The sequence below is a fragment of the Alligator mississippiensis genome, chromosome 5 (assembly GCF_030867095.1).
Source record: "Alligator mississippiensis isolate rAllMis1 chromosome 5, rAllMis1, whole genome shotgun sequence".
Classification (NCBI taxonomy): Eukaryota; Metazoa; Chordata; order Crocodylia; family Alligatoridae; genus Alligator; species Alligator mississippiensis.
Window position 1 is genome coordinate 171,724,694 of NC_081828.1, and position 144,179 is coordinate 171,868,872.

General features: G+C 43.8%; 1 protein-coding gene and 1 long non-coding RNA gene across 3 annotated transcripts; one reads left to right on the plus strand and one right to left on the minus strand.

Moving 5' to 3' along the window:
* Positions 1–38,972: 38,972 nt before the first annotated feature.
* Positions 38,973–112,702, minus strand: SDHAF3 (succinate dehydrogenase complex assembly factor 3). 2 transcript variants are annotated; one of them, XM_059728977.1, is made up of 3 exons: positions 112,528–112,699; positions 82,160–82,304; positions 40,547–40,634 (listed from the first exon to the last, which is right to left on the minus strand). In XM_059728977.1, the coding sequence occupies exons 1-3, from the start codon at positions 112,687–112,689 to the stop codon at positions 40,600–40,602; spliced, it is 342 nt and encodes a 113-aa protein (XP_059584960.1). In that variant the 5' UTR covers positions 112,690–112,699; the 3' UTR covers positions 40,547–40,599. The 2 variants fall into 2 exon arrangements, with proteins under 2 accessions (XP_014458563.2, XP_059584960.1); XM_014603077.3 differs by lacking the exon at positions 82,160–82,304 and having other exon boundaries at positions 38,973–40,634; positions 112,528–112,702.
* Positions 112,703–112,891: 189 nt separating this feature from the next.
* On the plus strand, positions 112,892–117,690 carry LOC132250929 (uncharacterized). Its single transcript, XR_009462646.1, has 2 exons — positions 112,892–113,155; positions 113,781–117,690. It is a non-coding gene; the product is annotated as an uncharacterized LOC132250929 (long non-coding RNA).
* Positions 117,691–144,179: the final 26,489 nt, after the last annotated feature.

Sequence of the window (144,179 nt, forward strand, 5' to 3'; positions counted from 1 at the left end):
GAATGCAGAGCAGCGGTAGCTGCTGCATGTGAGCTTCCCCTACCCGTCATGTTCAGCCGAGCAGGCAGTGCCTGTGTGGCAGCACAGAATGGTGCGTGGTGGTGCTCCATCCCCATCCACCCACACATACCCTCTAGGGCCTTCTCAAGTACCCCTGGGGGTATGCGTACCTCCGGTTGATAGCCCCTGGCCTATTGAAACATCCAAGGGAATTTAGAATACTCAAATAATCAAATCTGGCTAAACATTGGGGGTTAATATCCATAACCTTGCTGGCATAAGGAGAATGCCACAGTGGTTGTTTATCTGTATGATTTATCAAAAATTTAAGGTTGTTAAATCTGTCTGGTGTTTTTCAATGTTTTTAAATGTATATCTTACATTTAAATATGTGACTATATTTACTTAACTTGAAAATATGCACAACTATTGTTCTTCAACTGTGCATTTAAGCCTTCTTTTAACTAGGACTAGATATAATTTTCATATAAAATAACTTTCTTAAGTGTTTTCAGCCACCTTATATAGAACTTAATAAAATAATCTTCTTTGAACAGAATTCTGTCAGATGTTTAAAGAAACCTAAAAAAACCCAGATTAATCAGAAAGCAAGAGATTTCAGTAGACTAACTTCTGCAGAAAATTACTAGAAATATCTCTGGAATTTTCTTTGGTTCAGCCCTACTTAAAACTATAGGACTTTTCCATAAAATTATGATCCTCTCCCTCAGTGCTGCCAACCCCAGAAAAAAATGTTTTGCTGACAATCTACATACTTTTTACTGACAACCAAACTTTTTTCCTGACATTTTTAAATTGACTTACATTTTATATAAGGTAAATATAACCCTTCTACCAGGCCCTGAATGGCAGTGACAAAGGCAGGTTCAAATTTAGGCAGTTAACACCAACCATAGTAAAAAAGTTTGGTTGTCAGTAACAAGTTTGCAGATTGTCAGTAAAAAATTGTTCTTGGGTTGCAGCCCTACTTGACTGCAGCAATGGTTTTACATCCTGTTGCCTCACCCCATGGATCCTTTACACACACCTACACTCTAGCACCCCCAACCATAGCCTGCATGGTGCTGCCTCCATGCCAGGGCACCCCCAGACTTAAGCCTGTTGGCCCTGTTCCCCCTATCCTGACATAGGCCCCAACCCACTACTTCTCCCTCTCCCTCTCCCAGGCTACAGCTCCATGCTAGCTACTGAACATTTGTTAGGGGCAGGGGATGGCCAAGGTGTCACTGTGGTAGGACATGGCTGGGCAGGCTTCTGTGAGCTACAAAGCCTTGACAATAGCTCCCTGCAGGGTGCTGCGCTCCCACTCAGGCATCAGGTGACACTGCTGTGTTCTATCTGTCCATCAAGCTTAGTTTTTTACAGATGGCTCCAGTTATTTTACAGACAAGCATTTTCTGTCCTGTAATTTACAGACTATCACTACATTTATGGACAACTGGCAACACTGCTTTCCCTTTATTTATCTGGCAATATTAACTATTTGTTAATAACCAATAATATGCTTGGCACTGGACTGAACACAGATCACCACTTGGGGCCAAATTCTATTTCACTTGTTTGTACCTAAATAGCACTTAAGTCACCATTTTTTAAACTTACAGATTTTAGATTCTGTTTCTACTTAGGCAGCTGCACTTGTCCAGTACTTCCCATATGAGCATGCTCAAAAGACCTGTGTCTCTGTAGTAGAATAGGATCAACCAGGCAAATGTAAGGTATATGCAAATCCCTGAAAGTTTGGTCAGAGAAAAGACAAGCAACAACTTTTGACAAAGGAGGATGATGGCTAGTACACTGACCCAGGGAGTGGGAGAACAAGGTTATAGCACATCCCATCACCCAGATTGGGTTTGAACTTTCATCTACTACTTTCCAACAAGGCGTTCTAACCACCATCCCTTTCCTGAGGCACTCTCTAGACCTTCTTTTGAAAGCTGGCCTACCAGGCAGCCAAGGGAAGAGGATATGTGACAGCCAGGAGAAGACTAAACCAAAAGGAAAATGGCTCAGTGGGAGGAACACTATGCTAAAAGGGAGAAAGCCCTGGGTTCCTGGTCCCTACTCCAAAAGCCTTTTCTATACCTTACATTTAATATCTGTTGAATAAAATGGTTAAACAGCAGCAAAATAGTTTTTGTCCCCATGGGGAAAGAGGCCAGGTCCAGACTTGGTTCTACTGCTCTAATGCATGCGTGGCTGTATCTTAAACATAAATAAGGAATACATGAGAAGGCCCAAAAAGCTTAATGGACTTAAATGAAGGTCTACTGCAATGACTAATGAAATATATTTTACATTTGGGAATATGTAAAAAGGTACCTTGTTCAGATGTCTCTGAGTATAGTTATAAATTACATTTAATTAAGTAATTCTAATATAATAAAAGTCTGTCTGTCTGTCTGTAATGCTTCTGGCCAAGTGAGTATGCGCTGCTGAGAGGGAGGGTGGAGATTGGCTGTATGGCCCAGGTTGTATGGACCCAAGTTTGAGCCACTGCTAGGGAAGTTTGGTGGTGGGAAACATGCCCCATCCAGCCAAGCATTGGGGCTTTCCCCCTGCCGCCCTGCCTGAGGGCAAAGGATGGGATCATGGTGGCAGCACCTCTCAGAACAGCCGGCAGGGAGGGGGAGGTGGCAGGCAGGGAGGGAGAGGAGCAGGGAGGCAGGCGGACTCAGGCCAGGGAGATCCAAAATGGTGGGGGTAGGTGGAGTGGAGCAGGGTCAAACCCAAAGTGACGGGGGGTCGGAGTGCAATGGGGTCAAACCCGAAGCCACGAGGTGGTAGGGGTGGAGTGAGGATGGACCTGAAGCAGCAGGGGGTCAGGGTGGAGTGGGGTCAGACCTGAAGTGGGGGGGGGCGGGGTTAGACTCTAAGCAGTGGGGGGAGGTGGGAGTGCAGTGGGGTCAGACCTGAAGCTGTGGGGGTGGAGTGGGGAGGAGCAGGGTCAAACCCAAAGTGGTGGGGGGAGGAGGGGGAATGGGGCCAGATGAGGTGTGGTGGGGGTGAGTGGGGGTCACAGGGCTGGTTGTGGGGCTCTGTCCCCACCAGCCCCCCTTCCCCCATCATTCTTGACAAGCAATTTGCTAGTATTAAATAAAACTCCATGCCAAAATGATAAAAAGAATACCTAAAACTTACTCCCCTCTGCAGATGGGCTTGCCAGAGAAGCTCAGTGTACTCTGAAGTATTAACGAAAACATTGAAAATATTCGTCTTTAAACATTCAAATCTGGATTCTTATTTACAATAGCTGAATCCATCTAACGGTATGTGACAAAGGAAGTTGTCTCAGATAACTCAAATCCAACCTACAGGGGGCTTGAACTGTCAGTATACACAATGTTATTAAAACAATGCTCTGTCCTCAGCATGAGTGTTCTTCTCTTGTGTCTTTTTTCACTCCTTTCTCTCTCCTATTCCCTGCCTCTTCTGCATTTTCTGTGCCTACCATTTCTCTCATCCAAATCTCTGTAGACTATGCATTTCTCATGTGCAGTTTTACTTTTCCAAAAGCAGAAGTTGGTTCTTGCTATATAACTACTGTTCCTTGTGATATATACAGACAGGGTGATTTAAATTTTTTTTTAAAAAAAAGCTCTGAAATTACCACCAAGTTTCATATAAAACTACATTTTTGCTTTAAGAGATTACATTTTTAAATTTGTCCCTATAATAAATGATAAAGCCATGCAATGGGACTGTGAAATATCAAGCCGGAAACATTTTGACCCTTATAATATGTAAATGTCTCTGGAGAGGCAGTAAAATGTATTGTGTCCTACAACAATGGGAATATGGAATAGACATCTGCAGGTAATTAAAATCTGAACAGAATGTCTGGACACAATGTTTTTATAAGTAATTTCTAAAAAGCTCACCGTCACACTCAAAAGATGCAGAGGTTAGAAGTGATAAAAAGCTTTCCCTCCAATGCTTTTAGCAGTTTATTTAAAGAAACTAAGTAGAGACAAACAAGCACACTCAAAGCTTTCAGCTGCATTCTTCAGTGTGCCAAAGGGTGGAGGTGGGTGAAAAGGAAAAAAGAGGCCATGTTCATACAGCACCTAGCATAATGCGCTTCTGATCTGTGTTGAGCTTCAAGGCATTACTATAACATGAATAAATATTAATAATAAAAATAACTGCGTGGATTAAAAGTAGCACTGCAAGTGTTTCAGAGCCGACGGAAAGATGCTAGGTCTCCATTAGGCTGTGGATGCAAGGGGATCCCTGTAGGTACTAGGTCAGAACTTGAGCTCTCCCACAGGCATTATTCCCCTTTCTTTGACGGATGAGTAAGGAGGAAACAGTCCATTTCCTGGCTCTGCCTTAGAAATTGCCATGCAGGAGTACAGACTGACTACAGTTATGCTATAAACAATGTCCTGGAAAAGCACTCTTAAAAGTCTGTTGTCATATCTGGTCAAGTTCTCTTTTTTTGGATTCTCACCAGACTGCTAGGGTGGGTCCCAAACCACCAGGCCCACCTGACTTAAGCATCTGGAATCTGAACAGAATCCAAGCACTGCCCTGAGCTCAGGATCTCTAGGCAGACTGTTAGGGGCAGATACCCCCTAAGACCTGATCCTGAGAGATGGAACACGTTGACCAGTTCCCTGTGCTCTTGTGCCTGGTAGTGAGCCCTCAAACTTCGATCTAACTTAAACAGACCTACTCCTAGAACCTCAGGTCTTTGGCCAGTATAGCTTACAAGGCTATTCCTTAGGGGCAAGTGGCAGTAAAAAAAACCCTGATGTACAGACAGACTTTGCAAGGCAAGTCTGAAAACCCCATTGGCCAGGATGAGAAATACTCAAAACTAGGCAAAAACAATAATTAACCTTCCATGCATTTCCCTGAAATCCAGGATCTCCTCTCAAGATATGTGTACAGACTGCATCTAGTTGGAGTCAACCCTGAGGGTAACCTTCAACCACCCCAGGTTACATGAACTAACCCTCCTGTGCCTTCAAGCTAAAGCTCACTGCACCTCACTTTCTCTTTCTTGGGTGGAGCCCTTCTAGGAATCACACTGCAGACCATTCGTCTCTCCCGTGCTTTACTCCAGTTGTGAGTAGTAGAGATAGGGGTTGTGCTGCAAAAAGGCTGGAAAAGAAGAACAGGGAGTTCTGTTATGGCTGCTGCCAGATTCCCTGTGTTTGTGGCCAGCAATGTGAAAATAAGGCCAAACATACTGCAGGGACTAGTGAGCTAGGAGCATACTCGGTCTAAGATCCTAAAGGTCAAGAGAACTTCTGGAGTTGGGCTGGACTGTGACTGGTGCTAATGTTACAAGTTTTCATCGTAGATGGCTGGTATATACTCAAAGGCAACTTTGACAGCTGTGTAGAAAAACCGTGAGATTACCTATTTACAGCCAATCAACTTTTTTATAGGCAGCCAACATAAAAACAGGGGAAACAAGTTTACTTTAAAATACTGTCAACATGAAGAACACTAATAAGCAAACCTTGCGGTGAATGCCAATTCCAGACAATGAAAACTATTATGAGTTTTTTCATGGTCACTTTCTAACTGTGGTTACTAGTGTCTTTGGAAAATACTTCAAGGTGTTCAAGTAAACAACTCTTCATGGGAAGGAAATCATTCTATAAAATTAATGATGAATTAAATCAGGTCTGTAATGGAAATCTTAAGAATGACAAATTTAAAGCTGCAGCTTTCCATGTCCAGAAATCTTAGGGCCTTCTAGGCCTGAGAGCTGAACTATGGGTGTTAACCCAGAGGTCTATACAACATATTCAAAAGAAGGCAGGGCAGGGTAGTACCTTAGTCTCTAAGATGCCACCCTGCCCTACCTTCTGCCTGACTTCAAACTAACACAACTAACTTCTAACCACCTCTCCCAATATATTCACAAGAAATCATGAACCCTGTGAACAGGTGCAATTACCTTGCTTATCAGCATGGAGCAAGATACAGCCAAGTAAAAAGGAAATAGGAACAAAATCCAAGTGCCATTATGCTAGGGGCTCCAATCACACAACATATTGGTCATCGTTACATCAAAAAAACTTGCAGTCTACTTCAAACTTTTAAATGATTAAAAGTATTAACAGGAGGGAAAGGCAAGGGTAGAGAACAGTAACAGTGATAATATTACAGAGTCCAACAACATGCAAAATTTGATCACTCCAGATCACAAAAAAAAAAATTGCTATATTTCTTCTTTCTAAAATCTTTCCACATTTCCATAAATCTAATAAAGAAATGAATTCATGTTTAGTTATCTCTTTTTTACACCTGTATCTTTTTTCATACTTTTCAGAATTACTGACTTTCCCCTTCCAAACATCTGTGGCTAATGTTTTCTCTTGGCCAACCCACATCATATCTGAGGCCCATATATATGTGCAGCAAGTTGAGATGGCCAGAAAAGGAGCTACCTTCTGTGCAGAAAGCTTGACTTTTTAACAAAACTTTGGTTGAAAGCAACATTTTATATTTGCAATGCTGCAATAGTATCTCATAGAACACAGCAATTTGGATGCTTCTGGCTTCCATTTTCCTCCAAAGCCCAGGCTCCGTCACCAAACTATATCCTCCATGATGCACCACAATGCCACTTGCATCATGGGAGGCCCCAGCTGTGGCGTTTCAGCTGTGGGAACTGTAGTCTGGCTTGGGAGCTCAGCCCCTGAAAGAGGATGGGATCTTGAAACCGACCTATAACCCCCATGGGGTAGCATGCCAAGGTATACAAAATAAAACAGTTGGGGTTTTGGATGAAATATTTTGATATTGAAGCATTTAATTTCCATGACATATCTGTTTTTCATTTAAATGAAAAACCACATATTCAGTTTTCTGTCAAAACCAACTTGGTAAAAAATTATCAACCAGCCCTAGCAGCAAGTTTTCAAGGCAGTCACCCAAAAAGTCAACATAGCGAATGTCCTGGAAAAAAGTAAGGAACTGAGAACTAAGGAAGTTCCCTTTCATTCAAGTATCAGTGATCTGTGCTTTTGGTGTTTAACTGTTAAAAGTATGTGTTTATGTCTGTGAAATTTTGGTTGCCATGGACATAATGATACTCCAGATAGATTTAGACTGCAGGGACTTAGAACAAGTTTATTCAGTCTACTATTTGTAACCACAAACCTACTAATTTCTCACTGCTGAAAGACCTCTATTTTAGCTCAGATGGTAGAAGGTTATACTTCTGCTGAAGGTCTAAAATTCAGTCTCTTCCAAACACCATCATGTCTGTAGGCAGTAAGTGCCATACTTTTGTTACATAAGCATTAAGGGCTGTTACCATGAACACATTCAGACTGCACAATGTGATAAATGTTATTTCTCTCTGAGCTGGGGCTTGTTTCTGTGCTAATGCATGTTATGTAATATACTAAATTACACATAGAACCTGTGCGGTCAAAAGTGGGGATACTGCACTGAAATTATATTAGAAATCCATGAGTAGGTACAGTCAATACACACCATTCCCACCTCACTGAGAGCCTCCATATCATGAGTTCCTTTTCCAGATTGCTTTTAGATTTGAACTATGTTGAGAAATTACTAACTGAAAATACTACGTAAGCAAGTAAAATATTGAAAGCTCTAAGGTCCTCAAAGGAAAAAAATCACAAGAAAACTAACAGTGAATGTAAGATGAGGCATCTTTAAAATCTCAACTAAGTTGAAAACAGCAATCTAAAGCAGATGACTGAAACATGAAAGGGTCACAAGAAAGTCATCTTGTATAAGACAGCAAAAAGTGGAAATGAGAATCTAGAGTGTGATTTAATCAGATAGTCCAGCAAAAGTACAAGTTGATTTCCAAAGTGAACTCTTTCCCTCCTTGAAGTATTAAAGGAAAATGATTGAGGTGAACAGATGTGAGGCAGGTCTTTATTGGTTTCATTGTATGATGTCATACTCACTGAAATATCTACAGCTAGGGAAATTCTTGAATTCTAGACTGAGTTAAAATTATAACTTATCCACTCACATAAGTCAGACTGAAGATAAGGGACTCACCCATTTTAAATTCAAATTTAGTATTTCCTTGACCAATGTTTCATGTTTGTAATGAATAGGTGCTTGTACATGTGACAGGGGTTTAGTCCTTAGGGTTGCATCTATGCCTCCTAAATTGAAATGGTTGTTTTTAATCGAAACCCACCATTTCAATTTAGAGGATCCATCACTGTTATGGTGAGGGGCCCAATCCCTTTTTTTTTTTTCTTTTTTTTGGTGGAGCCTGCCTACGGCTGTGGGGTGAGCTGCTGGAGGGCCAAGCAGCTTCTGAGATGCATATAGCCATAGTCCTTTCCTCTGTGGTGGTGGTGCCCCACAAGGCTGCCTGGATGGGCTCCTAGCAGGCCGGGTGCTGCTTAGCAGTTACAGGACAGGCGGGCAGGCTCTGCTGAAAAAAAAGAAAATGATCAGGCCCCTTGCTGCTTCTGCCCTCAGCAGCTGCCTGCTGAAGGCAGAAGTGGCGAGGGGCCTGATTCCTTTTTTTCAACAGAGCCTGTCTGCCTCTCCCATGGCCGGGGACCAAGCTGACTAAATAGCATCAGGATGTAGTTCAGTTTGCAATGATGGAAACTCATTTAAAACCCCAAAATTGCATGTGTACAGCATGACGCCATTAAGCCACACACAGAGACATTGTCTTAGAGATTTTCAGCAGCTTGCAAAATAAAACTCAATGGGCATTTATAAACATACGTTTCCGCGCTGCAACATGCCAGAGATCTGGTGCATCGGAGCAGGCTCGATTAACCGAGTCTGCTCCATACGTGAGGTGACGCGCACTGCGCTGCATCGCTTGAAGTTATATTAGTGGTGAAATGTGTGTCAGTGCAGAGAAAATGGCGGTGGTGCACTTTTGAACTAAAACACCTTCAATGTGTTTTAGTTCAAAAAAAAAGTGGGCCACTGCCATTTTCTGCACGCTGCCCTGCATTTCGCTGCTTATACAACTGCATGTGTTGCAGCACTGGGCACTTTTCAAAGTGCCCAGCACTGTGGTGCATGCATGTGTTTACCAGGGACTATCATGCAAACGACTTTCCCCCCTTCGACTTTAACAACTAATATACCTTTTCTGAGGAAGCGCAATCTTCTGTACCATAATGTAACGTGGTACAGCACACAAACTTTACAGCAATCTTACAAATAGCTGTACCTTAATTAATTACAAAGTAATCAATTTTCTTTGTCAGAAGTTTTTATAGATATCATATTATAGCAACAATTAGAATCATCATTGTTTATAAATCTCAGAGGGCACATCTACGCATGCTATTAATTCACAGTAAATTACTGCACAGTAAGCATTCCCTGGGAGAATGTCTACATGTGTACTCCCTCCTGCCCCATGTACCCGTGCCTGCCCCCTAGTACAGCCAGCTCTGTGTCATGCCGAGCTGCTCTGGTCGGGTGGGCTGGGGCTGGGTTTCTAGCCCCCACCTGCTCCCTAAAGCAGCCAGCTCCATGCTGTACAGAGTTGCTCTAGGTCAGGGGTTCCCAACCCCCTGGCCACGGCCCAGTATCGAGCCGCAAAGGGTTGGTTTCTGGTCCACAGGAGGGTTGGCTGCTGGACCGGAAGTGACCATGGACTGGCAAACCCCGGATGGCAAACTGTGGACTGTGACTGCAGATGCTCCGGCATACTGTGGAGCATACTGTGGACCAGCAGCCAATCCTTTTTTATACTAAGTATAAAAAAGGCCAACCCTTTTTTATACTAAGTATAAAAAGGGGTTGCCTACCCACAGTATGCTGGTCACTGCTGGTCCGCAGTTTGCCAGTCTGTGGTCACTTCCAGTCTGTGGTTTGCTGGTTCTCAGCATGAAAGGATTAGGAACTCCTGCTCTAGGTGGTGAGTGAGGGTTGTATTTCCAGCCCCTGCTTGCCCTCCAGAGCTGCGAGCGCCACACTGGGAGCCAGCAGCTGGTTCATGCCTGGCCTCGTGGTGCTCCCCACTCCACCACATGAGGTGGCTGGAGGACACAAGACTGGTCCACTTTTCCACCATCCATTGCCACCACCTCTACACACTCATGTGCCGCATGATCCATTATGCTGCCCTTGCATCCCGTCCAGACACCAAGTGTTGGGACCAGCTCAGCAAGGGCGTGGCTGGGACATCCCAGTGGCTGAGTCTGTACTCCATCCTCATCCCACAAGCCACTGGGGACCTCAGCTGGTGGCTCCTCCTTGGAGCCATCGCCACGGGTGTGCATGTGGTGAACTTCACAGACACCCCGGTCTCCTGGCCCTTCTGTGGGCAGAGAGATACCCTGACGCACATGTCCCTCAAGTGCACCAGGTTGCAGCCCCTCCAGCTTCACCTCCAGAACCTCCTCCTGAGGTTCTGGTTGAATTTCACCCTCCACCTTTTTGTTTTTGGTCACTCCATCCATGGCTCCACCAAGTCCTGGGGCCTCCTGGTCAACCTCCTTCTGGCCGTGGCCAAGTGGGCCCTGTACTTGACCAGGAAGGAGGCTTTGGCTGGGAAGGTGCCTGGAGACTGCGAGGCTGCTTTCCTGTCACTTGTCTGAGCATGTTTCCATGCAGAGCACCAGTGGGCAGTGTCCACCAGCTCCTTGGATGCCTTTGAGGACCAGTAGGTACAGCCTGGGGGGCTCTGCTCTGTGTCCCCCTCCAGAGAACTTAGTTTTACATTTTGACCATTTGACACCCAGGTCACTCAGATTCTGTTTTTGTTTTGGCTGTCCCAAGAAATTAGTTGCATCTTTCACCTTTTGGCCCCACAAAGGGGCTATTAGTTGGCTGGGTGGGCCTTAAGGCCCATGTTAATATGGAAGATACAAATAGGCAGGAGCTGGGACAGGGGGCAGAGAGCACCCTGTCCCAGTGTTGATAGGCTCCTGGGGGGAGCTGGGAGCTGAGCAGGGCCAGGACTGAAGACAAAGAGCTCCCTGTCCTCTGTGGCTCTCTCCTGCCTAGGCTGACTGGGAGCAAATTTGCTCCCAGTCAGTGTCTACATAAGTGTTATGCAGTAACTAATGTACAGTCAATCTAGCATTTACAGGATTTAGCTAACTGCACAGTAGCCTAATTTAATATACAATAAATGCCCTGCACATATAGACAGTGATGTTTTACTGTAGATGTAGTGCACCCAGATGGACTTACTTGATGAGTCTAGAGTGCTACAAGTATACAGTGTTTCAAGTATAACTTTTAGCAACAAGCAGTACCTTATTAATTTTCTAAGTATTTTGTTTAAGTATATGTCAGGCTTTTTCAGATTTCTACTCAGATAAGTGGAATCGTTTTGTGACCATTCATTTTAAGAAGCTATTGTTATCATTCCTAATTATTCCTTGATTTGAAAAAAATAGCTGCTTTATTTAAAAACATCAAATGGTTCCTATGGTAATAAAGAGCTGAATCCAGAAGGGCAAAATATCAAGAGAGAAACTGAGGGGTTGAAAGTCCTGCGCAAGGAGAAAACAAGCTGGGATGAGAGGGTAAAACTGCTTATATTAGGAGTTTCTGCCACAAGAAGTTAGTAACATTGTCATTAGCATTGAAAGCACATGTTATATTGCCAGTGACCCAACTGTCCTGTTGACCTAAGTGAATGACAGCTCAGACTATCACATCCTAGACTGCAAATGATTGACATAATCAGGCAGTGGCAAAACCTATGGAACTTTCAGATTATAACTATAGTATGTGATTTGGAAGGACAAGACAAACCTAAATAGGACTGAACACCACCCTTCAGCAACTCACTGAATTGGAAGGAAAGAACACAGAACAACTCACTTTGTGCCCTCCTGTATGAATTTCTTCACCCACACCTGGCATCTGAAAAAATTGGCACCTGTACACGTGCCTGACACCTGCTCCAATGCATTAAAACATGTAAGAGCAGACAATAAATCTGCCTCAGCATCATGCATCTCATGTATTCAGTGTCCCACGCTTCAAATGGTGGCAGGGGCACTTTAACTAAAGCTTATTAAATAAGCTTTAGTTAAAGTGCCCCTGCTGCCATTTTGAAGCACGGAAAACTGGATACACAGGATGCTGCAGGCATTTAAATTAATTAACACCACACCCCCGATTCTAGAGCATGTGTAAAGATGCCCAGAGATCATGTGCCTCAAACCACGTCCTTTAGTTTCCTTGCCAGATCTTTAAAAGTTGCCTTTGAATTTATATTGAGCTTCCTTTCATTTGTTATCAATTGCCATATAGACCCTGAGGGCCAGTGTATATGAGATGTTTTTGCACCCAATCTACTGAGGAATAATTATGCTGTTGCATTCTGGCTGGCTCTTTGATCATTTCCTCTGAACCACTGTGTACACACAGCCAGAACTTTTCTTCCTAAATAACAGCTATGCATTCTGGGATTTTTATTGTGACACACTGGATGCCTACCAAAAGTCAATGAAATTGTTAGGATCAAATCAACAAATTCCCAAATACCTGTGATTCATTTGCTGGTATACTTTTTTCCATTTTGCCAAACGGTATGGAAGGAGTGTGGCTATATGCTAATACATGGAGGCTTTTACCTGCATTTACAGTCATACAAAAAGGTGACTTTGACAGAGGCAGCATGGGTAGAGAAGAGGGAAAAAGGCACACTGTGCGAACTTTTCCCAGAGCTACTTCACTTGGTGGAGCACTGTTTCTGGATGAGGGAAACTAGCACTAACTGGTGGGGAAAGACAATGGTGCTGGACTGCAATGATCATAAGCTCAATAATATACAGATGGATTTGTACTGTTCCTTAATTTTAGTATGGCCATTGACAGGAGCCTTCATGCTTATTCTTGGTCTCCTTTGTACTAAGTTCTGGAGTCCATAAACAGACAGGTTTATTCTTCCATGGTGTTCCAAAGCCAGAATGTGGAGGTCTGAAATGGATCCACAACACTAGTGTAAGTTAAAATTAATGCTGGTTTTATTTAATGCGGAAGGGAACTTTGCTTCTAGAACCACTATGGAAATTGACTGGGTAGTCACAGCACCATCATTTTCAGAGCTTATCTTTGCTCCCCTAGCTTATGAAGCCTTTTGATGGACACTTCCTGAAGACCTGTTCAGCTACACCCTATGCATCTCCAAGATGACAGTGAAGTGTGTGGAAGACTAAGAGAGAGCATTGTCTGATGATGAGACTAATGAGTGACTGCCCAACAACTTGTCTCATGTAACAACACTTGTATTTAGCACAGCCTCTGAGAGCAAAGGAGTAAGAAGCAGACTTTCAGAACATTTAAGCAGTGAGCACTTCAGCACACCCTGAGAATTCCCCATGTTCTTACAGAAAGGCTCTTACTGATCCAGCCCATGGAGCTATGTCATTTGGCCCGCTAGGCTCCCCTTGGGTCTGAAAAGTTGGTGTGGCAATGTTAATTGCTGCCAAATTTCTGGACCCTTAGGGAGCCAGAAATAGTGTGGCTCTGTGTGCTAGATAAGGTACATATGGCTGGGACAGCACAGGGCCTAATCTGGGCACATCGGGCCAGTCTGAGGCAGCACAGGGACCGAGCCAAGCATGGGGGCTGGGCTAAGGTGGTGCAGGGCCTCGTCTAGGCATGTGGGACCAAACCTTACATAGTACCCCTACCAAGGATCCAGCCCACAGACTAGTCCCACACCACTCATCTGACCCACAGGGTCAAAAGTTTGAGTTGTATAAAGCATCTTTAAACAAACATCAAATAGCATAATGATATCTTCATTACTGAGATTTGATGAGACTAACTTATAGGCTGTGTACATGCTATACATCATAATGTCTGTGTTGATAGTACATACAGTCAATGAGTACAGAATGAACATACATAGGTCTGGGATTCCTGCATATTTCCTCTGCATTTGGATATAAACTGATAAGAGAAGCCATTATCTGTAGTTGCTGTGTGAAGACAGAGTTCCAGAATTGATTGTCCTAAAGAGTGGAGAAATGTGAAAATAAATGCCTATAGACTTGAATTTTGGGGAAAACAGTATTCCTCCCACTGTGAATTGTTTTACATGTTATGCAAGGCCTTACTGGACTGTGGCATTAGTAAGTACATTGGCTCTTTTGTCCTCTACCAAGACCATCTGCCCCTCAATCAATTCCCAGAGCTGTATCTGCATATCCCTGTCTTCTGATTGTTGTTAGTCTTCTATCCTGCCTTTCTGCAAAAAGAGATCCTGTGTTTTCAAACACAAGTTCCTTCTCTTGCCCTCTTCTTTGTCCTTGTGATAGCACTACAGAACAAGTCCCTAAACATGTCTTCTTTGCTTGTCTTTTCTTGCTCCTGATTTCTATCAGGCATTCTGGGGCTGTTAACATTCTTGTCTCAAGGGTGTTTCTTTTCCTGGGTTTTGCGATACCAATCCCATAGTCTTTACCCAGTGTTGGGTGACCTTCTGTCCTGTTTGTATAGCCTATGAGAATGACAAAGTTTCTATGAAGCTCACAGACGATAGGGGGTTTACATGAGTTGTGGATTGGAGCTTGCAGGGAACAAGTTTGTAATTTTACACGTGCATCTCTGTAGGCAGTGCTTGCAACAGAGGGCATTACTCATGGAGAAGCAAAAAAGTAGCTTGTTCATAAAGGCAAAATATATGGTGATATTATTCACAGAATAGTCTTTGTGTGTATTGTAACTGAAAAAGCAGACACAAGGGGGCTTATCCACCTTGCAGTGGTCGTACCAAACTAGAGCTTTTTGTTTTAAGATTCTGTTTAGTATCATTAGGGCTTGGTTTAAATCGTGATCTTGCATTTTTTGTGAAAATCAGGAACTTTAGTGATTTTCAAGAAAAATGCAATTTGCACATGTGCCTGCCAAAGCCTCAGGGGGGCTGAGCCCGAGCTTCCTTTCAAGCAGCCTCTTCCCTACCCAGTGCCAACAAGATGGCACCAGGTAGGGGAAGGGCAGTTTGAGAAGAAGCTTAGGGGCTTAGCCCCTCAAGGCTCAGGCAGACGCATGCTGTTAGATGCCCAGGTGGCACCCAGTGCAGGCAGGTCGCCCCACCTCACAGCCTGCTCCCTGGGAGCCACTGAGGCACCTGCATCACTCTGTAGCGCCCAGACCCCACCCTCTCTCTACACTGACATACAGCTTACCCTCCATCTGCTGCAGGCTGCCACAGTTCCACCTGCCACCACCTTTCAGGGGGTCCTGTTCTGCCACCAGCATCATTGCTGCTGCCATCACTGCAGGAACAATGTGAGTGGAGAGACAGTCCCTGATGCCAGGTGAGTCCACCCCCCAACAGCAACCAGGTGGGATGTGTCACAACCCAAAGTTGTGATTTTTTTTGTTTGTATGTGCTTCGGCACTGCTAAATTATTTTCCCGCTAAATTGCAGCTTCTTTGCATGGTGGAGTTTTCTGCTGCAGAAGAGAACCCCGGTGCAACGGAGTATTCCCGCCAAATTTGTAGCTTTCTTTGCATGGTGCATTTCTTTTGCATCCAAGAAATGCACGGTGCAAGGAGTTCCCGCCATTTGTATGAAGATTCGTGCCACATTATTGGCCGATTCTAATACATGCACACGTGGCGGCTAGCGATTGGCTTGCTAGCCATATAAAGAGCTTGGGTGGTTTCCGCCCAAGTCGGAGAGAAATGAGTTGGAGAGAGAGCAATTGGAGTTTGAGAGGGAGAGCGTGAAGATCTCTAAGCACTGCGGATCCTTACAGACCCAACGCATTTCTTAAGAAGGCAACAGAGGCCTGAACAGCCTCTGGCCTCTCCCCGTCGCCGATAAATTCCTAGACATATCCCTTCCTGCATATTGAAGACATGAACCCATGGAACTTTAACAACTCCGGGGCCAGAGAACCGAACCGAACCCACGGAGCTTCGATAACTCCGTGGGAGAGAAATTACCGAACCCGCGGAGCTTTAACAACTCCGGGGCTAGAACGAATTTGTCATAGTCCTCCAACGAGGATTTAAGCGGAGCTGCACCTGGAAACTGTCCAGCCTACACCGCGACCATCTTGGGTGTAAGTAAATAATCTTTAAATCAACCATTATGCCTCCGTGACTAATTCTAGCTCGCCCCCGGTCTCCTCCAGCCCCGCGTGCCCGGGCTGCTGGCCACAGCCCGCGTGCGCAAAGATGGGCCGGCTCGCCCCCGGCCCGCACAGGTTGGAGGCTTTATTCCCTTCACCCCCACTGGAAACTTCTGATTCCTGCCCCCAGCCTGGCACTAGGGGCTGGGCTCAGCCAGCCAGATGGGCCTAAACCTGCCTCCTCAGTCAATCAGGGGTTGTGGGGGCACAGTCTGGGCATGAAAATGGTGGCCCCTGCTATGATCAGGCCATGATATTCATGAGCTCGGCTTGCGGTTTGAACCAAGCCCTATGCATCACTTATAGACAAGCAGAAGGCATAGAATTTTGCAATAACTGCACTGCAGTGATTTGGACATGTAAGAAGACCCGGCACCCTTACCAACACCATCCTGCAGGGTGCGGTAGCAGACAAAGAAGAAAAGGAAGACCTGGGACAAGCTGGACTGCCAACATCAAATACTGGATGGGATTAAAGCTGAATGATTTTACAAGGATTGCAAAAGGCCAGGAAAAATGGAGGAAAGCTATTGCTACATCAAAGGTGCCCCAACGGTTGGTGCAGCCTCGGGACTGACTGACTGCACTGAATTAAAGGACGAGACAATGCTAAGAGTCACTATAAATGAAAATGCCTTTTACCTACTCATTTGAGATGTCTTGCTTAGGAAATACACATCATGAAATGCTAAAATAGCTGAAAATTTAGGGCACTGAGGAGATAATAAATAAACCCTTTATATTGCCTTATCTGTCCTGGGCTGAAATGGAACCCCCCCCCCCCCCAAAAAAAAAAACCAAACAAAACAAACACTGTGCCAGCATGTTTACTGAAACCACCCTGCTGCCACTGTCTGGGCTAGCGGGATAACAAATGCCCACAATAGTCAGTATAGTGTGAAGAAAACAGTTTTGGCTGTTGGAGGACCTGAAGTCAACAATCACTATACAGATGCAAGTGGAAACACAAAGCATAGCTACCATGATAGTGAGTTGGGTGTGAGATCCAGGGAACATGTAATCACAAATAGGTGCATCCCCTTTGATTCCTGCTCCACCCAAATTGTAAAACCAACTACCTAGGAGGGGCAGCAGCATTTCTATTAGGCAGGGCTGAGAGAGTCAGTTGAGTTCATGGATCACTGTAATCTTGTTGGTTCCTGCTAATCTCTCTCCATAGGTGTAAATGATCCTCTCTCCTTTTTAATGGTCTTGATGTTCCCCTATTCAAACTATCCTCTCTTCTGCAATTGTGCAGTCTGTTAGCCATTCCTGGAAATGTCCCTCTCCTATTTTACAGCTCTGCAGGCTGTTTTTAGTACCTTAAATCAAGTGTGGTGATATTAACTTGGGTATAGAAGTGTCTGACAGTGAAGTATTACAGGTACTATCAAGAAGGATAGATTTTATTTTATGAATAAGAGATGTACATTTAACTATAATGACTGTACAACTAATGGCACAATATGTTTGAACTATTTTGACTATTTTTTGCCTAGTTGGTTGTGTTTTTTTACACTTAATATATAATCTACCAAATTACTGCAAATTCTAATAGTTATATTTATTTTTGTTCAGTCTCAAACTGAATAATATAGTGCTAGCCCCCTAGCATATGCAAAGCAGTGGGAGGAGGACTGCCTAGCTGATTTGAAATACAGATTTATCTACACAAACAGTATTGTACACCAACTCAATACAAAATTAACTTAATCTACTTAGAAACAGGATTATACAGTTTGCAAGGACTTGTCCGTTCATTTGGAAGATTTTCTCTGATGCTGGGTATTTTAATGTGAGATAAATAAAAAACTTAGTTGGGGGGAGGGGTACCTACACTCTGTAAACAAGTGTTACTAGACTGAACTACTTCAACATATTGTTTTCCATTCTTTACACACTTTTGGGAAAGATCCAGTAGTCCTTACCCAAGTAGCTCCACTGATCTTATTATATTGATGGGACTTCTCATGAGATTAAAGGCCATGGCATCTGACCTAAAATGATAGGGAATTAATGTCATATTTGGGTCCAGGCCATTCTTCAACCATCTCACATCTCTGTACTACATTGCAGTATTATGAAATTTAATGCAGAAAATTAAATTAAATCCCCAAACCAGCTCTAACTAGGATTTTGAAGAGTAGGTGACTGGGTTTATTGGGACAGCAGGTGGAGGGGGAATTCTTAAAGATTCATTTGATCACATTGGCTCCCAGTATGATATGGGTGACTGAAGGAGGTGACCTACTCCTGTGTACTAGAGAGATTCATCACAAGAGAATGTATATCCCCATAGGAAATGTGGGGTGAGGAAAGCTTCATAGGATCCTCACAAAGGCTATTGAAGGGACTTACTGAGTCAGTGCATTGTTCATTTCAACTACATTCCTCTCTTAAGCCTATTTTTTGTGGTCGTACTAAAAAGATCATGGCTATTTTGTTATTGATACCTCTTGGTAGACATTTCATTTTGTGACACTTATGACTCAATTTCATATGTGCAAGGTGAGATTTTACTTGGGTTTATGTGTAATAGTTAAGTACAAGACAATTTTACCCATCCATTTTATATATTAAACTTTCAGGAAAAGAATGTAGCCAAAAAAAAAATCAAAATAAGGGTCCTAGACCTATATACTGGCTTTCACCATGTTTACAACATTCAGATTTCATATTAATATTATAGAAAATGAAATGAAATAGTTATCTTTGCTGGAAGTGGTGCTTCAAATAGATTTTCCCACAAATCAGTCATTACATGGTTTTACAGGAACACCTGCTTGTTCCTGTATTTCATATTTTATAACAAGCTGACAAGTATTCACCAACTAAAGAGTGCTTTATTCTATGGCCCTAAATGCCAATTTTTGGAAATTTAAGAGTGATTGATCAACTACAATGAAAGTCCAAGGCCCAAATAACAGTAATGTGGATTGTAGACCACATATCACATAAATGGACTTAAGAAATTTTTGATATTCACCAGCAATTTGAATTATTATAGGTGGCAAACTGATCGGTTCCTCACCATTTAGCAGTTGAATCATAGACTTTAAGTACAGTGTGCATATATACATTGTTTATAACTGGCCTTTTTAAAAATATGAGTTACGTTGGTTGTAAAATACAGTTTTTAAATAAAATTAAGTTCTGTGGAAGATGAACTCACCTCACGCTAAGTGCCTTTAGCAATATAAAATAGATATATTTAGTACCTGTGAAAATTCTTAGGAATTGGTCTTTTCCAAAGAGTTTTCTAAAGCCTAGAGGCAGCCTGGAAAAATTCCCATCAGCCAGGTATGGCACACTTCTTGTTATGTTGATAGCAAAATAGGTATTTCCCAAATCCCATATCTCTCATAATACATAGTCATATAATCATAGGAAAGTGGGGCTAGAAGGGACCTAACAAGGTCACCTAATTCAGACCTCTGCTCCAGGCAGGATCATCTGACTAAACCATCCCAGCCAAGTGTCCAACCTACTCTTGAAAATTTCCAAGGATAGAATTCCATAACTTCTCTGGATACTGTTCTAATACTTGAACAGCCTCATAGTCAGAAAGTTCCTCCTAGGCTCCAACCTAAATTTTCTCTGCTGCAGGTTGAAGCCATTTCTTCTAGCCCTGTCCCCTGCAGCCACAGAGAAAAACCCATCTCCATCTCCTCTATAACTGTCTTTCAGGTATTTAAAGACTTTTATCAAATCCCCTCTCACTCTTCTCTTCTTCATTCTAAATGACCTTATAGTTGATTTCATTTCCAGTTCACTTTATGTTTTTAGGGGAGGGAGACATGTGACCAAAGAGGCTAAGTGGACTGAGTTCTGGCATGTGGTTTGTGTCAGAAGATCTTTGGAGGGCTGAGTATGAACACCTTTTTCTGTAGAGCAGGGATGTTCAATCTCCAGCCCATGGGCTAGATCCAGCTTATACAGCTGTGTTGTCCAGCTTTGCAGGGTTCCCCCTGGGTCCAAAACTTTGACACTGGGGGAATGATGGTAACAGTAATTGCCGCTCTCCTGCTGCCAAATTCTGAGCCTGCAGGGAGTCCTGTGGGCTGATTAATGTGGCCCTACATACTAGACTGGGTGTGCAGGACTACAGTAGCATGAGACCCAATCCAGACACATGGGGCCCAGTGGAGGTGGTACAGGGGGCAAAATGGAGGTGGTACAGGGTCTGATGTAGGCACATGGATGATCACCCCTGCTATAGATAGTAGGGCACTCAATGTTCTTTTCCAGCGGGGAGGATAACAGGGTGCAGGTTCCAAAGCCTACTTTCTGGTTTCTGATTTCATAGACATTAGGGGCTGGAAGGGACCTCAAGAGATCATCAGGTCAGGCCCCCCCCCCCCCACCATAGGCAGGAAGTCAGCTGGGATCAAGTGACCCCAGCAAGAAATATATCCACCTGTTTTTTGATAACATAATGTTTCATTTTATTGGATGTTAGTCCCCTTGTTAACACTATAGTTTTGTTACATTTTGTAGCTGACATGGCACACTAGGTGCAGACAGAAGTAACAATTTTTGCCTGATCTAGCCCCTGAAAGCAATCTACAACTGTGACTAAACACAAGTACATGGCTGCAGAGCACTTTAAAAGGGCCCAATCCCATGACAATCTGAACCCTTATTGCATGAGGGTTCAGATGAAGATGCTCCAAAATGGAGCACCTTCAGTAACTTGTTACTGTGTATGCCAGGAGCAAGGCTGGGCAGACACAGCTCAGCCCTGCTCCCAGTACTGTCTTTAGAATGGGAGGGGGGAAGGGAGCGGAGGGAGTTTGGTCTGAGGTTTTTTCAGCATTGCTAGCAGAGAGCAGCTGCTGGGTCACAGCTGCTCTAAGCAGCAGCTCAATTCCCCAGCCCGTGGGACCCAACAGTGAACGTCTGTTGGGTCTGGGGGATCATTGTAACTCATGGCGCTTCTTGAAAAGTGCCATGAGTTACAATGGGAAGATGTTCTTCTGTCTGTGCCCACTGTGCCTGAAAAGAAAAGGAAGCTCTGAGGGAGCTGGAGAGGGAGAATGCAGGAGTCCTGGGGGGACAGGGGAAACTGTGGTGGCACAATAAAAACTCTTTGTTTGGAGTAGAGCTGTCTGCTGGGCTGTCTGCGATGTAACATTCTGACTCTACACCTCTTTAAAGAGTTAATCCTGCTTCCCAGAAGCTGAGCAAAGGAGGTTACTCTTCCTATTGCATTTCTCTGGTCTTTCATCTTACGTTGATAGTCTCTTTGTTCTTTTTACAGCCCTGCTCCATTCCTTTTAGCAGACTGTTTATTTACAAATCAAGCTTTTTACAGGCTACATGCTGTTCTTCTACTTGTTACTTAGTTCAGGGTGTGGTCTGCTCCTTTTTCAGATCTGAGGAACAGCAGTTTGCGCTTGAAGGCTTGTGTAAACTCTCTCCCAAGAATTGGTCCAATAAAAGATGCTACCATCCATATGCTTAGAGAAGAATCAGCATATTTGTCAGTCATAAACACCTCCCCTAAATATAGTAAGATGTTTAGCATCATCTGTCACTTGTGAATCAGTTACAACTACAAGCAGGCCAAATTTTAAATGCCTTGAGATATATGCTTCATTAGCAAGGGAAGAACATTAACCAGCTTTAGTTGACACTATTCCAGTACTGCAGCTGCTATGTTCTTTTGCAATATTTGATAGCTCCCTGCTATCCCAAAAGAACCAGATCACTTTAGAAAAAGAAGTCGTCAAGAATAGCATTTTAGCTTATCTAAACTCAGTTGGCAAACCACCACAGATACTTTGATAAAAGTCAATCCTTCAAGTGCATTACCTCATAAAGGTTCACAGAACATCCCACTGACCACAACAAATGTTACAAATAGCTTCTCTGTAACATACACATTTAGGATTTACTAACCCAAGTAACTTTTATTTTGAGCACATTGAGTGGGAGTGTTTGACAGATCCCTCAAATCTGTTATACTTCCTATGACAGCCTCAATATCTGTGCAGCTAGGTATTATTTCTCTGCTACAAAGTTATTTTCTGTAAGACAATTGAATCACTCAGATTTACCTTTAATTCTATTATCTACCATTTAAAAATAGTAGAAAGAATTTCAAGGAGCAGTTAGTATGCTACAAAAGACAAGCCCATGAGAAAATAAATACTTGCTTTCTATAAAAATAATTAAGTACATACAGGTAAAAATCATTGGTTTTTATGTAAATTCCCCACTTTATTTTAGCCAAGTTGTAAAGAACTAACATTCTAATATTTCAGCTACTATTAGATTCATATCACAAGTTGCAATTATACCATAAGAGCAACTGAAATGCCACTAAATCTATTATACCTATTATGCTTTTATCTGTTAACTTTTTCAATATAAGAGACATATTGCTATAGTTAAGTTCTGCTAGAACAGTAAATGCCAGTATATTTTAAGATTTTAAGCAACCAAACTAGGCAAAAAAATTGCTGGTGAACTTAAATACTATGAATACGAATTTCAGACAGTGGATCTGTGCTACCATTCATAAACAGACAGAATGACAGGCCTTAACAAAGTCAACACAAATTCTAGCTTCTTTTACAGTCTAAAATTCTGACTTAATTCCAACCTTGTCCCTTCCAATACACCATTTTCAAGTCTCTCACTTAAGAATGCATTCTGTGTGCCCCAAAGTCAAAGCTTAATCATTGATCTCTTCAACAGTTTTACTCATTGTAACAGGTGACACCTAGCCAGGTGGGCTCCCAGCTCTCATAGTTTCATAGTAGCTAGGGTCAGGAGGGACCTGAACAGATCATCTAGCCTGACCCCCTGCCACAGGCAGGAATGAATGCTGGGTTCAGAAGACCCCAGATAGGTGATCATCCAACCTCCTCTTGAATTTGCCCAAGGTAGGGGTGAGGCCACCTTCCTGTGAAGTTGGTTCCAGATTTTGGCCACCCTAACTGCAAAATATTGCCTTCTGATCTCCAACCTAAACCTATTCTCCATCAGCTTATTACCATTGTTCTTTGTCACCCCAAAGTGATGGTGCTGGGGAGAAAAGGGCTCTGCCTATTTGCTGTTGATCCCCCCTGATGAGCTTGTAGGCAGCTTCCAGGTCCCCCCTCAGCCTCTTCTTGGGGAGGCTAAACAGGTTCAAGTCTTTTAGTCAGGACAAGCAGCCTCCCGGATTCCTAGGCAGCCTCCCATCCAGGTACAAACCAGGTCCAGACCTGCTTAGCTTTCCAGATGACATGCAATCAGTCCCATCTGGCCATAGGCTCTTTTTTGCTTTAGTTTCCCTTCTCTCATATACTTTGCTTCTCTCAGTACTTACCTGGCTAGGTTTAAGGAAGTGATTTGGCCCTCCAGCAAAGTACAAGGCCAGGAGTCTTTCACCCTAGTTTCAGCCTAGGCAGTCTTTTCTTCTAAAGAACCATATTTTGAACCCCCACACATTTTCATCCTGCTCAAACCTCCTTGGAATCCTGTCACGCTCTTATTTCCTTAATATGAGATTATTTACTTCCCATGGCCTTAACTTATAGCTTAACCTAACACAACCCCTCAACCTGATAAACTTCTCCTCTTGCAATCCCAGGCTTTTTTACTATCTTACCAGTTTTCCTTACTACCCCCCTATGGTATCATAACAAAGGTAGCATAACTAGGTCCCAACCCGGGGTGACAAACTGGGGAAGGGGACAGGGGGGAGAAAAAAATAGATGCTGTGCTTCCAAACTGACTGCCATCATGCCACCAGCAGTGCATTCAATGATGTTGCATTGCCCATCACTGCTCCCAGGGTGCTCAGGCATCATGTTACGCTTCTGTCCTCCTACTCTTTATAGAACTCTGTTGGCACTGGGTTTATGACCCAGATACCTTGCTCCAGGTAGACCCAAACCCTTAGACCAACCATTACCTGTCCATTAAATAATAGGTTAATTTTACTGATACACAGTGATAGCAGATAAGAATAATGCAAACAATTCTATATCTACCAGTCCTAGAGCTGTCATCAGAGTCAAGGAACATCTGGCCAGTATGCAAGCTTCACCCTGAGGGTCTCTCTTGGGTCTTAGATGTCAGCAGCCTGGAGGTTGGAGGCCAACGCTCACTCCTCTCCCGCTTTCCATCCCACCCCCCCATCCTGCAATGGGGTGGATGATATGGGCTGGTGGTGTGCCCTCTGTCAATGGTGGCCTCAGGTTCTCCCCTTGGGGGACCTTTTGCTGCTCTGAAATCCCTCCTTTTGTATTCTTTTTCCCTCTGTGATGACTCTTCATTTCTGGCCATCACTGATTGGTTTCTCTGTGGTCATCATAGTATCCACATTCTGTCCTGTCAGCATATTCTTTTCTTTCACAAACCCATCACATGCACACATCCTAATTTGGGCTTTCCCAGACTCCTCATAATTTGGTCTGTTCCCCTAAAACTGGCAATCTCAAGGGCTTTGCACTTGAGGACTGTAACCTGCTGCCACCTTATCTCATGTTATGGAACAGTGTGGTACATGTCTTTAATTTCCCAGCCTGTGTGTCTGCTCACTGCTTGCTTGTCAGACACAACAGGTCTTGAGGAAACTTTCAGAAACAGGCTTTTAGAAATCAATTAACCCTTGCTGTTGCCCTGGACCATTATTCTAATGTGCATCTACTTTACCTATAAGCCAATTCCCAAAAACAAACCTCTAAATACCATTTTCTAGCCATCAAATTCCAACGTCTAAAACTAGCTCACTTCCTACCCATCCCTCAGTACTCAGGTCCTTTTCTGTCCCAGCAGACCCAGCTCTAAATCATCTGACCTCTCATCAAATCACTTCCCTTTTTTCCACCAGGAGAGAAGAGCAAGGTCTGTCCCAGGTGCAGATAAGGCCCAACCATTTTGAAAAGCTCACTCACATAAATTTACCTTTTCACCAGACCTTACCACCCATGTCTAGCCTCAGCCTTAACTCAGCATTTTTCAAATCTCAGCCTGTGTTCATTTCACATCTTGGCAATGTTTCATTGTTAGATTAAGCATGGCAAAAACCGAGGCTGTGGTCCTATTTTGCAGCATTTCAATTCTTGTTATGTGGGTGCAGGCTATGCATCGATCATGGAGAATCCTACAGTGCTCCTGCCACCCCCATGGGAAAGCGTAGTGGATAGTGTTTTTAGATATGCCAGCCAAGGGAACACCACAGGGTCCATGTGCACACCCCCTGGCTAAAACAATTACTTTCTGAAATATTTCCAAGTGTTACATTTGGAAACATTTCAAAGTTACTTCTGTCCACAACCTGAATCACTCAGTTTCCTATCAAGCCCTGTCTCACTATTGGTAGCACCAAAATCAGCCTCTTAGTTACTCTGGCCTGCATGCTGGAGATTACTTTCTGACTAAACTTCATTACAATCTCACACAATTGGTCCACAATGATTTTTCGCCATTTCTCTCCATTTGCAGGATTGCAGCTGTTCTCTCTGTCCACAGTATTCAATTCTTACCAAATCCTTTTCTCATATCGTTCTTCATAACTTTATGTTTTCACCTTCCTGATACCTACCCTACTATCTTCTTCCCCAGTAGGTCCACTCTAAATACTACAGTAAAGATATCTTCATAGCTCAAGGTTATGATTGTATTAACTGCTTAATACATTGCCTCTGTACCCTCTCCATTCCACTAACAATGCCAAGCTCAATCACAGATTTAGCCACTTATCTTACAAGCACTTTCAAGATTCTTTCTACACCTTCTATTATGCATGGAAAGTCTTCACGTCTCAGCCACAACCCTATCCTTCCGTGCATCCTTCTTTAACACCTACTCCAATAGATACCTACCAACTGCCAGTGACTAAGCAGATAACCATTAGGTTTATAGATATCATTAATATCTACAGTTTATTTATACGTTTTTAAAACACCCACACAGCCACTGCTACGATCACCTTCCAAACATGACTCACTCCCTCTGCATTTTACAATCACTTTTTACATCTTAGTTTGATGTAGATTACAAGGTTTTAAAAGTAGGGGTTGTCCCTTACAGTGTTTGGACAGCAACTATCACAAAGGATTCCTGATGTGATCTGTGCCTGTGGCCACTACTGTAATACAAATACATTTATTTAACATGTATGTCACTCTCTCATATAAAAATTGTACATGAACCAAAGCCATTGACGGAAGAATCCATAGGAATTGCTTCCAATGTCAGAGTAGACTTAAATACATCCAGCATGTATTGCATCATAGATTCATACATTCATAGATTCTAGGGTCAGAAGGGACCTCAGTGGCCCATCTAGTCCTACCCCCTCCCCCTGGCAGGCAAGAAAAGGGTCACCAAACCTGGGGTCATGTGAACCCAGCCAGGTGCCTGTCCGGTCTCCTCTTTAAGACCCCCAAGGATGGGCTGAGCACCACATCCCTTCGAAGCCCATTCCAGATCCTGGCAACCCTGACCATGAAGATCTTTTTTCTAATGTCTAAACCTTCTCTCCAGTAGCTTATGGCCATTGTTCTTTGTTCTTCCAGGGGGCGCCCTGGTAAACAGATCATCTCCTACTTCACGTTGCACTCCCCTTATGAATTGGTATGCCACCATGAGGTCCCCTCTCAGCGTTCTCTTGGAGAGGCTGAAGGGGTTAAGGTCCCTTAGCCTTTCCTCGTAGGGCCTTCCCTGCAGGCCTCTAATCAGACAAGTGGCTCTTCTTTGGACCCTCTCCAGGTTGTCCACATCCTGCTTGAATTGCAGCATCCAGAACTGGACACAGTACTGCAGCTGCGGCCTGACCAACGCCGCATAGCACATGTAGCCCCTTTACTTACTTACTGACCGGGGGCAGAAGCAGCAGCAGCAGAGGAATTGGCAGCGGGGGCAGCAACAGCGGATCCCCCGAAGGTAAGTGGGGCGGAGGGACACAGCACAGCTGGGCCGAATCCGGAGGGGAAGCCCCCCAGGTCCCTTATAGCTGAGCTGGTAGGGAGCCGCACTCTCGAGCTGCGCAGCGCGAACAGAGCACGCCAGCGTTTGTGCAGGCGTTCACGCTGGCGGGCAAGCAGGAAGGGCCAGGAGGGAGACTCCTGTACAGGTAGAGCATAGACACCACACAGATCTAACGAACAGCAGCTTTATACAATGGTGTCGACGAGGAGTGCTGCTAGGGCCTCTGCCCAGGGGGCCATGCCTACCCGGGGCTGGTCTGAGGCCTCCACCCAGACTGAGCCCATGCGGGGGATCCCCAGCAGGGCCGGGGGGGGCAGAGATTGGGGGCTCCCACACCTGTTTGGCAGGTGCCCATCTTAGGGCTCTGGAGGCGCAGGTGAGGGAGCTCTGGGAGGAAGTTAGTAGGCTGAGGGGTATCAGGGAGGCGGAGGATGAAATTGACAGTTATTTCCTTTCCCTGCAGGACCAGACACCTAAGGAAGAAGCACCCTGGGGAGTGCCCTCTAAAGCAGTGTGGCAGACCATCACATCCAGGACCAGAGCTGCTCGCAGTAAACCAGTACCAGTTCCTCCAGTCTGACTGGTGAACAGGTACGAGGCCCTGGTGACCCTGCAGGAGATGGAAGGAGAGGAGGAAACCCTGGGGGAGGAACCAACGCCACATTCTCCATACTCCCAACAGGTCAAGAGATCCAAGCAGACCCAGAGGAGGAGGCATCGAGTGATCGTCATAGGCGACTCCATCCTGAGAGGTACGGAAGGACACATATGTCGCCAGGACCCCTCAACACGAGAGGTCTACTGCCTGCCCGGAGCAAAGATTCAGGATGTGACAGGAACAATCCAGGCCAGGATTAAGCCCACCGATTACTACCCCATGGTCCTAGTCCATGTGGGTACTAATGATGCGGCCAGGAGAAGCCCCGAACACCTGATGACGGACTACCATGCTCTGGGCGGCGTGCTGAGGGAGATCGGTGCACAGGTGGTATTCTCTTCGGTCCTACCAGTGACCAGACGCGGAAGATGGCACGAGAACTGCACTAGAGAGACCAATTGGCAGCTTCGGCAATGGTGTCTCGAGGCAGGCTTCGGCTTCCTGGACAACGACCCGCACATCGCGATGAGGGACATGCTCAGTTGGGATGGGCTTCACCTGTCCCCCAAAGGTAAGCGTGTGTTCTCTTCTAGGTTGGCGGATCTCCTCCAGCGGGCTTTAAACTAGGCTCGATGGGGGGAGGGGAAGATGAGGGCGGGGGAGGCCGTGGACCACCAAACCATGTAGCACCCACAAGGACAGCCCAGCCTGAAGAAGGAGAAAATTGGGAACCTGCAATCCATGGAGAGGCCAGCAATACAGCACAGGTAAGCAATAAGCAGGTAAGCAATACGGGGCCCTTTGGGAATCGGAGCTGGGGGGCAAAAAAGGCACCAGTCACAGGGCTCAAGTGCCTATACACTAATGCTAGGAGCATGGGGAACAAGCAAGATGAACTAGCACTCCTGCTTGCAGAAAACACCTACGACTTAGTAGGGCTATCTGAAACCTGGTGGGATTCTTCCCACAACTGGGTGGTACATATTGAGGGTTATAAGCTGTACAGAAAGAACAGGGTGGGGAAGAAAGGGGGAGGGGTTGTGCTCTATGTCAATGAGCAATATACATCGACCCTTATCAAGACGGAATCGAAGAATGAGGAAGTAGAAGGATTGTGGGTTAAGTTACATGGGAGGCAAAGAGAAAGGGATTTGGTGGTAGGGGTCTGCTACAGACCCCCACACCAAGGGGAAGAACTAGACTCGGGGCTTCTGAGTTAGCTCTCAGAGAGCATTAAAACTAAGGAGGCGGGAGTCATGGGGGACCTAAACTACCCAGACATCTGCTGGGAAACACAGACAGCAAAGTCCCACCGTTCATGCATGTCCTATGTACAGGACCTCCACCTGACGCAGGAGGGACATGGTCCCACTAGAGGGAATGCCTTACTGGATCTGGTATTGGCAACAGGGGATGATATGGTAGGGGACCTACAGATTGGTAGTCACCTAGGGGACAGTGATCACCTAATAATAGAATTCTTCATAAGAAGTTGAGTGGGTAAGGTAACTAGTAGGGTGAAAGTGCTAGACTTTAGGAAAGCTGATTTCAATGAACTCAGGCAATTAGTCAAGGACGCACTGCAGAGTAGGAGTTTTGAAGAGATGGGAGCCCAGGGAGGGTGGCTGTGCCTTAAGGAAATGATCCTTCGGGCACAGAGGGAGACGATCCCGATGCGAGGAAAAAGAGGGAAAAGGGCCAGGAGGCTTCCATGGAAGACCAGAGAAATCCAGGGCAGCCTGCAGACTAAAAGGGGAGCATATAAAAAGTGGAAACGGGGAGAGATTACCAAAGAGAAGTATACCTCCTCTGCTCGCACTTGTAGAGAGGCAGTTAGACAGGCCAAAGCTACCATGGAGCTGAGGATGGCATCCCAAGTAAAGGATAACAAAAAATTGGTTTTTTAGATATATAGGGAGTAAAAGGAAGGCCCAGGGTGGAATAGGACCCCTACTAAATGGGCAGAAGCAATTGGTGACGGACAGGGGGGACAAGGCTGAACTCCTCAACGAGTTCTTTGCCTCGGTGTTCCTAAGTGAGGGGCAGGACAAGGCTCTCACTGGGATTGTAGAGAGGCAGCAGCAAGGCACCAGACTACCATGCATAGACCCTGAGATGGTGCAGAGTCACTTGGAGGAACTGGATGCCTTTAAGTCAGCAGGCCCGGATGAGCTCCATCCGAGGGTACTGAAGGCACTGGCTGACGTCATTGCACAGCCACTGGTGGGAATATTTGAATGCTCGTGGTGCACGGGCCAGGTCCCGGAGGACTGGAAAAGGGCCAATGTGGTCCCCATTTTCAAGGAGGGGAGGAAGGAGGACCCAGGCAACTATAGGCCAGTCAGTCTCACCTCCATCCTAGGCAAAGTCTTCGAAAAAATTATCAAGGCTCACATTTGCGAGAGCCCGGCAGGACAAATTATGCTGAGGGGAAACCAGCACGGGTTTGTAGCAGGTAGATCATACCTGACTAATCTAGTCTCTTTTTATGACCAAGTTACAAAACGCCTGGACGCAGGAGTAGGGGTTGATGTCATATACTTAGACTTCAGGAAGGCCTTCGATACGGTATCCCACACCATACTGGTGAACAAGTTAAGAGGCTGTGACTTGGATGACTACACAGTCTGGTCGGTGGTGAATTGGCTAGAGGGTCGCACCCAGAGAGTCATAGTGGATGGGTCGGTCTCGACCTGGAAGGGTGTGGGCAGTGGGGTCCCACAGGGCTCGGTCCTTGGACCGATACTCTTCAATATCTTCATCAGCGACTTGAACGAGGAGTGAAGTGTACTCTGTCCAAGTTTGCGGATGACACAAAACTGTGGGGAGAAGTGGATGCGCCGGAGGGCAGGGAACAACTACAAGCAGACCTGGACAGGTTGGACATATGGGCGGAAAACAACAGAATGCAGTTCAACAAGGAGAAATGCAAAGTGTTGCACCTAGGGAGGAAAAATGTCCAGCATACCTACTGCCTAGGAAATGACCTGCTTGGTGGAACGGAAGCGGAAAGGGATCTTGGAGTCCTATCTTGGAGTCCTGGAGTCCTAGTGGACTCCAAGATGAACATGAGTCAGCAGTGTGACGAAGCCATCAGAAAAGCTAATGGCACTTTATCGTGCATCAGCAGATGCATGATGAACAGATCCACGGAGGTGATACTTCCCCTCTATCGGGCGCTGGTCAGACCACAGTTGGAATACTGCGTGCAGTTTTGGGCGTCGCACTTCAAGAGGGATGTGGATAACCTGGAGAGGATCCAGAGAAGGGCCACTCGTATGGTTAAGGGCTTGCAGGCCAAGCCCTATGAGGAGAGACTGGGGCACCTGGACCTCTTCAGCCTTCGCAAGAGAAGGTTGAGAGGCGACCTTGTGGCTGCCTATAAGTTCATCACGGGGGCACAGAAGGGAATTGGTGAGGTTTTATTCACCAAGGCACCCCTGGGGGTTACAAGAAATAATGGCCACAAGCTAGCAGAGAGCAGATTTAGACTGGACATTAGAAAGAACTTCTTCACAGTTGGAGTGGCCAAGGTCTGGAACAGGCTCCCAAGGGAGGTGGTGCTCTCCCCTACCCTGTGGGTCTTCAAGAGGAGGTTAGATAAGCATCTAGCTGGGGTCATCTGAACCCAGCACTCTTTCCTCCCTATGCAGGGGGTCGGACTCAATGATCTATTGAGGTCCCTTCCAACCCTAGCATCTATGAATCTATGAATAGAGGAAGAATCACCTCCCTGGACCTATTTGTGAGGCACCTACGGATGCACAAGGTGCAATTGGCTATGCTGACTACTTCATCACATTGACGATTCATGTTCATCCTGGAATCACCGGTGACTCCAAGATCTCTTTCTGCCTCAGTAGTGCTGAGGTTGCCCCTCCAGCCTATAGGTATAATGGCGGTTCTTCCTCCCTAGATTCAGCACCTTGTACTTGTCCTTATTCAATTTCATCCTGTTGCTCTCTGTCCACTTCCCCAACCTGTCTAGGTCAGCCTGGATCTGGTTCCTCCTCTCCAGGGTGTTAGCTTCGCCCCATATTTTTGTGTCATCCATGAATTTGGACAGGGTGCTTCCCACCCCCTCATGCAGATCACTGATGAAGACGTTGAACAGCATTGGCCCCAGAACTGAGCCCTGAGGGACTCCACTGCACACATCTTTCAGGTTGATGTCCCAGGGACACCAGGGTTAGAAGGAAACCCCGGGGCAAAACCAGGGGGAAGTAAACACTTACTTACCCCACGCACAAGCCGGAGGGAGCAGGGACACGCGCGCGGGAAAACCGCCGGCACAATTTGTAAGCTGCGCTTATATCCAGCTGGGGCCGGGTGACATCAGCAGGGGACGCCACCCAGCAGGAATAAAAGGCGGCCCCAGGAGCGGAGCAGGGCTGGAAGTGGGGAAAGCCCGCAGGGAACCCCGAGAACGGGACCCACGCCCGCGGGGCCCGTGTACCCAGCCCGACAGGGGAAGTTGTGGCAACGGCAGCAGCAGCGGCGTCAGCAGCGGCGGTGAGAATGGCAGCCGCAGCTGCAGCAGCGAGAGCCGCGCCATTAAAGGAGCCGGCGAAGAAAGCTGCAGCTACAGCAGTGAGAGCTGCATTCCTAAAGGAGCTGACGGAGAAGGTGGAGACGACGTCGGCGGCAAGACTAAAGAAGGCACCGGCTATGGTTCCGGTAAGGGAGCAGGCGGCGTAGCCAGTGAGGAAACCGGCAGCTAAGGTGCCCTGCTAAGGTGGCTGAGCACGGCCAAGACGTATAACGCCCGAATTACCCGGTGGGCCTTGGCACTCCAACCTTATAAGTTTTACATAGTACACCGATCTGGGAAAGATAACACAGTTGCAGACTTCCTATCCAGGTGTGATGGGGAAGACCAGACTGGGAACCGAGGTGACCAGACAGACGGACGGGCCGGCCTGACAGGTACAACCCAAAATGGGACTGAAGAAGCGCCCCAAGGCATCTTGAGGGGGGCGTTATGTCCCAGGGACGCCGGGGTTAGAAGGAAACCCCGGGGCAAAACCAGGGGGGAAGTAAACACTTACTTAACCCACGCAGAAGCCGGAGGGAGCAGGGAGACGCGCTTGGGAAAACCGCCAGCGCGATTTGTAAGCCATGCTTATATCCAGCTGGGGCCGGGTGACGTCAGCAGGGGACGCCACCCAGCAGGAATAAAAGGCAGTCCTGGGAGCGGAGCAGGGCCGGAAGTGGGGAAAGCCTGCAGGGAACCCCAAGAACGGGACCCATGCCCGCGGAGCCCGTGTATCCGGCCCGACGGGGGAAGTCACGGCAACTGCGTCGGCAGTGGCAGTGAGAACGGCAGCTGCAGCAGCGAGAGCCGCGCCGTGAAAGGAGCTGGCGAAGAAAGCTGCAGCTACAGCAGCGAGAGCTGCGTTCTTAAAGAAGCCAACGGAGAAGGTGGAGACGACGTCGGCGGCAAGACTAAAGAAGGCACTGGCTACAGTTCCGGTAAGGGAGCGGGCGGCGTAACCAGTGAGGAAACCGGCAGCGGACCTGGCGAGAGAGCCGACAGACGGGCCGGCGGAGGAACCGGCAGTGGAACCGGCGAGGGAGTGAACGACGGATACGAGACTCCCAGAGAGCGGGAGCCACGGTCCCGGAGAGTAGACACCCGGGGGAGTCGGTGGCCTTAAGCCACCCGACAGACTTTGAGCCAGGGCAGCCCGCCCAGCGGGGCTTAGGCACCCGGGTCAGATCCCAGGCTAGGCGTGATAGAAGGGCTTGACTTTCTGTTTTGTTGTTCGTTTTCCTTTAGGCTCTCTCGTTTTGTGTTGCCTCGGGTCAGTATAGGCTAGGGGCATCAGGGAGTCGGGGGGGTGAGACCCTCAAGGCAGATTTCAGCTTGGGAAGCTTGGGTCCCCGGAATAGGGACCACCGGGAGACACAGGAACGAAAATGCGGCGGGGTCGCCAAAGGAAGGCCACAGGAAGACCTGCAGCAACAGGTGGCAATTGGCAGGGGTGTAGGGGAGGTTGGAGCCCTGTGAATGCCTGCCGAAGGCGTAATGACCCCGGGAGGCGGCATTAACGGAGACCCCCACCACTGAGGTTCCATCAGAAGTCGTGACAGGCAAGGTTAGGGGGCCTCCCGACACCACCCGAGGTACCTCCCGGGACCCTCTCGTAGGCTCGGGGCAAGCTAGAACAGTCGCCCGAGCGAAGGCAGCTCGAGAGCGCCTGGTCGAGCAGAGGCGGGCACAGTTGACACCGACCCATCCACCACCACTGAGTGCAACTCTTGTGCCAGTTTGCTACCCAGTCTACCGTATAATCATTCAAGCCAAATCTCCTCAGTTTATTTATAAGGATGGTATGGGATACCGTGTCAAAGGCCTTCTTGAAGTCCAGATAGAGAACATCCACCTCAACTTCTGCATCTAAACATTTGGTGGCCTTGTTGTAAAAAGAAACTAGGTTAGTCAGGCAGGACCTCACTGCTATAAACTCATGTTGGTTACCCCTCCACATCACATTAGCCAGTGGGATCCCACAGATGTGTTCCTTGATAATTTTTTCTAGGATTTTCCCAGGGATAGAGGTAAGGCTGACTGGCCTATAGTTCCCCAGATCCTCCTTCCTCCCCTTCTTAAAGATTGGAGCAACATTGGCCTTCTTCCAATCCTCTGGGACCTGACCTGAGCACCATGAGTGCTCATATATCCTTGCCGGTGGTTCAGCTATGACACTCGCTAATTCCTGCAATACCCATGGGTGGAGTCCCTCCAGTCCCAGTGATCTGAACATGTCCAGTCCCTCCAAGTGTCCTTTTACCGTGTCAGCACTGACCATTGGTCAGCTGATGTTCCCCTTGTTGGTGTCCGTGACGCATATTGAGGGTTCATCTAGGTTCCTATTTAAGAAGACCGAGGCAAAAAACTCATTGAAGAGCTCTGCCTTGTCCCTGCTATCCATCACTAAGCCCCCCTGCCCGACCTGTAGGGGTTCTATGCTACCCTGCACCCTCTTTTTGCTCCCAACGTACTTAAAGGACTTTTTATTGTCCTTAATCCCTGCCACTAGCCTAAGTTCTAGAGCTGCATTGGCCTTCCTGACTGACTCCCTGTAGGTGCGGACCAAAGAAGTGTACTCCTCCTTGCTAGCTACTCCCTGCCTCCACTTCCTGTATGCTTCTTTTTTGCCGTTAAGGTATCCTGGATGACCCTGTTTAGCCAAAGGGGTTTCCTGGCCCCTTTGCCCCCTTTCCTCTGCCATGGGATTGTCTCACTCTGAGCCCAAAGGATGGTTTCCTTGAGGAATGATCACCTATCCTGGACCCCCAGAGCATCTAGGCTCTTGGTTCCTAGTACCCTGCTAACCAGTCCCCTGAGCCTATTAAAGTCAGCCTTTTTAAAGTTTAGCACCTGTGTCCTGCTGGGTATAATGCCCACCCTTCTCTGGATAGTGAATTTTATCATTTGGTGATCGCTGTTCCCTAAATTGCCTTGAATCTGCAGGTCACCCACCAGGTCATCCCCTGTGGCCAACACCAAGTCGAGCAAGGCATTACCCCCGGTTGGACTCCTTACCTCCTGTGTTAGGTGGAGGTCCTAGATACAGGTTAAGAACCTGCGTGAGTGGTTAGATCCAGCTGACTGTTCCTCCCAGCATATGTCTGGGTAGTTAAGGTCTCCCATGACTGCCATATCTCTAGACCACACAGGCTCTGAGAGCTGCCTGGAAAATTCCCAGTCTAGTTCGTCCTCCTGGTGTGGAGGCCTATAGTAGACCCCACCACCAGGTCCCTTTCCCCCTGACCCCCTTGGATCCTAACCCATAGAGCCTCTGCATGTCCATCCTCCGATCCCAATTTGATTACAGAAGGTGTACTGTTCTTTGACATAGGGAAAAAAAGGAGGGGGTGTTTCTCTCTATCTCTCCTATACAACCCGTAGCCCTCTATTCCCTACCACCCAGTCATGAGCAGAGTCCCACTAGGTTTCAGTTAGTCCCACTAGGTCAAACTTATTGCTCACAAGCAAGAGTTCTAGTTCCTCCTGCTTGTTTCCCATGCTCCTGGCATTTGTATATATACACTTAATTCCTCTGGTGGTTGCCCCTGGAACTCCCTTATACTGCTGTCTAATAGGTTCTTTGATACTTACCTGGGCCGATCATGGCTGGCTGGAAAACAAAAATTCTGTTACAGATTTTGGTACACAGAATTGTAGAAAAATTATGGCTAAGTCCCTGCTCTGCTTGATTCAAGCCTACTGGCTATTCATGGAGAGACTCTCGCAATCTGTACAAACTGAAAAGAACTAATTGGGTATACAAGACACTTGGAAACCAGCGAACTTAAGATACTTGACTTCAGTGTGTTACAAAATAGGGTCAAAGAGCACATAGTACCCAGGTATTAGAATTCACTGTAGATTTAGGGGGATTTAGGGGAATTAAGAATCTAGTAAGAGCAGTGTTTCATAATGAACTGCTCAATAAAGATGAGTAAATTTTGTGTTTGTTATCACCATAAATGGGAAAGCGGGCATCCATATGCTCCAATAAGACTTGTACTAGAAAACTAAGAGCTCCAAAATCATGTGTAGGTGCTACCTATACAGACTATATGAATTAACAGATCTTTCATAAATATATATATGTATCGAAGAATAAAAAATAGAACAAAGAAGAGCCATTAATAACTGAAGAGGCTTTGGTGGAGACTTGATTCCTTCTTGAAATCTGCCTTCAAAGATGATAAAAAATGCACTAGTTTTTTTAAGAAGGGAAGAACCTATTAAACTAGCTACAGATGCAGAGACGGGAAAAATGTAAGCCTAGGTCCTAGTGGATTACAATATATTACAAACATTGAGCTGCTGACAGTTTGAGGTCTTTGTAATGTTATGTAAGCTTGAGCATATGCCAAAAATGTGGTAAGAGGCAAATATGACACCAATCTCTAAAAGACGTTTGGAGGTAGGCCTTTTGGTTGTGTGTCTTTTTCAGCTATCTAAAATTCTGTTCATTTTGAACTGCCTTTAACATCCATCCTACTAGTTGCCAAGCAACAATAAAAAGTGTTACCACACATAAGACTCTGCTGGGTTAACCTATGAATCTTGTCACTCACTCTCAGTTTTAAAAAAAGCCTAATTAATTTAAGACTGCTGGGGGACAAACTGAGAAATGTTCTTGTCTGACAGCATAGTTATATGAAGGGGATTCTTCAAGCTTTCTAACGGAAAAGTAATTCAAATAAATCTATATATCGCTGCAAATTAATTTATAAATACAGAGATTTCAACTTCATATCCAGTTAAGCAATGAAATAGATATCATCATCACCACTATCGATGTAGAAGGTGCTCCAAAACAGTTTGTTCCATAGTTGAGTCTCCACATTTTAAATCATAACCTACTTCCTTTTGCAAGTGCAAAACTGTTTTGGCGCATATTTGTCCGTGCTTGTTATCCATCACTAGGCTGTGAAAACATTCCCTTTCAACATTCCCTTTCAAGACAGTTTATAAGAAATGCATAATTCTAACTCTGTTGGCTATAGCAGATACGCTGTCCTTCTTCGTTATTTTTTATTAATTAGTTTAAAGTAAAGTATTTTACCAGCACGTTCAATGTTGATCTATAGCTGCTTAGTTTTCCAAGGACTATTCATGTATGGGAAGTTATGCAACTGCATACAGTGTTTTTAAGATCATGTGTATGATGAGTTGTCCCACAAAGTTTGTAATTTGTTAAGAGTGACTTTCTGTGTAGACTTCTGAGTGATTTAAGTTAGAATGTTGTTTTCTAAAATGTTTAAATAAAACAACTCTGAACAGATTCTTCCCTGACCTTCAGAGTCAAAATTTCTTAGTCTTTGCATACATTAAAAATAAGTTGAGGGCTTATTCTATACATAAAAATAAGAAAATTAAACATATATAAACAAATATGCATGTGTTTTATCTTATTCACAATTTAATGAATAAGTTTTAGGTCTACAGTACATTTAAACATTCTAATGTAGATATTTTCATTCTCAACTGCTGTCTTTAACAATGAATCATTATGTCTACTAAAAATCTGTGCAACCTAAGCCTAATAAAATATTAGGATATAGAGTTACAAAGAAACAACTAGCTTTTTAAAAGGTCTGACTAGTTTCATTAAATTTCCCGATAAAGAAAAGGCCCCTGACTACAATAAGTATCTTTCATATCATTTCATTCAAAGATAACGTTCTAGAATGAGAAAAAATAATACATATTGGGTGATGAGCTGGTTTAAAACTAGAAATAAAAGCAAGAGTTAACAAGGTAGGCTGTTTAAAGCAGCTTGCTTATAAAAGCACACTGAAATTGTTTTTTCCGCACTAAAATCGAGTAGACATGCTACAAAAAGCTATCATTTAAAATACAATCAATTTAAATTGGATAAATCCCAATTTTACATTCTAAGGTCTGAACTGGAGCTTTATTAAATGATTAAAGCCTTTGAAACTCCAGCAACATGACTATGTTGTTGTCAGGGCTAGGTACTTTACAATGAGGCCCTGATCCTAACTGCGCTGTCAAATATCATTATGATAGAAATACAGCAGCAGGAGCTGCCGCAGAGACGTACACAATTAAAGTATCCCTTGTACAGTAACTAAGGACAAACCTTAGAAAACCTTTAACTCCTCATGAAGGTTTCAAGAAAGGAGAGATCATAATACTCCCCAAATATATCTAAACTAGTAAACTGACCGTCAAGAATGGGGGGGGGGCCAGTGGGGGGACAGACCACTGCCATCCATCACCCCGGGCCACTGTCGCCTCCCAGAAAGCTTGCATGCAGCTGCTGCCACTGGCAGTCACCACCCTGCACTGCCACTGCTCCGCATCCAGCCCTACTTTGCCCTTGGAGCAGCAGCAGTGAGGGACGGTGGATGGTGGCTGCTGCATGCAAGCTTCCCTGGGCATGGGGGACGGGGCAGGGGGGGAAGCTTGCATGCAGTGGCTGCCATCGCCACCCACGACCCTGTGCTGCCACCCCCTTGGGAACGAAGCAGGGTGGGATGTGGGGGGGGGGCAGGACCTTGCACACACAGCAGCTGCCACCAACCACCCCACACTGCTGCTGTCTGCCAAGAGCAGGGGGGGAAGCTTGCCCCACCGTATCCCTCCGCCAGCACCCCGTGCCACCACCGCCTCCAAGGAGTGGGCTGTGGGGGGAGAGGAGCAAAGTCAGAAGCGCTGGCCTTGCCCCCACACTCTGTCCCCGCCATCAAGGTAGCCCTCTGCCATCCCACTCTGTCCCCACGGAGCACTCTGATTGGTTGTTTCAGTAAGCATTGTGATTGGCTGCTGAGACAACCAATCAGAGTACTCCAAGAGTGTTACGGACAGACATACAGACACACAGATGGACAGACTAAGCCCTTTATATATACAGAATTAGCCCCTAGAACAATCGCATGTACATACAGTGTAAGGTATCTGGAAATACAATAACTGTCAGTGTTGTAATCAACATAAATAACAAATGTAAGATCCAGAAACAAAACAACAACAATAATAAAAGACTGATTATGAATGCTGAAAAGAAAAGTGTGTGTGTGTGCACATGTGTTTAAAGGGATAGGAGGACTTTTTTTTTTTTTTTTAAAAAGAAAGCTTATCACACTGAGGTGAGTGTTAGAATGGGTACTCTGGCTGCATCTACACGTTCATTAATGCACTGCAATTATGGCATGTTCAGCACCGTAATCAGTGCTACTGTGCATCAGCACAAATTCACAGATTCATAGATGTTAGGGGCTGGAAGAGACCTCACGAGATCATCAGGTCCAGCTCCCTGCACTTGAGCAGGAAAGACTGCTGGGTTCAGAAGAATACTTTTTTTGTGGCACCTACTGTGTATTAGCATGGTTTTTGCCTGCCATGAGAATAAGCAGTAAAATTAGTCTTCAGAGCATTATGCGTCTCATGTAGACATGCCCAGATTGTCTTAGAAAAGTAATATTTGTTTCCATTGAAGTTTGTCGAACAATGATCTCTTGCTGTTACTTATTATTTATAAAATATTATAAAAAGGGAATTTGTTATTACAGCAATTACAAAAATCTAAACGTAGAATAAATAATATGGGATGATACTAAGCCTTTAAGCTTCTTTGCATTTTAATTGTATAAAATTTAGCATATACGCTTCAGTTAAAGAATTATTAGGTACAAAATATCTGTAAAACAGCATGATTTCAAGAAATTAAGCTTTGAATTGATAGTTTCATTGAGCCTAGATTTGAAAAATCCTGAATTAATTTGACTCATAAGCCAATGGCTTCAATCGGGGTGAATTTTATAATGCAGGATAGATATTCTTTGTTTTGAGGTAAATTTCCCAGTACAACTCAAGGGATAAAACCAAACATTCACATGAAAGAATGCCACATTCTTCTAAACATGGTTTATTTATTTCCAGTGCAGTTAAATCTAATCAGTAGCATACTAATAAGTACCAAATCCATATCAGAAGAGTAGACAGCATACAAACCATTAAAGATAGTATGTTTCAGCAAAGACTAAAACCCAAAAACCAAGCATGAGGCCATGAAACAGTTTATTCTAAAGGGTGCCAATTTTAATGTTAGAAAACCTTTAAGCATCAGCAAGTTTTCTAAGGCCCACTAAGTGCAAATACATGCCATAATTAACATAATGGGAATTTCAACATTTCCCCCTGCATGCCCGCAAGTCAGATGTAAAATAAAGAACTATGTATCATTATCATCATCTTTCATTTTTAATAGTCAGATTCTATTCCAATTGAAAAAGAAGGCTCCATGAACTGCTTTTATGTGCATTTTAGGAAAAAAAAACCAAAATTAATTCTTCTGTTCTGAGTCATTACAAATATTAAATTGCTTATTAGGCTTAGTAGCTTCCTGCATCAGTTCTTGTAGCTGTCCAATCTGTTCACCACGAAAGTGATTAAGCTTCTCTTCTGAAAGGTGAGTTCCAAACCGAGCCTTTTCACTTGAGTGTTGTCCTTCTTCACTGACTTGCTGCCACAGTGTTGCTGAATAGTCCTAATAGAGAATAAATAGGTCAGAAAAAGATGACAAATGCAGTTTACCACCTTTTTATTATGCATCTTTCTATTATTCAGCTACAAATTGACAAAATTTGCATCTTGAATCAGAAAGAAATCCTATTAAGATGTAAATTACAATTCCAATAGATTCCATAGACATTAGGACTGGAAGGGACCTTGCAAGATCATCAGGTCCAGCCCCCTGCCCAAAGGGCAGGAAGTCAGCTGAGGTCAGATGACCCCAGCAAAATAATCATCCAAATGCTTCTTGAATGAGTACAGAGTAGCTGCTTGCACCACTTATGGGGGGGATCTATTCCAGACTCTGAAGACTCCATTTAATTTATTTTACATTTTTAGTTTTAAAAGAAATTGCCTTAACTCTATGCTAATTGCAGATATATTTATTTGCAAGCTTGTCACATTATGCATTTTAATGCACTAAAATGGTAATTTTATTCTAAAGTCAATATTTTTGGATTGAATTAATATTTGTATTGTGCTAAAATATCAACAGAATTCATGTTGCACGTTGCTATGATTGGACTAGTATTAATTGTCAATATAAGAATAAGTAACACACTCTCATTGAGCTTTACTGGAAAACCCAATTCATAATTCTACAGCTAACATACAATATTACTGCCCAACTGCAAATTGTTGTTTCACAGACTGCACTGACCACTCTCCATTTCCATGCTTTCTGTGCAATCAGGTTTGGATCTACTAAGGCTACATTATTTGGAGTCCCTCCTCACTCGCTTTCTAGCTCTGACTCAAGAAAGCACTAAAGTGCATGCTTTAGTCCTACAGACTATATTGACATTCCTAAAGTTATCTATTTATCTGTTTATGTGATGTACATGTAAAAATCCAGATTTTGAGATCAGAAGATGCCATTAAATCATCTTAACACAGGCCATAAAATTCCTACCACTGTACTAAGCCTAATATCATATTTGGCTAAGATGTATTATCTGGAAAGACATCCCAGTTTTGATCTGAAGACATCATGAGATGGGAGATTCCATCATCTTTCTCAACAGGCTCTTCCAATGCTTGGCATCCTTCATGTTTCAAATTGTACATTATATTTAATTTGAATGTATCTGGCTTTAACTCTCAGCCACTACTACTTTTTAGGTGTTTCTCCAGGAAATTGCAAGTTCCTTCTGTACATGGCATTGCGAAGTATTACATATTACAGTAAAGTCACTGCTCAATCTTCATTTGGACAGAGAGAAAAGATCACTCCACAACATCTTCCCCATTCATTGAATACCTTTTGTGGCTCCCTTCTACGCCTTCAACTTTCTAAAAATGGGGATCACTTACCAGTGTAATATATAGAATTAAAATCACTTCCCTACAACTACTCCTTACTTTCCTGGTGTTATATCTTGAACCTTAAACCCTTCTGCCACATCACTGCACTTGAGAACTACAATCCCTAAATCATTTTTTTTGGAAGCAGTTTTGTAGGATGTGTCACAACCCAGTGATTTTGGTGCCTTGGCACGGTGGAATTTTCCTGCCACATGAGAGCCTCTTGCAAAGTAAAAGGCTTTCTGTTGCGGCAGAAAACCCCCGGTGCAAGAGAGTTCCCGCCATTCGAATGTAAATTTGTGTCCCGCTATTGGCCAGTTCTAAATTATGCACACGTGGCGGCTAGTAATTGGCTTGCTGGCCATTTAAAAATTAGCGCGACTTCCGCCCAAGTCGGAGAACTTTGAGCACGCTGCAGAGTGCCTCTGAAGAGATCTGACTCGTGGCTGAGCTGATCGATAGACTGATCACCTATAGATTCTTCTCCCCGTTGCCGAGCGCAATCCCAGACGTATCCTTTTCCCTGCCGGCCTGATTTGTAGACGGACGTGCTGGCCTGAGCCCTGCCAGCTGGAACAACTAACGTAGTTGTTCAGACGACCGGACCGTTTTCGTCGCAACTGCAAGCGACGTAAGTAAAGTTTTACAACCATAAAGCTTTCTCTGCCTCTCTATTCACCAGCCTGCCCTGACGAACAAGTAATTATTGAATCACCTCGAGTCGGCTTTGGCCGTCCGAGACATGGCGACGAGGATGGGATTAAAGGGCACGGTGATGGAGAAGAACCTAATCAGGTGCTGCCCCTGGCACACCGGGACCCGCCACGTAGAGAATGCCAACGATCTATGGGCGCATATCACTTACCACCAGGCGGTAGAAGGGGATGAAAGAAACATTGATGGTTACTTCTCCGTAAAGAGAGAAGAAGCAGTAGTGAAGGAATGGAGAACTAAGCTATCCCTTGGGGAGTTCGGATGTATAATGTGGAGCGACCAGGTCTATTATCGACCCCTGGAGGAAACCTCGACCACATCCTTAGCTGGGGTAAAAGCACGGAAGGCAGGGAAGCTGACCCCTGCTCAAGAGTTCGCTCAATGCATTCGATACTTAAGGGAAGGAGGGGAATCCACCCCCACAGACTGGTTTAACTGTCCGGATTTGGAGCCGGACTCACGGGGCCATGAGCTCCTCGTTCAGCTCTGGGAGGATTTGGAAACTAAGGGCCGTCATGTGCCGAGATGGGGTCTAACTAAATGGAAGAAGGGAAAAATGATAAACGTGCTGTTCCGTACAGTAGCGGGTCTACTAAGGGAATACGCAAATTTAGAGGCACAGATGCATACAGCGGGTAAGGAGCCGCTGGAGCGGGCAGCAAAAGGCTCCGGAGCGGCGCTTGTCAGAAGCACCAGCTGCATGATACCGCTAGCAGAAAATGGTGCCGAAAGAAGCGCGAGCCATCTGGGAAAACCGGAAAGGAGGGGCGGAGCTTCAGAAGACCTGGCGGGGATCCGCCTAGCGCCTCCGCCCCCTGAGGTGACGTCGTCCCCAGCGGCCCCACCTCCTTGCAAGGGGAGGGGGCAATGGGAGGAGGGATGTACCCAACGCTCCCAGACGAAGAATTTAACTCTTTCTCTACCGCAGCTCACCCGATAGCTGTGACAAAGCATGTTGCAGATGAAGATGGTGCCATGCGTACCACTTTCATCTCACGCACACGCACCAGACCAGAAATTCAAGAGCTTTGCAAGGAATCTAAGATAAGATCAGGAGAAACCTTGGCAATGTGGTTAGGGAGGTTAATAGTGGAATTCGGATCTGACACCTTGGACAAAGAAGAAGTGAGTGCCTTGACCCGACAGGCGGCATGGAGTGGTGGGCATGCTACTGATTTGAATGTGGTTGTGGACAGTGCCCACTGGCCCATCCCGCTCCCAGCGCTCATAGTGGGACAGGTAAACCACAAATTTCACACCTGGCACGAAGGTCGCCCACAAAAGGCTACTGCGGAGCAACTCCTCCTAGCTATAGTTGGGGTGTCATATCTCTCATGGAGCCCGAGGACAAATCCCAAGGGACTAACTGCCGTGCAACGAAAAGAGAGATGGGCTCATCGCCACCTATCGGACCCAGGGGCAATCCCAACGCCCTTGGAAGCTATAGAGGCCTGCGTGGAGGTATACGGAGGAGCAAATGCCCTTACACTCCGACTCTTCTTGAACCCAATGGCAGGTCAACCGGTGGGAAATCTCTTAGGCCATCTCCCACATCTACAAGCACTTATGCAACAAGGTGAAGAAGCTTCTGATACTATAAGGGACCGATCTTCGGTATACCCAGCAGGAACATTGAGACCCAGACGGCAAGAATTTATCCCCCGACAAGAGCAAGGGTGGTCACCTCCAGGAACCCCGAAGGAGAGAACCCTGAAGGAAAGAACCATGTTTGGTTTTCTTCTCTCCAGCACCGGACTTACAAAGGCGCAGCTACGAATTTTGGGAGAAAGGGGCCAGTCTTGTCTGGCTGAAGTATTGGGATTCAAATTCGAGGACTCATCAAAAAACGAGTGATGGCTGTCGGCTCCGCCGGCAGCCTTCTCCAGTTCCAACCTGACCCTACGGATTCTCGACCATATGCCCAACTCACTGTTTGTAACCCTACCGATCCGGATGACCAGCAACAAGTATTCTTCCTTCTCGATACTGGAGTTCAGACCAATGTGATTACCTCAATGATACCTCATCAAAAGACCACCAAAACGATCAAGGTACAAGGGCTTAACGCTATCGCTGTCACAACGAAGGTCAAATTTTGGGTCCAAGGCTACCGATACCCCCTAGAGGCTGTCCTAGGGGGCATTAACATTTTAGGGATCCCGGGGATAAAAGCGCTTGACCTTAAAGAACAAGTGCTACAGGCATTACCCGTCATTATCCCAGAACAGGATTGGCATCCACCAACGCTTTGTAACAACTCCACCTGGCGATAACGACCAATCCCGACTAAGGGTTCGCTAAAGCAGTCCCTTACTGACCTCCTGCGGTGACTCGAGCGATGAGGCTGTATTAAGACTGTAACAGCCAGCACCTACCTGTCATCAGGATGGGGGGTAGCAAAACCCGGAAAGCCTAATGAAGCCCGGTTGGTTGTAGACTAATCGAGAAGTCAACAAAAGGTGTCAAGTACTTCAACAACCTAATCCATCTACTCTGCCACAATGTATGTTTGAGATGGCACAGTTCCAACAAAGTAAGTGGGTTGGAGTCACATTGGATCTTAAAAATATGTTCTTTTCCATTCCGATAAACAACCCGGAAGGAATACTAAACATGTATTGATGGCATCATGTATAGGTGGACGGTCTGTCCACAAGGATATCGTAACGCTCCATCACTAGCCACAGGTGCCATGAATAACACCCTAAAGAATTTTCGAGCTTCATATTCTCTTCCCCAAGAGAAGGAACTAAAGATTTGGAGTTACGTGGATGATATCGCCATCATGGGTCGTGATAGTTCCGTAGTTACTAGTATAGTCAGTCAACTAGTCACTCACCTTCAGAGTGAGGGATGGACGATCAACGAGGAAAAGTCGTGTTTACAACCTGTAGATGACATTACATTCCTTGGTACTCGATACATTGGTTCCATCCACCACGGAATTTCGCATGAGGGTCCTAACATCGATCAATTGAAAACAATCTTCCCTACAACTAAGAGGCATTTTCAACAGCTGTTGGGTCATTTGAATTGGTATCGACATTATGTTGAACCTGGTGATTTGGCACTCCTCACCAAATTGCAGTGACAGATCCGTAATAAATCCCGAAGGTCCACGCCCTGAACAAAAGGAGATCAGCGGGGCCTGCTTCGCCTGCTAGCTACAGTTAGGGATACACGGCTCCATGCCACCGATCTGGGCGAGTTGCTGGCCGTAACCCTCGGGTTCACCATCAACCATGTGTGGGCTGTCGCACATAATTCTCATGATGAGCTAGTGTATACAGCCCATAGAACACTTCAGGCGGCACAGCGTCGGTGTGGAGCTATGGGAGGGATCCTCCTAGCCGAACAATTGGTGGGGCCTTTGGCAAGGGGGCATGGGACGTTGCGCGCTCCCGGTGCCACATTGTTACCCTTGCTGGATGGAGACAGAGTTGAGACGTTTTCGGGGAGAGTCTACGACCTGGAATGCGCTAGTGCTTGCTCACCATTACAACTGGCATTGTTGGAGGTTGGAAGACGTGGTGCCTGGTCCAGGCCCAGAAGATGGGGAAAAGGTCCCTACATTGTATGGAACTTCTGCCCCGGCATGGATGGCCTTGGATGGGGCCTCCCGACATGGCGGAGGCTATGGGTGTTATTGCGAAGCTTGTGGCAATAGGGAGGTGTTTCAGGCCGACCTGGATGATAATTCGGCCCAGAGATGTGAATTATTGGGATTTCTTGAGGTACTGGAACATTGTCTGACACATCATAACGATACACTCCCAGTTCCGATCATCGCAATTGATTCGCAATACATTTATAAAATTCTTACAGGCACAGCTTTTCCCTCCGAGAATTTGAATGATTGGCAAGATACTTGGGAAACGTTAACTAAATTTGTGCGCCTTCCGTTGATTAGGCACACTAAGTCCCATCGTCCAGATACCGATCCAGTGCATGAGGTAATTGATAAGCTCTTGGAAGATCCACTCTGAACCGACATAGCCTTGCCTGTCACATCTACCACCGATCCTGAAGTAAATCCATTCCTCGCGTGGCTTCATGAGAATTGGGGTCACCCGGGACCACGAGCTTGCCATCAACGTTGGTGCCAAACCCTTACGGAGCCGGCCTCATACGGAGTTCGGCGTGATTGGGAAAAGGTAGCTCGGGCCTGTGAGATATGTGCTAAAGAAAAGTGCCATGGAACTAGGCACCAACTGGGAGCTTTCGATTCTTCAGTTTCAGGCAGGAAGGGTTTGGCAGGTAGATTTACTGGGACCCCTCCCAGGGTCTAAGCCACCAAATAAAGGACTAGTTGTTGTCGATTTGGGAACGGGACAGTTGCAGGTTGTCCCCCTGCGGAAAAGTAGTGCTACTGCTGTCATTTCTGCTTTGACTGCTGTATTTGCTGCCTGGCAACCTCCTCATGGGATTCAGTCGGATGGAGGACCCCCGTTTAATTCAAACGCTCTGCATAAATTCACTCGTCTTCATAATGTAGCCTGGCATCTTCATTTGCCGTGCCACCCACAGTCCAACGGTGTTGTGGAAGGGGACATAGGTCTGTACAAGGAGCAACTTCGCCTTAGAGGAGGGGGGACGTTTAAAAACTGGACTAAATTTAATCACGAAGTCCTTATTTCACTAAACACCGCTAAACCGTTATGGGACGAAGCTAATGTCCAGAAACCTCCACCTTGGGAGCCCAAGTTCCAACCAGACGAGTTAGTGTGGATTTCAATACCGCACCCCCATCAGTCTCATTCACAAGTTCACAAAGGGACAGTTCAGCGGTTGGGACAATATCCCAATACCTATTCTGTTCAATTGGAAAAGAAGCCCAATCGTCCTCCTATTATCGTTCATCACAACTGGATGATATGCCGTTCCAACGTTCACCCAGTATCCTTACAGTAAATCCAATTATGAGTCTTTTTGTTTTGTGTTGTTGTTTTTCTCTTCACAGGTCTAACCCCAGAAAAGCAATAATCCACAACCGCCCGATTGTGAGATTCATCAAGTACCAGACTACAGTTCGTTCGAGTTAGTAGAGTGATAGTTATGAAGGAGACACTGAGACGGGGAACGTACATTTGCTCAGGACTCACTATAACACTATTTTCTCATTTTATTAAGTATTTTATTGACATTGTCTGTTAATAGGAGAGGACGGACTGACTACCAGACGAAGGAAGTCCCAAGCAGATGTTCTCCAATTAGACGATGATCAACAGTTGTTGTTATATGTTCAAAGTACTGTATTTTGTAACTTGTTGAAAAGACCGGTCTATCAAGTTGTTTGTTTATGTATATATATATATTATTGGTTGTTAAAACTTTGCCAGGTCAGTGAGTCCTGAAACAAAGATGCTGGATGATAAGCTCATGTGTCTAAAATTCCAGTTGTGCCATTGGCAAGGGGGCATGTCACAACCCAGTGGTTTTGGTGCCTCGGCACGGTGGAATTTTCCCGCCACATGAGAGCCTCTTGCAAAGTAAAAGGTTTTCTGTTGCTGCAGGAAACCTCCGGTGCAAGAGAGTTCCCGCCATTCGAATGTAGATTTGTGTCCCACTATTGGCCAGTTCTAAATTATGCACACATGGCGGCTAGTAATTGGCTTGCTGGCCATTTAAAAATTAGCACGACTTCCGCCCAAGTCGGAGAACTTTGAGCACGCTGCAGAGTGCTTCTGAAGAGATCTGACTCGTGGCTGAGCTGATCGATAGACTGATCACCTATCGATTCTTCTCCCCGTCGCCGAGCGCAATCCCAGACGTATCCTTTTCCCTGCAGGCCCAATTTGTAGACAGACGTGCTGGCCTGAGCCCTGCCAGCTGGAACAACTAACGTAGTTGTTCAGACAACCGGACCGTTTTCGTCACAACCGCAAGCAACGTAAGTAAAGTTTTACAACCATAAAGCTTTCTCTGCCTCTCTATTCACCAGCCCGCCCCGACGAACGAGTAATTATTGAATCACCTCGAGTCGGCTTTGGCCGTCCGAGACAGGATGCAGTCCCCTATTCTGTTGGCTTGCTATGATATAGTATGATATACAAATTGAATATATCTGCAAATAATCCAGAACTCTCAATAATCAAAAATAATCCAGACCCCTCCCCCCCCAGTCCTCAGTATTATTTACAACTCCTTCCATCTTTTCATTCATTTGCAGTTTTTATCAGTGCCCATTTTATATTTACTTACAGATCACTGATAAAAAAAACATTAAACAGCACTGGTTGCAATACCAATACCTAAAGAACATGAAACACTTCTGAATCTGATGATGGCTCCTTACTGACACCCACCTCTTGAAATCTGGTTGTTTTTAATCTATCTAACATATTATATTATAGTGCTAGTTTTTCAATCAGAATACTTTACGATCTTATGTCAAAAGAATCACAAGAATGTAAATTTACCACATTTAATCAGTTCCTGTTTCATGGAAATCACATAAAAATGAAAAGCAAGTTTATTTAAGGAGTGCTAAAATGACACCAACTGGCACTAATTATATTCCAATTTTATAAATATTAATGAAATCTTGTAAAAATGGTCTTCATTATTTCCTTGGGACTGATGTCAAACCGGCAAACTGCTACCTGTTTGCCCTTTTATATTTATATGCTTTGAATCTCCTGAAAAAATCCTGAGAATTAATGAAAACTAATACCAGTGACCCTAATATATCCTTTGTTAACTCTTTTATGAATATCTTGGAGGGCAAGGTATCCAAGCCTATTAATTTAAAAATATTCCCCTTTTGTAAATACTTCCTAGCATCCTTCTTAGTTATTAATGGTTTAAAATTACTTCACATGGTATAAGCCTAGTATCCTGTTTCTTTCTACATGCACAATAGAAACATTTTTTGAACTTTTTTGCCTTTTCTGCCTCAGTATGAACAATTTTGTTATTTTTATCTGGTAATGGATATCTCTTATTGTTAGTATTCTTTTTGTGCTGATATACTTAAATTCCGCCCACTGTCTTTAGATGAGCCAATAATGGACTTTCAGTGATGACTTTAGCCCCTTATTAATTCTCTATACTTTATCATTTCTAATTTGTATTGCTTCTCTTTCTTTCCATTTGTTATATATACTATACGTTTCTAATTCGAGGCTTCACTTTCAATCCTAACCATACTCTTACTGGGCTTTTACCAAAAGTTATCCTCCTGGGGCATATGGGCCAGGTACAGACATTATGCTTATACTGGTATAAGTGATCAGAAACCAGTCTATACCTATAACAGAACAGAAGTTCATAACACTTAGCCTGGTTTAAAAATGGTGGAACCTGGTCCAAGATATGCCTCATCCTGTCCTCTCTCCCACCACCAAAGGGCAAATGTGTGTCTGTTCACTGCTGATCTAAACTATACTGCTTACAGAAACTGCGGAACTCAGATCGATTCTGCCTTGGGCTTTCTGAATGTCTGTACCTAGTCATGAAGACAAATGACTTGCCTTGTAGTAAAAGAGGGCAGAGATTTTCTGCACATCACCTGCTTCACATTAAGTGCCTCTCTGCAATTTCTACTCTGCAAAAGATTAAAACTAAACTGTGTAGCTTTACCCCTAATGAAACAAAGAATGGTAGTCAAACTGCAGTGACTTAAACCCTGGGAGAGATGGTAGGCATGGGGAAAGATGGGCTAGAGGGGCCCAATCCCTGATCTGATACATGACTGGCATCAAAACAGATGTAGCACATCATTTACAAACAACGCTTAAATAACAATTAATTCAAATTAGCTGCAATTGCTCTGAGGTAAACTGTTAATTCAGATGATTCAAAGGTACTTAATGCGGGAATGGGCTTGTCCATCTGTACGGTTTACTGTGAGATAAAATGCTCAAATGAAAATCAAGTCAGTAATCTGTTTCTAGCCACAGACACTTTGTAGGTACTTGAAGTGGGACATTGTGATACTATGTCTGTAGTATCACAGGATAAAATGTTTTCTCCCAGGAGAAATCCAACATCTGTTTTTACCCCGGGATAGCACTTTTTCCTAGGAAATCATGACTAATTCAAGTTAATTGCCATTCAAGCTACAGGTGTAAAAGACTGTCCTGTGCCTGTTCTGATGCAAGTCAAAGACAATCAGACTCCAGATAAGTCTGACATCAGTTTTTGCTCTAAGAGAGAACAGCTGGGACTGTTTACTTGACTGGGACTCTATCTGGGAGTTAGCTTAAGCACTGCAGCTTAGGATCCTGCCTGCCTGCTGTACTACTGTTGATTAGACAAAGCTGCCTGCTTTCACTGCATGCAACTTTGGAGCATTCTGTCCACAGGAAGGCAAAGTTCTTCTCCAGGAGCAAAGCTAGGAGGTAGCTCCCCACGGAAGGGGATGCAGACACTGAAAGTGTCTCAGAGTCCAAATCACCAGGAGCTAGAATCTACGCCTGGACCAACTTCGAGTACTCACAGAGACGAAGTTAGGGCTGGGGGTCCCAAGGAAGAGTTCTTCTGGAGAATTCAAGACAGGGTAAGAGCATGCACATGAACAATGATCACAAAGTAGTTGTTGTGCTGTAAATCTTAGCCATGTTGACCATATATTAATTTATTCACGCCCTTAACTATTTTTAACATATTTTCTCTCACCTTAGAATACCTGAATATGCAGATATAAATTTCATATTTCAAACCACTTCAAATTTCAAAAAAATAATTTCTCATGTTTATATTCATATTACGGAATAAAACATCAACAGAATGAAAGTAAAATACTTCTGTCTTGTTAGGCAAGGAAGCTGTATTAGATTCAAATTTTAATTTGCACTCAGAGGACAAAAAGAATAATTACACAGTAAAAACTACAATAACACTCAGTATACATCATCAGCATTAACAAGCTATGGGAAAAGGCCCATTATCTCTGAATCCATTTCTATTTAATGCCAAATTACTAAACCCATACGCTTACACTATATCTAAGTCACAAGAGCCTTACACTATTAGGTGAAATAATGAATATTAAAGTATTAAGAATTTTATTTAGGCAAAGAAAATATTATGATACCTCATACCCTAATAATTCATAACATGTTTAAATTTAATAGCAAGCAACTGACTTAAAGTAGCATTCCAACACTACCTGGGCCACAATAAGTGTTCTTCTTCAACATCTCTTTCATACAGTGCTGCTCTGCTGGTCCTTTTTCAACTCAAGCTGATAAAGATATGTTCCAGTACTAGTGTATCACAAGATTTACTAGTCTTTTATTAATATTATCATTGAAGTACGTGTATTATAAAGAAAGCAGTACAGCTTACTATATAATCACATAACATCCATAATTCCTATAAAAAGCCTTCAAATCCATGGCTTGCTTTTTAAACGTTACAACTGCTTTGGACACCAGTCATTGAAACCCTAAAAAGCACTGTATGAAGGCATGTCCAGAAAAGGGGCCATATTCCCATGCCTCACTGGCTTCAGCAGGATTTGACACACAAAGTACCTAACTCAATCTGAACAATGGTACTGGAAACGGTCTCCAAATAATGCTTTCCCTAAATTAAGCTTCTAAGTTTATATTAGTCAGATCCTACCACACTTGCTCTTGGTGCTCATTATTTTGCAGGAACAGTCCTATTGACTAGGACTATTCAAAGTGCAAGGCGCTACTAATGAAGCACAAGTAACAAAAATCTGACTCAAGGGAATCCATTCATCTAGTGCAGAAATCTGGCAATGGTCTTTTCATTAGCATAGTTATAGGAAGAAGGAGATGCAAAACTGCAAGGAAAAGATTAACTATATCTCTATACTGTTCTAAACATGTTTATTTAAAATTAGCTTGATCAGCACCTTTTCTTTTTTCCTATTATAAGCCTCTTCCTCTCTCCCCTCTTAACAGTATTTAGATTAATGACTATGGACAGTCCTAACATTAATAGATATTAAAATCAAATGCTACTTAAAACACCCCATAATTTAAGCTTCCTGAGCCAGCAACATCACCTCTGCTTAATGCCCAGATGGCCTTGAAGTGCTGGGATCCAGAAGGGAACTAGTATTAACCAACATCAGAGCAGAACATGCTGTGAAATATCATTGTGCAACATCCAGTGATGTGGGGACATCCCTATCCAGCCTCATCAGGATCACCCACTCTCAGGATGGGGTAAAGAGACCTGCACAGGGACCAGCCCTGGAACCTCTGCCCTAAAACCAGTGACGGATGGGGTACTGTCCTTTGCTGGGCCATGGCTGGCTTTGCTGGGACCTCTGTAGGATGAGGATGCCTTGAGGATGTCAGCTATGACTCCTTGAGTCAGGGCTGTCCCGGGGGGGGGGGGGCAAATCGGGCCCTGCTCAGGTCATCTCTGCCTCCAGTCCTGGGGTTCCAACAGGTGATACAAAGGGACAAAGCATCAGAACCACCACTCCTAGTTTTCATCACACTTACATTACAGTAAGGAGATGGCTCCCAGCAGTTGGCCTTCAGCTTGGGAATTCCCTCACCTTGAGCCCTGCCAAAGCCCAAGCCTGGGCATCTTCTGGAAGCTCTGAAAGACGATCTTATTTGGGTAGGCATTTAGCAAGTGGCGCAAAGTTGAGAGATTGAAGGAGGGCGTTCTCTCATTTTAATACTTTACTTGCTCTTGTAGGCTGTTTTACCTTTTTTTGTAATCTACCCTAAACCTTTGTTGGGAAGCACAGCATATAAGCAAATACACAAATAAACAGTGAGAAATAGAAGTGGCTGATAGCTGATAGGTCCCAGAAGGAAGGGGTCTTTGAAAAATATTATTTCCCCCTCTTTAAAGTAGTCTTTGGCCACGGTAACTTCCTAGCAAGGGTTCTGGTATTGCCAGCCCATTCTAAGACTATAAACTTAATCTTGATAACTATGTAGTACAGTGGTGCCTAAACTTCCAGCCTTATGTGCTGGATAAAAGGTGCAGGGTCAATTCACAGGCCAGATCCCATGCAGGGTCAGTGTATGCAGTCAGTCTGTGGGTCCAGTGCATAGACCAGTCTGACCCTGGACGCCCATATCTGGCCATGCACTGGCCCAACCCCACGTTTGGATCTGGCCATGTGTTGGGGTGATATTGTGTGCACAGTCTGCAGGACTCCCCATAGGTCTGGAATTTGGCAGCAGGAGAGCACCAATTAACACTGCCACCACTCCCCAGCCACCAAAGTTCTGGATCCATGGGGAGCCCAAGGAGCATGATAACTTGACTCCATAGACCAGATCTGACCTGCAGATCAGGGGTTGAGCACCCCTGATCTAGTGAACTGCAACTGAAACACTGCTGATTGAACTGAAACACCACTGTTCTCAAAGCAATGCAACTAATCAGTGAGCCCTTCTGTCTACTGATTTGCATAGCTGAAACTTCAAACCAATGGACACCCAGCTCTCACCCACTCTATGCAACACTCAGGATGGAAACAGACATTGCCTTTCCTCATTTTTGTGCTGCCATAAAAATTTTTATGGAGGCACAAAGCAAACAGACGTCCATACCTTTTGTCATACCATAAATTCTGAAATTTGTAGCTGTGACATGCAGTAATAATATATGCCACTTTACTGCAGTAGATGTCTATTTGTTCCATGGCTGGAGAGCCTGGGCAGCCCGAAGTTGCCCATGTTCTTCAGCCACCCCAGGCAGGGGCTAAGGAGCTTCAGAGACCTGCTATGGTGGCCCCCTGGAATTCCCAGGCAGGATTGGGCCTCTGAAACCCTAGGAGAGCCTGCCCAGATTTCCTTGCTTACTGAGATGCATCTGGGTAAATACAGAAAGTCGGGGTTTCCCTGCTTACTGAGATGCATCCGTGAGATTTCTAGTGCATATCTGAATAAGTAGGAAAGCCCGTCAGTTCAAGACTTGCCAGAGTCTGACCTGAGCGTGACACCAGTTATAAATGGACATCTGGTCATTCCTGCAGACTGGGAACCTACTGTAATAATTCCATGGACTTCAACAGATACATACCAGGGGGGAACAAATCCAGGATTTGTTAGAGGGATTGTACGCAGATTTTCTTGTGAATTAATGGAAAAATATCAAACTTTAACAGCAGCACATAAGAACACAAGAACATAACACTTCTTCACAGATTATAAAGACTGAAATTTCATAGCCTTCACAATTTCTTGTAAAGTTGAATAGCTATAAGTTTGAATCCTGAGCTCTTTGTAGCCTAATAAATCATTGACATGTTACACAAGTGAATTATTATCTCATTCTAGTTGCAAATGTCTACACAAAGAGGAATCCAACTTGTACTGATTTTGAATAGCAGAGCAAGAAGAAAAACAACTCCTTGTCAGACTATTCTTAGTATCCCAAAATTTTTCCTCAGTAACAGTACTGAAAACAAGTATTGTTTTAATTAATTCCCTGTGCAAATATTTAACATTTGCACAGGGAATTAATTAAAATGTACTGTGTATCCTTCTGCCCAAAAAAATCCCATGCCATTCCTAATGGTGACAGATTCCAGAGCAGTAGAAATTCCCTCCCCTCCCCATGGTGATGACTCTGAGCAGCTATGACTACAATTGCAAGGGTAGAGAACTCAGTAGTAACTGAGAGGAAAATCTAGATTGGCTCCTTAGGCATTAACAATTTAAAGTCAGGCCTGGCACTAGGGTGAACGACTGAAAGAAATTGAATTAGGAACCTAGACCCACCCCATTTCTCACATCCCTATTTAACAGCGGGTAAAGCCAGGAATCTGTATACAAATCTTCCAGCCACATCCTTTTCTTGCCCCTGACTTCTTGTAACAAGAGCAACAGTGCTCCGCTTCATGATACTTTGGCCAGGCATCCCCAAAATTGTCATCTAGACATACAATGACACTGATTCTCCTTTGCTTATGTGCATCAGAATTTCATTCTAGCTGAGTAAATGCTTTGGATGCATCATAAAACTTTCTTCATAGTCATTGTATACATCAAAAATGGATGCAAAATAAAAGATACGAAATAGCTTAAAAACTGCTACTATTTTTTGTCCTGATAGAAAATAGAACATTCTTCACTTTATTGTACCTCAAAGACAATGATGCATCAACACAAAAGTACATTTACAAAAGTAGTGAATAAAAGAACAACAACAAAAAATACTGTACCCAATTTTCTGTGCCTGTAATGCCATTTCAGGCACTGCCAAAACTTGATCTAAATGCATGCATTGGGTTTAATATGTTACTGCTGTCTGGGAAATTCAGTTATTCCTCTTTTGTAAAATCAATCATTTGTAAACTGCAGTATATAATTTGCTGGAAAGTAGTGCTGTATTTTAAGATTCAGCTTATAAAAATATAAATGTGCCATTCTGTTCACTGCATACATCCTTAGTATTTAGTTTTAAACGAAATGCAACAATATGCTTAAAAGATGATGGAAAATCAAGTTAACATTTAGCCTTCAAAAACTGGTGTCAACAAAATGAGTACAAACCTGTACAAGCAGGTAAGCAAAGTTGTGAAGAACTAAGATGTGTAGAATGGCTTAGTTTTTATTAAGTGCTCTAAAGATAAATCACATCTCTCTAATGCTTACTAATGTGTCATCTTTGAAATGAAAACTGCAACCAATTTATTTGAATGAACTCTGGCTTACTTTTGCTAAGCAAGGTACCTGTAATTTATTTTGGTTCTCCCAAAAAACACTTTTGTAACCTACAGCAAAAAATCTTCAGTGATCACAGCACAGTATAGAGCAGTGACAATTCACAAGACAAATCCTCCAGCATTATTAGTTTGTACTAAAATACAGTAGTAATTCTGCAAAAAAATACAGACAAAACTAAGCGGTGAGGTGTGTAGTTGTATTTGTATTGAAGTCAAGCTCAAGGTACTCAGAAAGATAAGGCAGACACACAAGTGTCTCTCTGTCCCCCTAATCCATAGTGATGTGGAAGTAAAGCCCATTGTACATATCAGAATAGCATCAGGACTGTAATTAGCACTGACTGAAGTAGCCTGTCCCTTAGTCACCCTTCCTTTATACTACCTGGGTATTCCCCTGTGCAAGGGAAATCATAAAATGGTTGTTTAAGCAGCTGTCACTTGTGCATCCCTGAGCAATCTATTGAGGGCAATGGTCAGGTCCAGTTTCTGCCCTGAAGAGTTTACATTCTCAGAAAAAATAAACATAAGTGGAAGAAGCCCAGTCACCAAGACTGGACACTAATTTGCTAGCTCAGGACTCATATCTCTTTCTGCAGTAGGAGGAGTAGTTAGTGTTTCAGCACTAGCTACCCATAGCATTATATGAGCAGCTATTACTGAAGCTTATGGGAAGCACACATCAGACTAGTCTAGGGACTGTTTATGCATTTTATGTTAAAGAGTCACTAGATAAAAAACATAAATAATTCTAGGAACAAGGACCAGAATGCAGGAGTGCGCTCTCCCAGGGAAGCACACTCATTATGGGGCTACAGAGAAATAATCCTTATTCTCTCTCCAGCCCAATAAATCTTGCATTATCTTCTGCACAGCAGTACAACTTCAACAAGAGACGGAGGAGAGTGTCCCCAACCTAGCCTTGCCACTAGCCTGCTACTCCCCTGTGGGTTAGAGAAAGCTTGAACCTCCAGGACCTAATCACTGGACTAGTATACTCTAATCACTAGACTATTATATAAAATGCCTCCTCTAACTGCCATGTTTAAAAGAAGAGTGATCCAGCTCTATATCTCTAAATATATGACTCATGCATTTAAGCGCAGCAGGAGTTTTCAGACTGTCGATCCTAATTTCACCAAGGCAGCAGTAGAGACATCCAAGGAAGAAGCAGAATTTTGGCCATACCCCTCTCTTTAGCATTTGTTACCTAGTTTATACACCTTTTTGCTCAACTGAGTAACTCTTGAGAATCCCATTCTAATGTGCCAAACTGTCTTCTTGCATTGTCCAGCGTAGGAGTGTCAAACATATGGTCAACAGGCAGGACCCAGTCCATAAACCCATTCCATTTGGCCTGCTGGGCTACCAGAAATTGGAGGCATGGCTCCACCACCACCAGACCCCGGCACTGGCTTTTGCAACTGCTGCCAGGCCCCTGCTGCTGCTGCCAGACCAGTTCCTATTGTAGCCACTGGCCCCTGGGATCCAGTCCAGGAGGAGCTCCATGGCTTGGATCCGGCCTGGGGCCCAGGGTAAGTCTGACACTCCTGGTCTAAGGTACTAAGATACCTAACTTAAGAGGTACTTCAAGAGCCAGGGCCCTAAAAATTCAGTGTTGCAACACTGAAAATCCCAACTATTATGTTAGTTAAAAAGCAGCAACCCACAGATTGCAGTACACAGTATGAAAAAAAAGTGCATACATAATTTTCACCCTCTCTCTGAACCACTAGCATCCACAGAACTCAAAGGATAATTGAATGCATGATATTCATGATATTTGAAGTTCTAAAATACACTGGCTGGCATAAAGAAAAGGAGGATCAGCCTTTTATTTCCAAAGTTTAGGAGGAAAACACACTCCTCAGAATAACAGTCTACAGATTGTCACCTGATCCAGTGAATGCTGAAGGTCCTTAGTTATGCTGATACAAGAAATAAATGTTAAAGGAAACCAAAGAGCCCCATGTTGTTAGGGAGAATGAGATTCACTGTTTCTTCTACCTGAAGACTATTTCTTTATAACCTTCTTGAGAAAGGCTTACACAAGACAGACTGATAATGTTCCTTTGATTTACAAATAACTGCAAATCAAGCACAATTTTAGAAGTCAAAGGCAAGAGCCCAGAAAAGTGACAATTTCTGGTGACACACACATATTATTTGCTAGCAATTTATTGCATGATTTGTTTAAAAGCAAACTTCCTAAGATTACTGTTTTCTTCTTTTGAATCAGCTTTTGAATAAATACCCATTTATTTCAAAAGATTATTTAGACTATAAATGATGAAAATAATAACACTGATGAAACAATATCTTCACCATTGTAAGCCAGGTTGGGAGTTTCTAGTTCTACACAAATCAAATAAGTAGGGCACAAAAACATGACTAATTTAAAACAGTTTACACCTACAAATATGCAATATTATTTATTTGTTAAATTAAGTGTCTGTAAACAATAAATACATGCAACAGTGACTTTAAAGAAAGAAACAAAATGCATGGCCTGTTAAGTTCGAAAAGTATTTTAAATTTGAATTCCACTTCAGGAAAAGCTTTGCATGTAGTTTTAAATATAACAGCATAATAAGGAAAATGTTACAAAGAGCACAGCCCAGTTTCATGCACTATCCTGTTCAATTCTGCCTTGAATACAAAGTGTAGCAACCTACAATTTATCCTTAAAAAACACCTTAAAAATGTATTAAAAAATCAAATGAAATAAAGGTACTAGATCAAATTAAATAATCTATTAAAAATCTAATCTGAATTGACAACAATTTTACATTTCAATTTGAAGTCATGTATCTAGTTACCAGAAGCAATTTATTATTAGATTTTGAGCTACCTTTGTTTGTGGAAGATGTATACCAAGATTGTTTAACAAAAAAATATTAAATAGAACATAATAGCATTATGTGAATTTCTCTGCCCCTTTTAGGCTTATTTCAATTATTCCAATTGTGACATAATGAGGTTGCATTATCACAAGCCTGTTATACAGGCACCAAAAACAGTAGGCTGCACTGAAGTGAATTGAATGTGGATATAGCTCTCATTTTCATGGAGATAACACGTACCTAATCATTAAACCACCTGGAAGAAATAAAAAGAATACAGGTTGGGGAAAATTTTCAAAGAAGCCACAGAGTCAGGTGCCCAGCTGCAATTCAAATTTAAAAATAAAAGTCTTTGCTCTTCTGAAATCTTCAGCTATCAAACTCAGGTCTGCATAACACGGGGTCGCAGGGCACCTCAGTGCCTGCTCCTAGAGAGGAGAAACTGCCAGGGAGAGAGCCCTGGCAGATCCTAATGAGCGCAGCTGCGGGTTGCCGGAGCAACTAAGGGGAGCCAGCTGCCTGGAGGGGGCAGGGCCTGGCCCTTATAAAGCCCAGGGCTGAGTCCAGGCTGGCAGTTCCCTGCCAGCAGCCAGAGAGGCAGGAGCTTGTGGGGCTAAGATACGAGTAATGCTCAAGCAGGCTGAAGGATGGTGGCTCTGTGGCGCAGGAGCTATGTTGTTGTAGCCAGGCGGCCTTAAGTTAAGTTACAGCCAGGAGGCTTGTGTTTTGTTTGGTTAGTGTTGGTATTACCACCAGAGGCTTGGGTGAGGCTGTAGGGGTTGGAGGAGGCCTCATAGGGACCCCAGAGAGTGTGGGGTGCCCTAGCGCCAGTGAGGGTGCAGTCTAGCACCAAGAGGGCGCATTGATCTCATAGGGGGAGCCCTAGTGGTATGGGGACCCCAGCGCCAGTGAAGGCGCAGCTTGCGTGCCAGTGAAGGCATAACTAGCAGCGTGGAGCGCAACCAGTGGGTTGCGGTTGGGGAACAGAGACCCCGGGTTGTGTGCGGGGTACGTAGACCCCAGCCCCAGAGAGGGGAGATTTTATCAGGGATCCCAAGGTGGGCACGGCGAGCCCCAAAGAGGGGGAGCGCCATATTAGGGAGCCCAGGACGGGTGCAGCAGATGCCAGCAAGGGCGTCACTTGCGGGGTGCATAGACCCCAGCCCCAGGGAGGGGCGATTTATTGAGGAGCCCTAGAGGGGCCCGATTGAGAAACCCAGGACAGGAGGAGCGAGCCTGGTAACAGGCTAGCACCGCGGAGAACCCAGGACAGGGGAAGGGTGCTGCGGTGGACCCAGACAGAAAGGGTTAGCAGTACAGCGTCCCAGGGAAGGGCAAGGTGCTGTGGTGGCCCCCGAGAGGACGGGGAGTAGCAGCATGGTGAGCCCGTACTAGAGAGGGTAGTGGTGCGGTGGGCCTAAAAGACCGGCGGCTCGAGGGGACGTCCCAGAGGGGACTAGCATATTATAGAAGAAGGCCCCGGGAAGCGGGCATGCAGACACACCAACGTCTTTCACATCTGCGAGGCTTGGGGCGTGGTATCAGGGGAGGTTGGAGCCACACATAGCCCATAAGGCTAGGGTGCCTGGGGAGCACCCATTATACCAGGAGACCACAGGAGTCCGGAAGAACCGCGGGGACAGAGGTCCCGAGTAGCCGTGCCCAGGGAGTCGTAGGCAGCCTCCCAACCTTATATTTACCAGCAAGACGTGGCGGGCGAGAATAAGAGGGTGCCTTGGGCCGGCCTTGACATGGAGCGAGGGACCTCGAGGAGATCACGGCCCTCCTGCAGGCCCCCGCCGTGACACACGGCATAGTTTATATTCTGCTGAAATTCAGACCCGACAATATAGGGCTGTGCAAAACACCGTCATTTCATTTCAACATCTGTTTTGTCATTTCAAAGGGACAGTTTGTTTTGTTTTTTGTTTTGTTGTTATGTTTTGTTTTGTTTTGAAGCTCTGTCCTGTTTCCTCTCATCAAAACTGTTTTACTGTTTCAGTATGTTTCGATGTTTTACCCATAGGCTATAATGGGGAATTATGAAAATGCCTAAAACTTTGTCATTTCTTGCCTGATTTGGATGAAAATTGCAGAGATGGTAGCCTCTTCTGGGGGCTTGAAGCCTGCCAAAGAGATAGGTGCAGAGGTTTCTGGGAAACTGCACCTCAAACTGTTCAAAACAAGAGTCCGGACACTTGCCGACAGTGGCAGCCTTCTTCTCATCCAGCATGCAGATCTCAGGGCTTCCACCCCTGGGAGGAGTCCAGCACAGCCCGGCAGCCCTCATGGGGGTGAGAACCCCTGGATCTGCGTCCTGGATGTGAGGAGGCTCAGGCTGCTTCACCCACCTGGGACCAGTGCTGGACGTGGGCTGCGCCCACTGCCAGACAAGATTGCTGCTGCCACAGCACTAGCCTCCTCTCATCCGGTGCAGATCCAGAGGCTCATACCCCCAGGAGGAATCCAAAACAGCCCAGCAGCTCTCCCAGGCATGTGAGCCCCCTGATCTGCACCCTGGATGGGAGGAGGCTCAGGCTGCCTCTCCCACCAGGGACTGGCACCCCCCCGCTTGTCTCCCTGCTGGGCTATAGCCCTTTGCTCAGCCCGCAGCCAGCTCCTGCCCCCCTTCCTGCCCCCCCCCTGCACTCTCTGCCTGGCTGCTGCCCCTGCCACCCCGCACACTCCTCACCTGGCTGCAGTCCCTCCACATGCTCCCTGCCTGGCTCCAGCCCCCCCCCCACAGCTTGCCAGCAACAGCAGCTGCGATCTTGGCCTCATAACACAGCCCCCCTGCACGGTGGGGGGTAGCGCAGCTCGGCCCCATCTGCCAGGTATCCGTGCAGCCTCTGCCACAGCGTGCTGCTGCAGCCTGGCTCGGTGTGACACGGGGCTGTGTTCCACTTGTGGGGACCACCAGCCACACCAGCCCAGGTCCTGAGTGCACAGAAGTGGCCAGAAATGAGACCAGTGTTATTTTAATCTCATAATTATTTATTTCAATTGGTGGAAGTAAATGTACGAGAAGTGAAAGAGGAAATATTAGAATAATCAAACCTTAAAGTTTAATGATTAATTTTAAGATTAGGATATATACTATTTTTAGAAGACCCTGCTTTAAGATTTGAGTTATTTGAAAAATAATTACTTTACCACCTCCCTACATTGGCATGAGGGAGTCCTCTCTCTCTGCTAATTTTAGGGGTCTCAGCCACAACAGCTAACATGTTACAGTGTAATGTCACAGCTACCTCAAAGCCTCCTTAGATACTGACATTTCTTATAAAAGTTCAGAGACATAAAGGGCCTCTATTTTATAAAAATATTCTTAAGAAACCACAAAATTGTGTAATATACTGACATATCGCCATTTTCCTGCTCCACAATGAACTGGCCCCAGCATCCAGTTGGACTTCATGGGTGCATCCAGACAAGTGCACGTGTCTGGTGTGGCATCTCAGAGCAGTTTGAGATGCCACAAGAGGCACATTGGGAATGGAAAAATGTTCCCCGCACTGCATATTTGTGGCACGGACTCTAAATTTGATACCTGGAAATCCAAGATAGGGCATGGACTGTGCTCTGTCTCACTCCAGGGCTGTGAGCGATGCCAGGAACCCCATGGGGGGGGTGCAATGGGCTGGGAAGAGGGGTGGAGGTGGCAGTAGGGGTATGTATGAGAGAGAGAGATGGGGGTCAGGTGTGGGCTTTGGGTTGGAGAAAACATCACAGCCAGGCTTAGAGCCCCTCTGCCCCACCTAGAGCAGCCTGTGGAGGGGGAGGCCAACCTGGAAATGAAGGGCCTTGACCACCCCAATCCCTGAGCCCCAGTCAAGGGCTTCCCAGAAACAACATGGGGATTGGTGGAGGCTGGGCACAGGCGCAGGAAGCGGAACAGCAAGGGCTGGCAGTGCTCAGAGCCACAAAAGAGTGGGTGGGGCAGCTGCAGCTAGGACAAAGCTGCTGCCGGGAGGGAGCTAGTAAGGTCAGGCAGGGGCTATGGGTCAAGAGTGAGGGGAATGGGTGGGGGGGGATGGGCTGTGGGTTGAGAGTGAGGGGCAAGGACAGGGGCAGGGCACTGGCATATCAGTGCTCTACATCCTGATGAGTGAAGAGGGCAGAGGCAGTTCTGATTTTTCTATGTTAAAAAAACGGAAGTAAACTCCAAAGTGTATGGACATTTAGAATTTTTATTATGATGACAGTGGCACAGGTAGGCTTCCTCTTTGCTTTAAAATTGGAAATATATCAATAAAACATTGCCCAATTGATTGATGAATCTCCATATATAGATTTCATAGACATTATTGCTGGAAGGGACCTCGCAAAATCATCGTGTCCAGTCCCCTGCACAAGGGGCAGGGAGTCAGCTGAGGTCATATGATCGCAGCCATATAGGCACCCAAGTGTTTCTTCAAGGTGTCCAGAGTAGGTGCTTGCACCACCACTTCTGGGGGGAGTCTATTCCAGCCTCTGGGGACTCGGACAGTAAAGAAGTTTTTCCTTATGTCCAGCCTAAAACGGTCTTCCAGGGGTTTGTGACGGTTAGACCTTGTCTTCCCTTGGGGTGCCCTGGTGAACAGACGTTCTCTCAGCTCCTGATGCACACCGCTTATATACTAATAGGCTGCCACCAAGTCACCCCTGAGCCTTCGCTTCTCCAGGCTGAAGAGTCCCATGGCTCTCAGCCTCTCCTCACAAGGCCTACTCTCTTGTCCTTTGATCATGCACGTGGATCTCCTCCAGGCTCTCTCAAGCTTCTCCACATCCTTTCTAAAGTATGGAGCCCAGAACTAGACGCAGTACTCCAGCTGCAGCCTCACCAAGGCCGAATAAAGCAGGAGGATGACTTCCTGGGTCTTGCTTGAGATGCATCAGTAGATGCAAGCCAAGGTTTTGTTTGCTTTGCTGGCTGTAGCATCACATTGGTGGCTCATGTTCATCTTATGGTCAATCATGATCCCCAAGTCTCTTTCAGTTGTGGTGCAAGCAAGTGTAGCACTGCCAAACCTATAAATATACTGTAATCTTTTTTTCTCGAGGTGGAGCACCTTGCATTTATCTGCGTTGAATGCCATCAGGTTTTGATCCACCCACCCTGTAAGCCTGTCCAGGTCGGCTTGAATTGCTAGCCTACCCTCTAGTGTGACCACCCTTCCCCATAATTTGGTGTCATCAGCAAACTTAGCCAGTTCGCCTCTGACACCAGAATCCAGATCATTTATAAATACATTAAAGATTATTGGTCCAAGTACGGAGCCCTGGAGGACACCACTTGTCACCATGTTTCATGTTGATATGGTTCCATCGACTATCACTCTTTGGGTCCGACCACAGAGACAGTTCCCCAGCCACTGGACTGTAAAGTTGTCGAGGCCACAGTTCCCCAATTTTACCATGAGGACATCATGGGAGTCCAAGTCAAAGGCCTTTCTGAAGTCTAAATATATGATGTCAATCTCTTCTCCTTTGTCCAGGTGATGCATCACCTGGTCATAGAAGGAACTGAGGCTGGTCAGACAAGACCTACTTGCAATAAAGCCACTTTGGCTATCTCTCAGAATGAGGCTTTCCATTAGCCTGTTGTTAATGGTTTCTTTGATGATTTTTATCCAAGACCTTACCAGGGATTGAGTTTCAACTGATTGACCTGTAGTTCCCTGGATCTTCCTCCCTTTCTTGAAGATAGACACCACATGGGCTCTCCAATCTTCAGGAACCTCTCCCAAGCACGACGAGTTCTAAAATATCCTTGGCATTGGCCATGCTATGATGTTAGCCAGTTCCTTTAGCACTCTTGGGTGCATTCCATCCGGGCCAGCTGATTTGTGGATGTTCAGCCTCCCTCACAAAATCTTTACCAATGATGGGCATATGTTTGCCCATACCCTGGTAATCCTGCATCTTGTCTGGCAGGATGATCCCCTTGGACTGGTGGAAGACTGATGCAAAGAAATCATTAAGCGAATTGATTTTCTCCTGGGTGTCGGTTGTCAGCTGCCCCATTTGGTTTAACAAGGGTCCAATGTTGCCCTTGGTTTACTTCCGACTTCCCACGTATCTGAAGAAGGACTTTTTATTGTCCTTGATTTCTATAGCCAGTTTGAGTTTGGTTTCAATCTTGGCTTTCCTAGTTCGTTCCCTATGGGTGTGGGCCAGTGCTGAATATTCCTCCTTGGTGGTGCTACATGATTTCCATCAGGAGGTCCATGAGTTCCCTATTTAGCCAGGGGTGTTGCCCAGCCCTTTTGCTACCTTTCCTATGGGCTGGAATGGACTTCCCTTGGGTGTCAAGGATCGTGTCCTTAAAGAGCAACCGTTCATTGTGGACTCCCCTCCCTGTCAGGTCATGGCTGCTCAGGGCTTCAGCAACCAGCCTCCTGAGCTTGTGAAAGTTGGCTTTCCTAAAGTTGAGGATTTCTGCATTGCTGACTGATTTGCCAGCTTTGCAATGGACAGAGAAAGTGATCAACTCGTGATCACTGTCACCAAGCTTCCCCTCCATTCTCAGGCCACTCACTAGATCATCTGCACTGGCCAGTAGCAGATATATAGTGGCACTTCCTTTTAATCATGGAAGTACACAGATTTTTGGGTATTTTAAAGAGTGAATTTGGATTTTCTTTCAGAGAATTAGCAATTTTTAAACAGAGGACATCAGGATTCCTGCTAGTGAGGCAAGGGTTGGGACCCAGGCAGAGGAGCCTGCCCAGGGCTGGCACTGGGGACCCAGCTGGAGGGCAAATGGGGTGGCTGACCTCCTGACCATTTGGGCCAGGAAGATATGCTTTGACACTTCAAAGCAGGCTACTGCACTGAGCACATCTTTTAGGCGATAGATGCCCAGATGGCAGAGCAATGGCACACATGGCAGCGCTGCCACACAAAGGCCAACTGTGCAGCCACAGCCCAACGGCAGCTGGCCAGAAGTTCAGGAGGCTCTGCTACAGTGCCTACACCCCAGCCCAGGAGGCCAGGCAGACCCCATCCAGGTTGGGCAGGAAAGAAGCCATGGGGTTGCAGGTTCAAGGGGGTGGATGCTGTTGCAAGTGGTTTGCCTGATTGCCAGCCTGCTGCTGTGGGTAGAGGTGCAGGGTCCACTTTAGGTCAGGGCTGCTGCAGCAGTCCAGCTGACACGGAGGGGAGGGGAGGGGAGGGGAGGGGAGGGGTGGGGCGGCTAGTATCCCGATACCAACTGGCAGGGCCCCAGAAGCTCCTGGGAGCAGGTAGCCCCTAGCTGCTTGCCAGGGCAGCTTTTTATACTGCTGGGATCAGCACAGGTGTTGGCCCCAGCCTCCAGTTCCCTCTGGCTGCAGATCCAGGAAGAGCTGGGCAGGGTCAGCTTGCCCCAAGTGGCACAACTTGCCCCACACCAAATGTTCCAGCATGTATGCTGAGGCAAAAATCTCTGGAATAAATTTGTGCCACTCTTATTTGAGCTGCTGCAAGTGCATGTGCCTGCATGTATGGATGCACCCCTTGATGTCTGTTACCTGCTGCAGCATCACAGAATTATGAGGAGAATGGCAGGGATTAAAATCTCAAAAGAGAAAGAAAATCAGGGAAAATGAAATTAATTTATATGCTAAATGTGTGTCTCAACAGTTATGCAATTCAAAAGAGTGTTGTAAGGCTAAGTCATTTCAAAGCACCTTAGAAAAAACCTTCAAATCCCCTTAAGCTCTTTTCAGAGATCAAATACATGTCAAATCTCTATCACTGAAAAGCCTGTTGCTCTGTTAACCTGATACAATAAATCTTGTTAAGTAACATATTTAACTCTCCTTTTCCCCCCAATTCTGCCTTTATAACATTTTTTCTAGTGTTGCGTGCACTTTGCTTTGAGCTCAGAGTTGAGGGGAAAAATCAAGTAAGACTAATTACTTAAAGGTGTGTTTTTCCATACAAAATGAGTGCTGTTTTCCAATAACCAAAGCTACCTCAAGAGAAATCCTGAATGCTTACTTACTGCCACAAAACTTTGATCCATTCTGCATGTTTCCTATTTTCTGTATGACTAAAACATTTGTATATTGCTAAGCAAAAATGTTTAATAATTGGAATAACTAAAGAAACAAATCTGAAAGAATACTCAAGTGTAAGCACAGCGATATTGGGAAAGAGCCAGAAAAAGTTAAGGGAAAGTTTTCAGAAAAACAAATATGACATGCACAATTAGGATCTCTCCAGCAATTTTAATTCTGCTCTGTCTTGCTGCCAACTCTCTATTTTCCCTTTGACAACGTGGTCTCAAGTATTAAGTTCTTAAGTTTACATTTGGATGAAGGATGCTTTATAAAAAGGTTCAAGAAATCCATAATTGTCAGTATCAACACCTGAAGAAATAATAATGAAGCTTGTACAGTTTTCACTATGGAGTATCAAGAATGGAAAAACAGCATATTTCTTATACATAAATGTCTGCAGTAACTGCTTCTTCTCTTTATATGTAAAGTGGCATAATGTTAGAGCCTTAGCATAGGAGGTTTGTATACAAAAATATATTAAGCCATCAATCTAATGACACCTTTATACTTAGCAGCAAGAATAAAAGGAAATTACTACCTTCTTTATGCTGTTTTTCAGTTCACATATTGGGAAAGTGTATCTTTTCCTACACAGCATCTATGGCTGTCAGGAAACTAAGTCTTCACAACCACAGCATAACATACCTGCTGACAGATGTACGCTTGCTCCAGATGGCAAGTTTTTCTGGAATGTATTGAAAAAAAAATAAGGAAATCCTCAAACAATAAACATAATCACCCAGAAATGAACTTATTTTTGGAGGCCCACTGATAACATGAAAAAATGGTTGACTCAAAAAAGTTTGCATTTGCTCCCATGACAAAATGTTTAGAGCAAATTCTAGACAGACTCAGGAGAGGCACCGCCAGGTCTAGGGTCAGAGAGGACCTAGTTAGGGAACTTCTGGTGGGGCTGGATGTGTTTAAATCAGCAGGTCCAGATGATCTCTACCCCAGGATGCTGAGGGAATTGGCAGGGGTCATTGCGGGACCCGTGGCATGGCTTTATGAGCACTTGTGGTGGCCAGTGTGTGTGTGTGTGGTGGCACATGGCCAGAGGACTGGAAAAGGGCCAATGTGGTCCCCATTTTCAGAAAAGGGAGGAAGGAGGACCCAGGAAACTATAGGCCTGTTAGTCTTACCTCGGTCCTGGGGAAGCTCTTTATTATCCAGAAGCACATCTGTGAGGGACCAGCAGGGGAGATTATGCAGAGGGGCAACCAACATGGATGGGTTCATTAGGGGCAGGTCCTGTCAGACCAACCTGGTTGCCTTTTATGACCAGGTCACAAAATCCTTAGATGCAGGTGCTGCGGTGGACGTAGTCTTTCTGGACTTTAGGAAGGCTTTCGACACTGTCTCTCACCCCATTCTCACTAAAAAGTTAGGCGACTGTAGCGTTGATGCCTACACAGTCAGATGGGTCGCAAATTGGCTAGAGAGCTGCTCCCAGACAGTGGTAGTAGATGGGTCATTTTCAACTTGGAGGGATGCAGGCAGTGGGGTCCCCCAGGGCTCGGTCCTCGGGCCCACACTGTTCAACATATTCATCAGCGACTTGGACGAGGGGGTGCAAAGCACCTTGTTCAAATTTATGGATGACACTAAGATGCAGGGGGAAGTGGGCACAACAGAAGGGAGGGACAGGCTACAACTAGACCTGGACAGGTTACAGGGGTGGGTGGATGAGAATAGGATGGGATTCAATACTGACAAGTGAAAGGTATTGCACCTAGAAAGAAAGAACTAGCAGCATACCTACAGGCTGGGGAACTCCCTTCTCATCAGCACAGAGGCAGAAAAGGATCTTGGTGTCATTATTCATGCCAGGATGAACATGGTCCGCTAATGTGAGGACATGGTCAGTAGGACTAACCACACCTTGTCATGAATCCACAGATGCATCACAAGCAGGTCCAAGGAGGTCATCCTCCCCCTATATGTGACACTGGTCAGGCTGCAGTTGGAGTACTGTGTCCAGTTCTGGGCGCTGCACTTCAGGAGGGATGTGGACAACATTGAGAGGGTCCAAAGGAGGGCCACTCGCATGGTCAGGGGGCAGCAGGGCAATCCCTAAGAAGAGAGGCTACGGGACCTGAACCTGTTTAGCCTCCACAAGAGAAGCCTGAGAGAGGATCTGGTGGCCTTTTATAAACGTACTGGGGGGGACCTGCAGGGAATGGGAGAGTCCCTGTTCCCCCAAGCACTACCAGGAGTAACTAGGAATAATGGCCACAAGTTGATTGAGAGTAGGTTCAGGCTAGACATCAGGAAGCACTACTTCACAGTCAGGGCGGCTAGGATCTTCCAAGGGAAGTGGTGCTCACTCCTACCCTGAGGGTCTTCAAAAGGAGGCTAGATAGACACCTAGCTCGGGTCATTTGACCCCAGCATCCTTTCCTGCCCATGGCAGGGGGTCGGACTTGATGATCTATCTGCTCAGGTCCCTTCTGACCCTACCAACTATGAAACAAATAAAAAGGTTTGCGTGATCTCAACTGTGCCTTTCCATACCTTGCAAAGTCTGTTTTTAATGTCTACTTTATCATGTCATTTCCTAACTTTCGAATTTATCAAGTACTTAAGTGTTGTTTTAATCACTTTTTTCCTCTAGTTATTGATATGTGCTGACATTTATTGTTTGAGGATTTTCTTATTTTTTGACAAATTCAGGAAAAACTCTTGCCATCTACAGCAAACATGCATCTTTCAGCAGGTATATTAGATTATATTAATAATGACTTATCTCATTCTTTGCTTACAAGCAAAGCTTTTAGAACTGCATGTTTTAAGTAATTCTCCAATTAAGTTGCTGTCGCCTCTTTTTCTAATTTATAATAAAGGATTAAGCATTAAGCTAAGAGAACCCCTAGGGAAAATTTCTAAATCAGAATGCTCAAGAATAAAATGGAATAATATTTATACCATACAAGGACTACTTGAATATCTGCCCTAGAACCACACCTGGTAATTATGAAGCTTCTAATGCTGGTTTTTCATTAGTTATTGAAAGTGTATATTAAAATACATTATTGTACAGTTGAATCATTAATGCTTCTTTAAAAAATGCACAGATAAAAGTTCCAGGTAACATGAATTTTACTGAGTATCTATTCTGCAGAGGTGGCATGGGAAAATGAGATCAAAAAGAACTCTAATAGAAGCTTTATCATTCATGCAGTATTTCCTGTTTCCCACCACAGGAAAGTCAGCCACTGTCATGCTCCCATGCTTCAGTCCCAGAGGGAAACAGCAGTTGGGGAAGTGGCAGCTGAAGTATGGAAGTGTAATTGCGGCTACTGCCAACTCCCACCAATTTCACCACAATTCACATGCACCCAGGAGCCTTTAGCACCCCCAGGGGGCACCTAGGGTGGCACACCCCCCAGTGTAGAGCATTAGTGCTGTCAGCTTTGGCCTTATGAGCTAGATGAATAATGCAGAGCTGGTCCACAGGCCAGGTTGGGCTCTGCATCACCTCTGCCCAGCCAGGATTGGGCTCCAGGGGCTCTGCACCACGTTCACCAGGCAGGATCAAGCTCCAAGGCACGTGTGCTGCCGTGTGTGCCCAATTTAATGCACAGGGCCATGGCCTGCAGGGTTCCCCAGAGACCTGTGGGGAGCACTGTGGGGCAGGTGACAGTGAAGGGGCTGGATCTGGCCCATCTCTACGTTAGTGAACTAATGATATTACAAGAGAGAGATGTCAAAAACACAGCTGGCAGGACAGGTCTAGCCCAGAGAGCTGTATTATCTACACACACTGCAAGCTGGCCCTGGCCCATGTGCTGCATGCAGGGCACGGGGCCCCTCTGATGCAGGATGCACAGGGTGTAGGGCCAGTCTGGGGCACAAGCCACATGCAGTGCCTGCACACTGGATCTGGGGCCAGTCCAAATGAGGCCCAAAGATGGTCTGTCTAGGGAAGGCCAGGATAGGGCCTGGGGGTGGGAGGTCAAGAGTGAGGGGCACCAGCAGGACTAGGGGGCTGTTTTCTACTTAAACTATTTACTGGGTCAGGACAGGCCAGAGATGTTTACAAATGTGTCCTGGAACAAAAAATGTTGAGATCCACTGCTCCATGCTATGCCTATGTCAGACCACCCCATAGGTTGGATCTGACACATGGGGCAGGTCTGTGGGCCCAATGCGGGTGTCACCTTTTTGATGACCCCTGATTTAGGAAATAAAACAAGTTTTTACCAAATAACTTTTGTCTAAAATGTCCCTATGAACTACCACACAATGCAGTATAAAGGCATAATCCAGAATCAAGATAGAATCCACTGTAAGTCTACATAAGTTAACAAATATGAGTAAGGCTTTTAGTTTTATAACAACACTACAAATGCATGAAGCAGCTAAGATTGTAAACCTTGTGGTAAGATATGCCTGGCCAAATTTTTCAAATATCAGTACCTAAAATCATGCTGCTGCATCCCTATTTGGAACCACAGAGCTGAAAAGGACCTCAAGGTCACCTGGACCAACCTCTGCACAGATGCTGGATACACTATTCTTAAAATATCTCAAATCTCAAGTCCCAATTCTGAGATGTGTGCTAAAGTTTCTTCAAGGTATTCCACAGCTACTGTAAAGCATTCCACACTGTTGTCTGAGTTTTTGGAAGGTTTCCTAACATGTGAGCAACTGCTTGCATATTTTGAAAAAAAAAATACTGAAACTGATGTAACTTTCTGTCAGTCAATTTTAGGCTGTAAATTCTAGACATTAATGCAAAACCAATACTCTTCTAATATATGTTCCTATAAATACTTCTCCAAATTTTCTACTTTTATATTCTCTTATTGGCTGATAAAATATCATGTGATCACTTATACTCTATATTACCATTTTCATAAAGGAGAAAAATGTAATATTTAACTTTGCATCTAGCCTCAGAGAACTCCCAGCCATTTCTATTTAAAAAATGGCAAAGTATGAACAAGTACCAACCTATTTTTAAGCAATGGCAATGTAAAATTTTCTACTCCAAAGAGAACCAATTACTGTTTTACCAAGTGGATATATAATTTTCTTCGGTACAGTTTGCCATTACTGCTGTCAAAATGATCATGCCTATTTGAAAAATCTTTGGCATGTTGTTCTCCTGCAAAAATGCTGTCTATAAGCAACTGCTAGATACAAGAACAAATAATGTGAAAGTTACAATATTCATGTAAGAGGAGGCTGGCAGTTCTATGTACTTTGGCAAGCATAGCAACATAAGCCAATGATATATTACTGTCTGGAAGGTTTTAATCTACAAATGGAATATGATAATTAGTACAAGGTCATAAGATAGCCCACTAATGCAAGAGAACATTTGAAGGTGAAGCACAAAGGCATAAAACAAAACAAAACAAAACAAAAATCAAACTACACCAAAAGTGCTCCTTCATGCTTCAATTAAATCTATAACACAAACACTGCTTGCTTTTGGTTTGGCTACTAAATGTACTCAAGTGAAGTATTGTTACATATCAGTTTGACTAATGCATTCCTAAAACACTGGTGAAACATTACATGTGGTTCGATACTGCAGGTTTGATTTTCAAAAATTAAGTCTATTCAAATTCACATATCTAACATGTTTGCACAAACCCAAAAGGTGAGTATTTGTGCATGTAATTCTGGCACTTTCAGATAAATTGCAAGTGCAAAGAGATCTGACCTTGTCTGAATTTAACAGAAGTGTCACTAGGATGGAGCCAACACCCTCCCTGGGCACTGCCTATGAGGGGGCACTAGAATCCCACCTCCCACCCCATGAATCTTTGCCATGGCAAGAGCAACACTGCTGCTCCTGCCTAGCCATAAGAGCTGGGCAGTGCAGCACTGTGCTAAGCAATGTATCTGGGAGACAGGGGGATGGTGGGTAAGTGGGGCAAACAGAATGCGGCTTCACCCCTTGGGGACCCTTTTCCAGAGCAGGCACAACCCAGCACCCAATGTGCATGTAACTGTGGGGTGTGGGGAGGGAACAAACAGGGCACCAAAAGTGGCTTTCAAGGAGTCCGGCCACGGGGCTGCTGATTCTGGAGCTGCTGCTGTTGGTGTAGCAGCAAAAGCAGCAGCAGCCTTCTCCTACTCACCCATGTCTCACACCCCAGTTATCATACCCTCACCCCAGCCCCTCTCCTCCCCCCTGATGCCAGTCCCAGGCATGATGTCTCTGCAATTTAGCAGTCTATCTAGGGTAGCCACTGGTTCTGATTTATACCATACAGTCCTGTTTTTAAACCCTTTGACCCCTGTCTGTTTCCGAATGAGGAATGGACAGCAAAAAGTCCTGTTTTTCAGTTCATTGGTGGCGAGACATCAATCATTTGTTCTCATGATTCTATTGGCTGTGCCTAGAGGTAAGGCAGTACACAGCCAGGAGGAGAGGGGTTCTGAGCCAGCCAGCCAGCCAGCCAGGGAAGGAGGGAGGCAGATGGTACCCCCGCCCCTTGCTGCTGATTGGCCAAGGAGGCAGCAGCCCCACCCCTCACCGCTGACTGGCTGAGGGAGCCCACCCCTTACCAAGGGGCTGTCCTGTATTCTGGGGATGAGTCAATGGCCCCCTTAAGTCTATAATTTCTAAAACATATTCAGATTTATTTTGTCAGAGTGCATTTATGCATATATTTATTCTTGCAAAAATAAATTAACCTAGAAATTAAGGCTGTTAATTGTATTTCCCCAAGACAAGAGAAGCATTAAAAAGATCAGCAACAATAACATTCAGAAAAGCAGGCAACATTCAAATCCACCACAGTATTAGTCTACAAGCATCAACTCACTACCCTCATTATACTCAATAAGAGCCAGGGCAAAAGCCTCTCCAACACATCCACCTTTTATTTCAGCCACACTGTCACCCCCACAGTGCAAACACTGACAAACAGAAATAGCTACAGAATTTCAGTGCTAAACTCTTTAGTAATTTAGTGATGACTCTAGTCTTAATATTTTTATATTTAAATAAGTCAGATTAAGAACAGATGAATACATGTTTCTAAAGTAGCCGGCACAACTGGACAATTGTCTGTGACTTGCACTCTTGTGTTCTGCCACAATAAAATAGACAATGAAGAATAGTAATTACACCATGTACTCAAAAGCATAAACTCTTACTCCGATATATATATATTTTTTAATTCTTGTTGAAACATAAGCACACATTCACTGGTACACTTAGCTAGGTGTGAAAATATTAACTTAAGAAACAATTAAAAAGCCAGACCTGAGATAGCACATTAGTGTGATTTTATATTTGCTAATGCATGCACTGAAGAAAACAGCATTCCCGGGCTGAAGGCAAGAACCATAATTATCGAAATCCAAGACGACTCTGAATTTAAGATGACCCTGCCTCAATAATTAGATTACATACATGGACAATTATAAATTTGTTATAATGTTCCATGTATAAAATCTAATTACTGGAGTATCAATTTGAATTAGTCATGGGAAGCCAGGAACAAGGGCCCAGACCCCCATCCTTTGTTCCCTGTCCTCCCTACCTGACCCCCAAGCCAGTGCCTACCTCCCTGCCACCTGCCCCCACTACAACTTGCCGCATGCCGCCCTGCCCTTTGCTCCCCCCCAGCGTCTATCCCCCTTGTCACCTGCCCATCATGTGACCCCCTGCCCTTCCATGCCTCTGCCTCATCCGCTGCCATCTTGCCAGTCCTACCCCCACCCCATGTCTGTGCCTGCTTCCATCACCTGCCCCCCACTCCCTGCTCTCCCTAATAACCTGCACCCCCAAACTTTTACCTTCTTCAGCAGGGACCTCAGCCCAGCCCAGCCACAAGCAACAGGGTCCCTATGCACATCTTGTGCCTCTACCAGCTGCTCACATTGACAGTACAGGGAAGAGGGTAGTGCAGCTGGGAAGGGCCGGGGGGGGGGGGAGAGGGGGGGGAAGAGGCAGTGGGTAGGGGTCTATGCCATGATAAAGGCAGTGGGGCCAGGAGGGTAAGTCTGGGGGGTGGGCTAAAGGAGCAGCATGCTGCAGGGTGCAGTTGGGCATGTCAGGGTGGGCAGTGAGTAGGGGACCTCCGTGGTGGGGGCAACAGAGTAGAAAACCATTGCTGCAGGTCACAGAGGGTTGCCAACTCAAGACTTTTTTTTAATCGCATGTAGAAATACTCTTCCACTAACACAAACTTTCTAGACAGCACAGTCCACATCCAGGATTGCAGTATATACAAAAAACTCAAAGACCACTATACCTATGTCCACAAGACCAGCAATCATCCCAAGCACACCAAAAAGCTGTTATCTACAGCCAGGCCCTTAGATACCCTGCATCCACTCAGAGAACACCCATGATGCCCACCTGACCAGCCTACAATCTGCCTTTATACAAGAACATTCCAGTAGAGAAATAGACCATACATTTGAAAGAGCTATCCAAATATGCTGCAGTAACCTGCTACAATACAAAAAAAAACCCCTGAGACCCCACACGTCCAGTGGCCACCTACCACCCCACACTGGAACCAATCAGAAGAATCTCCAAACAACTACAACCCATACTGGACAAAGAACAGACCTTGAGAGAAATATTCCCAAACCCTCCACTCCTGGTTTTCAAACATTCCCCAAACCTTGCCCAACTCATCATCAGAAGCAAACTCTGCACTGCTGAGCAAATATAAAGTGGAACACAGCCTTGCCTTGGCAAAAAATGCTTACCCTGTCAGCACATCTCCACTGCCACTACAATGGACACCCCACAAAAAAACCCCATCAGAATCCATGATTCCTACACGTGCCTTTCCCAAACTGGAATCTACCTGATCCAATGCACCAAATGCCCTCCTGGCAACTACGTGGGTGAAAATAAACAGCAACTATGCAAGAGAACGAACTTTCACAGAAAAAAATATAAAGGACGAAAACATACACTCACTATTAGGAGCACATTTCTCACAGAATCACCACTCCATCTCTGACCTCACTATCTTTGTGCTCAAGGGAAATCTACCTAACACCTTTAAAAGACAAACTTGGGAACAAAACTTCATAAGCTGGGTAGACAGTAAGAACCAAGGACTAAACAATGATATTGGATTTTTGGCCCATTATAATTTATCCAACTCCTGAACACCTTCCACACAAGGAAGATGAGACTGAACACCCTTCCCCACCATTCCCACTTTTGATAGGCCTCAATCTCCTAGTATTCAATTTGTTTTCTTTTGCTAATTGTGTCTGCAACACCTGAAATTTTCTTTCAGCTCCTCCCCTATGCTGTGTTTAACTCACTGTGCCTAGCTTCCTATAATCAGAGACCTGAGGAAGAAAGTCTTATGTTTAAAAGCTTGTCCAACTTTATCAGAACTACATAGTTGGTCCAATAAAAGATATAATCCTAAAAAATCCTTGCTTCTCACATAATTTCTGGACCATCGTAGCTACCATATCACTCTTACACTACAGTAAGGAAACATGTCAGTAAAAATGTTTCTATGGCAGTAAAATATGTGCAGACCATCAGTAAAAAAAATATCACGGGCTGGCAACCCTGATATAGAAGTACTACATAAAGCCACTACACATCTTTCAAGGCATAACTTTTTCCTGGATTCAAGTGAAACACTATGTAGTAAGGCTATACATCATATGTCATACATCTGCATCTTTACAATACTTACATGGATGCTCTAAGGTACACCTGGGCTAGGGACATAAATTACACATAAACCAATTTAAGTGATCAGAAACTGATTTAAACCTATAACAGAAGAGAAGTTAAGGATGCATAAACCACTTTCAAAATGGCCGAAACTGGTTTAAAATAAACCTGGTTGAATGTACTATCAAACTTAACTAATTTAGGTCAAACCAGTTTATGGAACTTCCATCCCAGACCCCTTCCTGAATCAAGTTAATTCCTTCCCCCAGCAGTCCAGGATGATTTGCAGCCCTGGGTTGGGCTGTGCTGTCTGAGGCAGAGGAGGAGAGGGAGCTTTAAGTCCCCTCCCTCCACCCGGGACTTCAGCCAAGGTCTGCCTGGCAGGGGTGCAGCAGCCTTTGCCAGGCTTTACCCACTCCCCTCTTGAGCAAAGGGGGTAGGGGCATGGCCAGACACTGGTCCTGGGTTGGCACACTGAAGCAGAGGAGAGAGAGAGGGGTTTAAACCCCTCTTCATCCATTAGCGCAGGTCTGCCTCGTGGGAACGCAGCAACCCCTGCCAGGCTTCTCCCCACTCGAGCAGAGGGGGCGTGGAGCCTGAGTGGGGAGCATTCTGCTGCTGTGCCCCTGCCAAGCAGACCCAAGCTGAGGAAGGAAGAGGGGTTTAAACCCACTCTCCTTCCACTTTGCTTCAGCATGCTGGCCAGGGGCTGGTGTCTGGCCACGCCCCTGCCCCCTCCTCTTGAGCAGGGAATGGGGAAAAGCCTGGCAGACCTCTGCATGGGTCCCGTGTGGGTGAGGGAGCTTAAACTCCCCTCTCCTCTGTCTTAGCATGCTGGTCTGGGCTGGGGTCTGCTTCCCCCCCCCCCCCCCCCCGCTCCAATGGGGAGCAGGGAAAAGCCTAGCAGGGGCTGCTTCCTCCCTCCCCCCAAGGAACACCCTAGTTGGGGGCCATGCAGGCCATGGTGGGGCTTTAACCCCCCTCCCCATCATACTCAGCAAGCTATTGGGACCTGGCCATGCCCCCCCCAGCTAATGCAGGGAATGGGAAAAGCCTTGAGGGCTTCTCTCCCAGCTTCCCTCCAGCCTTCCAGCCACCACCGAAAGGAAGGGAAGTCTTGCTCTAGAGCCTCCCAGCTTCTGTCTGACCTGAGTCACTGCAGGCATGTGGCTGCATTTCCGAAATGTCTGTTCATTTGCTTCTCAGTCCAATCTATGCAGTTTAAATTAACCTGCAAAGATTGAATTGATTCAGCCTTGGGCTTTTTCAACTGTTTGTACTTAGCCTTTGACATTTGTTGGCTATTGTCCCAAGAATCTAATCCCACACCTGAGGAAAAAAGCAGTGCACAAAGGTCACCCAGCCCTCGGCCCTCCCATCTGGCACATCACTGTTTTCTTTACACTGTCCAAGGATTTTCCTTTCATAGAGTAAATATGTAAAATCACTAGAAAAAAACACTAAATTGCATATTCAACTTTATTATAGGTAAGTTCTCAAACTAAAGAAATTGTTATGGGAATAGTAAAAAATACACAAATAACCTGAAATATATGACCTCTTATTGATTGTGTGGGTGAGTTAATTTTACCCATTTATTTCATCCCACACTTTAATGAAACAGAGATCTGGATTGGAGTCCATTTTTAAAAGAAGAAACAGAAAAGTACAAAGTTCCTCTGCTCACTAAGGTGAATATTCACCAAACAGTTAATTCTGGAAGGTACGAGTGGTGACAGCAAGATACTTGAATAATATAAAGAAGGAAAGGAGTGAAAAGGAGGAAAACTTGCAATTTAAACACAATTTGCTCTATTCCAACTAAGTCCTGGAGCACCTGAGGCAGATGCATGCATGTAATAAAGCCTGACAACTCTCATTCACAAAGCCAAAATCAGATGAACTAAAAAAGAAGATACGTTACAATCTCTGCTTTAACAAATCTGCTACTTTGGAGAATAGAGTCCCGGAAGGGGACTTTCAGGCCATTGAGTCCTGTCCTCTGCACTCACAGGCAACCACTTAGCAGGGAAAGCAGAGTCCTGTCCTCTGCACTCACAGGCAACCACTCAAAGGGAAAGCAGGCTTGATCCTGCCTACCTCCTTTTCAGGTTTCTCAGGTAGGAACAATTTTAGTTTTTCCATAGTTCCTTTCACCACTTGGACATGTGCTCACCAGGATCTCTCCTGGTTGCTCTGACAACACTCCTATTCAAGGCAACATCACATACTTTTTAAATTGATAGGCACTAAAAGGTTCCATGACAAATGGAAGTAAAAGAAATCTATACTGTAGATGCTTAACTCTGCCAGATGCTCAGCAGTTGAGGTATGGCTCCAGACACTGGCCTACATTTAGTCCATTGGTTTTGATGAGAAGAATGCATAAAGGATGGAGTAGCAACTGTGCACTTTCTCTAGAGTTGCAGGACTCCCAGCCAGCCATCATGCACTCGTGACAGCTGACAGGGCTCCCAGCCAAAGGGGAGACCTTGCTACATGTGCAAATTAAAGCTTGACAGCAACCAGCTGTAAAGTTAGTACACATTTTCAAGGTCTAACTTTATAGCTGATTGGAGCTTTTTATAGCATGACAAGTACCAGTTCATTGCACAATAGAAGTCAAAGGCACCCTCTACATATTACAGGGGGCCTTTGACTTCTCATCTCAGAACTATTCCACAATCTTTCCAGATCCAGAATTTGGTTTAAAAAATGCTAATATTTTTTCTGCTTTGTAGAAAATGGGGTTTTTGCTTTGTTTTTTAAGAATCGAGTCAAAATTCTTAATGCATTCATCTCTGTGGAATACTCAGAATTGCTTTTCAATAGATGTGACTGCCCAGTTTTGAGGTCCTATTTGCTAAGGCAAAGGCTACATGGTATACCCCTTTAATACGCTGAAAACAGAATGACACCAGGGAAAGGAGTTCAAACTGGTATCTGTTAAAAGCTTTTAAAACTGCATTCAGGTTCCAAGAAGGGCAATTCCCATTTCAGAGATACTTATACAAATTTGACAGCTTACAAGAATGTGATAACATATGGATGGGAAGGGATTAAATTTTGTCCATCTGACAATAAAATAGTACTTGGAGCTGACAACTGAACTCTTAAAATGCCAGTGCTGAGACCCAATTATAGCCCTGGCTGTGCAGAATCCAATATTCTCTGCAATGCTTGATTGAGTCAAACCTTTATTTTATAGAACTATTTGAATTTCAGCAATATTCCCATACATGGACAAGTATTGCATTCTATCTGGGAACTCATGGGCTTCTTCTTTCAAGACCATACAGTGTAGCCTGACAGGAAAGATGACTCCCTGCAGCAAAAATGATCTTACCTGAATAAAAGACAAATTGCCAACACATTCTGCTGATGTCCCTGAAGGTAGACTGGGATTTTGAAAATCAAAGTATTCTGAAATATTGAATGTTTTACAAGATGGACCAAAAAAGCAGTTTACACAAAAATAAATGTGTGCTCATATACCTACTTATTTTTAAATGATGCATGCTCAGTGTATTCAGTTATGTGCTACTGGGAAGGTAAATTTAGACTCCTTTCTCTTAGCTGACTTCTTTTCTATTTGACTCAGTCAACCTTTGTACTGTAAGGTTCCTTTTATGAGCTATATTTCATTCAAATAGCTGAAGTGAGACATCATATTTACTTCTGGTGAGAAAGTCATCTTTATTTCTGCATGCTCCTTAGTGCAGCAAGAGACAACACCTAAGGATGGTTTGTCACATTATCACTTAGAGCTGATAAAACTAGTTGACAGGAGATATAAATCTGTGAGATTCTGCCTGCCACCATTTGCCAAAACTGTATTCTGAACTAAATGAAGAACTTTTGCTGGAAGAATTTATGCTCTCCGATTACATGTACTAGCATGTTTCCATTACCTTCGGTATAACATCCATATTCAACAGTGTGTAAAATAACTTAACTGGAAACTGCTTTAGTTTCTTTTTCATGCATTCCCAGAGTCTCTCTTCTGAAGCACATTTCAAATTCAGGTGGGTCCTTCCTTGAATTTGTAAACGTGATTGAGGCCTCTGTGTCCTCATTTATTTCAGTATGCATCTCTTCAAATTCTCTGTTTTAATGTCTTAGTATTTTAAGTATTCTTTACTCAAAACCTGGAATAAACTTGCTTTTTATTTCCTTATGAATCCATGTTTTTCCACTTACAAAACCAAAATGTTTTAGCTTGTTTCTAGTGAATTTAACTATTTTGTTTTTTTAAGTGTCTTTGCCTATATTGCAAGTGATATTTATAAATTATTTGTTTAAAATCTACTATCCTCTGTCTTGCATGGAATAAAGCAAGCAAGTGGCTTTTACAACAGATGCAGATTTATTTTCAGCATGTAAGATTTCAAATCTAACCATGCAAAAAGACAAGTAGATGAAAAACAAATTATTTTAAAAATGTGTTAAGTGCTTGTTTCTTACATTCAGTTACCACTGCATTTGCTTCAGTGACAGGAAAAATACATTCTAAGTCCCAACAGTAAGGAAAATGAACCTTTTTGCTGTTTGGGGCTATACAGTATACCTACAAAAATACCATGTGGTTTTCAAAAAGCCAATCATTGTCAAGTAAAACATGGTTTAAAATAAGAGGTTTGAAAGTCTGACATATACCCATGCATCAACAGTTAGAAACCTCAGTTCTGATTGGATTTCAGCCAGTTTTTGGAATGTGGTATATACTGCCCAGTGAATTTACAGTTTTATCTAATATATTTTTTCAGGTGAAAACTACCTCAACTTTGACAGTATTTCTTTTATATATTAAATCCAGAGTTCCTCAGATGAAGTGCAAGTGCCTCCAGAAGCTATGCAACCAGTCAGGCAATCAGCTTGCTACACTTTGTTTTGCTTCTCTACACCCCACTGCTTTAAGCATCACTGCAGTTCCTTGGATGTCTTTTGGTCTAAGAAAATTACCACATTATGAATTATGAGCAGTTGAGCAAAATCAAGCCACAATTTTCATTGTAGTTGCATGATCTTGCCAATTGATGCAGTAAATGTTCACTACTCTGGGACAAGGACACAGCATGTAACTTACTGCCTGACCCCTATCCCTTGGTGGACCTCCAAGTCCAATGGAGTCAATGGAAGTCTTTCCATTAATGTTGATGCAACATTTCAGTTGCTACCACTTGTGCTAGACAAGAAATATGACAATCTTCATTCCATCATTTTTTTTTCCTTTTCCAGATCAGAACGAAACAAAGAACTTTTTTTTTTTTAAATGAAAAAACTACAGAGAGACCAATTCTAGATCCCAGAAGTGTCAAAGATATGGCCTACAAACCAAATCCAGCCCATAGTATTTATTACCTGTGGGTCTCAGACCAGATCTGGGCCATGGCCAGTGTGTGTTACATGCAGGGAGCAAGGCTGGAGCCACTGCACATGCTGATGTGGCCAAAGTGTCAGTCCAGGGCATGTGCTGAATGCTGATTGATGTTCTTTGCTTCAGCTTCTATGAATGTTCAATAATACACCAAGACAAAGTAAAGAGGCAATGAACATGTGAATATTTAAATTTTTAAGACAACCTAGGGGTAATAATTAACATACTTCATCATGTTTAAAATAGCAACTCAGGAACAAATACCTCACATTAGAAAAGATTACACTGATGATTAGAAAAGGAACATGTTACAGTGGAAATCAAGGAAAGAGGTTTTTCTGAAATATAGTGGGAGTAAAACTAAATACCTATGGAAAATTTCCATTTAAAAACTTAATGTGACTAGAAGCCTATAGCAAAAAAGAAGGAATGAACAAAACTGTTCCTGGTCCTCATATATTCTTCCCTAGAAAAACAGACTGAGGAATAATATTTGTAAAATAGCAACTTAAGAAAAAACGTTTCTTAAAGCTATTTGTCTACTACTCATGCAACCTTGTTTATTACATGTAACAACTAGAAAAGGACTCTAGAAAAACAGTTGTGACAATCCATTCTTTCAACTTTTACACAAATGGTCATGCACGTGGCTTGCGTATTTCAACAGTTTAATCATATTTTCAAATACGGGACTTATAGGGCTGACCTCTACTGCTCAATGCGTGTACAGGTAGATAATATTTAAAAACTACAAATGGCAAATTTCCACATTTCTTAAAAAGAGAATACATTTAGTAGGTATTCATCTGGAGTCAGAAAACATCAGACAGAAGCACATGTTGATCTTTCATTTAACCTCTTCTTCCCATGTTCTCTTTAAGACCAAGTGATGTTTAAAAACATCAAAAAAACTTCCATTTATCTGTTTTGATTTAGATGAACAAAGAAATACACATCCATTTGTAAAGCCTTGTGCAAATATGGTAATTCAAACATCATACATTTGAAACAACTCAAAGTTGGGAAGTTAAATTAAGGAGATGTGAGGCACCTTGCAATCACCGGTCTTCCAGAAGCTTAGCTAACAAGCAATGTTGCTACCAAAATGAGCAGAACTGACTGAACAAATAACATGATGAAATGGACAAACACTGTAATAATACAGCACATCCTCAAGTAGCCTTAGCTGGCAAAGCCTTTATAGAACTTGTGCCATGATTTAAAGCTGCCGTCCTCCTTGTACCATAGGGGTGAACCAAGTGCATAGTCTTCAAGCAGAATAGAAAAAAAAGAATGCACATCCCATTGAGCTTGCTATCAGACAGAATTATAGAACAAAATACTAAATCAAATCCATATGTGCTTAAATCAATTCTTAGCTACACTGGAAGCCTGTCATAGCTTGCAAACTAGGCTCTAGGGCAGTGGTTTTTAACCTTTTTCATTTGTGGATCCCTTTGGAAATTTTGAACGGAGGTGCGGACCCCTTTGAATTATAAGTGTGGGTATTTACATACTTTTGATTGATCACAGTCATCTTTCATGGACTCCTTAGACATAGTGTGTGGACCCCCAGGGATCTGTGGACCACAGGTTGGAAACCAGTGCTCTAGGGCATGAGGACTAGGGAGATTAAACTCGTTCCCAGAACCTGGGCCAAGGGAAGGAGATGCTACTTCAACCTGCAGCTATTCCTCATAGAATACAGAGTATTAGGACCACAAGTCCTTTTGTGAAGGTCAGCAAAAGATCCATGAATGCCATGCGTGTATTTAATACTTGGTAATCAATAAAAATACTTTACAATGACTAAAATATCCCTGCCTATTTTCTTTGTGTGGCTTCTTTTTTTTTGTCAGATTTTTTTTTTTTGCCAGACACCTTAGAGACTGGGTAGGATTGTTCAAAGAGCTGAAGTGATTTAGAAGCAGAAGTTCCTTTGAAAGCCATTGGACATGGCAAAGGTATTCGTCCCTTCAACTAATCCTAATATACAATAAAGATTTCTCCCATAAGCAAGTTTCTCAGGGTATGGGAGATTTCTAGTTCATCTACCGTTCAACTAAAACCACTGCTCACTGCAACAGATTGAACATTCCATGGTTTTACAGCAAAACAGGCAAACAAAAAGCCTTATTTTACTTGTTGGCTTTTTTAGCTGGCCTGATTTCACCACAAGAATAGAAAAATACTCTTTAGAAAAAAATGGCTCTAATTCAAAATTATATTACATGGAAGAGTAATGTGGACAAAATCACCAATAAATACGTAATTACTTATGGTATAATTTGCACTGACCAACAAGAGGAATGAGAATACGTAGGCTGCCAGCATCTCTAAGGAGTTTCCCTGCCTCAGTCTGCCACTTACTGGCAGGCAGATGACAGGCAAAACTGACATTTGTAAGAACTAACGTGAAAGTTAGCTGTATTGCTCACAAAGGACCTTTCATCCTCCTACCGATTTATTAAATGACCTTGTTTTTCTTGATCTGAAAGCTACTTTCTCATGGCTGCAGTGCTGTGATTGCATTGCCAGATGAGAACCAAGTGATACAGTATCAACCCTGTAACCATGCAAGTTTCTTTATGTCATCCAATACATGCACTGGCTAGAGAACAACTGCATAAAATGCAGTTATGAGATACCACCTTTACAAGCTTTATTTGATATAATATCAGCTCCTGAATACGGGCATCTTGGAAAGTCTTTACTGAAATCAAGGTTAGACAGGTTGCCAAGAATTCAAAGTGAATTTCTAGCCAATCTGAATCAATGTAAGAAAACGAGAGCAAAATACAGATTTTGCTGCAATGTTGAACGAAGATGTTGAAGTGGGAAAAGCAGTGGGAAAAATGAATGCAGCAGCTTAACTATCCTAAATGAAATAGAGGGAATATACATATACACTATAGTCAAAAAATAATTTCCAAATAAACAGAAACATTCTTAATTTTCAACTGAACTGGTAATACTGCTGCTCCTGGTTAATGTGGATTTATAATCCCCAAATAATAAGACTCTGTGTTTGACAGTTCACAACTGTGCCAAACTGTAACATTGAGCTGAGAATTTTCTGTTTGGGTGTCTGCCTTGGGTAACTTTTTATTTCAGCTAGTATAGTTCAGCCATTTGTGTGAATAAAACCAGGGAAACAAATGTTTAATTGAGAAGGTCTAGCCCAAGGGTAGGCAACCCCCGGCAAGGGTGCCAGAGCGCATCAAGTGAAGGCATTCTGCTTGGCACACATGACTCAGGGCAGACAGTGGGGAAGGGACTGGGGCTGCACTGACACAAAGAGGATCAGGCCCCTCATGGCTCTCCCTCTGCCCCTAACACACCAATATCTTTCAAACTGAGGTTGCAGATGTTTTTGGCACTCTGGCCAAAAACACGGCTAGCCCCTGATCTAGCTTCAATTTATTTTGCAGCAGGATCTTGAAATCTGTTATGGGCAGGGAGAACCAAGATGTTCAGCAAAGGTAAGGATAGGCCTTTTGCTGCCCAAGTGAAAACACAGCCAAATCTGACCAGGGTCCACACTTAAAAACAAAACTATCCTCAATTTCCATATGCTCAATAGATGGCTGCTGGAGGTTAACTATGAAACTCTGAAAAGTCCATCTTCTTTGAGCATGGACTGTCCTGGGCTATGGTGCCAGAACTAGAAAGTACCTGCACCAGAACTGAGAGGAGAGAGAAGAGAGAGGTGTTCAAGTCATAAAAGTCTGAGGCAGTCAGCCTTATTTTGCTTAAGGAACTACCTGAAGTAATCTCAGATTCATTACCAATTGAACCATGATATGATTAGAATAGCAGACTGGGTGGCTCACATAACTGGGGCACTGTTCAGAAGGACAGCAGGGCAGAAGAGGAGGAGTTGCACTTTATGTAAAAGAGCTGTATGATTGCTCAGAGCTCCAGTATGAAACTGGAGATAGGCCTGTTGAAAGTCAGAGCATCAGAGGGGAGAGCAACAAGGGTAATATCATGGTCGGTATCTGTTACAGACCACCAGGTCAGGAGGATGAGGTGGATTAGGCTTTCTTCAAATAGCTAGCAGAAGTTTACTGACCACAGGCCCTGGTTCTCACGCGGGACTTCAATCACCTGGACATCTGCTGGGAGGACAATACAGCAGTGAACAGGCAATCCAGGAAGTTTTTAGAGAGTGTTGGGGACAACTTCCTGGTGCAAGTGTTGAAGAGGCCAACCAAGGGCTGTGCGCTTCTTGATCTGCTGTTCACAAATGGGGCAGAATCAGTGGGGAACACAGAAGTAGGTAGGAACTTGGGCAGCAGTGACCACAAGATGATTGAGTTCAGGATCCTGAGGAAAGAAAGGAAGTAAAGCAACAAAATAAGGACCCTGGACTTCAGAAAACCATGCTTTGACTCACTTGGGGAACTGATAGGCAGGATCCCCTAGGGGGTCAGTTTGATGGGGAAGTAGTGCAGGAGAGCTGGTTGTATTTTAAAGAAACCTTACTGAGGGTGCAGGAACAAACCATCCCAATGCAAAGGAAGCCTATCAAAGATGGCAGAAGACCAGCTTGTCTTAGCAGAGGACTCTTCAGTGAGCTAAAACATAAAAAGGAAACTTATAAGAAGTGTAAAGTTGGAAAAATGACTAGGGACGAGTATAAGACTATTGTTCAGGCATACAAGCATGAAATCAGGAAAGCCAAAGTACAAGTACCGCTGCAGCTGGCAAGGGATGTTAAGGGTAACAAGGAGGGTTTCTACAAGTTTGTAAGCAAGAGGAAGATGAGGGAAAGTGTGGGACCCTTACTGAATGGGGAAGGCAACCTAATGATAAATGATGCAGAAAAGGCTGAAGTACTCAATGCCTTTTTTACATGTCTTCACAGGCAAAAGCATCTCCCAAACTACCACACCAGGCAGCATAGTCTGAGGAGGAGGTAAGCAGCCCTCAGTGGTGAAAGAACGAATATGGACTATTTAGAAAAGCTGGATTCGTACAAGTCCATGGGGCTGGATGCAATGCACCCAAGGGTGCTAAGGGAGTTGGCTGATATGACTGAAGAGCTGCTGGCCATTGCCTCTGAAAACTTGTAGCAACTGGAAAAGGTCCCAGATGATTGCAAAAGGGAAAATATAGTGCCCATATTTAGGAAAGGGAAGAAGGAGAATCTGAGGAACTACAGACCTGTCAGCCTCACCTCAGTCCATAGAAAAATCATGGAGCAGGTCCTCAAGGAATCCATTTCTAAGTACTTGGAGGAGAATGTGATTAGGGACAGTCAGCATGGATTCACCAAGGTCAAGTCACGCCTGACTAACCTGACTGTCTTCTATGATGAGATAAATGACTCTATGGATGTAGGGAATGCAGTGGATGTAATATATTTTAGCAATGCTTTTGATATTATCTCCCACAACATTCTTGCAAGCAAGCTAAGGAAGTATGGGTTGGATGGATAGGCCTGTAAGGTGAATAGAAAATTGGCTGGGTTCAAAGAGTAATAATGGCCCAATGTCTAGTATCCGCCAGTATCAAGCGGAGTGCCTCAGGGGTCAGTCCTACGATCAGTTTTGTTCGATATCTTCATCAACAATCTGGAAGATTGGGATAAAGTGCACCCTCAGCACTGACTGACAGAGAGGCCCTGCCCCTCAGCAATGTTTGTCAGAGAGGCCCCAGAGGAGAGGAGAGATAAAAGGGCTGCCACCATCTTGACTGCTAGCTGCCCTCCATGCCACCCCCCCCCCCTTGATGCTGATTAGTAGAGAGGTCCTAGCGGGGAGGGGGCAAGAGGGATTAAGGGTAGCCATGATCTTGTCTGCTGCCCTGTGTGATGCCCTACCAGCTCGCGCCTTCTCCTCCTGGCAGTAGGGACTGCTGGCTCCCATTGGGGAGCCAGCATTTTACTTTTAAGTTTTTTGTTGTTGATTTCACAGATAGTCCCAGATTTCGCAGTTTCCATGTAATCCACAAATTAAGTAAGTCCCTAGTTATCAATAGTTCCATATGAAACTAGGAGGGCATCTCAAGTAGGATCTCACAAGGATATGTCCTAAATCCAGTTCTACTGAATATTTTCAATAATAACTTGGTTAAAGACTAGAGAATACATTTATACAATTTTGTGGTGACACGAGACAGTCATCAGCACATTCAAGGGAAGGAACAAAATTCAAAATGATCTTGACAAAATTAGAAAGGCTACCCAAAAATCAACCAGGTGAAAGTCAGTAAACTGCAAGATACTATACTTAGGAAAGTGAAATCAAATGCACAAATACAAACCAGGGAGTACATGCCTAGGTAGCAATATAGAAGATCTTGGGAATACTCTGAATATAAGTGAAAAAAAATAAGATGTTTCTACAAAAAGGCAAATCTTATTTTGGGGTGTATTAACACATGTTACACAAGACACAGGAAGTATTTATAGCTGTGTTATTTATTTATGACTATCTCACACTGTGTAGAAGCAGCTAACCCAGGTATGACAAGCCATGGTAGTCTGTCACTCCACTTTAAAAAAAAAAAGTAGCTTGTGATTAAATACTGGGTCAATGTATATGGACTACAGGGCTGGAATAAAAGCTGTATAGATAATCTTATGTCTTGTTCCAAATATACTTTGTATAAAGAATATTAAGTATGAAAATTTACCACTCAAGAGTTTGGGCCCAATATATAAATATATGTATAGTCTCAGATAAATCTTCATATGTGGAGTGCAACAAAAAGGAGTCTAAAGATTCAAACTTTTTACATTAATGCAACATATTCCAGCATCTCTAGTACAAATATATATTTTTTTTCATTTAATCCAAAGATAAACAAGTAAGAAAATTCAAGAATCCAGGAAGAAAGTATTCAAACAAAGCAGCAAGAAAAAAATAAACTAGGATTCAGGACAGAGCAGAGAAGGGATAACTATGCTATATATTTCAAATGCCTAAACATTTAGAAGAATAGACCTTCTAAACGTCTATCAAAAGTTTAGGGGAGATTAACCCCTGATTTTTTCTAAAATCTGTATAATCTTTTACTGTATAAGATTTAAAGAGATTAAAATGAAAATGCCAAAGTTCTTCTAATGCAGGAAGTTTTTGAAATACAAGTATTTGCTGCCATCATGTGTACAATTCAGCAACTGCACCTGTGTAAAGCAACAACAACTGAAGATTATTTATAAACATGACTAAATTAAAATTTGCTGGCAGAATATCTATGAAAGGGTTTTACTTATAGATTTCTTTACTACAAAAGACAGAATGATATGGGAGACTGAAAATAAAATTATGGAGCTTTTTTAACAATTAGAGTAGATCACAGAGTTAGATAGGATTGTAGGTAAAGTGCTATGTAAGTTCAGTTCCCTGTAAAAGTTCTGTAAGAATGAGAAGTCTGTAGCCAGAGAGTAGTTAGTAGGGCTGTGCGAAGCTTTGTTAGCCAATTAAATTCAGAGGATATTCGGCCCAATTTGGCAGCCGAATCTCCAAATCCAAACTGAATCAGAAAAACCCATTAAAAGGTCCAAATCGAATCAGAAGCATCCGAATCGATTCAGAAAAGATTTGGAGATTCAGAAGGCAAGCTTACAGGAAACAGAAACTGAGAAGAGGGAGGGGAGAAGAAGCTGCTCTGATATTGAGATCTGTAGCTGGCCAGTGACTGTGATCTTTCCTTAAGTTCCCTTCCAATCACAGTGCTCTGGGGGAGGGACACAGAAACAACATATACGGCTGTGTGTGAAGTAATCCGTTTCTGTGCCTTTTCTGAGCTGTCTGTCTTGCAGCAGCATCTGAAAGGTTCTGGCTTGGTAGCACTTCATCAACCTCCTACGTACAAAAACTCATAGACTCAATATAGACATTGGATTTATGACACACTATAACCTGCCTGACATCTGAATCCCCAGGTACCTCTCCACTTTTACCTGCTACATCCCTCTTCCCCCCCATCCTCCCCAGCCTGCCTCTCACCCCCTGACACCTCAATTTACATTTTCACTGACTGGCTTTCTTGCATGCATACCAGCCTCTGGCTTCTTTACTATTCCTTCCATCTAGGAAGAGCACACACCAACTGCAGATGCTTCCTCAGCCTGACAAAGGGTTTTTAAACCTGAAAACTTGCTAAGATACATTTCTCCAACTATTCAGTTGGTCTAATAAAATATATCAGATTAACCCAAAGAACCTTTTCTGTGTATGTCCTTAAACCAACACGGCTACAACCTAAACCCCTTAACACACACAAGTGATACAAGTTTTGCTTTCAGAACCTTGAGGGGCACTTCTGCAGAAACCCCTGCACCTAGCTCCTTGAAATTTGGCAGGCTTTATGCCCTCAGAAGGGGCTACCATCCCTGCCTGTTTCATCCAAATCTGCAAAAAAGTTATAGCTATTTTAGTGCTTCCCCATTATAGTCTATGGCCGAATCTCCAAATCCAAATTGAATCAGAACAATGACTCAAATCACTGAATCGAATCACTGTCACTCTGAATCGGCCGAATCCAAATTGAATGCTTGCTACTTCACACAGGCCTAGTAGTTTCTAAAAGACTACTAATGACACAAGCTGATGACCTAAGCTCTATCCTTGGGGCTAGATATTTACCTTATAAAACCACTGTGACAACTTTGCTGGTAACTTTAGCAGAGACGCCAGGAACCGACTGTTTGACTAGGGACAGATGGCCAAAAAGCCCAAGGCTGAACTGATTCAATTTTTGCAGGTTTCTGTACACTGCTTAAATTGAACCGGTAAGAAAGTGAACTGACCTTCGCTTTTCAAAAAATGCAAGGCAGCCAGACCCCTGCAGTGGCCTATACCAGGCAACAAGTGGCGCTACAACTCACCTCCCAGCCTGCCAGCCAGCGCAGATACCCGTGAGATGGGCAATTTCCTCAGCTACGCCCCTTCTTTATCCTCCAGTCAGCTGAGGAGGGGACATGGGGGGAACCCCCCACCAGATCTCCAGCTAGGGTCACCCTAGCACTAGGAAAGGAAAAGGAAGGAAGCTCCCAGTGGGGTGTTTCTCCCTCTCTCCCTGTGCCCAGAGCCGGTCTCCCTAGCCAAGCCCTCTCTCCTCAGTCCAGGCCAGTGGAGAAGTGGCCTGAAGGGAACCGCCCCACCCCAGGGTCTCCCCAACCAAGGGGGAAAGGGGAAGGCCCCAGGAGGGCACCTCTACTCCTCTCTCCCCGTGCCCGGAGCTGGTCCCCATAGCCATGCCCTCTCCTCAGTCTGGGTGGGCTGAGGAGGGGGTGTGGGGGAAGACCCTCCCCTCTGCATGGCAATGGAGCCCCAGCTGGGGTCTTCCCAGTGGTGGGGAAGGGAGAACACCCATCAGGGGGGCTCTCCTCCCCTTCCAGACCCAGAGCCAGGAGCCGGCCCAATCACCCAGCTATGACCACTCCTTCATAACAGTGAGTTTATACCGCAATTAACCACAATTTTCATTTTTCAGTGGATTGGGGGCCCCAAAACTATATCTTGTGGGGGCCCCAAAAAATTGTAGACTAGCCCCGGTGCAGGCTTTACTCCCCACTGCCGGCAAGCCACTCAGCGTACTGCAAGTATTAAGCTACAATATAAGCTCTAAGAAATTCACTATAAAATATATGTCTACATGCATAACCCAGTTCCAATATAAAGGCTGAAGCAGTCAAAACCTTTAGCAATATGAAAACCACCTACAGCAAAATGAGTATCTTTTATGTCGTTACCAAAAACAAAGACACAGTCAAAACTTTAATTACGCCATCTCATGTAAACCCTTATTTTGTTAATTTGTAGTATAAAAGAGATCTGATCCTCTAACACAGGTTTATCCAACATGCGGCCCTCGGGCTGCCATGCGGCCTGCCAAGGCATTTTCCGTGGCCCGTGGTGCTGCGATGGGAAACACACCCCTTGTCCCTCCTCCAGCCCCTCAGCAGCTTCCTAATGGCTGCTGAAGGTCTGGGGAAGGAACAAGGTTCCCACACGCACGTCAGCTTGACGTTGCCAACGCAGTGCGTGTGGGAAGAGGACTAGCCATATGCCACTCAGGATAGGATGAGCCCAGCCAGAGCAGCAGGGGGCTCAGCTGTACTTTCCCCCTACCTGCGCTGGTCGGTCCTCTGCTGGCTGGTGCTGACCCGGTTGGGTCTGTCCCATCCGGAGCAGCATGCAGCTGAAGCCGGCTTCCCACGTGCTGCTGGGGACGGAAGGAGGCCAGCCAAGTCAACACCAGCCAGCAGAAGCGGCGGCAGAGCCACATGCCACTCGGGACTGACCAGTGCAGGCAGGGGGAAAATGCAGCTGAGCCCCTGCCGCTCTGGCCGGGCTCATCCCGTCCCAAGTGGCACACAGCTCCGCCACCGCTTCTGCTGGCCGATGCAGACCCGGCCTGCCTCCTCCCATCCCCAGCAGCACATGGGAAGCCAGCTTCAGCTGCATGCTGCTCCAGATGGAACGGACCCAGCCGGGTCAGCACCAGTCAGGAAAAGCAGCATGCAGCTGAAACTGGCTTCTCATGTGCTGCTGAGGACGGGAGGAGCGCAGCCAGGTCTGCACCGGCCAGCAGAAGCGGCGGCGGAGTCGTGTGCCGCTCGGGATGGGACGAGCCCAGCCAGAGCGGCAGGGGCTCAGCTGTATTTTCCCCCTGCCTGCACTGGTCGGTCCTGAGTGGCACATGGCTCCGCCACCACTCCTGCTGGCTGGTGCTGACCTGGCCAGCCTCCTCCCATCCCCGGTGGCACACGGGAAGCCAGCTTCAGCTGTATGCTACTTTTCCTGGCCGCTGCCAACCCGGCTGGGCGGGGCAGCATGCAGCTGAAGCTGGCTTCCCACGTGCTACTGGGGATGCCCAGCTGGGTCGGCACTGGCCAGCAGAAGCGGCAATGAAGCCTCCTGCCTTTTGGGACCAGCTGGCACAGGTAGGGGAAAAATGCAGCAACACGTGGGGAAGCCACAAGTTGATAGGGGATGGGATCGGCTGGCCAGGCTGCACCAGGGAGGGAAAGCTGTGGCTGACCCCCTGCAGCTGTGCTGTACACTCTTTTAAGACTAAACAATATGCTCAAGAATAGAGCATGAACGATCTGGGCTCCAATGTAAATTTGGAGCAAGTAAAAATCTTTGTAAAAATACTGTCCAGTGTTTGGATTGTGTTTGCTTCTGTTTCTCTTTGTGCGGGATTGGGGGCTCAACTTGTTACTACTTGTTAAAGATGTGTTACTAACAAGTTATTAATTCAATAAAAGTAAATCTTGAAGATTATTCTAAAAAATGCCCATATTTTGTTGCTTTGATTAGTTTCCACTCTGGCTGATACCTTTTCCACATTTGATCTGTTGACTTGCATTATGCTTCTTTCATTCATTGAGAAGTGAGGAGAAGCGAAAGGGTTTATTTTAGTCAAGTGTTCGGTATTATTTCATTCTTGCTTTTATATTGTTTTTATTTTGGATTTTAAACCACATTTCCAGACCCATTTCATTGTCACTTCCTGCAACTTCATTGGTGTCAAAGGTCACATGACATCACTTCCTGACGTGATACCACTTTCTGTGAGGTCTTTGAATAGGGCTCGCCGGCCCACTGGGTGATAAAAAGTTCGTGATCCGGCCCGACATTCAAAAAGGTTGGACACCCCTGCTCTAACAGAATCCAGGTAAGCAGGCCAAAAGGACTCAAAGCTAGCATTACCATACATCCAGGTTTTCCTAGGCATCCTCTTTTTTGGCCCCCTGTCCTTGTGTCCAGGTGGGTTTTTAAAATGCAAGCAAATGTATGGGTTTTTCCTTTTCCTCTGGTTTCCCAGAGACTAGCAGCTTGGGACTGCTTGGGGCTGGGAGCAGCGGGCAAGGTGACTGACTGTCAGGGGTCATGTGCTCTGCGTGCAGACCCTAGCAAGCTCCCAGGTGAGAAAGAGAGTGTGTGCATGCGCAGGAGCTGCGTGGGCAGCAGGGCTGGGGGGCGAGGGCTGCAGGTCGGGAGTGAGGGGCACCAGCAGGGCGAGGGGGGGAGGGGCAGGGCCTTAGGAGTGAGAGAAGTGGAGGGTACAAGCATATCACTGCCCTGCCCCTCGCCCCCACAATCATATACGCCTCCCCCCTCCCTCTCTCCCACAGGTGTCCTCTTTTTTGACACGGGAAATATGGTACCCCTAAAGTAGAGATCTGTTTATGTGTGGAATTTCAGGAGTGGGGCCTTAACTTAACAAGACAATAGTTCTGAAGTCTGCATAACAGTACTTTTATAGAAAACTCATTATGAAGCTGAAGCAAGAAAACAAACAATATTTAAAAGATCCAGATTCAATTTCAGCACATACAAAGTACCTTTCTGCAGTCTTTCACAGGGTTGCACAGTACAAAGGTAGACATTCATAGTGCATATACACATATCATACTGAGTAGATGACTGCAATCATTATACAAGCTTCTGTAAAGCATTAGTGAAAAGTTGGTAATTTTGAGAAGCTGTATGTCATTTTTTTTCTATTTTAATGTAGTTTAACCACAATGTCTACAAAACATGGCCAGCTGATACTATCTAGGTAGGTAATAAATTAAAATTAGTAGCAAAAACCACTTTATCTCTCTACCTGCAAATAGTACACATAGCAACCCTATGAAAAAAAATAACTGTAAATCTATTACTCTATTTTTCATTAACTTGCAAAATTTTTACTTAAAAGAATACAGGAATCTCTTTGCAATGGTTACAATATTATCTTTGACTAAGCTGCGTGGAATCTTGAGGCTAACAGACATAAGTTACAGAAGATGCTCTGTTCTGAAACATCTTCATCTGACCTTCATGCAATGAGGGGGTCAGATTTTCACCCAATTGGCCATTTTGGAAGTTGCATGCAGCCATGCACTTGTTTGGTCACAGCTATAAATTGCTTTCTGTGGCCAGAGCAGACAAAAATTGTCACTTCTGTCTGTGCCCAATCTGATAAAATCCAAACCTGGTTAGGGTTTCTAGGTATTACTGCAAAATTAATTAGTAATAAAATTTAACAGTAAAATAACAACAGGATAGAAAAGAAAAGAAAACAACTATTAACTTTTCTTCTTTTTTTATTTCTAATTTCTTAAGTCATACTCTCTAGACGTACTAAAGGAAACTCTCAACGAAGTCTGTAGAAATTTTGCCTGTATACATAAGAAATGCTGAAACAGAAACGCTAACAATATTTTTAAGACAAGTCTACAAAGTCTTTGGGTCATGCTCTGAATGTGATACATCCAGTGAAGCAAGCATGTCTGCTCTGCATATGCTACACCCCAAAGAGTAGCAACCTTTGGTCAGGGCTAGGAGTGTGCCAAAAAACTCAGCCTAAGAGTGCTTACTGACATGAATTCAGTTATGAACAGCGTGTGCCCCCGGAGGTTGGGGGGACACGGTGACCGCCTGCAGGCGGTGGCAGAGGTGGGGGTGTGGCAGCAGGGATCTCCTGCAGGTGGCCGCAGCAGCGTCGGCAGCTGTGGGGGATGAGCGCCGAGCAGTGGTCAGTGACCACCTGCAGACGCTGCTGGTGGTGTCGGCAGTGGCCAGCGGTGATTGGCAACCACCTGCAGTGTTGGCGGCAAGGGGAGGGGCAGCAAGTGGCAACCACCTGCAGGCACTACTGTCAGCATTAGCGCCGCTTTTTTATGGGGATGCACTACCAATCTCAGGAGGTGCATGTGCATCTGCGTTCACCCCTACACGTCACCAATGCATTCAGTGCTGCTTCTATGTGGGTACATGACATCCATTTCGAGGTACAGTTCACATGGAAAGAGCATATGTGCTTCAACGTAACATTCCCCAGCACAGTACTAAGAGAGCATAGCTATGCCCCTACTTGAACATACAAAATTGCTTGATAAATTTTGATCTTCATGCTACTGATCTGCATCCTTCTTGAAAGGGTTATCCCAGAGCCCAGAAAAAAACAGAAATGTTATTCATTTGCAATAGAAAAGTTGATAAAGTTCTAATTCAGAAGTTACGCAGGAGCCTGAATTTATTTTGCTGATAACAAGAGACTCTAAATCATTGTCACTAATTTGCAAAAAATTTGAAGCCCCAGGTCCATTGTGCACAATTTGCATTCAGTCAACCTGGTAAATTGTATGCCTATACAGCCTGAGTCTCCATCTATGTCGTACATAGCTTAGGTAACATATTTCCTGCTTTTCTCTCAAAATGCCCTTCGACCACTAGGTGGAAGCCTAAATTATCTTTTGAAAGAAAGGATTCTCTTTTCTTTTTAATGCTAAATATATGAAATGTTCTTTTTTACCTTAATTTGATTATTCATTTATTTTTATTTCCATGCCTAAAGATGCAACCATGTTGTCACAACCCAAGGGTGTGATTTTTGTTTTGTGTGTGCTTTGGCACCACTGAATTATTTTCCCGCCAATTTGTAGCTTTCTTTGCAGTGTGCATTTCTTCTTTGCAGTTAAGAAATGCTCGTTGCAAAGAGTTCCCGCCATTTGTATGATAATTCAAGCCCCATTATTGGCTTGCGTGAAATTATTCACACGTGGCGGCTAGTGATTGGCTTGCTAGCCGTATAAAAAGCTTGAGTGGTTTCCGCCCAAGTTGGAGGACTCCACGAACACCAGGAGGAGGGATCTTCACGCTGTGTGAAGATCTCTAAGCGCTGCAGAGCCTATCGGACCCAGCGCATTTCAAGCAGGCAACAGAGGTCTGATCAGCCTCTAGCCTCTCCCCGTCGCCGTTCGCAATCCTCGACGTATCCCTCTCCCTGCGCGCAAAAGTATCCACGGAGCCTCAATAATTCCGTGGGAGAGACCCGAGCTTGTCGTAGTCCTCAAACAAGGATTTAATCGGAGCTGTGCCTTGGAAACTGTCCAGCCTACACTGCGACCATCTTTGGTGTAAGTAAACAATCTTGAATCAACCATTACGCGTCCTTGACTAATTCTAGCATGCCGCCTGTTTTCTTCGACCCAGCGTGCCTGGGCTGCTGGCCACAGCCCGCGTGGCGCAAAAAAGGGCCCGGATCGCTCCCGGCCCGCACACGTGTTGACTGTTCCAAAACTATATTTGTTAGAGAAAGAGGATGAATACAATGAAGAAAGGAATGTCTGGACATCATTCCATATGTAAGCTTAGAATTTTTAAATAATGTATTTTAGTAATAATACAAGATTCTCTAGCTACTTTACCTGTTATTGCTACAAAAAAAGAAAGAATACATATTTAAAAGATCACCCAAATACTTCAGTAGTTTAAGCTTTAAAATGCATGTATTAAACAGCAATAAAAAGGGTAACTGGTTTAGCAATATGGTAGCGACATTAAAAATACCGATGGCATCGCCCATACTGTTTTGAACTTAGAAGATGAAGTGAAAGCCTGTAAAAAATGTATGCTCTCACAGTCTCCTTGAAGTTAAATTTTCCATTAAGACCACACCATTATTGGAATGGAAAAAATGTAGTTGTATTTACATATAACAAAGTTGAACAACAAAAAAATCTAATCAAGCACTGTACCACATCAACGTATGCAAAGAAATAAATAAAAATTTACTGATCTTGGTAGTGGGCAAACTAATCTAAAGGAGAGTGATGTCACTCTCCAAATGAGAGGTACCAAATGCTGTTTCATATGACAGATATGCACCACCCATCCAAATTCTAATACAGAAACCACCCAGTAATGCTTTTATGGGTCATTCCTACTCTTTTTTAAGACAATTTTTCCCTGAATAATAAGCATTCTTAACAAAGAACAACTAGATCACAACCCTGCTTCTACCTTTAAATTTGGAGGAATGTTGGAAGAATGGGAGAGGAGTCAGCGAATTTGAAGGCTACATTACAATGGAATTATGTTGTGAGGATCTATCTAGGCAACCTGTATTCTGGTTGCTCCAGCCAAGTGATCACCACATGTAAATGTTATTTTATGGAAACTTTCAAAATCACAAAAGCAAAAATTCTGCCTGGTATAGATAGAGTGAATACTATCAAGGCAAGCCAGTCAGACTGAGTCCAGTCACCACAGATACCAAGCCTGCTAGTCTGCAGAGCATGCTAATTTCACATTTTTAGCCATTTTACCTCCTACTCTCTTATTCAAGAGCCATAACTAAAAAGGCATCCAAAAAGTGAGAAATTCTTTACTACCTCTTGAAAATATTTAGGAAAAAGAAAAGGAATTGTTAATTTGATCCTCACAACTAAATGTTCATCCATTGCTATGAATGAACTAGGTATTTCAGTATCAATAGGAATTTATTTCTGATAAGTAGTTTTTCACCCACACAGTCAAAAAGCACTAAACCATATTCCAATGCATCTGGTAAATACTGCAGAAAGCCAATGGGAAACTACTTCTAAACCTTAGGCCACATTTTTTACTAAAGTCAGAAAATGACAGAAATCTCAAAATTATATTTCACTATCAGGTAAAGACAGGACAGCCTGTCTGATGGACTTCATTGCCACTTACAGCACGATACCCAAGAAGTCAGCAATAGTCTTAGGCTGGTAAAACCTACAGAATCAGAGGGATAGTCAAATAGGCCTTCCAGATTTCCTTGTCATAGCCCAGTTTGATTCCAGTACTCAGAATACCACAGACATTTTTTCCCCTACCCACCATTAAAAATGTTATTCTTCATCATCATTGTTTTGTTCCTGCAATATCTCAGCCTATGTATGAGTAGCAAAAGACTTTGAAATAAGCGGAAGAGGTGGAGAAAGGATCACATCAGATCAAGGTATTCAGAAGTAGAAGATATGTTGTAAGTATGTGAAGGCAAAGAGAGCCAGTCACTGGTAAGGAGAAAAATTAATGGGGCCAAATATTACTTCGCACAGGGCCTGATGCAATATCCACTGAAGTAAATGGTAATCACATCAGTGACACAGGGTCTTCCCAACCTAAGGACAGGCCCCACAGGAAGTCAAACAGTATATATGAATAGGACAATTTAAAACACGTCTTGTGACATATTATAAGGCCCTTGAAACCAAATCATTCAGTCAAACAAACTGAACAAACAACTTGAGTCATATCAACAATTTGGAACATATCAATATTTGGAAATAAATTTGATTAAATACCATTGATCCATCGCAGCATCAACTATTTCAGTGCATCTGCTTGTTTGAAAAAAAACAAACCAAACTATTGTCCTTGATGCAGTCAGTCCTTGATGCAGTCAGTAGGTAGGATGGAATGATGTGCTTTCATCTGAAGCCTGTCAACAGGGCTCCTGAAATGTCTAGATTTGTTATGTCTAGATTAGCCTGAAACAGACTAATGGCAAAACACATTTTGCCCCTTGTCCCAATGTAGGACAAAGGGCATTGTGTTCCCAGGAGAAACACAAGTCTACATGGGTGTGGCGCAGTGCAAAAGCTGAAGAATTCCCAACACCCCGTGCTTCCATGCTGTGACCCACACCAGGTCCCGCACCAACCCGTGCTTTATGTGAAGAAACAGGATGCACAGAGACCTAGGCCAAAGTGGAAGCCAGGAAATCTCTGGCTCCCACACTTCCCTGTGCCACTGCACCAGGACCCACACTGACCCATGTCTCGGCAGGATCCAGCAGGGCTCCTAGCCACAGATTTCCACAGCTCCTATGCCACCCCACACCTCCCAGGGGCACATCTTTTTAAGCAGGGAAAGGCTAGGGTTCTCTGCTTAAGGAGAAGTGCCAGGGAGATTCTGTCTCTCTCTCTCTTTTAGCAGGGAAAGGCCAGGCTTCCCTGCTCATGGAGATGCACCCCTGGGATCTCCTGAGCATGTCTCTTTAAGCAGGGAATACCAGGCTTTCCCCATGTAAGAGGAACACCCAGAGATCCTGGGGATGTCTCTCAGAGATTCCCCAGGCATGTCTCTATAAGCAGGGAAAGTCAGACAGATGCTTCAAGGGCTCAATCCTGCCCAAGACTTCTCTGGGGTGTGCAAGATTGGCCTCCTCAAGCCTCTGGAGCAACTGTCCAGCATCTGGAGAGTATGGGCAGATCTGGCTGCCTGTCCTCTCCTACCATCAATAAAACAGGCACCCGCTGCAGTGAAGCAGCACAAACTATTTCTACCTTTGGGGATTTGTAGCGTGACAAAGAGTATGGATGTCTGTTTGCTGTGCATTTTTTATGGTGGCACAAAGGTGAGGAAAGGCCTCACTTGTTTCTACCCTAAGGTCACGTTCCTCAAGAAAATGACTGCTACAGCAAAACACAACTCTGAGTCTGCTTCAGTCCACATGTTAGCTCATAGAAAAGCTACCAGAATTGCATACTTCAAGGTCACCAATGGCTGAAATAGCTTCAACTGCAAGTTATTCAACCTGTCCGGTAACAGAAAATCTCAGGCCACTCTAGAGGTAGTTTTCAACCTTTTTTCATTTGAAGACCCCCCTAAAAAATTTTGAATGCAGGTGTGGACCCCGTTGGAAATTCTGAATGGTGTTCCAGACTCCTTTGAATTGTAAGTGTGAGTATTCACATACCTTTGATTGATCATAGCCATCTTTTGCAGACCCCTTAGGCATAGTCTGTGGACCCCAGGTTGAAAACTACTACTCTAGACAGTGATCCCTTGTACTCTCAAGAGAATTGATATATTCTTAGCTGAAGGTTCTGCACTTGAAACGTGACGAACTTAAGAAATGAAAAAGAACAATTAACAGGACTTAGATGAAGTAAACCAAAACAAAAACAAATCTAAAGAATTTTAACTGTATTTTCTGCTGTAACAACTCCGATCTATAATTTGTAACACAGTTGAGTAATTATCATCTTATTATTATTGTTTTTAAACAATATATTCTCAATACTTATATGACTTAGAGGACAGCTGAACTAATTTACTTATCAACTCTGTCAATGTTAATTCAATAGCATTTCTAAGTAATAATCATTACAGATCTAATTATACCAGCTGCCTCTTGTTTGAGTACCAATTATTTTAATTAAAATATTAAATATTTAGAAAATAGAAAAGAACAGATACTAATAATTGATACATTTCATTTTAATCTATCTGAATAGCTATGGTTCCTGAATAACAAAGCTTCTTCCTCTACTGTTAGCATCTCCCCATGGATTTTAAGATACAAGCCAATAATCTGAACCCAACGCAATAAAAATATATGGGCAAAAACATGACTTTCTATTATTTTTAATGAATTTACAATTATTCTTACTCACAGTGGTCTTGTTCTAAGCAACAGCATTCAAAAAGCAGTTTTTCAATGTTGTACATTTTAATATAATCAGATTATATTTTCCTTAAAAATACTGTAATGTCCACCTACACTTTGGAAGTTTTGGGAGTTGGTCATAAAATAAATCTTTAAGCTCCTATTGTAGGCAAATTAAAGTGACCCTTTTTGTCATATTTTAGAAAAAATGATTATTCAGTCATTCAAAAACGAGACTTCTGCCTATTCATTTGCTCACTGAGACATCATATCTGAAGTACTATTTTTCTATAAAGTAAAAGAAAGATTTTAAAGACAGTGTTAAGAAAATTAAAGTTTTGTAGATAGACTTCCTTTAAACAAATAGCGAGCAACTTCTAAAGTCAATATTTCATTTTAAATAAACAAGTGAAAATCCTGTACACTAAACAACGATAAATTTTGGTAAAAAATGCTAGGGCTATTTTAGCAACTAGTAAGTGTTCAGGAAACTGACTGGACTGCAAAAATATCATAATCACAGATCATATGCTGGCTCAGGAAAAACACTCAAAAGGCCAAAACACACACTGATTATAATTCTGTCAGTACATTTTGAGAATTATTAGAGTGCCTAGAGTCGACAAAGGTTGAGAACCATTGCTGTAGCAGCTTAGTCTATGCTAAAACCCCTTCTGACTTCACTGATGCAGGAATACGCATTCTTTTGCACAAAGGGTCAGGACCTAACACTACTGAAAATAAACAGGAATTTTAAAACTGAATACATGGACCTATTTGGATAGACATCATATGAAGGATCTATTTTAATTTGGAGATTCCATTAAATGTGTAAAATATATTTCAGAACATTAAAATGACCTGAGTAGGTACTCAAAGATAATCAACATTCAAGTGGACTTTGCATCTGGACTACACTTCTGTGAATCTGCAACCTTAAGTCTACCCCTCTTATGCATCTGCGTTGTTACTTTAATTACAAGATCACACACACCATTTCTCCAGTAATACAATATATCCTTCCCTTCTATGATTAGGGATCTGGGTTTTCTGTTTCCCACAGAAAAACTGAAAAAGCCACGAATTTTCTTTTACATGAGAAAAATGTGAATATCTCATTTTAATGGAGAAATGTGGATTTTCCACTTTTGCAAAGAGCTCTCTGCAGGCTGGTAGAATTCCAGCCTGCAAGGGGCCAGGGGGGGGTGCAAGAAGAGGGCAGTTAGGCAGGGGGCGCCATATGCATGTGCACATGTACACATGTGCATGACCACCAGGCAGCCTGGAAAGCAGCTCCCCACAAGTAAGTGTGGGGGTGGGGGGAGATTGAGGCCACATAGGGAGGGAGGGAGGGAGGGAGAGAGTTGGGCAGGGCTGGGGCTGCTGCCACTGCCCAGCTAGGGCGGTGTGTGGGGCTTGGGGCCTGGCCCTTTTCCCCACCCCCCCATGGGCTTCGCTCCAGCTGTGCCACTCACAGGAGAGAAGAAGCTGGGCTCCATGCTCTGCTTCACCACCGCAGCTATCGCCTCCCGTGGATGGCAACCAGCAGTGGCAACACGACAGCAGAGACAACCCCCCTTAAGAGCGGTGGTGCACCCTGTGACAGGCCAAGCTCCCTGCTTAGGTGACAGGTGGGGGGGCATTGGCTGGGGAGTGGGTGTGCCAGATGTAGCCCTGCTGTCACTTCCAGGAGCGCTGCCGGCGCTTCCCAGTTGGCAAAGTTGGCCGCAGGGGGACTCCCCCGGTCAGCAAGGTCCTCCCCGGTCAATGAGATTGGCCATGGGGGGGACCCTCCCCGATCGCCGACTGGTCGCTGGGGGGACACATGCTCCCTGACTAAGGTGGCACCAGTCACCCATGGCAACCAGGGCTCAGGCACTGCTGCAGGGGGCAGGGCTGCAGACCCAGGTCCCTGGCCTCATAGTCCTGGCAGCTGGGGGACCCCTCTGCAGGGCTGAGTGGGGCAGGGGGCTGTAAATTGGAGGCAAGACACCAGCAGGACCAGGGGGCTGTGGGTGGAGAGTGAGTGGCACCAGCAGGGCTGGGGCTATGGCTTGGGAGTGAGGGGCCTGGATCTGCATCCTGGTAAGCAAAGGGGGAAGGGGAAGCTCTGATTTTCCATGATAAAAAACCCAAAATTAAATGCCAAAATGTATAGGCATTTAGGATTTATTTTATTATAGTGATTAAGGCACTGGTGGGCTTCCAAATTGCTTTAAAATTGTAAATATATCCATAAAACATTGTGTTCAATTGATACCTATATCTATAGTGGAGTTTCATTTTAATCACAGATTTTGGGGGTTTTATCAGAGAATTTGTGATTTTTAAACAGAGAAAAGCAGTATCCCTGTATATGATACACATCTTGGATGGTACACAGTGAGTGAAGACATGTCTCCCTAGGAATTAAAATATACATACAATTAAGCTATACACATAATAAGAAAAATCAGGAATAGAAATCATTCATGTGTGTGACAGGCCAAGTTACCATGTGCACTATACATACCAGCCCAGCCCCTGGCTTCTTTACTTTTCATTCCATCCAGGAAGAGCACACACCAACTGCTGAAACTTCCTTAGCCTGACGAAGGGTTTTTGAACTCAAAAGCTTGCTTAATAACTATTCTCCAACTATTTGGGTTGGTCTAATAAAAGATATCAAATTCACCCAAGGAACCTTGTCTGCCTATACATACCATAACATACTCTATAAAAAAAATAACCCTCAACGCTGCTTTAATTCTGTTTTGCATTTAACAGCCCAGATTTTTTTTTACAGAGCAAGTTGGGAAAAATCTGTATATGTACATTTTTTAGAAGCACAGTTATGTTTCTTGTTATAAGCAAGATGCTAGTGCTTCTAGTGCATAGTTCCTTTACTGTACCATATACACATATGTCATAAATGTACTGCTGCATGATTTTCAGCAATTGTTCTAAAACCCCCATGAGATCAATATAGATGGGTCTATTCCAAGAACCCAAGTGCTTACAGCCCTCTAAAGTAAAGAGTTAAAGATGAGCTTCAAGACCTACTGCTCAGCAATAAAAGAAATGCAATCTCTTCCCAAGTTAAGTTTTCTAGGTTGTAGAACCCTTTCAAATTCTGAAGTGCAAAACCCCACAGTCCTAAAATGTGAAATTATGTCATTTAGAAATAACACTTTGAGAGAGAAAGAGACTTTGGGGGAAAAGTAAGATGAAATGGAGGGAAAACCAACTGGATCCGCATTAAAAGGAGCTGGCTGGCAAACCTGGAACTACCTCACTCAGGATACTCATTTACTTGCCCAACTCTTCTTAAGGGTAAATTGGAAGACAGCAGTACAACAGCATCTTTCCCTGCTGGGAAACAGCACCTTTCCTTCACTCACGCAGCTGGAAGTGCATATATAATGGAGGTGCTGCTTTGTGAAATCCTCAAGATGAGTAGCACCTTGTTCAAGCAAATGGCAAAAAGATGCACCTCCAGATGAAAATTTAATCTCCTAACCTAAACAAATTAGAGAAATGTGGTCTTGACAAAACTACTATAAATTATAGATAGCAATAGCCACAAGCAACGAGTAATTATTAACAGGTCCATGTCAAAATGTCAGGAAGTTTTGAGTGGAGTCCCACAGCAGTCTGTCCTGGATCCGGTGCTGTTCATCTTGGTTATTAATGATTTAGATGCCAGTTTAGAAAGCTTCTTTAGCAAGTTTGCAGATGACACAAAACTGGGAAAGACTGCTAACATGTTGGAGGATGTGAGTACAATTCAGAAGGATCTCAACAGATTGGAAAGTTGGGCCAGAGCTAACAGGATGAAATTCAATATGGACAAATGCAAGGTTCTACAACATGGGAAAAATAATCAAAAACACAAATATAAAATGAGTGGAACTTGACTGGATGACAGAACTATGGGAAAGGACTTGAGAGTCTTGGTAGATCCCAGACTCAATGAGTTTGCAGTGTGATGCAGCCACACAAAAGGCAAATGCAGTTTTGGGATGCATCAACAGAAGCATTAGGTACAAGACATGGAAGCTGACAGTGCCTTTCTACTTGTCAGGCATCGTCTGGAGTACTGTATGCAGTTCTTGGCTCCACATTTTAAAAAGGACTTGGAGAAGTTACAGAGGGTCTAGAGGTAGGCAACAAAAAAGATAAAGAGCTTGGAAGACACATCAGATAAGGAGACGCTGAAGGAAGTAGACATGTTCAATTAGCGTAAAAAGTGCTTAAGAAGGGAAATGACAGCAGTCTTCAAATACCTGAAAAGTTGCCATAAAGAAAAGGAAAAACACCATTTCGCTCTTGCTATAGAGGAGGGCAAGGACCAATGGCTTGACACTGAAGTAAAGTAGGTTTCGACTGTATATCAGGAAAAGCTTCTTCACTGTTACAATAGTGAGGCAGTGGAATAGACTGCTTAGGGAAGTTGAGGACTTGCCATCGCTGAAGGTGTTCAAGAAATTGGACAGCCACTGGTCAGGGATGATCTAGGCATAGCTATGTTTATGCTCCACAAACAGTATTTCCCATGCTTCTGGGTTTTGCTGGTAGTCCCTGCCCCACCTTTCTGCTACATGTGTCAAGGTGTTTTTAAGCCTCCCTGAGAGGCATTGGGTGCTGGTCACAGCCAAGGTTGGAGACTTTGATAGGGGTGTGCCAATGTTCCTGCTGGGACCAAAGCCAGAGGTTGCTGGCTAGAGGGCATTGCCTTTCCACTCAGTCAGACCAATTGCCATATTGAGGGTCAAAGAGGAATTTTACCCCATGGTCACATTGGTATGGACTGTGCAGGGTTTTGCCTTCCTCTGTAGTGAGGGGTTTGGCCCCCTGCCTGGAATCTTGAGCACATATTGACATTTCATAGAAGGACATTGGCTGCCATGGTTCTCCTGCTTTATCCATGCCAGGTTAGGGTGTTAGGTCTGTGTTGTGTCAGGGTTCCTATGTAGAGCTTAGATTAGGGATTGTATAGGATGGTTTGGATAGGGATGATTCTGCCTCAGGCAGGGGGCTGGACTAGACTATATCTGGAGGTCCTTTCCTGCCCTATTTCTCTATGATTCTATGATTAATCCACCACTTCTCATTTTCTACCACTCACTGTCTCAGATGGTGTTCCTATCTAAGTAAACACTTCATCCAAACGAATCCCAAGACTGCAACTCAAGACAGTAATACTTTAAGCATTGCTGATCTTCCTTTAGCCATGCTGGATCTAGTACAAAGCTCTTATAAAAAAAGAATGGAGGTAGCCAGCTCTGTCCTCAGAAAGAAGATATTTCCTTGACTGCCAGTTTTGCAAGGGGTCCGATTCATCTTCTTCATCCAGTGGTCCAAAGAAGAATATAAGAACACTATTGCACAGCTGTTCCTGGCCCAGGTACTTCAACTGTAGCCTCTGCAAATTTCTGGATGAAATTCAAATATAATTAAATGTTTAGGTAGCTTCTGTAAGGACTGAAGAAAGGTTCCCTACAGTCACTGTCTTGGATACAGTATCCTTCTATTGTGGAGATTTATTTGGCATGTCTAGTCCTCTAGTTTAAATAGCAGCCCATACCACCTTGATATTTACCCTGCCCTCACTCACACAGCTGGAATGGCCTAGACAATGGAGGGGGTTAGATCATCTTAACTGCTTTATGAAATCCTCAGTTTAGCAAGTACCAGGATCATCAATGTCAAGACATCTAGCACTAGGAACACTGACTCTTGGCACATGAGTAGTGGTCTTGGCTGGAGAAATAAAAAAACAGAAAAACAACACACACCCCACAGTGCATTGAGAAACCTGAATCCTGCCAAAGCCATGTGAGAGAGAGATCACAAGGCTAGTACTGTAGGCATTGTGGCAGCCCAAGAGAGGACTGAAAATCAGACCACTGTGCGTAGGCTGCTATGAAGAATCTTTGTCTGTGTGCCCACTTTACGCCTAGAAAAAGTTTGCATTCCTAGCTGCCAAGACATAGAAGTTTAACAGAGGTGTATTGAGAAAATGCTAGCCATCTCTCCCTCAGTGCTTCCTGTCTTGGTCTCTTATGTGGAGATTCAGTTTAATCCAATTAGCTAGCACTCTGCTCCACCAGCATGAGACACTGAAACCCATGTGCACCCTCAGGCTTGCTGATGACATATGGCACTTTGATGGTGAAGCCACCCTGCTGAGCTTACTAGGAGGCAGATGTCTTCATCTGCATGTCACATTGTCTCAGGAGATGCAGATGTCTTCTTCTGCATCTCCTGAGAGTTTACAGACAAGGTTCTTTGGATAAATCCGATATCTTCTATTAGACCAACTATTTGAGTTGGGCTAATAAAAGATACCGGATTTACCCAAAGAACCTTGTTTGCCTATGTCCTCAGACCAACAAGGCTACAACCTACACCCCTGAAACATGAGCGTTACAGACATCTTAGATTTAGCTTTAATAGCTTACTCTTGAAAGCACTTTAGGCTTAAGATGGACTTGTGAGAGCCTCCCTGGGGTGTCCAAAAGGGAAGCTCCAGTGTTTAGGAAGACATCCATAAACACAGCTGGCAGTCTTAAAATTAAGTAATATAGTGAACATTACTCTTAAACATGATTCTTGTAAATGGTAATTTAGAGAGGTGCTGCTGAGTGCTCTTACTTCCTTCTTAGATACACCAACAAAATAAAAGGAAGATACCATTGCATCAAGGAAACACTGGACCGAGGAGAAAAAAAAATCAAGGACTCAGAAAACACATCAAATGGAAGGCATTACAACAGAAAAAACAAATGACTAGACTGAGCAACCCAAAGGCCACCTTAAAAGTTTCTGGTATCAGTGCACCAAAAATAAAACTGGTTCTAACACACTGCAGAGACTGGCTAAGAGGCACAGATGCATAGAGAAGGCAAGCATCAGAATCCCAAATTGGCACAGGACACCAAAACTAGTGGTGCTGGCAGGCTACCTTGGAGCCAGTATATCACAAAAAACTGGAATCAGGGTGGATAAAAATCGATTTAAAAAATCATATTTTTATTTAAATCATTTTCTATTTTTATTTATATAATTAAGTTTCCCTTTTTAAAAATAAACTAGTTGAAAATGAAATTTGAATTTAATGCAACATAGTTTAAGATATACATTTAGTAAAATCTATTAAAATAATTTAAATAAAATATTTAGTCAATAAGCCTCTACTAAAAACTGAAGTTTTTAGGTTAATTTTCTTCTATTTAAGAATGAGGTGGAAACCTCTAACTTTTGAGGTCAAGTTTTAAAAATATGGCACGGTATTTCATGTATTAGGGGAATGCAGGATCTATACTACTGGATGCAAAGGATTAGCAAAGTCATCAAAGGTATTGGAAGTTGGATTCTGACTCTAATAGACACCATCATGTGTACTCTCTGATCAGGACTAGCCACTAAACTCACCTGGATGGTACCAAAAGCCTGTTTTATTCTACCTGAGCTCTGATTAGTTCTGCTCTCAAATCATGAATACTTATGATTCTTCACCCACAATGGAGGCTTATTCTCCAGCTCATGGAAAAAACAACCACCTGCTTAGTAACCCCTGCTTCTGAATGGTTAAATGGCCTTCCTTGGTCCACTTGCATAGATGTAAACATTACTTCTCAAGTGCTCTCTCCATGTCTTTAAACTAAAATATGCAGCATGCAAGGCCAGGGGGTTAAAAAAATTAGCAGAAATAATGGATTGTCAGGGAAGAGGGCTGTGTTTTGTTTTTGGTGGGGGTGAGAAAGGGTGTGGTGGGTTATGTCACAGGGAGAAGGAGTCTTGGTTTATTGTTAATTTCTTGTGTGAAGGAGGAGGAGGGAGCAGAGTAAGAAGCAGTTTCTGCAACATAATGAACAGACCTTGGGCTCAAGACAGTGTAGGAAAAGGAACAACATTCTGTGGACTATAATAGTATAGGCTAGTCTTGATTCAATTACACATTTTTAATATTACCCCTGCACATCTAAAATGAGTTTTATTGATAGTTTAAGGAAATATACAAGCCCTACAAAAAGATATCCTGTGCAGAATAGTTTTAATATGAATTTATTAATTTTAAAATAAAGATGCAAATTTTTTTATATTGATAAAAAAGGCATTAAATAAAAGATAATTGTTATGATTTATTGAATATTCTCCATATAGAACTAAGTATGAAAACATTTTATCATTTAAGCACTGGTTAAAAAACATCTGCTATAGGACAGTTCTTTCATTTACAATTATTTTAAAGTAATGCACCAAGTAATAATTAGTGTAATTGACTTTTTAACCATTTTGTGTCAGGGTCCATTTTAGGCATAAGAAATTATGAGCATCCATCATCTGCACAGTGAATTATCTGTATCCAAAAAGAAACTTTCTTTATTATCAAGTAAAACTATGGTTGAGTTTCTAATCAGGACCAGGTAAGTCCAGCAAGACAAAAGAGATGAAGATTTTTCAGTTCATTTATTCAATAAATTCTCTCTTTCATCTTGCTCAGAACAAACATTTCACTTACATGGTTCAATCATTACAACCAGGTTACACTATACCCAGCAAAACAGGTATTGTTGGAAGGCTTTTGGATACAGTATATGAAATGGAAACTGAACAGTGTGCAAAAAACACTGAAGGGAAAAACGTTAATTTGAGTCTTGACTGATGGAGCAAAGTACACAATGATCTGGCGGTAATGTGTGCTTGTATGAAACAGAAGACAAGATTGTTCATCTCATAGAAACAATTGTATTGTATCAGGAAATGCACCTACTGCAGAATATTTAAGAGTAGCAGCAGTAAAAGCTACAACAAACTGGGCATGTCTACACAAGATGTTAACTGCCCAGTAGCCTAATAACACTGCGTAGTAGCGTGCCAGGCAAAAACCATGCTAATATGCTATTGCACAGTAAGTTACTGCACAGTAAGCGTCACTAAAAACCCGTGTGCTTCTTGGTTAACCAAGTACTAAATTTAATGCGCAATAACTACAATGCATTAATAAACGTGTAGAAGTGCCCACTGTGAGCAAAAGTTCAAGTATCACGTGTGTGGCCTTGTCACAGATAATGCTGCAAATGTAGCAAAGATGAAAAGAAACTTAGAAGATAATGAAACATAACATATGGTGCAGTGGTCATTTGATGCATCTTTCAGCCAAAGATATAAGTATCCAGGAATAAAGGAAAACGTTGAAATTGCTCCTGTAACAAGCAGTTGCTTCAGCTTCACTGAGAAGAGTTGGGGGGATCGAAGCTAATTTGCCACCAAGATGTACAGTGGAATGCTGTGGTTCACTGCACTGAGCTATTTATTAAAAACTGGCCTACTGTGATGACCATCTGAATAAAAAACCAAGACAAAATTGAATGAAGTATCATAACTAGAGTAGTGAACATTAACAAAATAGAAATGTAGAAGATACACTGAATACACTAAAACCTATGTCTGTAGCCTTGGACAAACTACAGAAAGATTGCTGCTGTATTGTGGATGCTGTTGAAAACTGGGAAGAAGTTCAAGAAACATTAAAGCAAGAAATACCCAATGGCAAAGTTAAATTGCAGACAGCAAAGAAGCAGATGGATCAAGCACTTATTCCACCTCATTTTCTTGCCAATAGTCTTAACACAAAGTACCAGGGTAGATGCCTAACTGCTGAAGAGGAAAATGCTGCTAATCATCCATCAATCATGCCAACCATAATAAATTTCAGGACTAGAGAGAAATCATTCAAGCAGTACATGTGCTGAGGATGTCTTAAAGAAAAGTCACATGATGGAACTGGTGGAAATCACTAGCAAAGCATCTGGAACTAGAGTTTGTTGAAGTGCTTTTACCAGCAGTAGCCACTTCTGCAGGTGCAAAAATAATATTTTCTCCATTTGGACTGGTTCATTCAAAGCTGAGAAGTCAAGTGGGAGCTGAAAGAGTCAGAAAGCTTGTTTTTCTCTTCCAGGCTACAAATAAAAAGGGGAAGGTGGATGAGATTTATGAGTTCTAAAAACCTGAAAGGGGGTAATTTTTTTCAAACAGCCTAGCTAAAAAAAATTACTCTCATTTTAAAGAAAATTAGGCAAGTACGAAGTTAAGCTCAAATGACTTTCACTGAAGCATCTTAGAACATTTTTCCCAGGGCGACCTGAAATAATTGGTTTAATTCAGTAACCAGAGTTCATACTTCTAATAATATAGCAGTTAATACTATTATTTAGTTAGTTGTAAACATGTACCATGTTTTGTTAAAAACAAAAAAGTTTCTGTATCCAAAACATTAGTTTGTTTAATAAAGCTGAAGTGCAGGTTTTGTGTGTTTTAATTAAATTCAAGTTGCATTTTTAATGCAGCTCGATACAAATATGAACCAAAAAAAATCATATAGTGATTAAGAAATAAATATTTCACCATTTTATAGCATCCTAAAATGTAGGACTTCTAACAATCCAAATATGTTAAGTTATATATATATAGGTTGTATACCTAGGAAACATATGTATTAAAGCTACTGTAAAAAATATATTTACTTGTAAATCAACATGTTTTAACTGCTCCTCAGACCAGTTTGCGAGGCAGTGGGTACTGGCTGGTGTGCCCTGCTTGGAAACCTTGTGAACTCATGACCATTGTTTCCACTCCCATCTCCTTTTAAGGCGCTACTACACCTTCAAATCAGAGCTGGATAAAAACCAGCTACAGAGCAGTTACACATTTTCCAGTCCTAACTACAGCTGGTTTTTTGGTTTGTTTTTTTTTTTACAGTGGGCTAGTCATCCTCATCAAATGGTAATTACCTTACACGTGTGGCCAGTCTAAATTTACTGCATACTTCACCTGCCACTTGCATAATAATTACTTTGCACTGGGGACCAGTCTAAATTTCTTGCACGATCATTACTTTGCACACGCAGCTCCTCTAAATTCATTGCGCGATTCACCTGTGACTTGTGTGACACCGCGCACGTGTGGCAGGTCCAGACGTGACTGACCCGTGAACTGCAGGATAACGGCTTGGCACGTGTCGGACTACACTTGGTGCCCGCTTCCCCACTGAACACATGCAGGGTGCAGCAGGAGCCCCGGCAACCCCGGGAAGCGGGGCTGTGTCAAACGTGGCGCTAGACGCAGCTTCCCCTGGCCTACCGCCCCGCGGGCTGGGCTCGCTCCTCCTGCCCCCACCCGGCCGGCGCCGGCGCCGGGCACTTGCCTCCCATTCCCGCAGGAAGCGCTGGGCCTCGGCCGGGCCGACCGCCCGGTGCCGCCGGAACTCGTCGCGCACGTAGCGGTCTCCCAGCGCCCGCAGCGCCGGCGGCAGCGCCCGGTGCAGCCGCAGCAGGCGGCGGTAGAGGCCGCGCGCCCGGCCCGCCATGCCCGACCCGGCCGCCTCCCCGCGCTCAGCCGGGTCCGGCCTGTGCGAGAGGCTGGGCTGGGGGCGCCTCCCCGGCTCCTCACGCAGGGTCCGGCCCGCAGCGTGGCGAAGGCCGGCACAAGGGCCCGCCCCCCGCCGGTTTCCGCCGGCCCAGCTGGAGGCGCCACGGGAGCGGCCCTGCTCCCACTCGCCGCGGTCCCTGCGCTGCCGTCCCCCGGGCGGATCTAGGAGGATGAAAACGTGGAGGAGCGCCTGCTTTAAAAACAAACAAACTAGCAGCTTGACAAGTAGGCCAAGGGTATAGGGCTGCATCAAGATGAAGCCAAAACTGCACGGTCTGGCCTTGGCCCACCTGCTCATCCTCGTTTGCCTCCTCAGAGAGCATCGGGGCAGAGGCAAGTTGCTGCAACCCTCCAGCTCAGCCTGGCCGCATGCCCGCTGCCTACCAGGGGAGAGGCCAGCCAGGGTGAGCTGACCCCTTCCAAACTAAGCCCCTTGCCTGGAAGAGGAAATGTCTGGGTAACAAGGCTCAGCCTTGTACTTAGGCTGCTTGCTGCATCCTTGGTACATGCCGCTGCCACCGTTATGGGCACCTTCACGCAGGCAGCGGGGCTGCTCCAGTGCACCGTAGTTGTGAACGACTCATGCCCCTGGCAGCTGGGGAGGCAGGGGGGGAGCAGCGGGAGCTCTGCAGCAGTAAGCTGGGGAGCTCCCGCAGATGCTGCCAGTGCTGTCGGCAGCAGGGGTGGGGTGGTGAGCACTGACCAAGGGTCAGCAACCACCCATAGCCGCCATCGGCGGCGGGGTGGCAAACAGCAACTGCCCCGCAGGCGCCACCAACAGTGCCAGCAGCGCCTTTTTGTAGGGGGTGCATTGCCACACTCAGGGGGTGCATGTGCATGTACTCCCTATGTAACATCCCTGGCTGTAATTATAGCAGACTCTACCATCATGTGTATCAGCATCCCCATGCTGAAAAATGACACAGAAAGTGCTTTCCTGTAGCACATGTATAAACGCCTTATGTTCCTTGGGTACCTGACTCTCTTCCTGGCTAGCCTCCTAACCTTGCTTTCTGCCTGACCCTCTAGAGCTCTGACTTGGTTCCTTGGATAGATCCCCTGGCTTCTGACTTCCTGGCTTCTCCCAACCCTGAAGTGACTTCCAGACCTGACCTGACCACAGCTGGAATGACACAACAACAACTATAACTTCATCAGAATAAGTTCAAAAAAATCTGCAGGACTGTCAAATAGGCCCTTCATCCGAATCGCAGAACAATGGCTAGCTTGATTTGTTGAACATCAAGACCATTAAAAAGAAGAGAGGGTCGGTCACACCTGTGGAATGAAGAGTGTGGAAGGGATTAGGTAGATGATAATGAGCCAAGAAGTCAATTGACTCCCTCAGCACTGCCTGACCAGAAATGCTGATGCCACTGGCTGGCTGTTGGTTTTAAAATTTGGGTGGAGCAGGAATCAAGGGGGAGGGAGGTAAGTGCACCAAACTACCTTATCCCCCCTGAGATCCAGCCTTGCTTGTCTCTTATTGAGGGGAGCCTTGAGCCTGAAAAGGTTGAGAACCACTGCTCTACCAGGGGTGGATCCAGAATTGCCTGAAGGAGCAGAAACCTACGTGGCAAGGGGGACTGCACCCCTGCTCCCAGGGTGTGAATTATGGGGGGGGTTAAGCCCCCCCCATAAAAGACAAGATCCCCCCTGTAAGATCTGAAAATTATAACCTGGGAGCTCTCCAATTAGATTGCTCCTTCCAAAGAACTGGTTTAATTTTTTTGCAGACTCCACCAAGAGTCAAAGTGTAATTTGAACTCTGCCTGTTCCCAGCCTCTTCTACCCTCATCAGTGTGGGCAGACCACACTGCAGGACCTCCAGGGTCTTTAAGTCCCTAAAGCAAGTGAACCACCCTCCCTCCCCCAAACTTCACCTTCCTACTCAGAGGCAGTTTCCTCCCTTTCTGCCGTGCTCCTTCTCCCCATTATTCCCCTGCCTGCCACCCTGTTGTTTTCTCCACTGCTCCAAAGCTAGCCAAGGTAAGCAGGGGCTGAGGTCATTTGGGGCAGGGGAGCGGGGAAGACAGTGGCAATAGGGTAGCTAGAGTGTAGTTTCCCATGGCAGCCACAGGGAAGAAGAACCCCTTTCCATCCCTGGTGCCCTTGTCTCCATGACCCACTAAGCCCAGCTCTTGTGCAGTAGGCAGAAAGAGATTTGGTGTTTCCGTGTCCCCTGCACAGCAGGAGAGAAGGGGCAGGGAGAAGGCATTTTGATCAGGAAGATGGAAGGGAGGAAGGGTTTTAACCTGATTTAGGGACTTTAAGATGTCTCTGGAGTTTCCTGTGGGTTTCCCCAATCCAGAAGACGGATGCAGCCACCTCCTCTGGATCTGTTCCTATCTATAGCCATCAGTGTTGTGTCTGGCTACTTGGATTCCTCCATCCCGATAGACAGGTACCTCTTTACAATTGGGGACAGTCTTTGGCACAAGTCCAAAGCAGGGTTCAAACTCTCACTTTTGGAGCAGGATGCCTTAACTGCTTAGCCTTTGTACCCTGCGCAATGAGAGAATAATAAGAAAAAAAAAACTCAACATCCCCTCACCTTTACCACAATAACAAAGACAAAAATTAAGATTCTGGTGGGTGGTATCTTTACTAGGCCAACTGCATGTTTGGAATAAAGTGAATCAAGCTTTCAAATGCAAGGCATTCTTCATGAGGCCAGAAGAATGTCCTTCATTCAAATGCTTGTCTCACTTCATTTTAACCATGAAGCTAGGCCAATAAAAGATACCACCCACAAAAATCCATGTCTCTTGCCTAGCTCCTGGGCCATCAGGGCTACAACATTATTCCAACACTATCAAAGAAAAAATAATATTTTATTTGCTTGTGAAAAGAGAAGTTCCCCCAGACAAGTTAGCTAGCATAATTTTGCAAGCAGATGAAAATGTTATGTATAAATTTTATACTATAAATGTATACTATAAAATGTCCTTGTGGGTAGATAGAGCTGTGTGGCCCTTCAAGGAAGGGAGAAGATAGATTGGTGATTGGAACATAAGATTTTTAAGTACTGTAGTAATACTCATTTGTTGTATCCATAACCAACAAATAAACAAGAATGAATAGAAACAAGTAATTTCAAAACACAGATTTGAATTCAGCTAACAAAATGTAACATTACACAATGTAATATCATCACTATTCAGACTCCCCTCAGCTTCCACTCTGTATACATCCATGAACAGAGAAATGTAGTTAGCTGTGTTAACCTAAAGTCAGGCAGGAGGCACCTTGTCTCTGATTCAGTTAGTCTACAAGGTGCACTTCTACCCTGCTTTTCTCCTGACATACAGCTAGTTAAGGCTTGTCTACTTGAAGAAGCTAGTGCATATTAAGCTGCATAGGAAGGGTATGAATGTATAGCAGACTAGTAACTCCACAATAACAGCCTCATGCCCTCATTTACCTTGCCATAGTAGTCAAAGCTCTACATACTATAGATATTCTAACTCAAATGGCACCAGTAGCTAAATTGTAAATTGTAATGTTTGAAGTTATATAGGACATACATTTTTAAAATATGAATTAATATAGAATGGTAAATAATTTAGCAAAAAAAACCCCACCTTACTGTACTTTTTCTCTCTTTTCACTTGTGCCTGTACATTGTGTCTGTGCATGTGTGTGTGTGTGGATGCAGTTTTCATTATTAATTACATATTACTAATGATTATTTAAAACTGAAAATAATGGTTAACATCCAGCTGTGATTCTGCTCACTTCACATTCAAGAATTTTTACTTGTTTACTGTCTTTTAAATAAAGCAGTTATAGCACTTACAAAATATACATTCACAAGGCTTGAGAACTAACTAGTCAATGCTATACTGAACTACACAAAAGTTCTATACAGAACTGGTCAGCAGGTTGGTAAAGCTAGGAATGTTACAAGACTGGTTTAATCCAGGAAATGCTGTCCTCCAGTGTTGCTCATTCTACCTGGTAGGTCTCACATTTCTGTTCGTTTGAATGGAGATTCTGTTTAAATCTGTTGCTGAAATGTAGGTATGACCCAGCAGCTAATGAAGGGTTAAAATTTTAAAGTCAGATATGCTGCTATGAAGGTATCATTAGTATGTGTTTGTACTGCTTATGCTATCCCACAGTGTAAAATTGTTTTATGAAAGTTATATAAGACAGTCGTTCTCAACTTTTTTTTGTAGCAGGACCCATTTGTAAACATCAGTACATCAATAGCCAGTCCTGATGCAGTGTCTCTCACTCCCGACCTGCTGCCCCCTGCCCCTCTCCCCAGGTTCCAGGCCTCCCCTTGTGTAGGGTATGGAGTGGGTGGGTGGAGTTAGAGGTGAAGTGTAGGGCATGGTGGGGGGGGAGAAGAAGCCCCTTGCAGGCTGGAACTCTGCCAGCCTGCAAGGGAAAAGCCACAGTTTCCCACACTTAATTCTTTAAAGGAGAATCCATTTTTAAAGTTTGTTTACAACCCTTTCGCATATTCTTGTGACCCACTTTTGGGTCGTGACCCACGGGTTGAGAAACACTGCCCTAAGAGAAACCTGCTTAAGGACCCAGTTCAGGAAAGTACTTAGACACATGTTTCTGTTCTGTTGACAAATGAATTCAACAGGTATGAGCACATGCTCAATTTAAGAATGTATTTAAGCATTGTCCCAAATAAGGATGCTTTTGTAAAGCAAAGCAACTTACACTTACATTATCTACATAGAGATCACAAGGCTTGGGGAGAAAAAAAGTAGTTCAGAAATGAATACTGCTATAAAAGTGGTGCACAATGAATAGTTAATATATTGCTTGAAAAAAGATGTGTTGCAGCATTTTAATGTCAAATTTTAGGGAGAAATTTAATTTTTAAAAATCACAGTTATTTTCCCCTCTGTTTGAGTACAAATAACAAGAACTGTGTATGTGCTGTGATCCTATAAATAAATTTTACACAATTTAAGCTTGGTTTATTTACATTTTTTAGCTTGGAGTGGATAGAGAGCTGGGCAATGTGAAATCTTATTACATTTTTGGGTGGGTCTGGTCTTTTGTGTCACCACATTGTTGTTAGTAAGCTCCTGCTTTCTATTAGCCTCCCACATAACAGCCCAAGTTTCAACATAGCTGTTCTCAATAAAGTTTTTTCAGCTGCTTAACATCACATCCAACCCACCCACATGGAAAAATCTTCAAATGTCAACAGTCATGGATATTTTGAAAAAACGGAACTGAACATGAACCACTGGTGGCTGTGACAAATGTCCTGCCTAATTCTTATTAACCTTTTTAACCAATCAAAAATTCACTCCCAAAATAAAAGGAAGCTTTTCTATAGGCTTGATGGGCCTGTCAGTAGGCACTGAGTCATTAAGAAATTTAACAAAAACTCGCCGTCAGGTTAAAATTATAATCCGCCCTTAACTGAGAAAAGGATTTTATCCGAATGTAATTTATATCTACTTATGATGCTTGCTTATTTTCTTATGTATCTCTCTCACCTCAGACAATGGAGAGGACTTAATCACTTCTACTCTTTCTTATCTTTATTTTCTAGTCTGTCTTTTTCCAACACATGCATAAAGTTGCACTGTTATGACTGCAAATAATGTAAAGGATTGTTTAAATCCTAGATGTAATTGTTATCAGTGAACTTTCAAAATATTTTTTCTCTAAATGTTTCTATTAGTATTGGGTTTTTTAATGCTTCCCCTGCCTTTTTCTTCCTTCATATAAATACATTTTGGCCAACAAACCTTGACAGTGTCCACTTCATTTCATTCTTTCGGTTGGGGCAGGGGGAGGATTTGTTAAATAGCTGATTTCTGTCCCATACCTATGCAACTCTACTGAAGTCTGTGAGGGCAAATTATATGGGGGATATATTTAAATATTCCACAGCCTTTTTTAATTATAACCAAACTACCTGTTTTGTGAATGTATATGATGTCATATAGGCACAGCTTGCATAGTTCATAAGTAATTCTTTTGCGGACTGCTTAAGCCCCCTGCTGGACTCCTGCTTCATTGCTCAACTATTGGTTAAATTAAAGTTAGCACAACCTTTTCACAAAGAGGGTAGTAAAGCACTGGAACAGGTTACCCAGAGAGGTTGTGAAGTCTCCGTCCTTGGAGGTTTTTAAGACCCAGCTAGACAAAGCCTTGGCTGGTATGATATAGTTGATAGTCCTGCTTTGAGCAGGGGGCTGGACGAGATGACCTTCCTAAAGGCCCGTCCAGCCCTAGTTTTCTATAATTCTAAGAGACAGTAGATCTTGGCTATTTCTTGCATTTTATATATTTTGCTTTTCAACACCAAATGGGTTTTGTTCCATCTTTAGGACTTTGATCACTGGAAAACAAACTACTGTCTGAAGCTAAAGGCAAAATAACATGCTGGTTCTGCAAATGGAAAGATGGTCTGCCTGCATGGAGATCGTTGCAGGATTAGGAGCTAAGTTCTTGGCACTTTTTTAAAGGAAAAATTTTGGCCATGTTTTTATCCTTTTCAGTAAGATTCACTCATATTCAGCATGATAGGAGAATATTTATATTACTGAAATGCCCCCTTGCCCTATTATCTAAGTGCCTCACAGTGTTTATCCTGACAATATCCCTTTGAGGAAGAGAAATGCTTATTGTCCCCATTTTGCAGGTGGGAGACTGAGGCAAAAGCCTTCTTAGTTATTGGTTGTTTTTTGTATAAAATTCCTAAAGCACCTTTCATCCCAACAGAACAATTTTCATTTCCTTTGTTCTAAAACTGAATGTTGCAAGACAGAGGGAAAAGGATTTTTCAGTTTTTGTCTGGGCAGTGTCAGTAGGGGAAATGACTGACTCTACAAATTATCAATTATTGTCAAGGACACCAAGACCTGTGATTAAGTGCACTTTTTTCTTTATAACTCAAAAATGAGAAGATATATTATGCAATGGTACCATATTATTTTCAGTAGTTCTGGTTAGTCCACAAATTTAAATAATGCTGTATAATTTTAAAGGGCATCATCTGCAAGCTCCCTTCTCCACATAATTGATAAATATTAAATTATGCTTCTCTTCATGCAGATCTTTTCTAAATAGCAAATCCATGTCATGGGGATAACTTATAATTTATTCCTACTCAGTTTTTTTTCCCTTAACCGATTTGCAATTCTCAACAAAAATTTACCCCTCTCACCTCTAAACTACTTATTTTTCTTAATTTGAATATATCAGAGCATCTAATTCTCCTTTGTATATTACTACAGACTGAAATTGGCTTTACTGAAGAGTCCAGACCAAAAAACAGTGTTGTGACAAAGTAATCTTCTACAGCAATGCACCTTCCAGAGTACCAAATGATAGAATGCATCTTCTACCTGGGAAACAGGTGTTTCATTTTTCAAATTAATAATGCCATAAACAATGAATGGGGGAAAATCAACTTGCAACTACAGTTACACAAAATAATCTTACTCCTACTGAAGTTATTTGGTGTTTTCCTGTTAACTTGCATGGAAGGAGAACTGGTCCTAATATAGAGCTATATGGTTTGAGAGGTAAGGACAAAAAAAGTAGCAATTCTCTATAAAATCTGCCTCAAAATTACCTGCACCTGATGAAATCTGCCTCAAAATGATCTGCACCCACTGGACAACCTTTGCAAATCCAGCAGGCTAAGGCACTTAAGAGAACCCACCCCTACCCTAGCCCCAGAACAATCTGTAGGGAAGGCAAGGGCCCCCAATGGAACACTTACTTGCCTGTACACCAATGCGAGGAGCTTGGGGAATAAACAAGAGGAACTGGTCCTCTTGCTAAACAAGAATGACTACGACCTCATAGGGATAAGGGAGCCCTGGTGGGACTCCACCTATGACTGGGCCACAGGTATGGGTGGCTATACCCTGTACAGGAGAGATCATGCAGATAAAAGGTGTGGGAGTGTAGCTCTCTATGTCAAGGACAGCTACATGTCCCTGCAAATTGACATTGGCATCCAGGAAGGATGATTAGAGTCCCTCTGGGTTAAAAATACGTGGGGAGTGTGGCACAGGGGACATCATGGTAGGAGTCTACTACAGACCTTCTAACCAGAAACAAGAGCTGGACCAGGAATTCGCCAGGGAAATGGCTGAGGTTGCATGCTTCCAGTAAATGGTTGTCATGGGAGACTTTAACTACCCAGACATCTCATGGGAAGAGAACTCGGACAAATGTGATCAGTCGCGAAGCTTCCTCACATGCATGGACAAGATCTACCTGACTCAGGAAGTCTATGGGCCAACAAGAGGTAAAGCACTGTGGACCTGGTACTGGCCAAAGGGGATGACCTAGTCAATGACCTAAGAATTGATGGAAAGCTGGGTGATAGTAACCACGAGCTGATCACCTTTACTATCCATTGCAAAGCTGGCAAGTCAGCAATACAGAAGTCCTCGACTTCAGGAAAGCTGACTTTGACAAGCTCAGGAGGCTTGTCATCGAGGCCATAAGGGACCATGACTTGACAGGAAGAGGAGTCTAAGAGGAGTGGTTGCTCCTCAAGGGAGCGATCCTGACAACACAAGGGCTGGCCATCCCATCTAGGAGGAAGGGTAGCAAAAGGGCACAGCAATCCCCTTGGCTCAGCCGGGAACCTGAGGACCTCCTACACCTAAAAAGAGAGAATTATAAAGGATGGAAGGCTGGAATTGCCACCAAGGAGGACTACTCAGCACTGATCCATACCTGCAGGGAGTGGATCAGGAAAGCCAAGGCTGCAACTGAGCTCCATCTGGCTTCACATATCAAGGATAACAAAAAGTCCTTTTTCAGATATGTAGGGAGTCAGAAATAAAGCAAGGGTAACATTGGACCCCTGCTGTACCAAACGGGACAACTGCTAACAACCCAGGAAAAGGCCAACCTGCTTAATGGGTACTTCGTGTCGGTCTTTCATCAGCCCAATGGGACTGCCCTGCCTAGCATGACATGGGATGGCCTGGGTGAGGGCATATTTATACCCAGCATCAGTGTTAATCTAGTAAAGGATCACCTTGAGAGGCTGGACATCTTCAAGTCAGCTGGTCCTGACAGATTACACCCTAGAGTACTCAAGGAGCTGGCAGATGTCATAGCCCAACCATTGGCAAAAATATTTGAAAACTCATGGCACTCAGGTGAAGTGCCTGAAGACTGGAAGAAGGCCAATGTGGTAACCCATCTTCAAGAAAGGGCAGAAAGTAGATCCCAGGAATTACCAGCCAGTCAGCTTGACCTCAATTCACGGTAAGATTCTGGAGAAAATTATCAAAGAGACCCTTCTTGATAAGCTGGCTGATGGCAACATCCTGAGGGACAGCCAGCACAGATTTATCATGGGTAGATCTTGCCTGACCAATCTTATCTCTTTCTATGACCAGGTGACATATCACCTGGACAAGGGAGAAGAGATTGACATCATATATCTGAACTTTAAAAAAGCCTTTGATCTGGTGTCCCATGACCTCCTCATGGAAAAATTGGCCACTATGGCCTCAGCTACACCACAGTCCGATGGCTGGGAAATTGGCTCTGAGGTTGGACCCAGAGAGTAGTGGTTGATGGTAGCGAATTATTATGGTGCTCCATGACCAGTGGTGTCCCCCAAGGCTCTGTCCTTGGACTGGTTCTCTTTAATATCTTTATCAACGATGTGGACATTGGTGTCAGAAGCACACTGGCCAAGTTCGCCAATGACACTAAACTTTGGGGCATAGTGTCAACTCCTGAGGACAGCCTAGTGATCCAGGCTGACTTGAATAAATTTGGGTGAATACAAACCTGATGACATTCAATATTGATAAGTGTAAGGTACTCCCCCTCAGGAAAAAAACCTGCAGCATACTTATAGTCTTGGCAGTGCTACGCTTGCTAGCACCACATCTGAAAGAGACTTGGGGGTCATGATTGACCACAAGATGAACATGAGCCATCAATGCAATGTTGCAGCTGGTAAAGCAAACACAATTCTGGCTTGCATCCATAGATGCTTCTCAAGTAAATCTCAGGATGTCATCCTCCTACTGTACTTGGCCTTATAGTGAGGCCACAGTTGGAGTACTGAATCCAATTCTGTGCCCCACAATTCAAGAAAGATGTTAAGAATTTTGAGAGAGTCCAGAGGAGAGCCACACGCATGATCAGAGGGCAGGAAAACAAGCCTTATGATGAGAGGCTGAGAGCCATGGGACACTTCAGCCTGGAAAAGCACAGGCTCAGGGGGGAACTGGTGGCTACCTATAAGAACATAAAGGGTATACATCAGGATCTGGGGGAACATCTGTTCACCAGAGCGCCCCAAGGAAAAACAAGGACCAATGATCATAAACTCCTCCAAGACTGTTTTAGGCTAGACGTAAGAAAAATGTTCTTTACTGTCTGAGCCCCCAAGACCTGGAATAGACTTCCTTCAGAAGGGGTGCAGGCACCCACTCTGGATTCATTCAAGAAACATTTGGAAGCTTATCTTGCTGGGATCTTTTGACCCTAGCTGACTTCCTGCCTCTGGGGCAGGGGGCTGGATTTGATGATCTTCAAGGTCCCTTCCAGCCCTAATGTCCAGCCCTAATGTCTATGAAATCTATGAAAATAGTCTATGTGACATGCTGTTATGACAACATGCAACAAATAATCTCATGCAGAAGATCACCACAAGGCCCATCAACTTCCTTAAATGCAGGAAGAGGCCAAATGATAGCAATGCATGATCAAGATTACCTATTTACAACACACATCTCTTTTAAGTCTCACCTATAAACCATAATGGAAGGCAGTAGTGTAACTAGGGCTGGCAAGAGGGGCACTCGCTCCAGGGCTAGGGACAGAAGTTACACAGAAACTGGTTTAAGTGAGCAGAAACTAGTTTAAACCTGTAACAGAATAGAGGTTCAGTGCACATAAACCAGTTTCAAAATGGCTGAAACTGGTTTAAGATAAACCTGGTTGAATGTAGTATCAGACTTAACTGATTTAGGTCAAACCAGTGTAACCCAGGCAGTACTCCAAAAGGTACCCCCTCTCCAATTGAAGGGATCAAAGCGGGTGCACAAGTGCTGTGGGAGGTGTAGGGACTCTCCTCCCCCTACAGAGCAGAGCCAGACCACCACTGGGGACTTAACCATATACCTTTTAATGAGGGAACAATACTGGGAACATAACAGGCATAATCAGGGGGTATAGTGGACAATACAATGCCCCAAGGGGGCAGGATTCAACAAAGGTTAGACACTTACAGTCATTGACAAAAAGACAGGGTTAACAAAATATAAAACACAAACATCAGAGCAAACAATACTGGTTGGGGAAATATAAAAAGGCACAAAATACAAAATATCAAAGGACAAAGAAATATAGGACCTAGGTACCTGGAAGGGGAGAAAACACAATGGCCCCTTTCCACTGCAAGAAGAATTTCTCTTTGTTAGATCACTCACCCCAAGACACCAAACCTGGCACTTGAACTCACATCTCCCATGTGGTGGACATGGGACACTGCCACACAGCCACCAATTCTGGTATTACTCTCAGCTGCTAGGGGTCTTGACCTTCCTGGAGCCCCGGCCTCACATCGAGCTGCCTGGTCTCTGATTGGAGGAGCTGGAAGCCAAGCTGGGAACCCCTCAGGTCACTACTCAAATCCTTGCTGAAGCAGGAAGCCTCTCCTGCTGGCCACAGCTTCTCGTAGGGGAGCCTGGAGCCCAGCAGGAAGCCTCTCCTGCCGGACACACGCCACGCTGCTGAGGGTCCAATTGCTGCCTGCAGGTCCTACTCTTTCAAGCTCTTCTGGGGCAACTGCTTCCACCCCGCTGGCTCGGCTCTTGCCAGCTCATTGAAGCTCCTTCCTCATGGTCCCTCACTAGTCTCTTCCCTGAGTCAGCCGTGCTGCCCCTTTTATCCCCCTCCAGGTGACCCAAGGGGCCAATCAGGGGACATGAGGGGTGAGTCTCTGGGGCCTTATTGGTGAGGAAAGGGAATCCCAAGTCCTCCAATCATCTTTTGCCCTTTCAAAATCCCTGGGCTAGGTTACTACCAGCTAGCCCATCACACCAGTTTATGAAACTTCTGTCTCAGACCCCTTCCTGGTTCAAGTTAAATCAGAATCCCCCAGCATGCTCCGCAGCCCAGCATTGGGCTGTGCTGTCTGCTCCAGAGAGCAGGGCTAGCCACACCTCTCTGCTGTCTAGCTGGAGCAGTGAGGGCTGATTCACTCCCCCCCGCCAAACTCCAGCTGTGGTCTGAGGCTAGGGGCCAGGGGCCAGAGGGGAGGGTTAAACTCACCTTTCCCTGGGTACAGAACTGCCCTGCCCTGCTGGCTTACTCAGTGCTGGCCACAACTATGGACTACAAATCCCAGAAGCACCTGGAGGTAGGAAGAGAAAGTGCTGAGCAACCCTGCAGAATCCTACTGCTCTGAGTCTGGACTGAAAATCCCAGAAACCTTGGAGGCAGCAGGAAGAGGAAGCAAACACACAGCCCATGCTGGCTGTGTGCCAGAGAGCCATGCTGTAGTGCCCCCCAGCTTCTAGCTTGAATCACTGCAGGCTTGTGGATTCATTTCCTAAATCAAAAGTGATCATTTGCTTATTGGTTTAATTTTTGCAGCTTAGACTAACCTGCAAAGACTGAATCAATTCAGCCTTGGGCTTTTTGACTGTCTGTACTTAGCCCAGGTGCCATGTTAGGAGAGGTGCCAGAATCACTGTCCATGCCTTGGCAACTTTGCTGTGCCAGGAACTCAGAAACAGTTCTCATCTGCTATTGCAGCAAGAGAGCTGGGGTAGGCAGAGCACACACAGCAGCAGCAACTTACTGAGCATTATTTAGAAGTTCCTAGCTTAGATAACACTGCTTCCTACCCCCATTTCCATCCCCCCCAACTCCACCCTAACCTCCCTGCTTTCAAACCCATGCCTGTTCTCCCCAGTTCTTGGAACCTGTGCCCACTACCCCACATTCCCACTCTCAGAACCCATGTCCCTGACCCCTGCTTTCAGAACCATCCCACACTGTCCCCTCAGAACCTGCATGCCCCCACCCCCTACTCTCCCACAGAGCTAGCCCCAGGTGCCAACTTGGCTTGCTAAGCCACTGATAGAAGGTCCTCCCCACAGAATAAGTCCGGCATTCCTGGCAGGCAGACTGACCTGAATGGAATAAAACTAATAAAGACAGAATAGCTAGAGCCAAAAAACATAGGCCAGGTGGAAATGTTGTTAATTCAGGAAATACTATTGGAACAAGGTATTATTATTATCCATAATAAATTATATTTGATGTATTTATAAGGGTGAATTCATACACATGCGGACATTTATGTGAGTGACAAGGCCATTCAGAGTTACAAAACAAATATTTGAAAAAAAACATTTTGGAAAGGATACAAAACCAGAGCTTCTGGGCTTAAGTCAATTTCATGATCTGTTTGTTAACTTCTGAGAATTCAAAGGAAATATCACTGGCTTTAAGTTATCCTGTATCTGCCTACTGTAAGATTTCTTGTCCCTTCAACTGAAGCATATAGTATATATTGGTTGATATATATGTATTTCCTCTTGACTCCCCAAAGGAGTAACTACAGGGAAAATTCTGCTCAGCCCAGGCAAGCCTGCAGCATGCCTAATGCTTGTGGACTCTCCAGACAATTTGGTTGCCAAATCTGCTGTTTATAAATCCACTGAATTTGGACAAATTTGTACAGAAACAATGCAGGAAAGATTCCCACTCACTTGGCAATATTCAAGCCCTGTACCAAAATATGGAAGCACTAGAGCTTTTCAGTGAAAAGGCAGTAAAAGAACAGAACAATGTATTCATTTTCTAAGCTCATTCTTGGAAATGTACAAACTATTTAAGCTGAAACTTTCCCTAGGGTAGACACCCACCATGGAAAATTTTAGTCTTGATGGCTGAAGTTTGGCAAAGTTACAAGAAACTAAAAATAGGACCTTGTTATGAGAAGTGTTAGACAAACTTAATGATAGGCAGCATTGTCAGTCCTTCATATGAAGTATATAGCTTCTTCGCTCCCACATGGTTATTTTTTCAGTATTCAACATGGAAATTCAATATTAAATATTGAATCCTGAAATACATAACTATATGGAGATCAAGGGTACGATGAGGATTCTGCTTTGTCTTTTTAAAAATGTAAATAGCTTAAATTGTCAATATTTAGAATTTGTATTATATTTATTTTGCAATTATTAATGATCCTTTTTTGTAAGTTTATTATTAATTTATTTCCTTACAGGTGCTATCTTACTAGGAAGTTACTATAGTAATGTACATTGGGGCTCCGTTACACATTAATTTTAGGCAACTCCTGGAGCTCTTCACCCCTGAATTGTCCACCTGTTAGCACCTGAAACTAGTTTTAAGCACTCATTAGGCAGCTTAAAGTTATGCCTCTCCAGACCAGGTTTATCTTTGATCCTTATTATCCAGTTCACACATTAGTGCAGTGAGAGCACGTAGGCAAATTAACCTTTTCCTGCCTGCTTCTCTGGACAGCCACAAGTAAGCAGGGGAAGTATGTGTGGGGGGGGAGAGGGGAGAGGGGGAGCCCTGGGAGTGACGAAGACAGGGGAGAACCCCAAGGGGCAGAGGGAGAGGTAGGAGGAACCAGGGGGGTCCTGGCATTCAGGGGGCAAGGAGGAAGCCAGAGGGCTGGGGGGGATTCTCCAGGCCCCTGCTGGCCTGAACATGTGACTGCTCCAAACTGGAGCTAGCAGGAACACTGATCAACATATGAGCAGCTCACAGTGTAATGCTTGCTTGTCCAACATACGGCCCACCAAGCCATTTTCTGTGGGCCGAGGTGCTGCAACAGGAAATAAAAGTAAACACTGTTTACTTTCGTTCCCACCCCTTTTCCCTCCCCCAGCCCCTCAGCAAGTGACTGGCGAACACAGACTATGAGGCAGTTGGCTGCCCTGTGACTGCTGACCCTCCCCCCGGGGAGAGGAGGGCCCCTTTCTCATCTCCCCTGACCGCAGCCATGGAGGCCGGGGCAAGTGAGCTCGTACCAGGCGGGTCATAGGGCCCGGGCCAAGGAGCCCCCTCTGCACCCATCACAGCTCCTTTAAACCCCACGCCAGGGGTGGTCCGCACTGCATTGGCGAGGAAGAGGCGGAGCAGGGCAGCGCAATCTGGTGTGGGGATGAGCACACGAGCATGAAACATGGCTGCCCAGCTGTCAATGAGGCCATGTCCCCAGGTGGGATGCTGAGGAGCCCGTGCGGGGGTGCCACACGCATGCATGCACTTGTGAGGAGGAAGCACAAGGTCACACTTGCGCTTTCCTTCTCCTTCTCCGTGGGAGCCAGAGGCGAGGAGGGAGGTGGGCTGCGCATATGTGGCCTGTGAAGACCGGGCTCCTCATCCCTGATGAAGCCAGGCAGCGTCCTGAGGCAATGCTTCTCCTCCTCCTCCTCCTCCTCCTCCTCCTCCTCCTCCTCCACACTGCTGCTGCAGAAGGCCAACAGCCGGCTGCTCCTCCATGGCTTCCTGTACCTGGTGCTGTATGCCCTGGTGTCCCAGGGCAAGCCTGCATTATGCTTCTGTCATTCACTGAGAAGTGAGTAGAAGTGAAAGTGTTTATTTTAGTCAAGTGTTTGGTATTATTTCATTGTTGCTTTTATATTGTTTTTATTTTGGATTTTAAACCACATTTCCAGACCCATTTCATTGTCACTTCCTGCAACATCATTGGTGTCAAAGGTCACATGACATCACTTCCTGATGTGATACCACTTCCTGTGAGGTCTTTGAATATGGCTTGCCAGCCCACTAGGTGATAAAAAGTTCATGATCCGGCCCTACATTCAAAAAGGTTGGACACCCCTGTGTAATGTGTAACAAGGCCCTTAGTACTATGGAAAATTCACAACATACTAGAAAATGTACAATAAATTGAAATATAATCGTAAACAAAACTTGTGCCCCCCCTGTTAATTTACATACTGTTAGGCAGCTCTTAAAAGGGCACATTTTAATTATAAAAATATTTTTTATATCAGTGGAATATTCACTTGAAGATTTTTGTGGTATTTCTGTTAGTTAGAAAAATTGAAAGATAAATCAAGATGCATCTATGCATGTATTAAATGCTCACATAAAATTGTCTCAAAATTATTCAGTTTCCAAGGGAAAAAGAAAGAGCCAAAGGAGAAGCTGATTAAACCGAATCAACAGAAATGTTGAAAAGTTGCCTAGTAGAACAAAAGGTTTCTAAATGCAGAGTACAGTATAATGGTTTAGAGCCCAGAGCCTTTCAATGGCTCAGTACCTCTGAGAGCTGCTGAGCATCTTCAGGTTTGTGTTGACTTTACAGGAGTTAAGAGCATGCTAAGTATCACATGGGAGGGCCTCTGGGTCAAAACCAAGCGAATAAAACTGGCTGGTCTACAGTGCCATTAAGCTTTCTGATCAACTTTACATTAACCCAAAGGGAATTTAACACAACATAAACATGTATTTAAATGAATTTAGAAGAGAGCTTGTTGTCCTGTCTCCTGTTTTAATTAAATATGTTTTATATGAGAAGCATACAAATGCAAGCTATGTGGTTTCTCTGGCAGCGTTGCAGCTCTAAGTAAATACACTATAGTATTATTTTGTTTGCTTTTTTCCCCTAATTAAGTTTTTAAAGTTTCCTCAGCACTCTGTGTGGCTGCTGCAGTTTTGGCAGCAAGCAGAACTTGTGGTGAAGGGTTGAGAAGAACTTCAATTTTTTTCAAGTTGTCTACTCACAGATGAGGTGTAATTCCTTTCCCTTTGCAATATGACAAGATAGAGGAATGAGAGTACGTAGGAAATGAATGAAGCCTAGACCTTATTAAAATGTTGTGCCAGTCTATACCCAGCCCCTAAAGGAGTAATAACTTTGCTGACTATATTGATAATATGACATGTGACTGTGAAAAACCAAAACTTGCTGAAGATTTAAAATAGAGTGGGCCTCAACTGCAAAAGCTGAATCCAAATTTGAACTTTTCCATACTTTTGAGGCTGTTCAGATACATCATTTTGATTCAGTACAAAGCCACAAAGTTCAGATGTGGATCCACTTCCTCAGTGTTTGGGGGTTCTCAGATTCAAGGCTTTGCTTTAAAACCAGTTAGCATTTAAAGAATCCGAATAATTTTCTATTGGTAAAATGAAAGACACAAGATCTGATGCCATTCATCATTTTGTCATAAACAACATTCTATCAGCAAACCACATTTCTCATCTCAGAACATTTTTATCTACTTAGAAGCTTATTGAATGATTTTTTAAATGTATTGGCACTCTATTGAAATACTCTATTGAATCTGTGTCAATATATGGCACTTTTCCTTAGATTGCTGGATAGAAGTCTCTTCTCTCAAGCCAAATTCAGATGTTATGATCATGATCCAGCATGAAACACTGCACAGTGCTGTAACTTCTATTTATGCCATTCCTTAGCTAGAAAAATGATTAAGAGACTATAGACCAGGGGTGGGCAATTATTTTGGCTGGAGGGCCACGTAATGACTTTTGCTGAGCTGTTGAGGGCCACAAGGGTAGCCCTACCCCTTGGCAGGTGCCCTGCCCCCTGGTTACCATCTTGGGATCAAAGTCCCACCTCCTAACCCCTGACCTTTGCCAGTGTCTAGAACCATGCTATCGGGATGTGCCAGCTCCAAACCTTCATGTGGGGCTCCCAGCACTCTAGTGGGGAGCTGCATGTGGAGGCACAGATCCAACCCCATCTGGCCTGAAAGCACACAGCTCCCACCCACAGTGCCAGGAGCCCTAAGTGCTGACATGGAGCCAGCCCAGCCCAGTCCAATGGTATGTGGCTCCCAGATGGAGTGCTAGGAGCCACATGTGGCAGCATGGAGACTGCCTGGGCCAATTGTGCATGGCTCCCTGCAGCTTCTAGCTGCAGTACGGGGAGCCCCATGGAGGTGGAGGCACAGAGCTGTCCCAGCCCAGCCCGATGGCACATGACCTCTGAAAGCCCACACCTCTCACTGGCTTTCAGAGGGGCAGCTGTGGGTTGGTAATAATTGGCTTTTGGAGGGGCCCCCATGGGCCGGTTAGAATGGCCCGGTGGGCCAAATTCAGCCTCTGCTTTGTCTACCTCTGTTATAGACCAAGGGCATTTGAGCTGTTTGTTTGTTCACCTTTTTGTTTGGTTTTATTAATTTAATCTAATTTCATTAGTATTTGTATCCTTGGTGGCCAGAGATTTTCTTCTAACCATGTTTCCTCTGTAGTCTCTGTGTAATCAAGGATTAATGGTCCAGTTTAAATATGGAGCTATAGGCTAACCTTGCAGAAGTAAGGCTTCAGTATAAATACTGATTTCGTCTGAGATAACAATTCCATTTCTGTTTATACTTAAAGTCAGGGCAGTTTCTAGTAATGGAGGGCTTGTCACTGCTGAAATCACATCCATTAAATAGGGATTTTAATAGTAATAATAATTATAGATGCTCTGATCTGTGAACTATAGGTTTGCACTCCTGATATAAGAGACTGAAGCTGTTTTCTATTTGCCATAAAAATTAATTTTCAGACTAAGAAATAACTGGCTTACTATCTAAAACTCTTAGTGAATTTGTAATAGAACCACTTGCTTTTTACCTTTCTATGATACTGTTTATGCAGAAATATTGAATGACAGTTTACTTTTATATATAATACAATAGTCCATTAAAATACTATAAAATACAAATCACTGTATGGCAAATCAGGATGATATATAGAAAATGATTAAGTTTCAATATAAATGTTTATAGAGTATTACAGAAGTGGATCACTGAAAATGAGAAGGCTGTTTGAGGAAATTCTGTTGCTAAGAGACTGTAACCACAAGGTGTCATAGTAACATTTATTTTCCTATTTAACATAAAAACTTTTTTTTCTGAACAAAAGGTAGAAACCATAGTTATTTTATACATATGACTGTGTGAAACTTTTAACTAATATGTCGGTAAGCAAATGAAACCTGATTCTTCAAGGCAAACCTAACCAAAATGTAGTAAAGCCAGGTAAAGGCACTACTATAGTTAAAATGGTGACTGGAGTACTTTTTAATTGCTGATTTTCCTAGGAGCTCAAAAAATTCACATGCTTACTTAGATTGTCTTGAAAACTGTGGTGCCTCCTGGGTGGCTAGAGTAAGTTTTGTAGTCCAAATATGAGGTTCTGTGAAAAAGGGATACTTCAGCTGCCACCAGCCTAAAAAGATCACAGCATCAAAATTTAACAGCTCTTGTAAAGTTTTTGTTTCTTTGTTTGTGTTTTGTTTTGTTTTGGAAGGGAATTTTTTTCCTGTACACACCTGGGGCAGAAGAAATATGGCTGAGTTTTGTCTAAACTAGTGTAATCAACTCAGCTTTGCTCACAGCTAGAATCCACCACCCACTAGAGTTTGAAAAATCAGTATTTTAAATTATTCAGAGGAAAAGCTAGAACTCCTTTGTCACTCAACCCAAGGTAATACACCAGGTCCTGCCCTTAGCAACTTCCTAAGTTGACACTGTAAGCAAAAATTATCTTTGCTTCATTCTGCTTCAGCTAATGGGCTACTTTTGAAAATTGTGTTCTGAGAACAAAGCTTTTAGTTTAAAAGTAGATCATTCAAATACTCTGAAATTCCCATATATTCAGATTGCTTGGCAAATTGCTGTACCTCATAAGAACCAGCAGCAGAGTTAGATATGCAAGTTTAGAGTCATTTGGTCCAAAAGCTTCTGAGACAAAGCCCCTTCCCTATTCCTCCCTCTGTTCTCCCAGAAATGATCTGTTTGTCATATGCAAACTGCTGAAAAACCCATGTGCAAAAGACGATTGTCTGGAAAATGTCTATACCGCAGGAGGGATTTGGGTATAGTTCACAGTACAAATATGTATTCATTTGGCAAAAGGATATCTGAGATGCAGTTCCCCAAGAATTAGCTGCTTGTAACTATGTCAAATATATATTGGGTCTATCCTCCCCTTCAGGCAGGGGGCTGGACTCAATGATCCTCCAAGATCCCTTCCAGCACTAATGTCTATGAAATCTATTCAGTATCTCAATGAGGGGGATCCTAAGGTTCTGACCCACATTAAATGTATAGCTTTATCTGATCCTGAGCTCAGCTAATGCCTAATACCAAGGGCCAGTTTTGAAATATTTTTAAATCACTGAATTATTAAAAAAACAACAATACAGAGCTCAAGTATATCAAAGTGATTCCAGAATTTAAATAATGTTAAAGAAAATCTGGATCCAAGGATTGCTGAGCTGTGAACTGTGCTGATACTGTTCCACCCTCTTAGTGTTGAGCCAGATTAAGATTTAGAAAACTGATTACTCAAGGGATAATTACTAATACACATTTATAAAGATGTAAAAAAATCAGTAAGGTTTTATAGACTGTATTGGATTCTTCTGGAAAACAAGACTTCTGCAAAGAATTAATGTGACTGATAAAAGAACTTCAAATTGAAAATGAGCATAGACTTCTATGAAACTAGTTGAAACAAGAGAGGCCTTACGGAAGCATTGCAAAAGTCATAGATCTCTGCATGTGAAACAACTGACTCCAGGAAAAGGATACTCACAGTAGGTGTCATTTGTTACAACTTACATATATATTGCCTAGACTGACAGACTGATCAATAACCATACACACAAATGTAGGTAAAGTACTTAGCACTTACATACATTTATTGTTTCCTTGCTGTCAGTAATATTGTCTCAGGATCCTCAGGCAATTATGTGGGTGTATGTGTGTAAATATAATCATGCACATACTCAGATATGTAAGGGTACTCAGCACTTGCATATTGCTCTACATTTTTGCAGTTAAAAAGCCCTCTATAAACTCTATCTAATTAAACACCCTTGTAAGTATTGTTATTCCCATTTTACAGATGGAGAATCTGAGAAGCTGTGACATGCCTCAAACCAACCCACACAGTTAACCTGTGGCAGGGTTGGAATAGTAACAGAATAATTTCTACCTCTTAATTCCATGCTTAATCTCCTAGTTTGTGTTGCCTGTATGGATACAGTGTGCCCCATGATGAATTTTACTAAAAGTATTTTGGATTATATTTTTGCCATCATGAGAAAAGTTACCCACAAAACCAAGGAAAAGTATAGGGTGTGCTAAGAAAGTCTATATATAGATTATATAAGCTGTTCAAAAGGGAACATACAGTTATCAAGGTTTGCAGTCTTAACCCTAAAATGAACCAAAAGTTGTTCCAAAGCTCAGAGAGTTACACGTACCCTTAAAGAAAAGCACAAAAGTTGAAAGGTACTGATTCTTTTTCATATTGAGCAGCAGAAATGTCATCAGGCAAGTCTGAAGTGTCCAGTAAGGGGAAAAAGCATTACAAAAATTAAGCGCTTCCACTTGCATTTTAATAGTTAAAAAAATACTTCTGTCCCTTTAATTGCAGTTTGCAAGGACTCTATACTGAGTCATTTAGTTTCTGTAAGTAACAACCCTGTCCTAGCCTCCTCATTGGCATTTACTCACATGCCACCCACATTGAACTCCAAATCTAGATCCAAGGATTGCTGAGCTGTGAACACTGTATTTGTATAATTCCGCCAGTAACCACTCATATAACCTCAGAAAAATCAAAGAAAAGTTAAGATATGCTGAAGCATTCAAAAAACAGTTTGAGCACCATCTCATAGGGGGATGCTCACAGGTCTTGAGAGTGTGTTAAACTCATTTTATTCCTTTCTTTGTTTACTCTCTAAAATGTGGGGGAAAGCATGCATCTGTCAGTTTGTAGTATTTGCTATTATTTAAAAATAAAACTTTTAAATTATGACTGTCTCATCTCATGATGGCAGGAAGTCAAGTCCCAGCCAGTTTGCCACATGGCATGATCACAGGAAGGAACATGACCATGGCCACAGAAGGCAAACCATGTCTAAGAAGGGGAAAGACTGTAAGCTGTTCATAACCATTAGCATTTATACACTATTTACACATTCCAGAGGTTGAACAGTTACTGACTTTTAATCCTTGGATCTCCCTTGTGCAGGAATTAAACATCCCAGTTTTACCAATAGGTAAACTGAGATCATGCAATAAGTCAGTGGCAGAGTCAGATTTAGAACTGAGTACTTCCTTATTTCCATCCCCTTGCACATGTCTCCCACCCAAATAGCCACCATGTCCATTTTGCACATCCTTCATAGTCAAGGTCAGATTGATGTGAGCTACCCTTTGAAGTCCTTACATTAGAAGAGAAATGTGTAATTTGAGGAGCCTTGTTAATGTTAATAACTATTTATTACAAGGCCTAAATTTTCAAAAGTGACCATTGATTGTGTGTGCCCAATTTGAAACAGTTTAAAGTGGCTTTATTTCTGCTTAACCTGTGTCCTCTGCTTTCTGAAAATAAGACTCTCTTAAAATATCTCTATTTGGTCACTTAAAACTTGAAAAACTCAAAATCCTTGTTGATAATTTAGTCCACTATAAGCTTCATAGCCATGTTTGTATAAAATCCCTGATTCATGTGTATACATGTAGCATGTATATAACATAGGCAGGTACATAACTGCACATAAGTACATCTGTATACAGATCTGATTGCTAAAAATCAAGGAAGCGCAAAGTGGATTAACATCCATTTCACTCCTGCTAGGGTGCACAAATTAGACCTTTGGCAGAGTTGATGATCTTACCCCATGTACTTTATTAAATCAATGTCTTTCTCTCCTTCACTAACAACATATTAGATAATTGCAAATGAAAGCTATTTAAAACTTTGATTTATATTGAACAATTTAGCTAGTTACGTTTTGCATTTCTCTTAACCTGGACAATGAAAATGGATTGATTGGTTTCAGTGCTATAGAGTCCATTCCTAGTTGGTTTCTTGGCAAGAGGCTGTAATGCCCTGGTTACAAACATTAAAGAGCAATGTTTATTTGTAATAACCTAAAAACTTCTGCATCCACTGCAAACAGTAAATATGGAAATCTCTCTTCTAGCTTTTGGTTTTGTAAAACTTGTGTTTACAATGTCTATATTTAGATGCCAGTTTGACGTCACAATATCCTCTTTAAACAAATAGTCTAAGCAACGCTATGTTTTTCAGTGGGAGAGTGACAGTTACAATTCACTATCATCTTACTGTCCAAAAGCTTCAGCAAACAGCCAGCAGATTCTTTTGGTTTGGTTAACGAAACGCCCATTATTGCCATTCTTAATAACTTTTTTTTTCATAACTTTTGCATAACAGATCACGTGTAACTGACTACATAGGGAATCTAAATAAAAAATAGAATGACTAAACAGAATTACTCAATAGGAGTCTAAATTGTGTCTAATCACTATAGTGCAGTGTTGTTCACTCTGACCACATACATGCATCCAAGTCAATTCAGCAGCCATTCTAAGGTGCATATTATCAATAAACAAGGAATATGAGTGTGTCATGTTTGCAGTTTGCAGGCCACTTAAAAATATCTTGGCTAGTGCAGTTAAGGAAATCTCTAACATGCAAGAACACTTACAGAAGTCATGAAAGGAATGGTTAGCTGGGAGATCAGCCCAGAAACCTGCATTTGACTTATTCTTTGTTCATTATTAGGTATCACTCTCTAACATGAAAGTTCACATCCCATAATATTTCTTTTAGAAGAACTTACATGTATCAGAAAATATGGGAAACATTTTCCTGTTCTTGATTTTTCTCAAGATGTAATATAGCCATTCAAAACTGGAAGCCAGGATGTCATATTCTAGCAAGCAGTTTAGCACAGGCATGCATTACTTTTTTGTCCTGTATTCTGAATTTGGCAAGTCAGGACTCAAATGTTTCATTTGCAACAGCATTTGAGGGGACCATTCACTTTATAATTTACCAGTTACCAGGATCATTGCAGCAAACCAAATCTAGTGTCAAGTTCTAGGTTTGGGGCACGCACCAAGAGAACGACGCTCTATGTACTGCATAAGTTTTCCTAAAGTCTTCAGTAATATTTCAAGTATCTGTCATTGTCATCATAGGGTTCTGTTTTATAACTACAGAAAATGCATATTTACTTATTTAGAGTAACAGGCATGAGTGCTGGTGTGCTATGCTTTGTATTATCTTCCTTTTCTCATTATTTTTGCCTCCCCTTCCATAACTCTCCTCCTTTTTTCTCAGTGCCACTGCCTTCTGAGAAGCTTATTATTGGGTGGTATGACTATGACATTAAGGTTAAACCTGCATCCCCATTAATTCAATTTTCCATCCTCTTTCTGTTGCTGTCCTGCCAGTAATACATAATTGAGTGGTAGAATCCTTCCATTTTCTTTTTCCTATTCTTGTGACAAGGTATTTAGCAGAATTTGCAGATTTGTTGGAATCTGACAGGCTGTGCTGTGTCTGCTTCTGTTTTGGCCTCAAACTTGCGATCTCTGAACTGTCAATTTAGCACCTCGGCACCCATGCCACTCCAGGCCCCAGTGGTAGGATACAACAGGGATATATCAGAGAAAACACCTGAAAAAATACAGGTGCTTTTGGCTGCTTTGTTGTAATGTAAGGCTGTGATTCAGCAAGCTGCTTCTGCACATGTTTAACTGTAAGCATGTGAAATATCACAGTGCCATTCTACAGAGCACTTTAAAAACATTCTTATGTCCCACTGAAGCCAGTGAATATTGAGCACCTGGGTAGAGTTAAATATATATTCAAGTCTTTGATGATCAGGATCATAGTTCTTAATGCATAGTTTTACATGAATTCATCCCTCAGTCTCTCAGGCTATGCTCTCTATGATCCGTGCTGACCATCCTTCAGCTAGTAATGGCTTCCCAGGAGTTTCTTTCTACTGCTTTAGGTTCCTCTATAGCACATATTGTGCTGCTGGGACCCTTCATGGACCTGGGACTAGATGTAGTCCAATAAGATGCATTAAGAATGTTGTTACATTTGAATCTGAGTTGATTTGCTTTCATAGACTTGAGTCAGTGTCTTCTTATGCGGCACACTATTCCTTTTCTGGATGCTATGTAGACACTGTGTTACATTTCCAACCCAGTGCCACTCCCCAAATAAATTGGTACAACCTGCCATTTTTAATAAGCAAGTACAATAATTTTCTAAGATGATGGTTCTGGTGAACTGCATCATCTTGTTAAAGAAGCAGAACTATAAATTATAGGAGAAGAGCTAATAGAGCCAGGGCATTTCAAAATGATAAAATGATACATTTTGGATTTAAGAAGTATGAGCGGGTGTGAAATTTACTAACACTTCCTCTCATCCCTAGCTTCCACATTGTCAGAAAAATACTTGTTTTGATTGGCAATTTTATTTCTTTTTAAGGACCCTGGTATTTGAATTACAGTTAATTCACTGAATTACATTTGAATTACATTGCATGATTGACTGTTGGAATGCTGTGTATTTGTTTTGGATTATGTACAATTTCTTTGTACAAGCTGACAGAGATTGTATTACATTAATAGAAAAATTGACTAATAGCAATGTGGCATGCAAGCAAAGATTATATAACTTTAGGATGTCTCTATATCTTTTTAAATAGGAGATTAGGCATTTTGTTTATTATGTATTTCTGCATTTTGGTTTTAGATCTATAACTGTTGCAAATTGGTAAAGCTCCACTAACATTAAAATATATCTAATAAATGCCATTGAAGTCAATGAAGATAAACCATTTTACATCAACTGAATATCTGGCCCATTTTTCCCAAGTCTCAATCAATAAAGAAATAAAAAAGTCAGCTACTTGATTTGACATTTTAGATTCCAGAGAGACCCTACTAAATTCCATAGATAATGCAACCATAATTAAAACAACTTTGCATTTTTAGCTTATCGTGACATTTTGAATAGTGTTGTCTGTTATGACAAAGAATGTTCATGTATATTGAAAACACTCTTAAGAGCAGTCCAGCTGGTTAGGAAATCTCATTGTTTGATATGCTGCCACTATGAAAAAACAAACTTATGTGGCTGTTAACGAAGGGTCCTGCTTTGCAAGCAATAATTATTATTATTTCTTTTTCTCCAGAAAAGTATTTGTTAAATTTATATCGTGACCCAAGAAAAAGAGTGAAAAAGTTCTAGGAATGTATTAGGTATGACTAACTAGCCAGCTGTCTTTGGTTTAGGTTAATGTGGTGTGAATCTTGTAAAGTAAACAGTTTTTTCTTAGTAGAACAAAAGTTATTATTAAAGAACTATTACTGAAAGTGGTAGAGGAAGAAGACATAGATCTATATCATGGATTAACAATCTTCTGTGAGATACTTCTCTGCAAAGTAATTTATTCTTTGATGTTTTAAGTGAAATAATTGAGGATTTAGGACCAGGTCCAGTTTGGTCTCAGTAGGTGCATCTACATATGCAATTAATGTGAAGCAGTAAACTCTGGAGTTTATTGCTCTGCAGTTTATTGCTCCTGGGTGCACAATTTGGATGTGCGCCTAGGACTACAGCACACTGAGCTACGGTGGAGCAGCCCTGGCTGGCAGGAGGCCTGGGGGGTAGCCTGCCAGCCTGGGACTGTTCCCTTCTGGCTCAACGTGCTGCAAAGAGACTGGATAGGGCACAAGAGTGCTCTAGTGTGGAGCCAGCTGGCAGGCAGCCCCCACACTGAAGCATCCTTATGCCCCAGCCAGCTTTGTCAGCATCTACATGTGTGCTGCTGCAGGGTAAAAAACTCCATGAAGGGATAGTACTTGTACTTACAAGTATTTACAAGTACTATCCTGTTGCAGATTTAATTAGTTTACTCCAGCCTAATAGCCCTGCACATGTAGATGTGAGATGTTTACTGTGTGTAAAGGGAAGAGAGTGGGGCAGGAGAAAAGCCCTGGGAAACGTAAACAGGGAGTACTCACCCCAGGAGCAGAGGGAAACCCAAGTGGAGAAAGAAGTACACTGCTACTTTCAGCCATGTGCTCCCTGTGGATTGGGGGAGGAAGTGTGCTGAAAGGTAATTACAGCCCAAGAGAGGGACAGTCAGTGAAAGACCAAGGCAGGCGGACGCGGAAGATGCCAGAGGTTTCCCCTGCTGGCAGCATCCAGCAGCTAACAGCTGGTGAGGAACGCAGTCATACTGGCCAGAGTAGTTGGAGGACCACTACTGAACTCAAACAGACATTTAGTGAGGGCATCACTCCAGGAGAGATCGGAGAACTGGTGTAGCTGATGGCGAGGGGTCCATAAGTTCCAGGGGCCATGGCCCCTTGGTTTTCCTTTTTCTTTTTTTTTCTTTATATGTTTGTTGTTTGTTTTGGGTTTTTTGGAGGCTGTGTTCCCCTCATGTTGCATCGGGGAGAGTGGTAGGAGGGAAAGCCTTCCCTGCTCCACTGAAGATACCAGTAGGCCTGGTCTTGGGTAGGAAAGGTATGGTAAGGATCCAGCTTGATTTACCCAGGTCAATTATTGGGTGCAGCTTCAAGGCACCCATATCAGTTGATATGTCCCAGAAGTCGGGCAGCTGTCTATTTTCTTTTTCTGTTTGGACTCAAGGTTATACCTTTAAGGGACCCTTTGTAGTTTTTGATTTGTTCAAGGAGCTCTTGAAGCTTGGACGTATAGCATACCTGAAGGACTGTTTATGTGATGATATCCTGAAGGGACTGACTTAGATGGATTGACCCAGAGGGTCTGTTACCAACTGATTTGGGTTCATCCACCTTGTGAACTTGACGGGCACTCATCTGAAGCTGATGGATATATAAGCCAATGAGTTATTTAATTGAAAATGGCCTTATAAAACCCAAATGACTAAATGTGAACTCATAGGAGTTCATTCGGTAATCTCCTGTCTGACCACCAGTTGCATAAAGGGCTGCAGGATCCTGAGCCCATCTTGTGTCACCTGGAAGTGGTACAGGTTAGGTGTAAGGAGAGGCACAGCCCCACAAAGAAAGCCCTCCAGGAGACCCAGCAGAATCATCACCAACCCTACATCCAGTTCCCAATAATTAAAATATACATCAAGATATGGTAGGTGAGAAAAGAACATCAGAAGTTGGTGATGATGATGCTATCCGGTTTTCCCCAATGGCTTACTCAAATAAGTCATCAGGCAGGCATGGGCCATGGCTTTACAGCACTCATTCCCAACACTGAGGATCTAATTAGTCTACTCCACAGTAAATGTTTCATGTAGACATGCCCAGTGCGTGCATCTACACTTGCATTTAGTGTGGCACAATAAACTCTGGTGCAGTCCACATCAGAGTTAATGGCTCCTGGGCACAGCATCTACATGTGTGCTTGGGACCACAGCAGCTTGAGATGGAGTGAAGCAGCTCCAGGCTGGCAGCAGGTTTGGGGGCATCAGCCCCAGGCTCCAAGAGGAGGTGGTGGGCAACAGAAGGGCTGGCTGGGGCACGAGAGTACCCAAAGAGTGGAGCTGTGTAGCTAGGCAGCAGGCAGGGGTTTGGCTGCCTGCTGCCTGGGCTGACTGGGTGCAATTTATACCCAGGTCAGCATTTACACATGCATTTAGAAACAGTTATTTTTGTCACTGTAAAATAGTACTGTGCCTGACAGTATTATCTTACAGCGGCAAAAAATAGTTTGCTGTCGTCTACACACAAAAGAGGAGCTGCTCTGCGTGCAAGAGCTGCCCTGCCCCTGCCCCCAGGCCGCCACCGCCACCACGCTTGCTTCCAGCAGCAGGGTGCAGAAGAAAAAGCTTGGGAACCACTGGTCTAGATTTAGATAGTGCTTTGTCCAAGAAGAGTGAATCAGATTGATTGGGTTTAGGTGCCCAGGTCCCCCATATAATCAATGGGAAGGCTTGGATACTTCCAAAAAGCAATGCAACTGAAATGAATTTAGGTACCTAGCCACCCTATATAAAGACTGGGGAGGGGTAAGTACCTAACAAGTATGATCCAGAAAGCCCAAAGATGCCAATAGGAAATGCTAAGCAAAGGAGTATGTCCCAGACTCCAGTTCAGGGACCTGACTTGCACCATGCAATGACGTAATGAATGACTTATTGCACCCTAGGTCATGCCACTGGTACAGTAGCGCTCACTCAGGAAGTGGGAGACGTGGGTTCCAGATCTTCTTCAGCCTCAGGGTTTTCAACTCAGATCTTCCTCTTCTCAGGGGAATGCCCTAACCACCAGGCTATGAGACAGGCTTGAAGGGGGCATCCTTCGCCCCAGTGGACAGCCAAGAATGCCATGTTAGGTTAGAAGGAGAGCAAACAATAGGGAGCATGCAGAAGTGTAACAGGGCAGCTTCATGCCCTGAGAAGCAGAAATAAAAGGGGTGGCATAGCTAACCACTAGCTGAGGCAGTGGCTATTTTTGCTGCTGCCACCTCCACAGGCAAAGACTTTAGAGGTGGTTACACTACTGGCAGCATTCCTCTAAAATCTAGTTTTTATGACATATCCCTGGGTGAGGAGAGACCTGGATCTCAGTCCCTGTTCCAAGGTCTTCTTATTCAATTTACATCACACAGTCATTAGTTAAAAAACAGAATTAACCCCAAAAGCAGAAACTAAAACCTAGATTTACCTGCTCTCTTGGCAACAAGGGCATTCTCCCTTTGATGTACTCTGCTTCTGGCCCCATGATTAGTTACCTTTGGGTATTTGATACTTCTAAAGCAGTGGGGGCAAATCTTTTTGGCAGGTATGCCACAACTTAAGCCTATACCCGCCCCAAGTGCTACTCCAATCCCCTTCCACTGCCAAATATGCTGCTCTGATTTCTCCTGCTTACCCTTTCTGCTGCTGAGCTCTTTCCCCTCCCTGATCTGTTGCATGCCACACACAGAGGCTGCCCATGCCACTTGTGGCATGAGTGCCGCGGATTGGCCATCCCTGTTCTACAGCATCAAACTGAATCAAAATGGATCTTAGGCAGAATTTAGATGCTAAAGTGATCAAACTGGATTAATTCTGGGCATTGCCAGGTGCCTTGGGAATCTTGCAATCCAGAATGGAGATGCTGCCTAACTTAGGTATCTACTGAAAGTTGTAGCTTGTGGAATAGAGCCAAACTGTAATTTGGGTGCCTAAATTCCACCAAAGCCCTGTTTAGACACCCATAAAACCAAACTGGAACAGGCCCTTAGTGCCTAACAAAATTTTTCCTCATAAAATAAATAAAAGTAGCAATAGCTTGCTATTTTTCAGCTGTTTTATTGTAGACTATGCTAGAGGTTTCCTAATTTGCATGATATAATACTATTTGTAATGTAGTTAAAGAGTTCCATTTGAGGTCAAAATATGGTAGTAATAGAAAAGCAAACACTTGGCACTTATCCCAGATTTAGGTTTTATAAGATGCCGAGACTTTTTAAAAAAAACAGAACCTTAAGAAGCATCATTTTAAGTGTTTTTTGGGGGAAGAAAATTAATAAAAGCAATTAGTTATATTAATAAGGTGTGCAGTTTAAAACAAATCTTGAATCTTGAACTAGGGCTCATTGGGTTATGTGAGCTAGAAAACTGGCATAAAATGACACCAGGGAAGGAGAGGGGAGGGGCGAATCTTTTTGTGCGAGCAAGGTCAGAAATGATGTGTTGGTCCAATGTGTTACATTGCTGATGCAAACTGACACAACTCCATTGCTTTCACTTGGGCTGCTCTGATTGAAACCAGTAAAGAACTGGCTCTTGTCTCAGTTTCAGTGTGCAAATAGGCCTTTACAAGATGACTTTTGCTCCAGGGTCCCCTGGGAAGCAGATTGAAGTTAATGGAAATTTTCATTTACTTCAGTGGACCCTGGCTCAGCCCATAAATAAAGTTTTCTGTTACCTGGGTCCCACACAACTGTCTTGGGGCCACACTCTGAGAAAGGGGTCATGGTTTAGCTCAAAAGGAACCATTTTACCTCCTTGGATCTCCATTCCAAATCCTCCTATCTTAAAGTTATCTGAAATGAGATCATATATTCTACTCCTTGGATGAGATACAGATGCACAACACCTACAAGTATGATGAAGACAAACGCTTAAGGTGAGATCTTCATCCCCTCATATGGCTGTGTTTCTTGGGATAAAAGGGGCAAAACAAGATAGAGGCTCTAAGAACCCATTTCTGATGAGAAAAGTGTTCTCTTCTGCAGGCCGTATGAGAACATATTTAAAGCTGCTTTCCAACAAACCCCTCTATGACCTGATGTGGGGGTACAACAGGTCTGAGCCAGTGGGGGTGGCTGAGATGCCCCCTGGTGGCTGTGTGCCTCCTGCCTGGCTCCATCTCTACTACGGACCTCCCTTAATTGCTCACCCACCATGCCTTGTTGTTATCGTTCAGTAAGGGAGACTACCCATGGGCCTTAAAGACAGCCTAAGTCCAATAAACTCCTCAGTGGGTCCCTCCCAGACCCCACTAGTATCTCAATCCAGGCCTTATGCTAAATAGGTCCTCTCAGCCTGGCAGTGCCCCTACAGTGCACCTATAGCCTTAAGGGCAAATTGTGTGGCTCCATCCCTCCCCTACACCA

Bases quoted from the DNA above. Each gene is read 5' to 3' on its own strand.
- SDHAF3 (XM_014603077.3), bottom strand. From the start codon at position 112,689: ATGGCGGGCCGGGCGCGCGGCCTCTACCGCCGCCTGCTGCGGCTGCAC. The intron at 40,635-112,527 runs GCAAGTGCCCGG...ATTCTCTATTAG, and splicing joins GCTTCCTGCGGGAATGGGAG to GACTATTCAGCAACACTGTG.